The sequence below is a fragment of the Leucopleurus acutus genome, assembly GCF_964270905.1.
Source record: "Leucopleurus acutus genome assembly, chromosome: 19".
Lineage (NCBI taxonomy): Eukaryota > Metazoa > Chordata > Mammalia > Artiodactyla > Delphinidae > Leucopleurus > Leucopleurus acutus.
In genome coordinates, this window is record NC_139161.1 from 14,350,928 (window position 1) to 14,492,331 (window position 141,404).

At 49.0% G+C, this 141,404-nt stretch overlaps 3 protein-coding genes and 1 pseudogene across 7 annotated transcripts; 2 read left to right on the top strand and 2 right to left on the bottom strand.

Moving 5' to 3' along the window:
- The first annotated feature begins 8,806 nt into the window (after nt 1-8,806).
- On the top strand, nt 8,807-91,560 carry ERN1 (endoplasmic reticulum to nucleus signaling 1). Of its 3 annotated transcripts, none has more exons than XM_082860714.1 (22): nt 8,807-8,983; nt 35,212-35,332; nt 54,689-54,722; nt 55,831-55,903; nt 57,199-57,271; nt 59,403-59,525; nt 63,059-63,160; nt 63,958-64,219; nt 65,479-65,557; nt 66,876-67,041; nt 71,096-71,214; nt 73,817-74,008; nt 76,038-76,308; nt 77,049-77,139; nt 77,403-77,592; nt 78,651-78,750; nt 78,983-79,182; nt 82,697-82,844; nt 83,898-84,025; nt 85,635-85,758; nt 86,197-86,264; nt 86,815-91,560. In XM_082860714.1, exons 1-22 carry the CDS (start codon nt 8,930-8,932, stop codon nt 87,022-87,024), a joined length of 2,928 nt encoding a protein of 975 aa, XP_082716840.1. In that variant the 5' UTR covers nt 8,807-8,929; the 3' UTR covers nt 87,025-91,560. The 3 variants fall into 3 exon arrangements, with proteins under 3 accessions (XP_082716840.1, XP_082716841.1, XP_082716842.1); XM_082860715.1 differs by having other exon boundaries at nt 83,901-84,025; XM_082860716.1 differs by lacking the exon at nt 86,815-91,560 and having other exon boundaries at nt 85,635-85,960; nt 86,197-86,250.
- LOC309975531 (large ribosomal subunit protein eL43-like) lies at nt 43,374-44,429 on the bottom strand (annotated as a pseudogene). The gene has a single exon. The product of its transcript is annotated as a large ribosomal subunit protein eL43-like (transcript).
- A 13,765-nt stretch (nt 91,561-105,325) lies between the features above and the next one.
- Nucleotides 105,326-118,774, top strand: ICAM2 (intercellular adhesion molecule 2). 2 transcript variants are annotated; one of them, XM_082859968.1, is made up of 5 exons: nt 105,326-105,409; nt 114,275-114,379; nt 116,110-116,376; nt 117,518-117,838; nt 118,511-118,774. In XM_082859968.1, exons 1-5 carry the CDS (start codon nt 105,403-105,405, stop codon nt 118,687-118,689), a joined length of 879 nt encoding a protein of 292 aa, XP_082716094.1. In that variant the 5' UTR covers nt 105,326-105,402; the 3' UTR covers nt 118,690-118,774. The 2 variants fall into 2 exon arrangements, with proteins under 2 accessions (XP_082716094.1, XP_082716095.1); XM_082859969.1 differs by having other exon boundaries at nt 118,612-118,774.
- Nucleotides 118,775-119,728: 954 nt separating this feature from the next.
- PRR29 (proline rich 29) lies at nt 119,729-122,836 on the bottom strand (the record flags this gene model as incomplete). The annotated part of the gene is made up of 6 exons (XM_082860776.1): nt 119,729-119,757; nt 119,951-120,021; nt 120,183-120,412; nt 122,119-122,225; nt 122,407-122,482; nt 122,777-122,836. 6 exons carry the CDS (start codon nt 122,834-122,836, stop codon nt 119,729-119,731), a joined length of 573 nt encoding a protein of 190 aa, XP_082716902.1.
- Nucleotides 122,837-141,404: the final 18,568 nt, after the last annotated feature.

A 141,404-nucleotide genomic window follows, 5' to 3' on the forward strand; every position in this document is an offset into this window, starting at 1 on the left:
GTGCAAAAGATCCTTTGGGGTACGCACACAAGCACAACTGCTAGGTAAGCACGTTTCCGACTTTCCAGATAATAGCAACTTATTTTCCAAAGTGGAGGCTCTAATCTGCACTACCACATTGGCCTCCACCCTCACCAGCTCTTGATATTGTCACACTTTTTATACGTTTGCCAATATGGTGAGTGTAAAATGATGTCTTTAGTGTAGGTCATGGGCCAGGTGTAGTCATGTATATTGTTGATTTAGTCCTCTTAGAAATGTTGAGCTAGCACTTTAATCAGGGATTATTGGTTGTAAGTGATGGAAACCCAACTCAAACTAGCTGGGATAAATAGGGGAAGGTTTGTTTAAATAGGGGAAGAAGAGCTGTGCAGGCTGATGTCAAGCCAACTAGAATCAGAACTTAAGCTTGTCCAGGGTTCCTTGACTGCATCTGTGCTTCTCTTTACTTGTCAACTTTTTTCTTTTGTGTTGGCTTTCTTTACACGATGGAGGCAGCTCCTGGGCCTCACACCTCCCGGCCTTGCCGGTAAAAAGGAAACGAGTCTCTTTTCTTGCCTCTAGTTGGGGCCAGATTGGATACAAGCCTACCCATGGGTCAAGTAAAGTTGGTCAGACGGGCAGCTGTTTTGGTTAACTACTACTGCACAACAAACCACTACATAACTTAATGGTTTAAAACAACAGCCATTTTATTATCTCTCACAGATCTGTGAGTTAACTAGCCTTGTTCACTGAAAACAGGGTTTGCCTCTTGGTAGCTGTCAAGCCAAAAGACACAACCAAGCCAAAGACTGGGAGAAGGAAGGATTTATTACTTGCAGCAAGTAAGGAGAACGCTGGGGAAATTTCACAAAGCAGTGTCTCCCCAAGCAGCAAAACTGGGGAAATTTTAAGTTAAGGGTATATGCATATTCATGAAGAGGCTGGTGCCGTATATGCATATTCATGAAGAGGCTGGGGCAGTGTGTGCATATTCATGAAGGGCCTTGAGTAGAGGAGAATTCAGCACAGAATTGGGGCAAAGTTTGACAGAGTCCAAGCTTTAGTTGACTGAAGTCACAAAGGTCAGAAAAAGTTAACATCATTCCTTAGGTTCAGACCAGTCTGGGGTCTTAGCCATCCTCCACCTGGGTGGGGGCCTAAATTCCTGTAGAACAACTCAAAAGACCGTACCAGATTGTTGTGTATGTCCATTGAGGAGGAACTAGGACTCTGTTTTATCACTGAACTATTTTTTCTTGACGGTGTTTCCTTTGCTCCTGCATTCCCTCACTTGCCTTAAGATCTTTAATTACTGAGACCTGTTCAAGGGCAAGCATTGTGGCCAGGCTTAGAAGATCACAAAATAGCTTAGGCCAGTAATGGCTTCTCTTATGTCAAGAAAGCCATGCCTGGTTCTCTTTCTCTGGAGACCCCCTCCCCTCTCTGCTTACGGTCTCAGCCGAGAGGGACTTCTGTTCCATGTGGTCACCCTGGGGCCTGATTGGGCTGAAACATCCAAAATGGCTCACCTAGATGGCTGGCAGCTGGGAGCTGTTGATTAAAGCAATTCCATTCTCCTCCGTGTGGCCTGAGTGTGGCTTGGGCGTCTCCCAAGATGGCAGCTAGATTCCAAGAGGAAGGAAATGGAAGTTGCCTTGCCTTTTAAACTTGGGCTGGGAGGTCTCAGAATGTCACTTACGGTCAAAACCAGTCACGGGGACAGTCCAGATTCAAAGGGAAGGGAAATAGCTCTTACTTTTGATGGGAAGAGCAGCATGGCTTATAAGGAGGGAAAGTACTGTTTGGGGCCATCTTTGGAAACTTAGCTACCACAGTAGAGTAGAATGATTGGCCTCACCAGGGTAGGTGCCCACTAGGGCAGAGCCAGTACCACCTAGCATATCTGCCCTTTTTCCAAGGCGGGCCCTAATTCCTGTTCACTTGCTCCCTCCATGGTGAGAACAGCTGAAACTGAGCAGGACCTGGGAATTAGGGAAGTGAAGGAATGCAGAAACAAAGGAAAATCAGTTAAACAGGAAAAGTAATGACAACAGTTCAGCAATAAAACAGAGTCCTAGTTCCTCCTCAGGGGAGGTACGTAATGATCTGACACACATATCTTTGAGTTCTGCAGGAAATTAGACCACCCACCCAAGTGGAGGATGGTGACTATAAGCTGAGCAAAAGCAGGTAGACCCCAAACTGGTTGAAACCAGAAGGTTGATGATTAAGATTCCTGAAACGTCACCCTATTACCTCACCACCAACCAATCAGAAGAAAGTCATGCACCCTGAAGCCCTCACCCCAAGTGTTGCCTTTAAAACCCATCCCTGAAAGCCAATAACAGGGAGTTTTGAGCATGAGCCTCTCCCATACTCCTCGTTTGGCGAGCTGCAAATAAACACTATGCTTTCCTTCATCACAACCTGGTGTCAGTGAATTGGCTTTGCTTTGAGGCAGGCAAGTGGGCCCAAGTTCAGTTCGGTAATACGGTCCCTTGAACATGGTAAACACTTGATAACTGTTGTTGAATTCCTTCTTCTGAATCTTCTTGTTTGTTTAACTGCACCAGTCAAATATTTTCCATCCTGCTTTGGCAAGGTCTCTTGTATCAGCCCTGGTCCCCCCTTCCTTTTCTTGCTCTAGATTAAGGCCCAAATAACCCTTGTTAACCGGCTCCTGATGTCTCTCAAATGCCTGTCTTTTGCCCGAACTCTCCCCCCGAAGCGTACCTTCAGTCCCATCTCACTCTGCTGCTTGCTAAGAAAGCCCAGCCTGACATTAACGCCCCCACCCACCGGCCCATCCTGCCTGCCCTGCCTCATCTCCCGCTGCTCCTCTGGGTAGAAGTCGAGCACGAGCTCACTTGTTTTTAGTGTATGTGCTGTCGAAGCAAGCACACGAGCTCACTAATGAGGCAGCTGGGGCTTCCATGAAGCCACACAGTCCTTTCCCTTCTCCAGGCTTTTGTTCGGGTCCTCCTGTCCCCCTAGACTGTTCCTTTTCCCTATCAAATCTGACAAAAGGCCTAGCCCAGATACCACTTCTTCCATGAAGCCCTCCCTGCTCTGTCCATCCCACCTCCTTCCTTCCACCAGACCCATCTCTCTCTTGAACACCATAGTTCTGTTTCTGAGTTTATTCTCACCTTCTTGCACTTTTCACAGTTGGCCTTGTACGTTGTGCAAGTCCTATCACCTTTACCAACTTGCAAACTGTGATATTCCTTCATGGTACCAATCCTTTGAACTTAGAAGCCCTTGATGGTATTTGTTAAAAGAGTGAATGAATAAATGAATGAATGAGTGGTAACCGTCCGAGGACAAAGATGAGGTCATCTGCAAAATGAAGGTGACAAAATTATAGCTAAAGTTTCTTTCTACTCTAAAATTTGGTTATGGACTTCCCTGGTGGCGCAGTGGTTAAGAATCTGCCTGCCAATGCAGGGGACACGGGTTCGATCCCTGGGAAGATCCCACATGCTGTGGAGCAACTAAGCCCGTGCACTACAACTACTGAGGCTGCAAGCCGCAACTACTGAAGCCCGCACGCCTAGAGCCTGTGCTCCACAACAAGAGAAGCCACCGCAATGAGAAGCCCGCACACCACAACGAAGAGTAGCCCCTGCTCACTGCAACTAGAGAAAGCCGGCGCTCAGCAATGAAGACCCAACACAGCCAAAAAATAAATTAAAAAAAAATTTTTTTAAAGAAAAAATACTCAAAAATATTTTTTAAAAAATTAAAAAAAATAAAATTTGGTTATGTCTGTGAATGAGCTCTTGTAGAAAGGAGAGAGGGAGAACAGGTAAGGTATATATCTTGAACCTTAAGAAACACAGTCTGCAAGGAGGAAAAAGAGCAGAGAGACAGGAGGAAAGCCAGAAAATGGTACCATCCAAGGAGGAAAAGTTCAAGAAAAAAGAACTGTTAACATACCTGAGGGAATTCCCTGGCAGTCCAGTGGTTAGGACTCTGCACTCTCACTGCCGAGGCCTCGGGTTCAATTCCTGGTCCGGAAACTAAGATCCCACAAGTCAGACGGCACGGCCAAAACAACCCAAAAACCAAACAAACAAAAACATACGTGAACTGAAGAGAGGCCCAGGGTAAAAAAGATAAAGCAAGCCCACTGGGATTTTGCAGGAGAAAGAATATGAGCTGCTTGAGAGAAGTTTCCAGAGAGTTCTGTTGAAATAAGCTGGATCCCAGGGGATTAGGAGGGACTGACCAGTGAGGAAGAAGAGGTACTCTGAGAGGATGGCCGTTTCCACGTTGGCACTGAGCTGGCCCTTTGAGAATATTAATATACGATACACTGGTACCACTATGGACACTTCACCATGGTGGCATATAGACTCAGCACAAATGGGTGTAAGCTCAGCTCAGAGGCAAGTGAACAAATAATCAGGATTAGACTGAGCTCCCTCCCAGGGCAGAAACCCCAGGGGAAAGCTCACTCTTCTCTCCCAGGTGGCTGGTCGGTGCCTTTTGTGAGTTGTGCTTTTGCACAATCAACCCCCAGGTGAGATCAGGAGACTTACATGTTATTTGAGGCAATGCCCCTTATCACCAAATATTTGTACAAACTTCTGTTTGTTAATAGTATTCCAGGGACAAGGCAGTCTGGGCTCCTGCCTAACCACATTTACGGGCCACAGAATGGTACCTTGTCACTACACTGGGGGAGGGGCAAGGATAACAACCAGCGATGGTGGAACAGGCTGCAGCATCTGTGGTTGCCTCAGTGAACTCCGAGGTTATGTAGACAGCTGAGTTCTTTTTTTTTTTTGACAGCTGAGTTCTAATCCAGGTTGTGCTGGGAATTCCCTGGTGGTCCAGTGGTTAGGACTCAGCACTTTCACTGCTGTGGACCCAGGTTCAATCCCTGCTCGGGGAACTAAGATCCCATGTGATGTGAGGTACAGCCAAAAAAAAAAAAAAATCCATGTTGTGCTGCTTACTAGCTATGTGTTACCCACCTGGCTGTTAATCTTTTAAGATTCCAATGTATCATCTGTAAAATGGGGCTAAGAACACTACCTCATAGAACTGCTGTGCAGATAGCATGAGCTGGTCCTATAAAACATGTGTTTGCACATTTCCAAACAATAGCCCACAGCCAACCAATTATTAACTGTGATAAGAATCATCTTTGCGGTAGCAAAAAAGTGTACAGTAGATTGGATTCTGTGGTAAAGAGAAGCTCTCCGGAGTGAGTGGCACAATCTCTTCAAATCCAGTCTCCTGGAACAGGAAGAACCAAGGTTCTATTTACCTAAGAACCAAACTGCTCACAGTGACAGTGGCTTTTAAAGAATTTCCCTTAAAAAATTAGGACATGAAGGAGATAGACATTTAGCTTGCTACCAGAAACTCTTGCTTCATCGTTTTATTTATCCCTTAACTACCCCTCAACATGTGCTGTAAGTTCAGGTCTGTTTGGGAGCAGCGGCAGCGCGGAGATCACTCAAAATAGTCAAAGTGGATTTAGCCTGGTAAAGACACTGTTCCTTTGAGATGGTACTGAAGCTTTCAACCATGACCTCCCTTTCTGGTTTTACCAGCTTTTCCTTTCAAGTCTCCTTCAAAGGAAACTACTCTCTCGCTAAATAGCTATCTGCAAACCAACTTCATAATCATTTTTAAGTGAAATTTTGAAGGGTTTTCAAACAGAATTGAGACAGGCACAAACATTTGAAGGCTGGATCATAACTTCCACTAGAGGGCGACATTTGCTAAAATAAAGAAAAGGGATTAATGGCCCCAGGGATTAACACTGGACATGATGAGTGAGCCGGATTCCAGGACCTTGGCTGCCCCTATCACCTGCGGGTACTGGAAAACACACAGTCTCCACCCCCAGGAGATTCAGAATCAGTAGGGGGAAGAGGGCAGAAAAAGGTGTTGGGAGTCTATTTAAAAAAAAAAAACTCTTCAAGTTTGGGAGCCACTGATTCAGAGAGAAGTGAAAATAAGATTTTAGCTCACTTTCCCCCACCACTCCTTCCCCTCCACTGACATAGTCAGGCCGTGCCTGCTCCACTCTTTGCTGAACATATAGTTTAACCTTGGTGGAAAAAGAGGGCTTATCTTTACACTAAAACCATGGCCTTTGCCTTGTTTAGTGGATGTTATTTAAAACAACTTCCAGAAAGGTCATTTTCAGGCCTATTCTATGGGCAGGTCCACTTCAAAGGCACCCGGCAAAAATATTTCCATTTCTGTCTGTATTTATCAGCAATGCCAGCTTTTGCTTTATCAAAAGCAAAAAGCTGTCTAAAACAATACTTGACTATGGAACAAGATTGTGGGCAATGCTGCCGTAAATAAAACCAGAACTTATCAGTGTGAGTTGCCAATCAAATGGAGACAGGCACAAGACATGTGCCTGTCTGATTAAGCATAAGAGTAACCTAACTGGTGCATAAGAAATTCTGAGAACCTATAACAGTGCAGTTATGGCCTGGAGATTTGGTCCAGATGAGTACAAGATAAATATACCTACCTGGTCCAGTCCCCTTGGAACGGATTTGTTTTTCTTTATTGGATCTTTAAAACTGATTTATGAGTCAGATTGAGGTAAGCATTCCCCTTTGTGTTTTATCTGCTGTGCTTACAGGGTCACAGTGACATTTTGAATTGTAAAAGGGCCGCCAGAGTTCCAGCACAGAAAGTTCCCCTCCTAGAGTCACTCTGTCGGAGAAAAAGCACCAGAGAAGGCATGTGAAAGCATTTTCTGATCAGGCTTCTCTTTTAACTCAACCCTGTGGTCTTAAAGATCCTGTTGTCAGCTTGCATGCCGGACAGATAATCATTAAAGAGCTCCTCCCACTTTCTGTGGGCGCCTCCCTGGACACCTGGCCACACTGGTCAGGAGTGATGGAGCTTGTGTTTCTGCACATCCCTCGCCAATCTCAAACCTCTCCGTTTGCATTTATACATGCAGATAACACTTTTCAAAATGTGTCTACTGCTTTCACAGTTGCCAAGATTTGTCCTACTCTTAAACTGGTGTGTTGGATTCTCCAGCAAGGGTTTAGTCCCTTGACTGTGATTCAGGCATATGAAGTTGGGAATGGGGAACTTTGTTGATGGGATTTGGTTTACCATGAGCATTTCTGTCTGCTCTAGTGGGATAGGGTTGACTCGCATGCACCCAGGTCAGACATCTGGTCAGTCCCCCACTACTTTTCTTTTTTATTATATTATTTTTTATTGAAGTATAGTTGATTTTACAATGTTGTGTTAGTTTCAGGTGTACAGAAAATGATTCATATATATATATATATATATTCTTTTTCAGATTCTTTTCCCTTATAGGTGATTACAAGATATTGAATACAGTCCCTACTTCTTTATTTCTCTAGCATTGCTTACTCCTTTCCCCCAAACCCTGAAAAATCTTAGGCTGTCATACGAGCAAGTCAAGAAAAATTAGAGGGCTTCCCTGGTGGTGCAGTGGTTAAGAATCTGCCTGTCAATGCAGGGCACCCGGGTTGGAGCCCTGGGCCAGGAAGATCCTACATGCCGCGGAGCAACTAAGCCCGTGGGCCACAACCACTGAGCCTGTGCTCTAGAGCCTGCGATCCACAACTACTGAAGCCCATGCGCCTAGAGTCTGTGCTCCCGCAGCAAGAGAAGCCACTGCAATGAGAAGCCCGCGCACTGCAACGAAGAGTAGCCCCTGCTCGCCACAACTAGAGGAAACATGCGGGCAGTGACAAAGACCCAAGGCAGCCAAAAATAAAATTAATTAATTTTAAAAAAATTAGAGAAGCTGCCATCCTTTTTTTCCTTTTCTCCTAGAATATGGAAATGTTGTGCTCTGAACCTTAGTTTATTCTGTCTTGTTACAAATGTCCTCTGGAGAGAGGCTTCCATCAAAGTGGAGGGCAGCATGGGACAGTGACCAAACAGCTGCGGGGCTCTTTACATCAGGTTAATAGCCCACAACCTTCAAAAGGACCTTGTATGAGTCCTCAACAAACCCACTCCCTCCAGTGAGTTGGGACACATGTCAAGCTTCACGAGGTCACATCTACAAATGCCACATAAACACACATGACACCAGCAGCTGAAATGGTTTCCTTCTTTGCTTGTAATTTTTGGCGAATGATTTGGCCGTGGTTATTCCAAAGGGAACTGTTGGCTGTGGACATGATTTGAGGGGAATTCCTGAGGACAAAGAAAGGGACGTTTGGACTAACTGAGGCGCAGCTGGAGGACCCCAGGGCTGCGAACTCGGCAATAGCCGCGCGCAGGGCAGAAGCGCCGGGTTGCAGGAATCCCCTGCCAGCTGCCGACCCTCACTCCGGAGGTCGCTGACGATCCCACCACGGCGGGAAGATGGAGCGGGGACTCTGGACACTCGGCACTGGCTGTCTCCTGGCCTTTCCTGATCAAGTCTGACGCAGCGGATCTCTCAGCGGGATCACTGGGACCGCCTGGGGCAGGGAATGCGCCCGTGTGGCGGGGTTGCCGGTCTCCCTTTGCCCTCAGGCAAGCTCTTTGCCTCGATCACTCAGCGTCCCTAGATGCCCGACGCAGAAGCCTGGTGCTCTTCTCCTGCCGCCGCGGCCGGGGCACTCAAGGCCAGCCGGAGGCCCAAGCTGCCTTTGGCACCGCCTATAACCCCGCCCCTCCAGCGACAGCCCCGCCCAGGCCAACCCCAGCCCGCCCCCAAGCCTGGGCCCCGCCCAATCCCAGACCCGCCCCTAGGCCGGCCCCGCCTCCTGCCCCGCCCCGACCGGAAGAAGCGCCGGCGCCCGGCACTTATAGGGCCGGGAATGGGGGTGCCACCACCGCCTAGATAGCTCTGCGTCTGCGGAGTCCCGGCCGCCGCCGCACTGTTGTCGCGGCGCCCACGCCCCGTCCTCTGCACGCCCGCACCGCCCCCCTGGAGCCGGCCGGACCGGTCAGGAGTCAGGGCCGAGTCCTCGCCATGCCTGCCCGACTGCAGCTGCTGCTGCTGGCGTTGCTGCTGGCCAGCCTCCGGGTGAGTGACCGGGAAGGTTGGAGTGGGGAACGGCGCGGGACGGGCCGGGGTCCGAGCCGGGAGCGCGGCGGCGGCGGCCCCAGGCTCCGTGCGCCCGGGCGGAGACGGCGCCTGGCGGGGAGTGGCGGCTTCCTGACCGGCCGGAGTGGCGGCCACGGCCGGCCCCGCCGAGGCGTCCGCCACCCAGGGGCCTCGCGGGCCAGCGCGGCTGTCACGAGCAGCGCCTACCCGGCCGTGTGCTCTCCGGCGCAACTTTGTGTCGTCCTAGCGGCACCTTGGGGTCTCCAGAAGGCCCCGGGCCCTTGGGAGGCCGCCCCACCTGCCGAACCCTTCCCGCCGGTGGGCGCCAACTCGGCCTGGCGGTGGCCGCGGAGGAAGGGCAGAAAGGGCCCTGTAACCAAGGGGAAGGGAATGTCTTGCGTTTGTAATCTTAGCTTGAACTTTTCAAAATGCGAGAACTTTGGGAAACGAATGCCACTGGAAGTGGGTAAGCGTTCTTACCCTAGAGCTTGATTCCGCTTACCTGCCTTGCAGGTTTCTTGGCATTGGAGACAGCGGGCTTCCTTTCGGGCAGCAACACATCGTTAAGCAGGTTAAGCGGTGGGAATGGTACTCTTGTTTTCAAGACCCCATATGGGACAGCAGTGAAGCCACTTCGAAACTTTAAACGAAAGACTGTCTCCTCACGGGAGAGCACCGTGGGGCTGTCCAAAAAGTCTTTTCATCTTTTTCTGGAGAGAAGAGCCTGGTTTACATTTATTTAACTTTCAGGCCTTCACTCAGGCTGTGGATTCGGGCACCGTGGCTGGGAGGACATTTTGTGGACAGACATGGCTTTTTTTCCGCTTCTGGTTGGAAGAACCTAAATTAGTTAGTGTTTTTTTAAAAAAAAAAAAAAAGAAAGAAAGAAAACGTATTGTTCAGGATGTGGGTATGGTGCATTGGAGCAGGTTCTGTTTAATGACCTCCACTGTGTACTTTTTAATATGGTGTATCAGGTACCAGGTGTCCAGGTGGAGAATTGACATGTGTATACCTGAGTGCCACAGCATGAACTCTTTGGAGGTTATGCATTTTAGGTAAATAATAGTCCGTGCTCTTGGGGTAACAAGAATTTGGAAACAGCTGAAGTAATACGAGGCCACCTTTTTCAAATTCAGAGTTATTTATTTAAATTAATTTATTAATTTATTTTTGGCTGCTTTGGGTCTTTGCTCCTGCACCCGGGCTCTCTCTAGTTGCAGCGAGCAGGGGCTACTCCTTGTTGCAGTGCACAGGCTTCTCATTGGGGTGGCTTCTCTTTATTGCAGAGCACGGGCTCTAGGCGCCTGGGCTTCAGTAGTTGTGGCACGTGGGCTCAGTAGTTTTGGCTCGTGGGCTCTAGAGTGCAAGCTCAGTAGTTGTGGCGCATGGGCTTAGTTACTCCGCGGCATGTGGGATTTTCCTGGACCAGGGCTCGAACCCGTGTCCCCTCCATTGGCAGGCGGATTCTTAACCACTGTGCCACCAGGGAAATCCTGGGGTTTTTTTTAAAGGAAAATTTGTACACACTTCACAATAAAACTCATGTCAGTTAAGTTTTCCTTCTGATTGAATTTTTTAAAAATACACTTTCAAAACTGGGGTCAGGTTTTGAACTTGAACATTTCATCTTGGATTGGTTAACTGCTGCCTGGCATCTGTCCACAAATAAGAGTGTAAAGAGAGTGACCAAAATGTATGAAATGGAAATCAGTCATTTCATATCATCAGAGCCTTGTGCATATTGTTTTCTTTGCCACATCTTTTCGTGTGCTATTCTGTCACTGGAGTCTAGTGTTTTAGTTATTGAACAACTTTGGCTAAAGAACCAAAAATAACTATTTAGCCTTAGTTGGGACTATAGTTTCGCTTCATGTAAATATTTCCAAATTGTATTTAGAAATCCAAACTTTTCAGAGTTCATGATAAAAGAGTCCAACCCTTATCAAAAGGTTATGTTTTAGTGTAACTGCTTTTAAGGGCAAAGGTCAGAATTTCATTCCCAGAATTACCTACCAGTAGAAACTTCGATCCCCAAACATAGTGGGAAGTATTATTTTAAAATTCTAAATGAAATGCATTGCCGAGTTTGCAGTTAAACTAGGCAGCAGTGATGTTGTGCAGAATGTACTGGCTGTAAAATCAGACAAACCTGAGTTCTTTCTGGTCCCTTGGTAGCTGTGTCCTCAGAGTCTTAGAGACTCTGTTTCCTGATCTGTGAAATGGGGACAGCTAACACACTAACAGGTGTGAAGGGATCTGGCTCATCATAGGTAATGTAAATTCTCCTTGCCACCCCCCAAAGGTGTTTTTTACTCTAAGTCATCATTTTTCAATGTTATACTATGCCTGAGCAAGGAATATTTTTTGATGCTGTTTCTTTTTGATTGATGAAGTAACTAGTGCAGAGGAGGCAGTATTGTGATTTTCCTTCAGTGTGTGTCTGAGCCAGACATTGACTCACCTGCAAGCTGAGACTCCAGGCTACCGGATCCAAAATGCAGTTATATCGGTGTTACTAAGCACTCAGGGCTGTGTCTTTTTTTAATCCAGAAGGTGCTTATTCAGTCAGTGAGTTTTTCGCCTCCTTCCTGGACCTGGATCTTGTGCCTAATGTTGGTTTGTGTTGCATCATTGCTGCCCTGTGGTCCTCATTGTACAGTGTTTGGGTGTCACTTCTCTCAAGTACCAAAGAGATCTGTGGCACGTGAGGCAGGGTACTTTCTTCAGGGAGAGGATATGCAATTTCTTTTATTCAGCCGATGTTTTGGTTTTAGAGGGGGATAAACAACTTCACGGAGAATTGCAGATCACGTGTGCACAAAAACACACGGAGACATGAGTCTTAACTAGAAATGGCCTTGCTTATCATTTATTCTGATAGTTATCACCTGCATGAATTATCCTCGTAGGAGGCATCGAGTATTAATACTGCTGCCACGAGGAGAGTGAGGAGGGTGTTTCATGAAGCTCATGTTCTCAGGACTGCTGATCCTGAAATTAGACTGTAGTTGTGCACGTGCGTTTGTTTTGTTTCATTAACTTGCCTGCCCAGGAGGCTCTCCGCAGTCATGTGGCTTCTAAGAGCACAAGAGAAAATGTGTATGAGAGTGATTCTTGAGAACATTCGACGGTAGACCATATTCCCGAATATAAAACTAGTGAGCTATGTAAAGGTTTCTTCATGTCTGAGCAGAACAGTGCCATCTGCACGGGCCTGGGGGTTATAGTTATTTGCATGCCTCCGATGGCGTCTCCATTCTTCAGGTTGAAGAATCATTGGATAACTATTTCATTTTCATTGGAAACCTCTTTGGTTTGGGGAATCCACAGTAATCCTTAGGCTTAATATTGTGTATGTTTTATAATGATCAGATGTTCTCCCTAAAGAGATGATATAGGGGAGAAAAGCCTAATGTATCATTTTGATGGATTCTGTTTTTATTATGCACGCATAACTCGGGGCCTGTAACCTAGCAATATGATTAGAGTATGAGGCTGGCTTAAAAAAATAGGGACAGTGAATCATAGTCTGTGAATAATAAACACGCTGGTTGGCTATATTTCCCAGGGGCTGGGGATTTTTTTTTCCCTATCTTTATGTTTACCTATATCCCATGTTTGGTTTCAGACTTTGCTGCCTCAGAGCAACACATGCTCAGAGATATTTAAATGAGTGAGTGCACCAGACCACATACGGACTGGGAAAAGTAGAACTTAAAATGCGCCCCCCCCCCCACTAGATACCATACAAAAACAAACAAAAAATCCCAAGGTCCTTGCTTACATGACTTTTAAAAATTTTAAGTTCCTTTTATACAGTCTCTGCATCACTTCTGATTATCTTATGATCTTCATGTACAAAGACACAGCAAGTCGAACAGTGTAAAAATGTGTTCTGTATATATTTTATTTATTTAATTATTTATTTTAAAAAATTTTTTGTCTGCGTTGGGTCTTCGTTGCTGTGTGCGGGCTTTCTCTAGTTGCGGGGAGCGGGGGCTACTCTTTGTTGCTGCACGCAGGCTTCTCACTGCGGTGGCTTCTCTTGTTGTGGAGCACAGGCTCTAGGCGCAGTGGGCTTCAGTAGTTGTGGCACGCGGGCTTCAGTAGTTGTGGCACGTGGACTCAGTAGCTGTGGCTCGCGGGCTCAGTAGCTGTGGCTCACGGGCTCTAGAGCACAGGCTCAGTAGTTGTGGCGCACGGGGGCTTAGTTGCTGCGCGGCACATGGGATCTTCCCAGACCAGGGCTCGAACCCATGTCCCCTGCATTGGCAGGCGGATTCTTAACCACTGCGCCACTAGGGAAGTCCCTGTGTTCTGTATTTTTGTTCAGTTTTTTTTTTTTCACAGAATGTCTCCTGTGACCTGTTAGGAAATGTTCTGAGTGCACCATTGCATTTGTCACTTTCAGTAGCACCTTAGTAAACCGTCATCCACTCAGAAAGCATTTGAGCCTTCTGTGCCCAGAACCAGGTTAGGGACTGGGGTCCTAGCTGAGCAGGGTTGATGTGGTAATAAGGCATGCTTTGCCTGGTGATCACCCTACTGGGGTCATATGAGTTCTTTCCAATTTTTCCACCATTATAAGAAAGGTGATTTCCTTTTCTTCAAATCTTTTGTGTTTGGTGCTTTCTGTATGATAACATGGGAAGATTTGAAAATAAATCTCTCAGAGTATTATCATATTTGTCGTAATAAAGAAAAAAGAAAGCATAGATAGTCTAAATTTTTTTAAAACGCACAACGTATCTATAATTCTATTACCCAAACATTACCTCTATTAACATTTTAACAGCTTTATTGAGCTATAATTCACATAGCATACAATTCACCCATTTAAAATATACAGTTCAATGACTTTTAGTATATTCACAGAATTGTGCAACCACCACCACTATCAATTTTATGATATTTTCGTCATCCCCAAAAGAAGCTCCATACCCATTAGCTGTCACTCCCCATTTCCCACAAACCTCCCAGCCCCCGGTAACCACTGATCTACATTTGTCTCTGTAGATTTGCCTGTTCTGGACATTACATATAAATGGAATCATGCTACATGTGGTCTTTCGTGTCTGGCTTCTTTCACTTAGTGTAATGTTTTCAAGGTTCATCCATGTTGTAGCACTGTATCAGTGCTTTGTTCCTTTTTATTGATGAATAAATATTCCATCATGTGGATATACCACATTTTGTTCATCCGTTCTTCATTTGATGGACATTAGAGTTTCCCCTTTTTGGCTGTTATGAATAACGCTGCTGTGAACATTTGGGTACAGATTTTTGAATGGCCATGGATTTTCATTTTTCTTGGGTATATACCCAAGAGTGGGATTTCTGGGTCATGCGGTAACCCTCTGTCTAACCTTTTGAGGAACTAGCAAACTGTTTTCCAAAGCAGCTGCACTATTTTACATTCCCACCTGCAGTGTAGGAGGGTTCCAGTTTCTCTACATCCTCCCCAACACTTGATATATATATTTTTAAAGTCAAGTTAGTTTTATTGTCTTGTAACAGTCTAACATATAAATCTTAGCTCTGACATAAAGATGCCCAACACTTGGTATTATTTGTCTTTTTTATTATAGTTATCCTAGTGGTGGTGAAGTTGTAACTCCTTAGTTTTGGTTTGCATTTCTCTGATGACTAGTCTACTCATATCTTTTTTTTTTTTTAATTCTTGGCTGCGTTGGGTCTTCGTTGCTGCGCGCGGGCTTTCTCTAGTTGTGGCGAGGGGGGGGCTACTCTTCATTGCGGTGAGCGGGCTTCTTAGTGCGGTGGCTTCTCTTGTTGCAGAACACGGGCGCTAGAGCACAGGCTCAGTAGTTGTGGCACAAGGGCTTAGTTGCTCCGCGGCATGTGGGATCTTCCCGAACAGGGCTCGAACCCGTGTCCCCTGCATTGGCAGGCGGATTCTTAACCGCTGAGCCACCAGGGAAGCCCTCATATCTTGATATATGTCCTTCTAGACAATTTTTATGTGCACATATTTGCAGAGATAATGTTTTTCTTCCCCAAACTGGAATATAACATGGATCTTTCTGTGTCAGTAAATTTAATTCTACAACATTATTCTCACTGGCTGTGTGATACTTCTGTGAAAGAGTATACTGTAATTTGACCATTCAACCATTTAAATATTGAGGCTGTTTTTAATTTTCATTACTATAAACAATTGTGATAAACCTTACTGCTAAACTCTTGAGCCCTTCTTAACTGCTTAATTATTTCCTTGGGATAAATTCCTAGAACTGGAATTTGCTTGTCATATGTACTCTTTTACAGTCCCCTCCTCCAGCCCCCAAGCAATATTAGATGTTTTAAAAAGCACAGAACTAACCTTAAATTGGTTTCATGATAGCCACTTTAAAGTAAGCTGTTTTCTTTTAGCAGGGTGGATTTTAAGTCTGAAAATGGAATGTTTAGGTTTTATTTTGCTTATATTTTGAAGACCTGAATAACCACAACAGTTTCTTTATGACACCCTATGTACCTAAAAGCTATTGAGAAAATGTTTTATTCTGATTTGTTAATAGCTTGTTTGCATGCAGGGTCCTTTGGTCTGCAGTGGTTTCAGATCAGCTTTCTAGCAGATGTGGCTCCCATGAGCACTCTGAAATACCTTGGGATAATTCTGTGTTTGGTTTTAAGGGTAGCCCACCCCCTGCAGAAAAGATTATTATTATTTTGGCCGTGCCACGCAGGTTGCAGGATCTTAGTTCCCTGACCAGGGGCTGAACCTGGACCACGGCAGTGAAAGCACTGAGTCCTGACCACTGGACTGCCAGGGAATTCCCAAGATTCTTTTGATAGTTGGTTATGAGGCCATTTAAAATTTTGACTCAAGACTGTTCATAAATCAAAAGTTGATGCATTGTTTGTCTCTTTCGGAAGCCATAGCTCTTAAAACATATAGCTTGTCCATACAGCTGATTTTCCTAGCAAAATGAACATACCACTTGACAATAAAGTAAAATATTTGTTGGCGTCTTGTTTTGTTTTTCCCACAAACGTACCTGGACTTACTCTTCCAAAAGAATGTTGTCTCTTTCAAAATAATAACCCCTTCAGGGTCAATGTTCATGTCAAACAAATTAGTCTTTTTTTTTTTAACTTTTTTTTAAACTTCATTTAATAATTCAACTTTAAAATGAATAAAAGAGCCCTAAAAAGGCAAATATTTATTATTAAGCCTGTTATCCTTACACAACTCCTTCTAGTCTCTGCTTGAATATATCTTTGACGTGGTCCACACTGAGGTTTGACCAACACTGTTATTACCCAGCTTGACTGCACAATTTATCGAGGCCACTTGGATTCTTGGTTGTTTCTAAAAACCAGTGAGAGACTTTCTCCCACTTAGCGGATTCAAAAGTATGTTCTTTGAAGGTAATTTCCAAAACATTCCAGATGTATTGTGAGCAGTGGGAACATGTATGGATAAATGTTTAGCTTCCCGTCAGAGTACGTTAGACTCCTAGAAGGGATCTTGCTGGTTTAGACCACTAAGTCTTAATATTTTCCCCACCCCACCCCCACGTAAGGAATGGGATGCATGACCACAGTGCGAGCAGGTTAGAACCTTCAAAGGTGGTATTTTGGGGCACGTACCACCCTCACTCAGGCATCACCCTGCCCTCGCAAGTTGAACAGTCACTGCTCTGCTGTGTTCCCAGAGCGCACAGATGAGGAAGCTGAGGCCAGACAGGGCCGGTGACCTGTCCATGGTCATGCACCAGTGGCAGAACTGAGCCCTGAATCTGATCCTTCCGCTTCCCTTTGAAGAGCAGCCCGTGCAGTGCTTATGTCCTGGTACATCTGTTAGAACAAATAAGTCCAGATACCCCAGTCACACCTGAGGAGGTGGCCAAGCCATGTTACAGGGACAGATGGGATCTAGAGAAGGACCAGAAGAGAAGAAAGTAGGCGTTCCTGTAAGCTTGGGGAAATGCTCAGACGAGCATTGTTCCTTCCAGGAGAGTCGCAGCCTCTTACCCTTTGTTTCAGTCAGAGAAAGATGCAGATTTGGGATGGAAATACTGCTTTACCCTGAGCATCTCCGTCAGGGATATCAACCGAATCTGGCAGTCACGGGGAGAATGCAGGTTAAGAGGCCCTTACACCAAGTTCTCAGTTTAAGCTCTTTTCTTTGCTTGAGGTCTAATAATATCCAAGCAGGTGCATGTTTTTCAGTAAGATCTTGCTCCGAGATGTTTCTGGAATAGTAAAACCGAAAGTTCATGTCTTCGAAGCCTTTAACCAAAGTTTCTTTTCCATACTGCAGTCACAGCCTTCGACAAGGGATCCTGAAAAGGTAGAACTCTTTAATGATCAGGCCGGGTCTGGGGTGTTCGCCTTTGCAGAGGCCCCACCTCCCACCAAGTGCTGGCACCAGGAAGTGGGTATATGATGACAGGAGAGAGAGTAGCCTTGGCCCTTGGGCCACAATAGAGGGACCTCAGTTAGCTCAGGTGGGTCTCAGGAGAGGGTAGTGAGGGAGAGAGAAGGAGGCCAGGAAAGTGCCCTGCATGGGGATGGTGCACTTCTCTTGCTGGTTTGTCCTAGAGGGCAGGGACTGTGTTTTGCTTACCTTTGCATCCTCTCTGGCATTTAGCACGGTGAGTCAGTCGTACCCCCTGTAGTAGGCACTCAGCAAGTATTGATTGAATTTCTCTTTGAGGCTCTTGAAGACCAATAAGACAAGGAGCTCTTTTATCATCAGGCGACGTGGGCTGTGGATTTGCGGGGGGATAAGGAAAATGTTGCTTTAGCTGTAATCTGTATTCTTTAGTGAGATCTTATCAACAGCGTTTCTTTCTACACAATGAGAGGGTTTCCAGGATACTTGCTTGGGTGGACATGACCCCCAGTGTGTGGTGCTCTCTTGATAGGCTCCTCACATCAGTCATGAGATTAATTTTCCCACCGCCAGACCCCAGGAGATAAATGGTCTGTGATTATTCCAAGGCAGCTTCATTTTTTACTCAGCATGATGTTTCACTATTAAAAAATGAACCTTGATCCAGGGTTGTCCTCTTCTGTATTAAACATGATTTCCCTAGTTAGTAGGCTAATTTATAATTATCATTCAAAACCACCCCTTCCCTCAGTGGATTATTTTCCCTGTCTATTTCAGATGAGGGAATCATTGTTTGTCCAGGCTGCGGGAATGTTTGTCATGGAAACCGGATTTTTTTTGTACATTATCTGAACAAATAGTGCCGTCAGATCCCTCGAACCTGACATTGTCATTGATCTCCGGTTGGGTCAGAGGACTTTGTTGACCAAACTAAGTCAGATCTCCTTCCTCTTAAAGCAAATGACCCGTGATTCCTGAGGGGCCTCCAGGAGAGAGAGAAACACCTGTCTGGGAGGCCACAGCTGCAACCGGGAATGTGTTACTTGAGGTGGTGCTTCTCCACCCCGGCTGACTGAGTCACCTGGGGACCTTTTAAAATACCCTATGCCAAGGTCCCACCTCAGCTGAATGAAATCAGAATCTCTAGGAGTGGAGGTCGGCATCCTTTCTTTAAAAAAGAAAAAAAATTTTTTAAACCCCAGATGATTCTAACATGCAGCCAGGTTGAGGCCATCAAGTAAGTCCTATTCCTTTGTCCTGGACACAGCCATTGTGTCCACCTGTGCCCTGTGATGTCACAGAGCCCTGGACGAAACCAGAGCCAGCCTTTGGCTTTTTTTCCGGAGAAGTTAGGACAGATGCATTCTTCTAGTTAGTGGCAGAACTAGAAATAGAGAACCTAGCATTATGTGTCTTCTAGTATACTATGTTGCCCAACTTTTAAAGAACAAGTAATTCCAGACAGATGGATATGTATGTGTTTTTGAGTACTAACTACTGAATTTGCTTTTTTAAAAAATCAGCTTTAACTGATAACTGACCTTAAACTCAAATACGCTTAGTTACTGAATTATAAGATGTTTGGAATTATTTAAAGTTCCACTTACGCTTATTTATTATTTTTGCCTTCTCCATGCATTAGGAGGCCTAAGGAATCCAAACAATACTTTTCCAGGTTCCTTCACATACCCTGGTGGGTCAAATCATCCTTCAAGTTTGAAAAGAGCCTTCTCTAGCCAGAGTGAAGTAGCTAAGGGGAGTGGGTATGGGAGAAATTTGTGGAAGGAGTAAGTTGGACAGTTAAAGTACAAGAACGAAGCATATAAACAAAAAGGGGATTTCTTATCAGGATGAGAATATGTACGTTGGAAGCAGGTCGCCGGAGGGTCCAGCTTGTGATGCTCTCCTTCCCCTTTCTGTGTGAGACCTGGGTATCTGGACGGTCACCGGCCTCGCAGCCTGCAGGGTTTTTACTGCAGGTGCACCGTTGGAAGGCCGCACCGCAGAAGGCCCTGCAGGAGACGGCCGGTCCCCGTTTCAGCCGCTGCACCTTGGTTATGACTCAAAGAATCCTAAGAGCTGGTTTAGAAAAAAGAGGAAACTCACTTCTAAAACTCACGTGGACTGGGCTGGACCAGATCTAAACTCTGCTGGAACCATGTTGACAAAGGTTCGTAGAACTGGAAGGCCACCATTTGAAGTCAGCCTCTTTCCTTGGCCGCCCCACACGGCTTGTGGGATCTTAGTTCCCCGACCAGGGATCAAACCCACATCCCCTGTATTACAAGGCAGATTCTTAACCACTGGACTACCAGGGAAGTACATATATATATATATATATATATATATATATAATTTTTACAAACAAAATTAAATAGTTTTTTTCTATTGTGGAAGTATTTATAAGATCTCCAGATAAATTCAAGTACTACAAGAAAGGCATAAAGCCAGGTTTAGGGCATCTGCCCTCGAAGGCACCGCCTCCCTCTGAACAATCCAGTGACCTCATCCAGTCATTCTGTTAGAGTTCATTTTCCACTTGCTGTGGTCTGGTTTTGCAAAGAAGAAAACGGTTTTCTTTACACAGAGAGATTAAGAACAAGTTTATCTGTAGTTTTGGTACTCGAACAGGAGACTAAACCACAGCTGCTTCTAAAACCAACCCTATGTCATCCTTATCTGATGGTTCAGTATTTGGAAGTCTCTGGGGCTCTTGGTGAGGGGGGCGGGGTGGGGGGAGTTTAATCACTTACCCGATTTGTGGTTTGGAGAAGAACAGAGATCTCCCTTTTGGTTTAGGAGGTGGTTGGCTTTAGAGGCTATGGCAAGTACATGTACTTGAGAGTCACCCACGTCCTCCTGAATAACATTAGTCAATTTCTATGGTGTTTCTTTTCCCCCACCCTGAACCTTAAAGTGAATCAGATTATTACTAATTTCCAGTGTTGCAATAGTTAAAGATGAGTGGGGACACTGGGATGTTGAAAGACCAGGATCGGGCATGACTGTGTTCAAAGGCATCAAGACTTCTAAACTCTCATTCTCATGTGGGTTTTGAGCACGTTTTGATTGGTTGGGGGCCGGAAGAATCTACAGTAAAGCGTGAGGAGAGGTGAAGGCCTGCTAAGCCATGGATCGTCATGCTTCTGAGCTACAGGGCACATCCAACCCAGTCTTCTTTTTTTTTTTTAATAAATTTATTTATTTATTTATTTTTGGCTGCATTGGGTCTTCGTTGCTACGCGCCAGCGTTCTCTAGTTGCAACGAGCATGGGCTACTCTTCGTTGCGGTGTGCAGGCTTCTCATCGCGGTGGCTTCTCTTGTTGTAGAGCACGGGCTTCTAGGCGCACGGGCTTCAGTAGTTGTGGCACGTGGGCTCAGTAGTTGTGGCTCACGGGCTCTAGAGCGCAGGCTCAGTAGTTGTGGCGCACAGGCTTAGTTGCTCTGAGGCATGTGGGATCTTCCCGGACCAGGGCTCAAACCCGTGTCCCCTGCATTGGCAGGCGGATTCTTAACCACTGTGCCACCAGGGAAGTCCCTAACCCAGTCTTCTTACTTTATAGAATCAGAAACTGATGCCCAGAGAAGTTTAATGACTTGCTCAGAGCCCAAACCAGGACACATATTCCTGTGGCCTGTCTCATTGTCTTTCAGCTTCCCTGGTCCAAAAAACATCTGTTGAGCATGTGCCAGGCTCATGGGGATACCTTGGGGTTTTTTTACTTGGAGTTTAAGTTTTTTTGTTTTCGTTTTTTGGCTGTGCCACACAGCATGTGGGATTTTTAGTTCACCAACCAGGGAACAAACCCGCGCCCTCAACAGTGAAAGCGCAGAGTCCTAACCACTGGACCTCCAGAGAATTCCCTTAACTTGGAGTTTAAAGGATGATTAGCAGGTTTTGGGGTTGCATGAACATAGGATAGGCCAAGGAGTGAGCAGAAGGCCTGAGCAGGGAAGTGTGGGCTCAGAATCTTAAGGAACTGCTCTGGGCACGGCCCGGGCTTGCTGCCAGGTCAGCTTCTGGAAGGCAGAGTCATGGAACCTGCCGTCTTTCCCCCGGTATTACACTGTTTCTCTGCTAGATGGTAAACTCCTTGAAGGCAGGAGTCTCATAGGCCTTGAGGCTCCAGCACCTCATGCAAAACAGGACCCTTCTTTCTGTGTATCTGTAGGAGAAAAGAGTCCAGTGTGGGGTGGGGTTGAAATAGGTGAACCAGCAAGTTAGTTGGATGTAGAAGAGTCAGTCAACAGGAAGAAGTGTGAACCAGGGAGTGCCTGGAAGAGACTGATAAATACTGCATGTGCTTGCCAACCTGCCTGAGGAACGTGAGCCTGTGATCTGGGACTAAACGTTGATCCCTGAGGTTAGTGCCCACTGGATTTCTGCCACCTGTAGCAAAACTAGCCCTGGAAGTGACTGCAGGTACTGCAGAGAGGGAGCCCCTCGGAAAGGAAAAAGAGAGGAGGGGGCCTGCTTCACTCCTTCCGAGGGGACTTTGTGATCCCGTGCGTGGTGTCTGGACAGAGAAGTCGCTCAGAGGAGGGGTCTCGAAAGCAAGAGACCTTGCGTTGGAGGTTGTTCTGTAGGCCACATTTCACCACAAAACCAGCATTGTTGGGCCTCCCTGGTGGCACAGTGGTTGAGATGCAGGGGACACGGGTTCGTGCCCCGGTCCGGGAAGATCCCACATGCCGTGGAGCGGTTAGGCCCGTGAGCCATGGCCGCTGAGCCTGCGCGTCCAGAGCCTATGCTCCGCAACGGGACAGACCACAACAGTGAGAGGCCTGCGTATCGCAAAAAAAAAAAAAAAAAAGAAGCCAGCATTGTTAAACTCCCCCACGAAGTTTCAGCGTGTTATGCTCCTGTTCAGCTGTAAACCGGCTAAGCAACACTAGTCTGACGTTAGTATCAATGAAAACACCAGAAAAGACTCACCTGGGGTGTGAACACAGGCTGGTATATCTAACGCTTGGCTTCGAGGAGCGTTTTCCCCTCCGATCTGCTTTTACACCCGTGTGAACAGCGTGCCCTCCTGCTTTCTGTGAGCTGCATAGGAAACAAACAAAACATGGATTGTGTGGCTCACTCCATACAAGTACACACTCGGCCTTCTTTTTTTTTTTGCCACATAGCACGGCTTTCAGTATCTTAGTTCCCTGACCGGGGAGCGAACCTGTGTCCCCTGTAGTGGAAGCGCGAAGTCCTAACCACTGGACCGCCAGGGAACTCCACACACACTCGGCCTTCTGTCTGCTTCCCCAGCCCCTCCTTGTCCCATTCCCCGCTCTGCTTTCTCTCTCCAGCAGCACGGGTCTGATAGGTCCTCGAACACAGCAAATTATTTTCAGTCTCAGGGCTTTCACATAGGCTGTTTCCTCTGCCCAGGAAATTCTTCCCTTCCTTCTCCCGTTCCTGTAGATCTTAACTCAGATGTTACTCCTTCAGAAAAACCATTGACGCTGTGATCCACACCCCCTCACATGAGACCAGATTGGCTTCTCCTTTTATTCTCTTATGGTCTCTTTCATAGCACTTACTGCAATTTGCTATTCTGTTTGTGTGACATTTTTACTGCTGTGATCCCTTATTAGAGTATAAGCTCCATGAGGGCAAGAATCAGATCACTGTTGTGATTAGATCCTAGGGTCTTACACAACTCTTGATTAATCAGCCTCACAAGAACTGACACTTATGTGATGCTCACTGTACACTAAGAGCTTTACATATATTAACTCATTACGCATATTAACTCAACACTCCTTTGAAGTCGGTATTATTGTTGTCCCCCATTTTACAGGTGAGAAAACCAAGGCACAGGGAGGTAAGTGACTGCCCTTCTAGCAGCCACATTATATTGCCCAGGCACTAAAAATGAAACTTAACAAATATATGTTGAATTGTTCAGCATCTTCAGAAAATGAGGGCGACTACGTAAGTGAGTTTCCAGGTAATTCAAATACAGCCCTAGAACTTGTAACGTAGTACCATTTGGTGAAAACCTCTTCAGCAGTTATACTCTTCTTCCTTCTTAAACACCACAAGCCAAACCTATTTTAACCTTGTCTTAATTATTCTAGATTGTCAGCACCAGCTCTTACACTATCGCTGTCTGCCCACCAGAGTAAGAGATGGGGAACAATTGAGGTCTGGGGCAGAGTGGATAATCAGGTTTTGAGTTTTGTTTACTTTCTGATGGTATCTTTGGCCAGCACCAATTTTTTTTAATAAAATGATCTTCCCTAATATTTACATGACTCTTGTCTTTGACATTCTTAATATTTATTTTTCTTTGCAAGCATTCAAAGGGATATTGCTGTTCCTTAGTTTTCAAAAAAAAAAAAAAGATTTGGAAGCTTAGCCACCTTGCCCCACAGTTCAGATACGCACGGAAGCCAGTCTTCTGACCTGGAGAAGTTGGCATTGAGATTGGGTGACCTCCAGATGAGGCAGAAGACTGACAGGGACGGCGACTTTACGAAGAGAGGTCCCTGGGAGAATGGAGCCTGTTGGCGGTAGGGCATGTCCTGTTGAAGCCTGTCCCCTCCCCTCTCCTGGCCCTGGACAGCCGTTTTTCCTTTCTCCAGAGGGAGTTCTGTCCTCCTTGGTGTCTGGAAGGGATTCCTCCTTGAACCCAAAGGCGTGGTATCTCCTTGCTGGTAATTCTTTCCTGCTCCTGTTTCCCTCCTACCCTTGATGAGCTGGAGGAAGCAGCATCCTTCCATCTCAGCCGGTTTCTCAGTCCTCAGTTTTCACACCACAACTCCATAGGTTTGGTTGTGCCAACAGTCTTCCAACCAGTTTCTGACGCTTTCCTGTCTCTGTCCAAGTGTGTGAAAGTTGCATTGAGATGTTTACATTTGCCTCTCAGAGGAGCCTGGAAAATAGAAACCTATGCTGAGGGACTTCCCTGGTGGTGCAGTGGTTAAGAATCCGCCTGCCAATGCAGGGGACACGGGTTCGAGCCCTGGTCCGGGAAGATCCCACATGCCGCAGAGCAACTAAGCACGTGCATCACAACTGCTGAAGCCCGCGTGGCTAGAGCCCGTGCTCTGCAACGAGAGAAGCCACCGCAATGAGAAGACCGCGCACCGCAGCAAAGAGTAGACCCCGCTCGCTGCAACTAGAGAAAGCCTGTGCGCAGCAGTGAAGACCCAATGCAGCCAAAAATAAATAAATTTATTTAAAAAAATAAGGAAACCTATGCTGAGATTATGGAAATCCTGTGGCATGAGATTTTATTTTTTCTTATTTATTTATTCAAAATTTGTTTTATTGAAGTATAGTTGATTTACGATGTTATGTTAGTTTCTACTGTACAGAAGAGTGATTCAGTTATATATATACTTTTTTCATATTCTTTTCCATTATGGTTTATCACAGGATATTGAATATAGTTCCCTGTGCTATACAGTAGGATCTTGTTGTTTATAAGATTTTCTTTCCCATGAAAAAGTCAATATTCAGACCCATATTTCCTTCTTTTTTTTCGAGCATCTTATTCCTGCTAAGTGAAGCAGTCACAGCTCACTGCGTGAGGCTCATTGGTGTATGTATGTCATTAAAATGGTCCTTGCTGTTCAAAGCTAGACCTTGTTGTCCCATTCTAATCAGTAATGTGCGTTTCCTTGGCACTGGCATGAAAAGAATGACTCGCTTCATCAAAGGAATGGGCAGTGGCCACTGTATCATCATCATCATCAAAGAGCACTTTTTTTAAGCCTTTAGAACTGGGCTGGATAAATGTATTGCAGGAATTTTTTTTTATGGTGGCTAAGTCTGTGACCTTTGACTTTCTGTGATGTTATCCCCGCCCACTTAGATCTACAGTGAGATCTCAGGAATATTTATCCAGAGCATTTTTTTAAAGACCCCACCCTGTATAATTCGCAGTGCCTTTTGGCATATTGGGTGTCTATGTAGAATCTACAAATTACCAATTTGGTGTCTCATCCAAAAGATCCTACCCCCATATCAGAGGAGAGTGCAGATCTCCATCTGCCCCAGCAGGACAGCTCAGCAGGGTTGAGCCCCAGGCCTCAAGTAATTGAAGCTTATGTTTCTCAGAGAACCATGATTTAAAGCAGTGAAATTACAGTGTGGTGTAGTGGGCAGAGGTCCAGAAGGGGAAGCAGAGACCGTGGCTCCAGTCCTGTGTCTACAGTTAAGTGTCCGTGGTGCCTTGGGATAGTCGCTTCACCTCTCTGGACCTTGACTTCCTCCTCTGTGAACTGAGAGGTTTGGGTAAGGTGATCTTCAGTTATTTTCATCTCTGAAGTTACGTATCCCAGAAGCTAAACAGCCCTTCCTGTTTGATCTGGGGCAGGTGGCGTGGTGGACTGGGCCAGCAGGGCAGTGGGTAATCTTCAGATGTACTTCAGACAGTGGGGATTCTGGCTAGGGCGAGTCAGTCTGGCCGGGTAGCTCAACTTCAGCCATATTTCATAGTGTTTGACTCCCATTATAAAGCTCGGCAACATCTGGCAAGCACAGGTGGCAATTATGTCACAAATACAGCTGTTTGTAGATAATTTTTATTTAACTAGAGCATTTATCCACTTTCTACTCAACCCCTTCCATTCCCCATCCCCCCCAAAAGAAATCTCTCACCAAGTGTAAAGAGCAAAATTGACAGTTTCAGATTAGTTGCTATTATCAGGACTGAAAAATTTGGTATCTAATTGAGTCTTTTCTTCTTCCCCTTGGGGTTTTTGTATGAAGACTTCCTAATAATAGGTTTAACTGCAGTTGAATAAACATGCTCAAATGGATCAAATCTGGCTTTTTGTAAGGCAGGTAGTCCCTTTATGAATTTACGGTCTAAGTTAGACCTTTATTAGTTTAGTTTGTTTACGATGCTACTCCATTAAGGTAAGTGAGCCTAATAGGTTTCTCAGTTTTTACAAGGCCTGAATTGCTGCTGTTTCCCTGCAGTGAAGACAACAAAATAATAGTGGCAAGAAGTGCATTCTAAATCGCAACCTCAGGGCTTCCCTGGTGGTCCAGTGGTTAAGACTCCATGCCTCCACTGCAGGGGTCACAGGTTCAACCCCTGGTCAGGGAACTAAGATCCCACTTGCTGCATGGTATGGCCAAAAAAAAAAAAAAAAATCTCAACCACTAAATGATGGTGAAACCTTGGGTTTTAGTTTTTTTTAATTATTATTAATTTATTAATTTATTTATTTATTTTATTTTTGGCTGTGTTGGATCTTCATTGCTGCACACAGGCTTTCTCTAGTTGTGGTGAGCAGGGGCTACCCCTCGTTGCTGTGCACGGGCTTCTTATTGTGGTGGCTTCTCTTGTTGTGGAGCACGGGCTCTAGACCCGTGGGCTTCAGTAGTTGTGACACATACAGGCTCAGTAGTTGTGGCTCATGGGTTCTAGAGTGCAGGTTCAGTAGTTGTGACTCACGGGCTTAGCTGCTCCGCAGCATGTGGGATCTTCCCAGACCAGGGCTCGAACCCGTGTCCCATGCACTGGCAGGCGGATTCTTAACCACTGTGCCACCAGGGAAGTCCCTGGGTTTTAGTTTTAATATTATAAAATGCTTGAGGGGGCTTCCCTGGTGGCGCAGTGGTTGAGAGTCTGCCTCCAATGCAGGGGACACGGGTTCGAGCCCTGGTCCGGGAAGATCCCACATGCCACGGAGCAACTAGGACCGTGAGCCACGATTACTGAGCCTGTGCGTCTGGAGCCTGTGCTCCGCGACAAGAGAGGCCGCGATAGTGAGAGGCCTGCGCACCGCAATGAAGAGTGGCCCCCACTTGCCGCAAATGGAGAAAGCCCTCGCGCAGAAACGAAGACCCAACACAGCCATAAATAAATAAATAAATAATTTTAAAAATTAAAAAAATAATAATAAATAAAATGCTTGAGGACCTTAGGGATGTGATGCCACCCTAAGAACGAGGGCTTGGTTCCTTGTGGTGAAAGGTCTCCTGTAGCGCCTTTCATGCCCAAGTGTATTTCCTCCTCCCTTGGTGTCGATATAAGTTGATGGCAGAGAGACCGTGAAGACAAATGGAACTGCCAGGTGCTTGAACTTAGACTCTTAGCCTGGGGCCCCAGAGCCAGTTGGGGAAAGTATCTTCACCTGTTGTGAAATTAGCATACCTTTGCTCTCAGGAATAAAGTGGACTGTTTGAGGAACCTTTTATCAGACCCATTAAAGGAGTAGCCTGAACCACTGAAGAATTGTTAGCTGTCTTGGGTGGTGGTGGATTACACCACATGCAAGAATTGCCACAAATACTAGTTTAACTCTCTCATTTGCTTAGTTTGGAAACCACACAGTGCTGTTCAGTTAGGCCCTGACCTTTACTGCATCCCAACCAGATACCTGACTCCCATCCAAAGCAAATGTCATGGTTACCTTTATTGACCTAGTATCAGGAAACACAGCAGCCGATGGGCTGATTAAAAGGAACTATATGGTTGATAGATTATTGCTGACCTACACACAGGTAAACAAAGTGTAACAGGATTTGGAATGATTTTGTAATAGATTGAAATCGTTAAGACGGAGACACAATTAAGTCTCTTAGTATCACCAGTGTTTTAATTCTGTTCTTAATCTTTAGTCTACTGAATTAGGATAAACCCAGTGAGGTTTCTGTGTCACTCTGTACAGATTACTGTACAGAAGTCTCCACGTTTGGAGCGGAGTGCTTTTCTCTTGGGTCAGGTGTGTAAATGAGACGGGGAGTGGGGAGCAGGGTTTGATTAGAATAAAAATCTTCGTCGTATCTGTCTAATCAGGCCTTTACCTAAGATACCTTCAAAGGAAGGCCTTTGGGAGCTGCTAGTTTAGCCTGCTGTCCTGGTCATTATGAGGCGTACACTCATGCAGGCTGTATTTCTCAACAAGGGACCATTATGTAATGGGTGTGTGCTGGCATTTACTGGGTACGGATTTCAATCTTACGCTGCTTTGGTGAATTCTTGGTAGTTTTTTGGCCATCATTGAGCACAGTCTTCTACCATGTGGCCAGATGGCATTAGAATGCTTGGTAGTTGTGTGATGCAACCAGAATTGCAAATGGCCAGGTTTTGCTGGAGTTTATAGGCTGAAGTAGATGATATGGCTGCAAATAGAATTGTAGATACAGATGTCCTTTTTCTGAATGTCATTTAGTGCCTACCGAGGGACTGTGTTACATAATACTATTTTGAGGAACTTCGTGCTGAATTGCACAGGTTTCCTTTTTTTTATTTTTGGAGAGAAGCCCTTTAGGACTGGCATCCGTTATGGCACGCCAGGAAGTGTCTTACCCATACCTCTCAAAATCAGCTCACCCATCCTGCAGCTTTCAGCTGATTATAGCCAGCAGAAGGATCCAGTCTATTTGCCATTAGCCCTCACCTCTGCTTTCGTATCCATCAGAAACCTCCCTCACCACGTGCACACACGCACACGTGCAGCCTTACTTTCTCTCCCCTTTAAGGTCCTTTGCCATTGGTACGTCCCCCGGCAGAGAATGCCCTTCTCACCTCTGAGCATTATTGCTAAGGTTAATAATTATAAGCTCTGATTCCCTAGCACATTCTAATCCATTTGCAATTTATTACTCTACATTTCATGACATGCAATTTTAATTGTTTTCAAGATTTTGCGTGTCCTAAGTAGCAAAACAAAATAGCTTGGAAATCTTTCTTATGTAATCCTTCCCTCACTTGCATACCTGTTTTAAGTCTTACCTGTGATACCATCATGTGTATTCATCAACCAACCAGAAGTCCCCTTACTTTCGCTTTACCTCTGTAGCCCGCTGTCCAGCGGCTTTGAGCTGTGGCAGGGAGCCCCGCACTGTACAAAGCAGCCTGGTTGTTGGTGGCAGGTTGTCGGTTCCAGGGATTTAGGTGCACACTACGTTGTGTAAGGATATTCTACTGGAAACATGCTAATATCCATGCTAGACTTACACAAGTGTGGTATTTATAGTTTGGAGGAATGGTTTTCTTAACCTTAAGTAAATAAAACTAAAGTGAGGCTTATACAATATAACATTGCATAATCCAATGAACACTGAAGAAAGATTAGTTAAAAAAAATAAAACAAAACACCAACAACCCCCAAAACCCCAGCCTCTCAGCTAATTCTGGAAATCAGTGTGGTACTCCTAAAAGAAAAAATATATATGTCATTTTGTTATTAGCCGGATTATTGTATTCTAATATTATTATAAATGTTTTGGTCTGTTGGAATGGAGGTAAGAAGAGGAGAAGTTTCTCAGGAAAGATTTTTATTCTAATCATTTTTACTGTTTTTACTTCTACTATGCTAATGCTGCCATATAAATTGAGCTTTTGGAGATGGACACTTGGGTGAGACCCGATCAGTTTGCACACCACCTGAGAAGTGCATGGCTCTCTTGTTCACAGTGTGGGTCTTCTCTGTGTGTGCACAACTTTTGTGTGGGGGTAGAACACACTAGTTTGGGAAATAGAAACGATACTGCGGTACTCTTCAAGTGTAGATCACTTTGGAAAGCTGGATATGAGACATGTGTGTGCGTGGCCCACTTTTTCCCCTGACTTTGAGATGAAAGGTCTGTGCAAAGTTTATTAATCTTATTTCTGACCCTTGTTATTAGGTAGTCAGTTAACCTGTGGGCTGGTTCTTGAAATACCTATCTGAAATTTAAGAATTCCAATGTTTCTTTGGAAAATGCAGCCTTTTGGGAAACCTTGATGGGGAGCACAGGGCTGCCCTGTGTTCTGACTCAGAGCAGCATGCAGCCTGCTTCCTGCTGTTCTTCCTCAGGTGCCAGAGAGTGGGTGCAAGGGAGCAGCCACTTCAGTGATAGCCTGGCAGCTGGAACCGAGCCCCGGCCTTGCTGACTCTTCTCCTCCAGCTGCTGGTGGTGAGCCACCTCTGGCCCGACCCACCCCAAGTACTAGTTCAGAAATTGGTGGGTTTGTGTTAGAGGCTTGTTTCATTTGTTTTTGTGCTACCTAAACACATATCTGTCCCTTGTGTCCATAGTGCTCTTTACTGAAGACTTTTTTCTAAACAAAGTTATCTCAGAACTTGTTTTAGAAGACTTTTTTTCTTACCTGAAGTACAAGCAGTTGAGGTCGTTAATGCAGGAGCAACTGACAATTAGCTGAGTTTTGAATATTAGAGAATGAAATCGTCGGCGACTGCTACCTTTTAATCATCTCTGTATGAGCAGTTGGTAGCTGCTTTCATGTCTTTGTGGGAAATGCAAAGCAAGTGGTGCATTTTATGCAGTGGTGTATCTGCTGGACTGTGGGAGATCTTGCTTTATAATCAGAACATTGAACATGAGGATCCAGCCCCGGAATTATGTTTTCACGGGAGGGAGTTCTGGCTGAGCAGGGCGGCAGTGAGGACTGTTTTTACCACGGTATCAACACAAGTGAAATAAGCTGGTTTTACAGACACCCACTTCCCTAGCATCATCTGGTCCGAATTGCCAGGCTCCATGGTCCTCAGACGGGGCATTTCCAGAATTGTTATGTCAGGGTCACCTCGTGTGAGAGGACGTATGTGGCCAGACTTCCATGAGGACCAATTGGCTAATGGATGTCTCGTTTTAGGCTGGACTAGATTCCCTGCCACTTACCTCTACAATGTCACTGCAATTACTTTTTTAGAAGTCACTGCCGAAGCCAGGAGTGTATAACCCACTTGTTTGAAAAATGAGTCAGATTCCAGGTAATCAACTTGAAACAGATCTGCAGGATCAGCCTTTTCTCTCTGCTTTCAGGCTCTCTGGAAACTAGTTTGCATAACTCTAGGGCCTGCTGCTACTTCATCCATTGCAGGGAAAAGGGAGCACCGACAGGGTGAAGGTGATAGGCAAGGTCATTATTGTGAAGCAGTGTTTTTAGATGTTTGGGTACAAATAGTTCTCAGCTGTGCTCCATATCGCACATTGCATCTAGAAGCTTATTGAAGTCACGTGAGTTATAGCAACTATATCTGAAAGCAAACATTTTCATGCTTTAAAAAACGCCGGGGGAAAAAGGCAGAAATCTTGTAATATTAATTTGCCTGATGAGAGAATAACGCTGTTCAGAGTGGCTCGTTCTAATTTGAAAATGTCAAGACCTTCAAAGAAGAGAAAAATCTGTCGGGTTGATAGGGTTTGTGACGTGACTGCGGACATTGTGATTCATTCAGCACTCTCAGTTGCTAAATTCAACTCCTAGCCAAACCTGGTCTTTTTGAGATTTTTTAGAAGACTGTATTAGTTATGTGATTAGTGTTTTATTTCGAGTCACCAACCAACCATAGACAATTGCTCTTCCTGTGGTTTCCAAGGTGCTCAAACAAGGCAGGTGGCTTCTGTTTCCACACTGGTCGTGGAGCAGCGCTGATATGTTTTAGTAACTATTGGCCCCTTTTAATAATATCAGTACTGTGATAAGATGTATTGGAGGCATTTAGTTAATTATAGTTGTACTGTAGGCTTTAATAACAGCAAAACTTTTCTATTCTGGACACACACTCTCTGACTGGGAGACCTCTGTGTTTCTAAACTTTTGTCCCTTGTTTGGTGGATATCAGTGATCAAAGGTGATCAGGTTGCCTAATATCCTGAGGCAGAAAGTGCTTCTGGAACTTAGGGGCTCGCTGAAGCTCCTTTAAATCCCAGCTTGTCTTCCACCTGCTAACTTGTCCATCTCCTTTATATTTTATGAAAACTTCATTGCATATTACGTGATCATATTATAGAAAATTTAGAAAATAGAGGAGAAAAACTATGGCTTTAATTTTACAATATTTTCTTCATCTTTTTTTTTCTATAGATATATTAAAAAATAGCTGTGTGTGTGTGTGGTGGTGGGGGTGGTTAGGACTGTTTCAGTCTCAAGGGACAGAAACCTAGTTCCAGTGAGTTTAAGAGGGGAATTGATTGCAAGGATTAGGTGTCCATGGGCCCAAGGACAGGAGCTTGGCCAGGCCTGAGGAGCAGTGGAGGCCAGGGCCCCTCTCCCAGCCTTTCAGCCATGTTTCTTCTCAGGCCTCTTCCTTCCTTCCTCCCTCCCTCCCTCTCTCTCTCTCTTTCTTTCTTCCTTCCTTCCTTTCTTTCTCTCTCTTTCTTCCCTCCCTCCCCCCCTTTCTTTCTTTCCCTTCCTTCCTCCCTTCCTCCCTCTCATCCAGCTTTTTCCACATGGCGGAAAATGTATCCGCAGAAATCTCCCAAGTTTAATTGCTTAGTACTTCAGCCACCCAGATTGTTCAACCCAATTCTGGTGTGATTCCCAAGACCTTAAAAATGGTTGTTCCTAGGGTAACTATGTGACAGGTGGAGGGGATTTCCACCTGTTGGCACCCAGATATGCATACATCTTCCCTTTTCATTTATTCAGTCTTCCACTGCCCCCACCTGACTTCATGCGGCACCCCACATCAAGCTGCAGACCATTCCCCTTCCTCAGTGAGAGGCAGCCTGCCCACCCCTCCAAGTCCCGTTTGGCTGCAGTCCTCAGTGATCGTCGTAAGGTCACTGTTCTCCAGGCCCGGTGCTCCGGGTGATGTGTGTTCCTCTGGTTCAGGTATGAGCAGGTCCAGATGAGGCTTGTCACCATCAGTACCCTGTGAACTAAAATAATTTTAAAACCCCCGAAATAGTTGGTGTACAAGACCTTTGGATTCTGCCTAGGGCAGATGCTACCCTCGGGGCTTCCGTTTTCCTAGACAGGCTGTACTGAGACTGATTTCCTCGTTGCAAAGGTGGCGTTAAAAGCAGACTCTTCTTCTTCATCCTTAAGGCTTTACATGGAGAGTAGACTCAGCGGGTAGGGGTAAGGCTTGCTGTTGTTTCCCTCATTCCAGGTGAGGAGCCCTGGTCCTGGGCAAAGTGGAGGGCGGAACTTCTTCCCCTCTAGGCCAGACACATGCAAGAGGTGAGAGGAAGTTCTGGCAGCCGCTTCGCCCCCTTGTCAGGGGGTTTCCACCTTGGAAAAGGAATGCAAGGACTGGAGTGTTTGTCCTGCCACCTCAGGCTGCCCTGGAGAGAGCCATTAATTGAACTTTCCCTTTTGAAGGATTAACTAGTGTCATCCTGGCTTTTACCAAGAGTGACCAGGTATTCTGGGATCAGGCTTCCATGCACAAGTAACCCTCCAGTCTCTATGTTCTGTGCTAAAAGCCAGCCATACTCCTATATTTTAAAAATAGCATTTGTACCAAAATTCAAACTGTCGCAGTGTAAGCAAGTTGCATTGACCTATTATTATTATTATTATTATTTTTTGCAGTACGCGGGCCTCTCACTGTTGTGGCCTCTCCCATTGCAGAGCACAGGCTCCGGACGCTCAGGCTCAGCGGCCATGGCTCACGGGCCCAGCCGCTCCGCGGCATGTGGGATCTTCCCGGACCAGGGCACGAACCCGTGTCCCTTGCATGGGCAGGTGGACTCTCAACCACTGCGCCACCAGGGAAGCCCCACCTTGACCTATTTTTAATTCAAGACCTACAGGAACCAGCTGATTGGTGGGACAGTATAGTGACAAAGAAAGAGAAAATCTCGTTACAAGGTGGCATTGCTGAGTAGGCCCAGACCTCAAAAGGGTGTTGTCCTAGGAAACCGTACCAGCTATCACCTGCTCATGTGTGTGTACACGCACACACACACACACACACACACACACACACACACACACACACAGCTGCTCCCATGGAAACCATGTGTGAGTGTACTGTTCCTAGCAAAGCTAGAGGACGGGCAGGCCAAAAAAAAAAAAAGATCTGTCCAGTATAATTATAACCACAGTGCACATTAAATTTTGGATTCTATATTTTTCACATGATAACATATGCAAGCATTTTTCTATATTGTAGATTCTTTCAAGTGCTATTTTAATAATTACATAATATTCCATTGACTTTGTCATAATTTGTTTCAACCATTTAGAAGTTCAGGTCTTAAAAAAAAAATTGAGGTCTTTCCTGTTTTTTGTGTTTGTAAATGGGCTGTAATGAGTAACATTGTGCAAAGAGCTTTTTCCACATCCAGAGTTATTTGTTTAGGATGTAGAAGTGGAACTACAGGATCAGAAATATGAGTACTTTTATGCTTTCCAGAAAGGTTGCGCTAACTTATCATTTTCATTGCCAGTCAACGATGGATGAGAAAGTGAATCTCACTACCTTTGGCTATTTTCTGTAAAATATTTTTTTTGATTCATTAAGCATAAGAAGTACATTTTGATTTAAATTATATTTTGCTTATAAGTAAAGAATCATTTGGCTCATGTTTTTTATACATTTTCTTTTATAACATGTCTCTCTCAAAATCTTGGTGTTTTATTATTATATAAACTCTTTATGAGTTTATGAGAACTGTTTTTCCTATTTTGCTTTAAATATTTCCCCCCAATTCCCTGCCTTTTAAAATTTCGTTAAGTGCGTGTGGGTGTGTGTAGGTGTGCTGGTGTTCTTGCAAGATGGAGTCTTGCAAGATAACCAGATTTTAGAAGGTAAGATATAACCAAGAGAAGGAAGTCAGTTTGAAAGCTGAGCATACTTTCTCTGTTTCAGTGGAGGCTGGCCTTGGATTATTTCAGAATCCCCATCCCTGACGTGTTAGGTCATAAGCCCGTGTGCAGGAAGGATTGCTGCTCAGATAGAATAAGGCAACCTGGTTCTAGTCCTGACCCAGCTGTTGTCCAAGATGTTGTCCGTCTTGTCAGTTCAGCAGCAAACCTTGATGGGAACTTAGGCTCGTCAGCCTTGGTTTCTTCATCTGTAAGGTGGTGGATTTTAGAAGGATAACTCTTGGGGTAAGGGAGGGGCCTGTCTGTGATTGTACATGCCCAAGGTGAGTACTCATATTGACCACGTAGATTCTTCTGCCTCTCATTGCAGATTTTTGGAAGTCCCAGCACTGTGACACTTCCTGAAACCTTGTTGTTTGTATCAACCCTGGACGGAAGTTTGCATGCCGTCAGCAAGAGGACAGGCTCAATCAAATGGACTTTGAAAGAAGGTAATTTAGATTTAGCCCTTGGGTAACATGGACATTTGCTCAGCTGCTTCCAAGGAAACATTCCAGAAAAAGAGAAAAACAGTTATACTTTATTTAATAAAATTAAAAAGGATAATGGAGTCAAGGAGAAGAGAGGGGTTGCACTCAAAGGGTATGTTTACAGCTTGAGTTGTGATTATCCGCTAAGTGTATCAGTTGAGACAAGCTATATCTTTCTTCTTATTATTATTATTTTGCTTCTGTCTGGATTTCATGTCTAAATGGCTCTAGGCTTTTCTGTTACTAGTTCTGGCTGGTTGGTCTTTAGGAAGACATGCTGCTTTAAATTTTTTTTTGAGTTCTAATGATTAGAATCTTGTAATCATAATTACAAGAAGGTATCTTCTCTAACCTCAAATTACTGATTTGTTTTTATAGAGGCTGAAATAACTGAGGGCTGTAAGATTTGACATTCATCCAAGTTAGTCACTTTATTGGCTCTTTACATCAAGGGAAGTAGAGGACTAAGCTTGTCTCTCATTTAATCTACCGTGCTTCCATTTTATGATCTTGTCTTCCTGGTGATGGTTGGCAGCCTGGAGTCCCAACAGCTGGGAAATTGTATTCAATTCCCAAACTACTCTTCCCTGATAAAAGCCAGGCAAATCCCAGGATTGGGGGCTTCAGAGTCATCTCTATTATTCAGTCCTGTCATAATTCTCCTTTGTCCCTAAATTCAGGTCTGACCGGTATGTTCTCTTTCGTCACTAATCTGTGACTCATTATTCTCATGAGCACAACAAGTGTTTTCCCTTCATTAATAAAATGTTCCAAAACAGTATTTTACATGGAAAAATATTGGTGTATATCAGAAGGTCACACATCATCTTGTCAATTCAGCAGCAAACGTTACCATCCATAGATGCTGGCAGCTGGGGTACCACAGACTGCCCTCCCTCACCTGCTGGGCCTGCTTGGATCAGCAAGGACTTTAAGTGACGAAAAGGATCAGGTCTCTCAGAAGTGAGGGGCCACAAGAAGATGGGAGAGCCCAGCTTGGGCAGTGCCTTACAGTCTCCCAGAATATTATCTGTGCTCTTTCTCCTCATGTTTATGCAGAGTTCTTTATATTTCAGAATTTCTGATGTTGTCCAGAGATGAAAATCAACAAGTCACAAAAGGATTGAGATAAACATTTTCACTGTTAAATGGTAGGGCTGTTCCCTCAGTTTCAGTATTCCCAGGCAGGGCATTTTTGCCCCCAAGCCACTTCATTCTTCTGCTTTGCTTTCCCCTACATGTATTGTTTTGAATTGATCTCCAAGTCTTAATTTCTGCAAGTAGCCTCGGCTCTATCCAACAAAACTGTGTCCTGCCTCGTTTGTTACTTAGCCAAACATAAGAATTAATCTGGGGACTTCCCTGGTTGCGCAGTGGTTAAGACTCCTCGCTCCCAATGCAGGGAGCCCGGGTTCGATTCCTGGTCTGGGAACTAGATCCCACATGCATGCTGCAACTAAGAGTTCGCCTGCCACAACTAAGGAGCCCTCCTGCCTCAGCTAAGACCTAATGCAACCAAATAAATTAAAAAAATTGTTTTTAAAAATCAATCTGTTCTGTTCTGTAACTTAGAGCTTAAAGAATTTGCCTCCTTTTAAATTTAACCCATGTTTAGAGAACTTACTCTGTGAAAGATACTGTATGGGGCACAAAAAAGAAAAAGGCAGCCCCTGCCCTCAGGGAGCCCACAGTCAGGAGGAAGAAATGACAAGTACATAGAACTTCAACCGGGAGCAGCCTTGTAACCGCCAAAGAGAGTGCTAGGAACTGCTGTGAGCCCGTGTCCAGCTGCCGGGGCAGGAGAGGCTCCACGCATTGGAGCTGAGCCTTGGTGGGTACACTGACTTTCAGTCGGGAGTGAGGCCTGGCAAGGAGCGAAGGAGGCACCAGGTCTGGGGTGTGGGCACTGGTCCGGTTTGGGAGGAGCTGGGGGATGGAGGTGGAGGGAGGGAGGCAGGGGGGATATTGAGCCCTGTGGTAGCTCTGAGCCATTTGTACTTGAGTGAACAGGAAGTTGGGAGCCATTGACGCGGCTGAGCAGGTGAGTGACTCAGCAGGTGCTCAGCTTCCAGATTAATCCAGCAGCAGTGCATGGGGTGACTAGAGACGTGAGACAGACCTGAGAAAGAGGGGCAGCGGGAAGGGAAGAGGTGGGGAGGATGAGAGGCGTGCCAGCAATAGGATCAGGAGAATCCAGCAACTGGTTAGGTAGGCAGAGCAAGGAGGAGATAAGAGACACTTAAAGGCAGAATTAGAGAAAGCCGATTAAGGCCTAGTAATTTCAAGTAATGAAATTCAATTCAGTGAAATTTCAATATGTTCTAAGTCTCATTGTTTTTCTGAGAATAAATTGGCTTATTTTAGCTAAATTCAGCCCCGGGTAGCCTCTCTGTCTCTATTTCTATACAAAGATTAAAGATGGTAACATATATAGAGACCCTGAGTTTTCAATTTAATTTTAATCTTGCAGTTATCACTGAAATTGGTATTTCTAAACCATTAATACGTAAGTAGATTATAAAGGTATCCAGATACTGTTCTAGACCCTGAGGATACAGCAAAATACTTGCCCTCATAGAGCCTTCATTCTATGGGGCGAACAGATACAGAGATAAAGTACATAGTGGTAACTGACAAAGGATTAATCTCCAAAATATACAAGCAGCTCATGCAGCTCAATATAGAGAAAACAAACGACCCAATCCAAAAATGGGCAGAAGACCTAAACAGACATTTCTCCAAAGAAGATACACACATTGCCAACAAACACATGAAAGGATGCTCAACATCACTAATCATTAGAGAAATGCAAATCAAAACTACAATGAGGTATATCTCCTCACACCAGTCAGAATGGCCACCATCAAAAAATCTACAAACAATAAATGCTGGAGAGGGTGTGGAAAAAAAGGAACCCTCTTGCACTGTTGGTGGGAATGTAAATTGATGCAGCCACTATGGAGAAGAGTATGGAGGTTCCTTACAAAACTAAATATAGAACTACCATACGACCCAGCAATCCCACTACTGGGCATATACCCCGAGAAAATCATAATTCAAAAAGTTATGTACCACAATGTTCATTGCAGCACTATTTACAATAGCCAGGACATGGAAGCAACCTAAGTGTCCATGGACAGATGAATGGATAAAGAAGCTGTGGCCCATATATACAATGGAATATTACTCAGCTGTAAAAAGGAACGAAAGTGAGTTATTTGTAGTGAGGTGGATGGACCTAGAGTCTGTCATACAGAGTGAAGTAAGTCAGAAAGAGAAAAACAAATACTGTACGCTAACACATATATATGGAATCTTAAAAAAAAGGTTCTGAAGAACCTAGGGGCAGGACAGGAATAAAGACGCAGACAGAGAATGGACTTGAGGACAAGGGGAGGGGGAAGGGTAAGCTGGGACGAAGTGAGAGAGTGGCATGGACATCTATACACTACCAAATGTCAGATAGCTAGTGGGAAGCAGCCGCATAGCACAGGGAGATCCGCTTGGTGCTTTGTGACCACCTAGAGGGGTGGGATAGGGAGGGTGGGAGGGAGACAAAGCAAGAGGGAGGGGATATGGGGATATATGTATATGTATAGCTGATTCACTTTGTTATGCAGCAGAAGCCAACACACCATTGTAAAGCAATTATACTCCAATAAAGATGTTTTAAAACAAAAGTACATAGTGGTGATAAGAGCTGTGGAGGAAAGGAAAGCAGGGAAGTGGAACAGGGAGTGCCAGGTAGCTGGGCTGAGGTGAGGTGGGCGGGGATGCAGTTTAAAACTGGGACCCCCACTGAGAAGGTGCCATTGAGCAAGAACCCTAGGGGGCAGGGGAGTCTTTAGGCAGAAGGCATGGGTTTCGGGGGGCAAAGGTGGGTGAGGTTGGCAGGGAGAAGAAGGGCAGAGAAGTAGGAGTGGCTGGAATACAGTGAGGAGAGGAAGGAGAGAAGTAAGAGAGGAACTGGGAGGCCAGTCATGTTAGGGGTGCAGTGCTCCCTTAATGTGTGTGTGTGTGTGTGTGTGTGTGTGTGTGTATGAAGTACAGTTGACTTACAGTGTTGTGTTAGTTTCAGATGTACAACATAGTGATTCAGTTTTTTTTGCAGATTATATTCCACTATAGGTTATTATAAGATACTGGGTATAATTCCCTGTGCTATACAGTATATCCTTGTTGCTTATCTATTTTATGTATAGTAGTTTGTATCTATTAATCCCATACTCCTAATTTGTCCCTCACCCGGCCTACCTGTCCCCTCAGAATATTTATTGTCCCCACCACTGCCTGGAACACAATTTATAGACAATAACCTACATATGCACACAGTTTTAAAAAGAAATATATTACCCAACTGGTAATCTGAAATAATAAGAAAGTAGTTTTTAATTACATGTATGTAATTTAACATGTAAAGGCTCAGACACATACTGATACATACCAACACTCCACCTGTGATTGAATGCTGTGCCTGTTAACACCGACTAAGAAAAATGCAGACTAGGATGGTGGCCGGATTTCCAAGATGGTGAACAATTCTCATAATATTCCAAACAAAAGAAGTACATCCCTACTTAATTTATACAGTAGTCACATTTTGAGAAGATTCATTGTGTAAACTTGTGCAAAAAGTGCTTTTGTGCTCCTATATAAAGCAGTGTAGGTTGTACACCCAGATAATTAAAGGATTTTGGCCCACGTGAGTGTCTGGCAGGACATAAGAACAGCCTGCAGATATGGGGCAGTTTTCAGCTCTGCAGGGCTACCTAGGATTCCTGGTCCCCACCAGGAGGGCCCAGTCTCTGAGACCACCAAGAAATGCCCTCACAGATTTCCTGAGCACTGCCTGTCGCGCAGTGCCCTCCCCAAGGAGACCACAGGTATAGGGCCTGGTAGCTGGTGTTAAGGATGTTGTTTTTTTCAAAGCCATTGGAGGAATCTGAGCAGAAGAGTGGTATACCCTGGTGTTATGGACTGAATGTTTGTGTCCTCCCCACATTCATATGTTGAAGCCTTAACCCCCCTCAATGTGATGGTATTTGGAGGTGGAGCCTTTGGGAGGTGATTGAGTTTAGATGAGGTCATGAGGGTGGTGCCCCCATAATGAGATCAGTGCCCTTATAAGAAGAAGAAAAGACCAGAGCTCACTCTCCCTCCACCACATGAGGACACGGTGAGAAGACAGCTGTCTGCAAGCCAGGAAGAGGGCTCTCACCATAACTCAGCCATGCTGACACCCTGATCTTGGACTTGTAGCCTCCAGAGCTGTGAGAAATAAATGTTGTTGAAGCCACCCAGGCCGTGGTATTTTGTTATGGCAGCCTGGGCTCAGACACCTGGCCTCTACTTTACAGGATCAGCAGGTGCTGTGTTGAGGCTGAACAGACAGGGCAAGGTGGAGGCTACTGCACTGGTCCAGGCAAGGGAGGACGTGGGCTTGGCCCTGAGTGGCAGTGGGGAGTCAAACTCAAATGGAAGAAACTTGCCGATGCTAACAGACCCCTTTAAGTCATCAAACTGGGGTTCTGTAGAATATATACCTGTTATTCCACTTCATGGTTTCCTAACTGTTTACGTTTTTCAGGGGCCAACAGACTGGGAGTGTTTTTTTTTCTTTCTACAGAGTGGTTTTGGCAGGTGCTTTTGTTCCTCAACCAAACATGTGTCGCTGTTCCCAGAAATGGAGATTTCTCACACCACAGCAGCAGACTACACTTAGTACAGAAAACGAGTTTTATTTGTTTTCAGAAACTAATTTGAGCCCTGGCATTTTACCTTCGGTGTGATCTTTCTAAGCTGTGATTCTGTAACTATAGCAGCACCACTGTCTGTCTCTGAACTGTCACCAGTGAACATGGCTGAGTGTGTTTCATTGCTGCACTCCCAGCCCAAATACAAACTGAGAATGTTGCTGTCATGTTTTGTGTTAGATTCATTTTACAAAGCTTGCCTTGGCTTGGTGGAGTTAAAGGACTTTTTTCGGTATTGCCACAGCCGGTTTAGGGCTTCTTACACTCCCCTTGGAATACTAGTTAATGCTAAGTTTGACTCTCAAATCTTCATCAAATTGCGGCTTATTCTGTAGCAACCCCACTCCCATTTCCTTCAGTCTCCTTTCCAGTAATAGTAGGTATGGAGGACTCGGCCTAATTTATTTAGTTAGTTATTTACTTACTTATTTTTTTGGCTGCATCGCGTGGCATGTGGGATCTTAGTTCCCCGACCAGGGATCAAACCCGCGACGCCTGCATTGGAAATGCGGAATCTTAACCACTGGACGGCCAGGGAAGTCCCGGACTGGATCTAATTTAGAACCATTCTTTACTAACTATAAAAATATGCTGCTCTCCCAGCCAGACAGGTCTAGACTCCTGAGATGTCCCCTGAATGGTTAATATTGGAGATTTATTATGAGGGAAGGATTAAAACAAAATTAGTTATTTGAAACTTGAAGAAAATCTTCCCACATGACTTTCTAAAACCATGTGCCTCTTTTCACAATTCCTACTTGTGCTGACAGTCATGGTGCACCCAGGCTAGAAAAGAGTGACGCTCTGCCCCTTGGTCACCACGTCCTGTCCCCTGGACTCATGAAGGGTCTCCCAGATCTGACTACTTCTCCCTGTCCCCCTTGCCAGTGTCTCAGCCCCGCTCTCGACATCCACCTCCTGGATCCACGTAACAGTTTCCTGACCGCCATCCCTGCTGCCTGCCTTATGCTCCCATTCACCCAGCACGCAGCCCTTGGACATGCCCTCTAGAAAGATTACCTGGACCGTGCTGCACCCCCTGCTGAAATGCACTTGGTGTTGTCTGGAGCGGTGCTACTCCGTGTGTGGTCTTCCCACGCCTGTTCCTTGTCCACGAGAAGTACAAAAAGGGAGCGTTAGCCTCATCCATGGTGGGTTGGAATTTTCAACAGCTGGCCCTTCACCACAGTTAGTTTGCGAAGCACTGGACCCCGGGGTGGAGTCTGAGCTCCTCAGCACACGTGCAAGGCCCTTCCCAGTCGGGCTCTCACCCCCCTCTCCAGCCTCAGCTGCTTGTTGCCGCCACGATATCCTCTCCAGGTCTCGGAGACATCGGGCCTTTGCTTATGTCCCTTCCCTGCCAGCAGCCTGCAGTGTTGGGCAGGCCCCTGTTTATCCATTAAGACCCCCTTCACATCTTACCTCCTGGACTCCTGCGGGGTGAGAGCCTCCCTCATCGAGCTCCGGGGGCATTTCATTGAAGCCTCTCTTACGACACTTCCTGTTTGCTGTGAATTTTTTTTACATTTGTCTTCCTACTGGACTTCTAATTCCTTGAGGGTGGGGTCTGTGGACAGCGAGGGATGATCTAGTAAACTTCTGAGACACCCAGCACTGACTCAGGTCCCAGGTAACCTGGAGAAACAGGTGAAGCTGGGCTTTGCCTCCTCAGGATGTACTGTCATGGAAGGTTCCAGTTCCTGATCTTGAGTTGCACATGGCTTGTTGTGACTTTCTGCAGTTGGTTTTCCATCCTGTCCTTCAGGCGGTGCGCACGTTCCCCTGAAGAGTCCAAGATTTGCCCTCAGAGGTGTGAGGGAAGCATGAGAAGGGGAGGTTGTGAAAGGGATGACTTTTCATTAGTAGTTCTGATCTGTTTTCTCTTAAGGAATTTTCTAGGCCTAAGATATGCATCACTACCTTTCTCCCTCATTGCTTAAGCACAAAAAAGGCGTTTATTTGTTCTCCATTGTTTCAGAGGACTGAAAATTAAGTTTTTGAGAGGGGCTGTGAGGGAGGCCTGTTTCTGCGTTTGAGTCTCTTGAAAAAGTATTTTCTCTCTTTCTCTTTTTTGTGTTTCATGTTTTATCACGAACGATTCTAAACATACACAAACATCGAGATAATTATATAATGAAGCCTCTTGTACCCATTACTCAGCTTCAGTAAGCACCAGCTGGTACCCAGTCTCGTTTCTCTGTACCCCCATTCTCGTCCCTCCCACACACCTGGGATTTGCTTCAGAATAATACGTCTCACCGTCCGGAGGGCCTTATGAATAGCAGTCATCACACGCAGTAGCAGAGGTTTCAGCTCCAGCGGGGGTTCTCTGCAGCATTGCTTGCAATGTATCGGAAGACAGTTGTGAATGTTGAAGCACACAGTAAAAGGCCAGTTTGGGCTGTGACTTCGTTACTGTTCTCTTGCTCATCCTCATGGCTCAGTTCATGGCTCAAGAATGAATTCTGTGAAGTCAGTGACATCCTGAGAGGCACTGGGGCCTAGTCCCAAGCATTAAATTGTCTTATCCTCCTTCATGCCTGGTTATAGCTTTAATTCCTTCACAGCTGGTTATAGCATGCCGTGTGCTTTTTTAGGTCTGAGTTACTTCTGCTGAGGGGAGGATGAGTAAGACCATAGCGTTCGACAGCCTTTGGTATGGGTGGTTTTTCAGATGACGTTGGTATTTCTACAGGATCGTCTTTATCACACGTGACATTTGGGGACTTACAGAGATTACCCTGCAAGAAAACTCATAGCATCTTCCCCCAGTTCTGATGAGATTTGGAATTTCACTGTGGATTTTAGGAGCTTCTGATTAGATGTCCATTTTATTTTATTTATTTTTGTTACATAAATTAACCTATGCATCATAGGCTAGCAGCATTTCAAATGGTGGTGCTTCTACTGGTCCTTCAGTTCCTTCGGTCTTCTGATGACAGACCTTACTGTGATGGCAGGTGGTATTGTAGGTCCGGGCACCGCCAGCTACCGTTTTCAGGCAGGAACCACAGTGCCAAATGCCCACAGCTCGTCTCTTCATCTTGGTTTTGCCACGGAAGGAACAAGTGTACTCGGCGTGCTGGCTGATTTCAATTTTCTTCACCGTTTTCCCGGGGGAGGCACCGTAAGGGGTCCCATATTTACCCACAATTCCGACCTTCTTGGTGCATTTAGCCATGTCGCCGTAACCTAGGTCCAAGCCCAGAGAGCTAGATGTCTATTTTAAAATGCTGTCCTCAAGAAAGCTGAACTTCGAGGAACATTTGAGACTTGCCACCTTACAACTTGGACCTAACAACTTTAAGGGGAGTTCAAGGCGCAGGTAACCTAAGTTCCTTCCCTCTGGAGGGAGGAAATGAGGATTCCCTGATTGGTTCACTTGAGTGCATGAACCATATTGGGGAGACTTAAGTTTTGAGTTAAGGGTGTGTGTGTGTGTGTGTGTGTGTGTGAATGGCCTTGTTTCTACCAATAAATTTTATAAGAAAACAGTATTCGACCCTTAAGCATTTTCTTGAGGAAGTGGCAGCTTTTGCCTTCAGACTAACCGATCTAGTTTCACCATCAGCTAGGGTCAAAATCTCCGTGTCCTCTTTAACTCATTCCTTTCCTGCACTTCATTTTTCTGATCAGGACAAAGTCCTGTTGACGTTCTTCTTCCCCTCCTGTTTGGTTCCTGACCACCACCCTCCCTGCCCACCCTCCCCTGCCCCCACTGGCTCAGACCTTCTTACTGGGGTTATGGCATTGCTTTCCTCACTACCCTTTTGATTGCTGCTGCTTCTCTGTCTCATCTACTGTGTCCCCTGGTGCCTGCCTGTCTCACCTTCCTTCTTGTACCACGTTTCTCTTCTTCTCAGAAGCCTCCAGCTGCTCCCTCCTTAGTGCCCACCACACCACCTCCCAAAGTTTCCACCCCTTTCTTCTCCAAGGTCTCACCCCCTACCATGCAACCACCTTTCTTGTTTTGCTCGCAGAAGGAACGAGCCTCTCAGATATTTGGCGTACGAGAATGCTTAAAGGGAGCATAAAAGCAGTTGGGACTTCATTTGTGCTCTTTTGGTCCTTAAATACCTTTCAGGAGGGCCAACCCAAAACATTTCTGGTCGCTGCTGGACGTGCACTTAGAAGGGTCTGGTTTGCAGAGTTTCTAGCTGTGTCACGACATCTTACTCGTACCTGGAGAGGCCTCCCAGTCAGAGAGGGAGCTGGTTTTAAATGCCAGGTGTGTCGGGGCCAGCTGGGCGGTTGTGCTTTAGAAAGAAGAGGTTAGGAGGAGCAGGGCAGTAAAGCCAGTGCCCATCTAGATTCCTCCGGAGAAGCAGTGTGTTCCAGAAATATCGATGCTCATCTAGGGAAGGGAAGAGAATGATCTCGTAGGGCTCCTTGAGCTCCAGTCAGATGGGTAGCCTGTTCTGGCAGCTTCTGTAATCAAAGCGATCTTATCCCTTCCTACGTGAAAGTAAGTCTGCCCAGAGTCTCCTCCAGAGAGGGGCTGTCGGTCCCAAACTGCGCTTTGAGACAATTATTTAAATTGTGGTTGACTTCATCAGAGGCATTTTTCTGTGTTTAGGGAAGACTGAAATAGTGCTGACCGGGTCCATCTTGCTCGTCCCCTGGGTTTCTCTTCTCTCTTCCAGCCCTGTGACATGGTAGGATCAGGCTCTCAAGATTTATACTACAGCTGAGGGTGGGCAGGAAGAACAGGCCTTTCTTTTCAACCCCCTGGAAAGGTATTCCTTAAATAGCTTCTTTTTTTTTTTTAGCTTCTCTTCTTAAAATTTTTTTCATTTTAGAAAAACTTCAACACACACAAAAGTAAAGAGAATAGTAAGAAAGCCGCATGCACCCAGCCACCCAGCTTCAGTGATGGTCCACACATGATGGCCCCCTCCCCCTCCTCCATCATTTTGAAGCAAATGCCGTATCATTTTTTCCCATAAATTTAAGTAATTTTTAAATGTGAGTGAACAAACAGAGCTACACCTGGGCAGTTCTTTTTGGCTTTTATCATGTAGGTTTCTGTGTGGAAAAGTCCTTCTCCTTAGGATAAACTTATCAGAATGATTATATCCCACATGCAGTATTGGATATCTTAAATTATCGACTTCCTTTCATTCTGCAGACAGGCTTACCTGCTAAGTATGAGGGGAGCAAAGACCCGGGCAGCACTTACACAGGAGTTCACGCTCTGATTATTCATTGAACCGTCATAAGCCCCAGGCACTTGCCTGTGTGTATTTCACAAGAAACAAAATAGATAGTCCCTGCCCTACAAAGTGCTTAAAATTCAATCCAGCCCCCAGATTTTTGAGAACCAGAGAGGCCACATGCAATTAAGTGCCTGTCACCTGAGAAATGTGGTAAGTGCATCGTAAGAACTTACCAAGGGAATTAATTCCCTGGCGGTCCAGTAGTTAGGACTCCACACTTCCCCTGCAGGAGGCCCAGGTTTGATCCCTGGTCGGGGAACTGAGATCCCACAAAGCGGCGTGGCAGCCAAAAGAAAAAAAGAACATACCAAGTGCAGTAGGCGTTCAGTTTCTGATTTCCTGGAGAAAGGGGCATTTGAAGGACAAGCAGAGGTGGATGGATGGAGTTGCGGCAGGTCATGGTGAGCACAGAGACTGACATGACAGCATGGGCTGCGTTTGGGGAAGAGATGTGACGAAGAAGAATTGGGCCCAGGTTTTACAGAGCCTTGAATGCCTAAGGCCTGTGGTTCCTTTGTGTGCTGAGGGGCCCTGGGAGCCCCGGCAAGCTCTCGAGGCACTGCAGGTAGTTTTAAACTTTTAAGAGAAATACAGCAGCGCTGCACAGTGTCAAACACCACGCCTGAGGCAGTCAGTACTTTCCAACGTTAGATCGCGCTACTTGCCTTTCAAGGACGTGTCTTTGCACAGCTGAGTTTTGGGCTGTCGCTGTGATACAATTCAAATACCACATGAAAATCAGCATGGCATGGTAATGAGAGTGGCTGTGTCTAACAAGAGTATAAGATATGGAATATGTGCAGCGCCCAACAGGTACACACATCCCACTAGTGAGTAATTATGGTTAAGAATGAAATAAACGTTTCTCTTTCAGTTGACGTGTAGTAGTATTTTTTTCCACGTGGCCTCTAAGTTGCGAGGCCCTAAATACTTAAGTCGTTTGGACCTAACCACTGAATAAATGGAACCATTAGGTATCTCTTTTGGCCTCGGGCCTTGTGAAGAAATTACCAAGACACTAAGGGTGCCGTGAACCCAGAAAGTTTGGGAACCTCTGACCTGAGCCACAGAGATGGAAGGTATTCAGTCGGCAGAGGGGAGCCGTTGTAGGATTTTACGTGGAGGAAAGACAGGAACAGATTTGCCTTTGTCGGCCCTCGGGCGGTGGGTGGAGTGCACGTCTGAAGGGCAGAGATCTGAGACAGGGAGCTTGCCGTAGAGCCAGTGGGAAGTGGTGACTGCCACATTTTGGTGAAGGAGAGGAAAAGGAGGACGTAGATTTTTGAGAAACGTTTAGTAGGTCTAATCTGATAAAACTCAGGATCTAATTGAATGGGAGAGGGTTAGAATTAAGAGAAGGTGGGGGGAGTCAGGAGAACTCTGAGGTTCCAGATTGTGTGACCGGGTGGAAGTGGGGTCAACGAACCGATCTGGGGGATGCAAAAGGAGGAGCAGGTTCAGGATGGATGACGGGTTCTGGGGCTGAGAGACTCCATAAGCAGTTGGAAGTGGGACTGGGTCAGGGGCTCTCCTGGAGAATGTTGCCAGATGTCACGTGGGAGGAGGATTTGTCAGTGTTTATTAGACTCGGCCACTGGAACTTGACACTGGCAGTTTTGACCTTATCCTGAGGGTAGGGGCCAGAGAGCAGTGCCTTGAGAAAGGTATGGAAAGTGAGAGGGTGAAACAGAGGATCCCGAGCGTTGGTTTCCCAGTATGGCTCAGCGTCAGAATTACCTCACATGTGTTAAAAATTCAAATTCCCTGGCTCTTACCTACAGAATCAACTTCCTGGGGGAAAGACCTAGGAATCAACATTTTAAAAACTATAGGCAAAAAAAAAAAGTGCTTTTGAAGAACCTAGGGGCAGGACGGAAATAAAGACACAGATGTAGAGAATGGACTTGAGGACACGGGGACTGGGAAGGGTAAGCTGGGATGGACGAAGAGAGTGTCATGGACATATATACACTACCAAATGTAAAACAGATAGGTAGTGGGAAGCAGCCGCATAGCACAGGGAGATCAGCTCGGTGCTTTGTGACCACCTAGAGGGGTGGGTTAGGGAGGGTAAGAGGGAGGAGATATGGGGATATATGTATATGTATAGCTGATTCACTTTGTTATACAGCAGAAACTAATACACCATTGTAAAGCAATCATACTCCAATAAAGATGTTTAAAAAAAAATCTTTCTGGAATTTTGGTAGGAATTGCATTATACTTGTATATCAGTTTGGGAAGAATTGGTATCTTTTCTATGTTGAATCTTCTGTACTATGAACATGGTATGTCTCTGCATTTTAGATCTTTTATTTCTCTTATCAGCATTTTGAAGTTTTCAACATATAAGTCTTGTCTCTCTTTTGTTTGATTTACATCTAAGTATTTTTTTAAGAACTGTATATGATACTGTGTTTTTAATTTTGATATCAACGTGTTTATCAATTGATTTTTGTGTGTTAAAAAATTTTTTTTAAAAATAAAAAACTCTAGACAACGTACACGTTGCTGGCGGGAAGGCACGGCCCCTTTGGAGGACTGTGGCAGTTTCTTGTCAAGTCAGACGTAAACAGTATGGCTCAGTCATTCTACTCCCAGGTGTTTTCCCAAGAGAGATGAAAATATAGGTCCAAAGACGTGTACGCAAATGTTCCTAGCAGCTTTATTCACGTTTTTCCAGCCCAAAATTGGAAATAACCCAAACATCCATCCACAGATGAACAATTGATGGTATGCCCATACAGTGGAGTACTATTCAGCACCAAAAAAGAACGGATACACTTAACATTATGGGTGAATTTCAGAAACATGATGCAGAGAGAAAGAAGCCAGACAGAAAAGAGAACCTCCTGTATGAATTCCATTTGTGAAATTTTAGAACAAACATAACAGATCTGTCAGTGGTGTCTGGGGTGGGGGTTAGGTTATTGAATCTAAGGGGATATGGGAAGATGTTTCAGGGTGATGGAAATATCCTGTATCTTGATCGTGAGGGTAGCTACGTGGATGTGCATGTTTTTCAAGACTCATCGAGGGAATTCCCTGGTGGTCCAGTAGTTAGGACTCTGTGCCCTCACTGCCGAGAGCCCAGGTTCGATTACTGGTCGGGGAACTAAAATCCCACAAGCCATGCAGCATGACTCATCAAACTGTACACTTAAAGTGGATGCATTTAGGAGAGAACGGGGAGCATGTACAAAGGAGGCAAGGGGACCCCAGAGGTTTGGCGTGTTTATAGGCAGAGGGGAAGGAGTTAGCCAGAAGGATTTGAAGATCCTTGGAGACAGGATACCATCTGGGGGCTTTAGATGTGTGAGTGTGAAATATCTGTGAACATGAAGGTGAAAACGTCCTTTTATAGAGATGTGAAGGGAAGGGTGGGGTTGGGCAAACCTGGAGGGTGAGGGGTAGGAAGTTTCTGAGAACCCGGTCTGCCCCCCTCACTTCCCCTGTGCCACAGAGGGGAGTCATGTGCGGAGAGGAAAGAGCCTTGAGGCAAGGGGTGAAGGTCTGAAACACCAGCTGTGAGGAACGGGGAACAGAGGCCAACCAGTAGGTAGATAAACATATCTCCTATGACATGGGGCCCAGCTGGCCATACATGTATTTTGGTATCACACACGTGATTATAGTGTTTTCTTCGGCAGTGCTCAGAAGCCTGGGCAGAGGAAAGGGGATTGCTAGGTGGATTCTGGGTTGAGGGTTGATAGAGCAGAGCTGCTGGATTGTAGAAGTGATCAGCAATGGATATCCAGGCAGGGCAGGAGTGGAAGTGGGAAGGAAACTAACATTTATCGATTGCCCCATTCAGTAAATATACTGAGCAGCTCCTGTGCGCCAGGCACTGTTTTAGATGTTGGGGGTCTAGCAGGCAGCGAAAGATAAATCCCAGCCCCCTTGGATCTTCCAGTGGCCTGAGTCAGACGTTTAAAAACATAAGCAAAATACACAGTACTTTGGAGGTGGTCAGTGTCATGGAGAAAAATTAAGCAGGGAAGAGGGGTAGGGAATCCTGGGAGGTAGGAGATGGTCATGGAAGACCTCTCTGAGATGGTGACATCTGATCGAAGACCTCGGCACAGGGAACAGTAAATGCAAAGGCCCCGAGGCAGGGGCAGGCTTGGCAGTACTCGAGGAATACCCTGTATTCCAGCATGGCATTCCAGCGTTCCTCCTCACCAGAATAGAGTGAGGAGGAGATAATCGGAGAGCGCCAGGGTGGGTGTGGGAGGGTGGGGTTGTGTGGGATTTGTAGGCCGCTGTGTGAACATCGGCCTCTACTGAGTGAGATGGGACCCATCAGAGGATTGTGAGTGGCAGGGAAGCATAATCTGATTTACGTCTTCAGAAGGATCACTCTTCTCTATCAAGGCACTGACTTACAGTCTTAACACATATTTAACCTTTAATCCACACGGAGGTGCTGCATGAGTTTGGTGTTATTACCTCTATTTCTTTTTTTCTCTTCACTGATGAGGAAGTTGAGGCTCAGAGAGATTTGGCGGAGTAGGATTTAAGCGTAGGTCTTTCTGATCCCAAAGGGCACACAGACTAGGAGAAAAGGGAGCGCTTGAAAGACAAGGGCTTCCAGTGATGTTGAAGGGATGCTGTGAGTAGGAAACAGGATGATGGAATAGACCACGGAGTTTGGCTTCTCATGGCAGGTGCTGGCGGAGAAATGAGCGTCAACAGAATGGTTTGAGGCTTGCCCGCCTTCTAGGAGAATGGCGTTAACAAAATCGGGTAGTCAGACCAGTCTGGAGAGAAAGATGGAGGGTGTGATTTGGACAAGTGGCGGTCAAGGTGCTGGCAGGAGATAGTGGAAATGTCCAGTCAGTCCAGAAAGAAGAGCTCGAGAGATGGGGACCTAGAATTTCCCCACTGTGGTTATGGTTGAAGCTACAGAGGTGGATGTGCTCTTGGAGAGAACTGAGGGGAGAACCTGGAAAAGTTCCTCCCTGTTGGAGTAGGGAGTGGGGAGGAGAGGGGAGAGGAGTGGGTGGGAGAGAGAGAGAGGGAGAGGTGAGTGAAAAATCAGTGCAGTGCAAGGGCCACAGAGGCCGGGAGGTGGAGAGTCTCAAGGAGGGGAGGGATGAAGCCCGTGGGCTGGGGCAGCAGGCACGTGGGATAGCCCGCGGGGTGAAGGGTAGAGCTGTTGTTGCTGATGGACTGAGAGCTCCAGAAGGGAGCAGAGTGAAGAGTGCGGTTGGGGTCCAGCGCAGAGGGAGAAGGTGTGAGGTTTGAGAGAGGATGAGATCGAGGATGAAGGCGAGAAAGGTATTCTTGGAAAGACGAAAACTCACTTCTTTTGTAGGTACAGGAGGTTTACGTTTATTTTAAGTCATTTCTGCCTCAGATTGAAAAGGAGGATTCGATCCGCACAAAACAGGAGCCCTGAGTATCACCTGACCTCACCCAGGTTTCTCCAAGAGTAAAGGTTGTGCCGTTTCAGGTCTGAGCTGGATGGACCCTGGAGGGGAACCGACTACAGTGGCTGCTCCCAGGGGAGCAGTGGGCAGATCTGTTTCTGTCTTAATCTTGGAGACCAAACACTGATTTCAGCTTTATTTTCCTCTTCTGATATCTTTACCTTTACCTTGAATAACACCCATTTTTATACTTGTAAAGTAACCCCCCTTTTTTTTTTTTTCCTTCTGAAAGTAAAGCAGCTTTGTGAGATGGCTTTTATCCTTATCAGTCCCCTATAGGTAGAGAGGCTTATTTTGTACCAGTGTTTGTTTATAGCCTTAGGGTTAGGCCACTGTTCCTTTTCACGTGGGTGATTTTTTTTTTTTTTTAAGAGCAAGAATCTTGCCTGATACCAGTTCTCATTATTAAATCCAAAACAACTCCTTTTTCGTGTTAGGCTTTCAGTGCACGTTTTCAGATGGTGCCTTTTGCTGGCTTTTCAAATATTTTTATCTTTTAACCTTTTCTGTTATGGAAAATTTCAAGCATATGTAGAGAGAAGAGTAAAATGACAGGCCAGTGTTGTCAATTCTATCTTTGAACATTTGTCAACAGGCTGCCGTTCTTTGTCTTAGCTGCCCCCTTCCCATATGATTTTTTTTTTTCCTGTAGTATTTTAAAGCAAAGCTCAGGTTCAGATGATTCTTTAAGGGAAACACATGAGTGGAATAGGTCACGGTTACGCATTTGCTTGCCTGTATCGGAGCTGTGTTAACAGTCATGCTGTGACGTGGCCTGCAGCTCTGCAGATATTTATTCCAGGGGCCCTATATTATGAATGGATGAGAAGGTACCCCTGCTGGAGTTCATGTCCCCTTAAGCCTAGGAGGAAGCATGGCTCTTCAACACCCATGTAGGTGTCTACCCATCCTTCTCTGGCTTCTGCTGGTGGCCTGTGTCTTAACTGGAACCTTTCTGGTGCAGGGCACACTTTGGGACCTGAGGCCTCCGTGTCAGGTGAGCAGTGAATAAGCTCTAGAAAACCAGGAAAGTCTGCGCCAGAGGACGAGACCCTGAGAGTGAGCAAACACTGTCCAGCAAAGATAAGCTCAGGAACAGGAGTCGAGATCCCGTTGGTCTCCACGGCTTGTTTCTGGCGAATGGCTGGCATTCGGTAGTGTCCTCCTCATCTGGGTTGATCTGCAATACCTTTAAGTGGCTGAAGTGAGCAAAACCGACGCCCTCTTGCCTGCTGTGTTTGCTCTGGAACATGCCTTCTTGCTGTCCCTGGCGTGCACGGCTTCTGGGCTGCGCTGGAGGAGCTGGGTTATAATTGCTCCCTGCCTGTTTCAGTAGGGTGAGTGCTGTGTGCCCTCGTTTCCTGTCTCTTGCATCAGTCTGTTTGTGAGAGTATACCGAGAGGTGATTAGTGGGAACAATAAACATGTGCTTTCTGACTGAAAGTTCCTCCTGTTTCCCGAAATGCTTTTGGTTTTAATGAATTGTTTGTTCGCTGCCCACAGACCACACGTGGTGCCTGCGCTTCTGTTGTTGTGAACACCCATGTGCCTTTGTGTCAGAGCCGGGCTCGTAAAGCAAAATCAACAGCTGATAAGGCTTGAAAGAGTTTTCCTTCCTCTGAGAATCCAGGCTGACCCAGGGAATTAGACAGCTGCCTGCCACCATCAGCAGAGCCGGTGTCCAAAATCACATCACAGTATTTGCCGTCCTCGCCCCCAGCTTTGAACGTGTGGGCAGCGTGGCCTGTAGCCGGTGGGGTCTTGATGGCTGGAAATGCCTCATCGCCGTGCGGTCCTGTGCCTGGGGATTTAGCTCTGTTACAGCAGTGTCGGTGGCCTCTCTCTCCCACCTCCGTCCACCCCATGGAATCGGGAGCACCCTCTTGATATGTGCCCAGGAGAAGCTAGGGAGGGAGAAATTCTGCCACTTAGACTGTTGCAAATATTAAAAGTGACTTGGAGAAAAAACTTTTTTTCTGATTTCAAAAGTAATGCCTACTTGAGTAGAAATTTGGGGCAATATAGAAAAGGTGGGGGAGTCATTTCTATTTCCAACAAAGATAACTTACAGTTCCCACTCTTTTTTTTGGCCTTTCCATGTAGTTCTTTTTTTAATGCATATTGAAGGTTTTTCTCCTCAGCTGCATTAATACTCTAGGTACAATGTTATCTTTTCTCCTGAACATAACAGTATAAAGATTTATACAGTTTTTTAAACTTTATAAGCCCTTTCAGAAGCCTTCATTTTCTACCAAGTGGACAGCCCATAATTTAACCATATCACTAAATAGTAGGTCATTTGTGATGCTGCTGTGAGGATCTTTGTACTGAAGGCATTTTCCACATTTTGTGTTGTTTTAAAACTAGATTTTCTAGAAATGGAATTAATGGATCGAAGGGAATCAAGAAGAATGAACACTCAAGGCTCTAAAATTGCCATATTCCTGCCCCAAAGGCGTGTACTTACCATCTACCATCCAGTCAAATTCTCATCAACAGCCACATTGCTTCTTAAGTCACAGTTTTGCTTTTCCCAGTGGGAGTATCTCGCAGCAGGACAGGCATCTCACCAAGGGATGATTTAGGTTTTAGAAGTCCTCGACGTGTCAGGTAGTGACATTGTGACCCACTGTCCACTGCGGGTTGTCACCAGTGTTTCCTTCTATGCCCGTCCCCCAAGTTAGAGGCACGTTTCCTGAGAGCAGTTCCCTTCTGCTCTCAGGCCTCTCTCCAATCTCGGCGACAGCTGTAAGAGCTTACATTTGTGTTTCTGTGTGTGAGTTTTCTAAAGTGCCTTCACATACGTTATGTAGATAAATTTATCGGTCCATCTTGTGAGCTAGTCCTGGGAACTCTAGGAATCTAGATATTTTAGAGTCTGTCTGACGATGCCTTTGTTGTTGTTCTTTTGCACAGATCCAGTCCTGCAGGTTCCAACACACGTGGAAGAGTAAGTTTTCTGATTTGCTGCAGCACTTCCCTTTAATTCATTTTCTATTTTATTCAATTAGTGTTTACGAAGCTAGTTGCTGGGAGTACACGTATGCATAAATTTAAGGTAGAATGAGAGTGACTGAGACATAGGAAGTCTTACAGGTGCTTTGAAAGAAAGAAGCCTGTGTTGGGGAGAGGATGGTCAGTTCCCTGGGAGGCGGGGTGGGAAGGCAATGGTATTAAAAAGGCTTATTTGAGATGTAACTTAAGTCGAGTTTTGCTCTTAAGCTTCCCAAGTCCTCAGGAGGGCCCAGGGGTCTTTAGATCTCTCCCTCTTCACTGTGCTTGACCGTGGAGAGGAGACAGGAACGTGACCTGCTACTAGAGTGTGTGTTTTGGAGTAAAAGTTGGATAGCACCTCCAAGAGCCTCAAATGATGCTATGAACACATTAGAGGAAAGACTCAGCAAGGGGTTTCTGAGTGACTGCGTCGTAGTTCAGTCGTTAGCAGGTTAACTTTACAAAAGAGCACCTTGAACCTGCTTCCTGGGAAGCTACTGATGAGACCTTGACCCATCCCCTTGGCAGGTTCTTTCTCATGTCAAGCTTTCAGAGTCTGCTTTTACTGCCTCCTAAAAATGAATGTTTGTGGAACACCAAAGGCAGATTTGTTCTCCCTGTTTACGTACCTTGCCATGCTATTAAATATTAATTGTTGAAGTTCTATATGCAGCTGACTGGGAAACTGAAAAGCAGACTTGCTGGGTCCTTTTCACTTATTTTACCTTCATCCAGGACGCTTTGACGGAATGATGATTTAGTCTTCTGTGGTTTTGTACTGGTTTTCCTTTGTAGGTTGCTTTTTTTTCACTCTAGTATATAGTATAGAGCACCAGAAGGATATTTTATTATCTGCGGGTAAAATGAAAGAGCAGTGGAATTGTTTTACACACACACACACACACACACACACACACACACACACACACACACACACACACACACACACACACACACACACACCACTCCCCCCACCTCACCAATCATGGCTTTGCATGGCTTTGGTATTTTACTCTGTGCCCTGAGCTATAATCTTTCACTGATACTTATTGCTTAACTTCTAGGCCTGCATTCCTCCCAGATCCCAACGATGGCAGCCTGTATACGCTTGGGGGCAAGAATAATGAAGGCCTGACAGTGAGTATATTTAGCTGCTTTCTACTCCGGAGGCTCTAGACCACTGACCTTCAATTTAGCTGTGCGTTGAGATCACCTGAGAGCTTAAAAAAAAAATTTCTGGGAATTCTGAATCAGGTGGTCTGGATTGGGGCCTGGGCATCAGTATCTTTTCACAGCTTCCTCAGTGAGCTTTTAAATGTACAGCTCAGGTTCAGAAACGTTGATCTGGACCAGCAGGTTCTCATGGCTCAGCCAGCACTCAGGAGGCGCTCAGCAGACACCGCCAGGCTCCAGACTGGAAACCTTGCAACGACTTTCTGATCCTCAGAAACATCTGGGGGAAACCCAGTCGTTACTGCCTCTCCGTGGCAGTTTTCCTTTGCTAAGGCTTAGTTTAAACACCGGGATGATGGGGAAATCCACATTGTTGGTTATTTAAAGTTCTGTTTACTGAAGCTCAAGAGAAATCTTTGCTTTCTTGGAGAGAAAGGTGACAGCATCGTAGAAGCAGGTATCTGTGGAACGGTTTCAAGAACACAGAATGTTCCAAAAATAAAGTATTCTGAAACAAACGTTAACCAAAAGAACTTGTCAGATGTCAGCTGTAGACTCAGAAGAATCGGTTTTATGATGAAATGCAGTTGAAACATGTGGATTGCTCTGAGTTTCTTTTCCTGGCACCTACCATAACTTCCTTTTAATACCAAAAGACCCAATTCTCTTCTGTTTTTCAGTAGAGAATTATTTGCTAGAGAAAACACCAAAACTTCTTTTCCTGCCTCAAACTCCTGTGTTGCCCATGAGTGATGACTTCTCCTTTCCCTCGAGGCTTCAGCTGGGCACCGAGGCTGCTTCTCTTCAGAATAGTCTCATGGCTCACTCCCTCTCTGAGGAGCATTTTCTATTCAGTCAAGCTGGCTCTGGGACAATTTTCCAAGACAGGACAATTCTTCCTGCCCGCCCCCCTTAGAATTTCAAAGATTGTATAACCCTTCATATTTGTATGTCTTTTCGGAGAAGGTTTGTGTCATCCCCAGGAGCGCTCTGGACAAGAGACTTTGAGGGGCTTGTCAAGTAAAAGAATTCTTGTTTCTAATGCCCAGAACCTGGGAGCTGAGGGCTTGTCCAAAGTGGATAGGGGAGCCTGGGGTGCCCCTTCTCCCTGGTTTCCAGTTAGGAAAACTCCCATCTACCATCGACAGTGCTCCTCCCTTTTAGCAGAATTGGGTAACAGAAACTGTGCAGTGAAATTGTAATAATTGCACAAGACTTGGTTAACTTTTTTTTTCTCTTTTCCTTTTTTTTTTTTAAAGAAACTTCCCTTTACGATCCCAGAGTTGGTGCAGGCATCCCCGTGCCGAAGTTCGGATGGAATTCTCTACATGGGTAAGGGTTCCTGAAACTTTGATCCCTTTTGGAAATGAACCCCAGAATCTGGGAAAGTGGTGTGTCTGAGAGAGAGGTGTAGAGTCACTCCCCCACTGGCCCTTCTGGGAAAGGTCTTTCTTGCCTCGGTTGTGCTGGTTCACGCCAGGATCAGCTGACCTATTAAGAAAGGGTTCCCCCCACTTGGGAGCAGACTTGACACCATTAGGTTACTCATTTAACAAGCTTTTAGCTGCTGTGTTGACCTACCCTTGCGATTTACAGATTGCAACTTGCAACGTACTCAGAAGCAACTGGATGAAATTTAAAGTGAATACTATCGTCTGAGCCAAGAAAGGGAAGCCAGGCTCTGCCTATTAATTATAAGGCTTTCTTAGTATTTTCTGCTATCAGAATATTGGATTAAAAACAGCACATAACAGCTTGCGTAGATAAGCTGCCTTCATACCTACAGGGGTCACATCTTCAAAGCATCAGATCAGCTGCTTTCCTTTTACCATGTTGCTGCCAAAATGTCAATAAAAATGCATTTGTAACCCAAATGAGAGCTGTGTTTGTCTTGAAAGCGTAGTAGTAATAATATCCTGTATTTATAAAGCAGCTTTCTTTCTGAGGAACTTAAAGTGCTTATTGCCTATTCATGCCTCGGGAGCTTTCTGTGTGTTTGTGGGCCTCGAGCGCAGGCCCAAGCTGGATTTTAAGTTTTTGTCTAGGGAGACCGGGGCTCTTGCTTCCTTGCACACCTTCAGAATGAGGAAGCCCCCAGCCTGGGGATGCAGAGGAAGTGATCGGCACAGGCTTCCTCTGTCTTCTGGGCCATGCCCCGGGCCCCTCTGAACATCTCCTCACCCTCCGTGTCACTGTTTTCTGCCTGGTCTTCCAGCTCTGTCCAGCAGTTCATCACTTAGGGTGCATTTAGAGTTGTGGCCGTTGGCCGATCCATCCATTAAAGGGGTAGCTGAGTTATGCAGGCTGTGATGGTCCTGGAAGTAACCCGAAGGGTGCCAAGCCAGATGGAAAGGGGTCCTGGTCACAGCTGTTTGGTGATGTTTTCTCTCTGTCTTCAGATCTTTTTCATATTAAGATTTGTCTTTGAGAACGGGAAGTTGCGATCCACAGACGAGTTTCAGACATGTGCTACCTCTGTTAGAACTAAGCGTAGCTTTAGCAAATTCTGATGCCCTGTGATCTTCCTGGCATCTTCGTACTGTGCTTCCAAGAGTCCCTTGAAATAGGAAACTTGGCTAATAAGGTAGGAAGACACAAGAGACAAGGCTTGTCTCACAAAGCAAGCCTTACGAAACAGAGACGTGCGCATCACAGTGAAGGCATTGACCTTCAGGTGGGAGCTGTATTTATCTTGAAATCGCAGTGGTAATAATATCCTGTGTTAATAAAGCAGCTTTCTCAGGAACTTACTAGGATGGTCTGGTGTATATAACCATAGGTATTGATACATACGCTTTGAGCTTTCCTCATCGTGTTGTTTGGCTATGCTGTCCACCTGTTTATAACTTTTAATCAGCTGAATGAGGGGAGGAGTATAGCGTGTGGCTGGGGAGTCACTTACTGGCTGGGGTCACGGTCGAGATAACTTTGGCCTCATTAGCACCAGGTTGCCACCAACTCTACTGCCCAGTCACAGGTACCAGCTAATTAGAGTTAGAAACAGTAACCGTAGATCCTCTCGACACGAGGGCTCATTAGTAGGGAGGTTGAGATATATGAATGATGGTTACCAGGGAGACAAACCCCTGGGTACATTTCTGGATTTATATAGATCCTAGTTATGGGAAAAGGATTGCCTTTACAGGCCAGATTTTTCATATTTAAAGCCATTCATCAGAGCAATAAAATCTGTGAGTTATTACATTATTAGGCTTGGAGAAATTTTTATACCATGACTAGGTTATTAAGTTGTTATAAGACCCAGTGGTCCAAGAAGTTTTATTATCTCCACATTACCATTAACCTTGTCACCCTTGGAGCCACAGAGAAATGTGTTTGACATCGTAAGAATTTCAGGCCTGTCTGTCAGTGCAGAGAACATCTTGGGCTGCTAGTTTGGCAGGGATGTTTTTTTTCCATATTGGGCAAGTGTAAACCACAGCGTGTCCTTGTGACCTTGCAGGTAAAAAGCAGGACATCTGGTACGTCATTGACCTCCTGACCGGGGAGAAACAGCAGACTTTGTCATCGGCCTTTGCGGATAGTCTCTGCCCATCAACCTCTCTTCTGTATCTTGGGCGAACAGGTAAGAAGGAACCTTTTATCATGTACAGCCTGCCTGTATGCAAAAAAGGACCTGAAGTAGCCTCCCCGTGGGTCTCTGCCTCCGGGCTTCATTCTCTAGAAGCTGGCCAGAGCTGTCTAGTCCGCACACAGATTTACCATGTCATTCCCCTTTATGAGAGCCGCCCCCCAGCCCGGTGGCTCCCCAGTGCCTGAGGGTTCCAGTCTAAACCGCACCGTAGCCCGCAAAGCCCCCTTGATGCCTCCGCTACCTCTTTTGCCTCTCCCCCCGCTGCATTTCCCTCACTTAAACATTTCCAGTCAGGTCCCAGAATAAGCAGTGCTACTTTTTAAACTTGGAGTAGTGGGGTCCGTCTCTACCAGGTACACACGTTCTTGCCTGTGTGGCCAGCGTGCATTCCTCCTTCCCAGCGCTGCTCAGAAGCCTCCCTCTCCGGGAAGCCTTTCCCCGCCTCGCAGCTCCCCCACTGCCCGGGGACCACAGCTCTCCGTGCTCGGCACGCACAGCCGTTCACACCGCCCATCGGCGGCCCTCCCCAGGCATCGGCAGCGCCCTCCTCCTCGGCACCATTTCCCACCTCCTCCCTCCAGAGCCCCTTCCTCCTCAACACTCATCACTACATGTTTCTAAATCATATGTGCGTGTTTTCTGCCTCCCCTGCTAGACTGTCGGCTTCCTGAGGGCAGGACTTGGTTTTGTTCGCCTGCCGGGTCTCCACACCTGGCGTGTTGCTGGCACGTAGCAGGTGTTCAGAGGCTGCAGCGAGTGAATGGGTGGGGGCCTTTTCCTCCAGGGATCTGCCTCACTCATTTCGCGTGTGCAGCCCCTGACCTATACCACTACTCCATAAAAACTGTGGCATGGACGGCTAAAATAGAGCTAAAAGGGGAAGCGAGCAAGAAAACATTTAGAATGGAAAGCTTATACCCCAGACCTAAGATGCCGTCATTACAGCTGAGCACCAAACTTAGGTCCATGCACCCAGGTGGCCAAGGCCTTAAAAGAGAGACAGAGCCTCCCTGCAGGCGCTGTGGAGAACAGTGCTTTTCTCAAACTGAGTGGGGCCAATAATCTCGGGCCCTGGAGGCTGGCTGAGCTCTCCTGTAATCACAGGGGAGGGTCTCTGTGAAACTGCAGGACTCTCCACCCACCCCCAACCCCCATAAATATCAAGTATTCCAACTGTAGTGACCACTTAGGGTTGGTTTGTTGGCTTACTGTGTCCATCAAGTAAAGCCTTACAGTGGTTCCATCTCCACCCAGGAACAAACACTGCTTGGTTATCAGGTAGAATTGCGGTGTCTGAGGGAATCGGGCTATGCTCTGGCGTCCGGTGGCGTGTGTGTGTGTGTGGGGGGGGGGGGCGTGTAATGCTATCTGTTGTTTCCATTATCTGTCTCTGCATCACAGACCACCCTAACTTAGCGGCTTCCAACACCAACATTTTACTGCTCACGAGTCCATGGGCTCAGCAGGGATGGATGGCCTCCACTCCACAGGCTATTGGCTGGGCTCACTCAGATGTCTGGGACCTTGGTTCAGCTCCATGCAGATAGCCTGGACTTCTTTACATGGCAGCTGGGTTCTCCTCTTGAGTAAAAGTGGACGTTGCGGGAATTCCCTGGCGGTCCAGTGGTTAGGACTCTGCGCTTTCACTACTGAGGGCCTGGGTTCAATCCCTGGTCTGGGAACTAAGATCCCATAAGCGGTGAGGCACGGCCAAACAAAAAAAAAAAAAGAAAAGTGGACATTACAATGCCTCTAAGGTCTGGGCTCAGAAGTCCTGGAATTTCACTTCCACTGCAGCCTGTTGGTCAAAGCAAGTCACGGGGCCAGCCCGGAACCAAGGGGTAGGGAAATAGACTCAGCCTCATAGTGGGAAGACTGTCACGTAAGGTACAGGGATGGGGGAGCATTGATGGTGGTGATCTTTTCAGACCTTCCACCACAGGCTTCCCTCTGGTTGCAATAATTCACAGCCCTCCTACATGCAGAATATACTCACCCCTTCCCAAGACTCCCCAAGTCCAGCCACAGCATGGGGCTCAAAATCCAGCAGCTTTTGATCTGTATCTGGTTTGGAAGTGGGCAAGGCTTCTGATCTGGAGACCTGTGAATCAAAGGAGACACATTATCTCCCCTCCAGCATAGACACAGATAGGAGAGTTGCACTGGACACTCCATTCAGAAAGGGAGGGAAGGATAGACACACAGCAGTCACTGGTGCCTAGTGATTCTGGAATCCAGCCAGGCACATGTCTTCAGGTTCCCCTACTCTGAAGGCAGGGAAGATTCCTTGATTAGGGCCCAGTCTTGCCCTCTGGAATTGGTTCCCCAATATATTGTTCTCAGCAGCCTGGTCCTTCCCTCTGAGAAGTCCTTTCTTTTCCTTAAGAAACAGTGAGGGTTTTGTAGCTTTCTCAATCTGTTCCTTGTCCATTGAAAGTTGGGGATAAAGAGGACTTTTTTTTTCCCCCATTTTTGACTGCCTCTGTTTTTTTTGGTCCATGCTGGTATCACTCCCTTAAAAATCTTCGTGGGCTTCCCATATGTCAAATTATAGTCTACTCCATTAGATATAAAGCCATACCCACAAATCTCTCTACTTTGAGGTATGGGACAGCACTCTTACGGTTCTTAGAACCCTCTTACCTAGCAGAGGGTCTATGTAGGACCACCTTAAATCTTTCTGAGGCCTCAAAGGAGGGCCTTACAGCCTCATCTTTGATTTGATCTTGACCCCAGAGCCATTTTTTACTGGCAGCACCTGAACCTGATCTTTGCCCTAAGGCCATTTTTCACATGGAGGATCTTTTCCAGCTGGGGCATCCCTCCTGGACCCTCTATAGTTCCTCTAGATTCAGCTTGAAAACTGAATGGTTTCTTCTTTAGCTTATCTGCCTTGCGTCGTACCATACGCAGTTAAGAGAAACCACTTGGCGTGTTCTGCATTCCGCCTGGAAATCTCCTTAGACAGATCCACAAGTTTATTAGGTACTTTCTTTCTGTTTTCCAAGTTACTGCAAGAAGTAGTTCTACTAATTGTGTCGCCACTACCTAACTGGGGTCATCGTTTTCAGCTCCCAGCAGCAGTTTCCTTACTACTCTTCTAGCCTCCATCTGCCACCCGCTCCCAAGGTCAACGCCACACGTTACAGGTTTTTGTTACGGCACCATCCCACATCTGGGTAACGGTTTCTCATCTCAGCTGTCTATTGCTATACTGTATAATAAGCCACCCGAAAACTTAAGTGGCTTAAAACAACAGCAAGACATCGCTCATGATCCCGTGAGTCTCGAGTTCAAGGGCACAGTGTGGGCGGCCTGTCTGTGCTCCACCTGCTGTCGGCCGGGTTCGCTCCTGCGTCTGGGACTCCAGTCTTCCTCCACGTGGCCCGTCTCTCTCCACATGGATGGCCTGGGTTTTCTTACACACCATTTAGGGAGGATTCGTCTGTTATAATTTAGATGAGGTCAGCACCTCCGCAGGTGCCGTGGCCCCTCCAGGTAACAGGCTGGTGTGTGTTCCCCAGAGTACACCATCACCATGTACGACACCAAAACCCGCGAGCTCCGGTGGAACGCCACCTACTTCGACTACGCAGCTGCGCTGCCCGAGGACGACGTGGAGTATAGTAAGTTCCCCCAGCACCTCGGTGGCTTGGTGAGGTCGGGCAGGTATTTGTGACCTGTGGGGAAACGAGGGCTCCAGAAAGCTGCATTTCCTTTTTAGACACTCTTGGTCACCAGGTCCTGGACTTCCGTGGACTCGTAGTAAATACTTCAGTAGTCAGTGTTGAAGGCAGGGGCCTGGGCGAGAAGTGTGGAGGGAACCCAGGTAAAATGGTGGCGAGTTTAGCCCGAGAGGAGGGAGGGCACACTTTGTTGAGTCCCTCCGTGTCCCAGAAGGAAGTAACTACGAGCCCATGGGAAGCAGAAGCAGAATTAAACATCAGCCTGTGACATAAAAGCCAGTTTTCCCATCTTAACACTGGTACCCGAAAGTCTGACAGACCTCCTCTGCGGTCACACGTGGGCAGTGGCCGTGGGCAGCCCGGACTCTCAGCTTGCTCAGTAGTTTGAAATGATTGCTGTCAAATGGCCACATTCATAGGCCCTCCATTGCTTCCTTTCTTCTCAGCAGTTGAATCCCACTAATTGAATCGAATGCTATTACCAAGTGAAGAAGGAACATTACCACGTGAGAGAGTGACCCTGTCTTATATTTATAAACCCGGCAGCTCTCAGTGTCTTGCTATCGTAGGGCCTGAGAGAGTTCGCTGGAAGCCAGCGGAGTTGTCTGGAGGCGATCTGAGAACACTCCAGAAGGCTTGTTTCCTCTAGCTGAGTGGCTGCAGCTTGCCAGGGGAGTAGAGGATGTGGTCGCAAGCTGGGTGAGACTCGACACGCTATGTTTATCTGATCTGTACAGAAATGTCCCACTTTGTGTCCAATGGCGATGGGCTGGTGGTGACCGTGGACAGTGAATCTGGGGACGTCCTGTGGATCCAAAACTATGCTTCCCCCGTGGTGGCTTTTTACATCTGGCAGCGGGAGGGTCTGCGGAAGGTGATGCACATCAACGTCGCTGTGGAGACCCTGCGCTACCTGACCTTCATGTCGGGGGAGGTGGGGCGCATCACCAAGTGGAAGTACCCGTTCCCCAAGGAGACGGAGGCCAAGAGCAAGCTGATGTGAGTCGGGGACTCAGGGCAGAAGGGGGCGGCTGTGGCCCTGGTGTTCTGGTGCTGTAGCAGCAGTGAGCCGTACCATGACCTGAGGACCAGGGCTCGGGGCCGGCGTCCCTGAAGCCATGAGGAACATAAAGAGGCAAGAACGGCTTGTTCTGAAACCTCAGAATCTAAGAACTGGACACCCCTGGACGCTTCAGATTCTCCAATAGTAAATAAATTAAAATTTGGGTGGGCATAGGAGAGAGACTGCCTTGTCTAACTGTAGTACGATCTGGATCTATCTCAGGTGGTGGGAATATGAGAGACGTATTTATTTTTTTAACTTTCTGTTATTTTCTGGAATTTTACTGTAAGTCGTATTTGCTTTAAAAATCAAGACCAAAGTGTTAGGGGGTGTCTAAGACTCCGCAGGCTCGTGTTCTCATCCCCACCTGTGAATAGCCTGTAACTCGGTCACTCAGCCTTGCTGGGCCTCAGCTGCCCATTTTGCCGAGCCGTGGAGGAGATCGGGTGAGTGTGAAATGTTCTCTGAATTTACAGCACCATTCAAATGTCAGGTGGTTTGCAGAGAGAGGTTTAGAGAATTCAGCAGGTGACCCAGCCCAGGCTGGCTACTGATAGTAACCAGCAGGGTCTGGACATGCAGCCTCGCGTTGTCACGCTGATGACAGCCACGGACAAAGCCAGATCCCATCCCCTCCTCGATGCCCCTAACAGGGACCCGCTGGAAGTCTCGCCGGGTTTGGGATTTCCCGTGCATCCCCTGGATAAGAGCAGTTGACTCTCTCAGGGCTTCTGTAAAACCTCTAGAATCTTTAGGACCCACAAGACACTGCAGTGGGGATTCTGGTGGCAGCTCAGTTGTCAGAGCACCCTGGTCGGGCCGTCTTGGAGGCTGTGCCATGGTTACAAGCCTCCAGTCTCTCCCGGGTGATCGTCGCTCGTGGTCCTTTCCTCAGGCTGTCGCAGGGGTGAGCTAGCGCAGCCCCGCCATTTGCAGATGAGGAAACCCCGGCTGGCAGGCAGGTGGCCTGTGCACGCTTCGAAGGCATCAGTGACCGCGGGCCCCGCAGTCCCACTCCTGGTTCCCAGGGCAGTACCCTGTCTTTACACCCCCATGGCCCAGAGAGCCTCGGGGGTTAATGTGCTTCCTCCTAGGAGTGGGATTCAGGGCTGTGATTCTTCTCTCCAAAGAGCCCCCTTTTGTGGGGTCCAGAAATTAAATGACAGTGGAATGCATGTATCTGTTTGTCTCCTAGGCCCACCCTGTATGTGGGGAAATACTCTACCAGCCTCTACGCTTCCCCCTCAATGGTACACGAGGGGGTCGCCGTTGTGGTGAGTCCACTGTGCGGGGCGGGGGGGCTCATAAATGCAGCCTCCGAAACACTCCTGTGCCATTTTAGCAACGAACGAATGAATTATATATGAACATCCTGTTAGTTGAGGATGCAGGACACAGATCTTAACATCCTCAGAAACAGTTCCTACGTGTACCATGTCTGTCAGTACCTCGTGAGAAGAGATGCACGTGACTAAAGCAGCCTCCTAAGCCTAGGAGGCCCCGGTTACTCCCCTTGGCTTTCAGGTTCAAGTCTAGACTCCCCAGCTGGGGTTCACGCTCCCCTCAGGCCAGCCCCGCGACACCCGTCCACGGCCACACGGCTAGTGTCTGTGTGGGGCTGCACTGTCCATCCTCTCCCTGAGTTCCAAGAGTTCCCTTGTTCAGGCTGCGCCTCACACCTCAGATGCTCTCCCGTGTTCCTTTTTTCCTCTTCAAATCCTGTCCATCCTTTCGTGACCGGTCCAGCCTCCTGGGACCTCACCAGTTTGCCTCAGGCGCTCAGTCTCTGAGTGTCTGAGGCATCACAGTCCCAGCCGCCGTTTTGGTCCTTATGACGTTTGAACTGTTTGGTTGGCATCTCCTGTCTTCACAGTGAGCCAGTCCTCTGCTCCCGTGTCAGGGCAGCGCCTGCCTGGGTCCAGCGGTGCCCGAGGCAGCACCGGGCTCGTGGCTAGAGGTTTCCCACCCTGGTCACTTGTATCATGTGTAACTCCTTCCCTTATATCTGCTTCTCACAGTAGCCTCTTGGAATTCCACACACACCCTTCCTGTTTCCCAGTTCCCACATTTAAAGAGATGTCCACGTTTAAAAAGACGTCCGAGGGACTTCCCTGGCGGTCCAGTGGTTAGGACTCCGCACTTCCACTGCAAGGGGCACAAGTTCAATCCCTGGTCGGGAAACTAAGATCCTGCGTGCTGCGCGGTGTGGCCAAAATAAATACATAAATAAAAGACATCGGAATTTTATTTTATTTATGTATTTATTTTTTAAAATATTTATTTATTTATTTGGCTGTGCCAGGTCTTAGTTGCAGCATGCGAGATCTAGTTCCCTGACCAGGGATCGAACCTAAGCCCCCTGCATTGGGAGCTCGGAGTCTTAACCACTGGACCACCAGGGAAGTACCCCGAATTTTCAGTTCAGCGTTGTCACGTCCTGAGGGAGGGGCTGCTCCTGCCCAGTCTTGGGGCCTTGGAGTCCTGCTCTGCCTTCCTGACCAGCTCCACAATAGGACCGCGTGCTTAGGACAGTTGCAGGCACACTGCTGTCCACATGGGCACCCCCAGCCTCACTCCAGTCTGTCTTCCCAGCCCCGAGGCAGCACCCTTCCTTTGCTGGAAGGACCCCAGACCGACGGTGTCACCATCGGGGACAAAGGGGAGTGTGTGATCACACCCAGCACGGACCTGAAATTCGACCCTGGGCTCAAAGGCAAGAGCAAGCTCAACTACCTGCACAACTACTGGCTGCTCATCGGTAAGAGCTGGCTCCTCGTGGCCGTGGTGACGCCGTGCTGCCTCCTGGTGGCCAAGAGCCAACATTGCTAGTTAACAGTCCTCAGCTCTGTGCTCAGTTCATGTCCAAGTTGGTCTTTCAGACCTTGGAATATTTCACCCCCAAGGAAAATAAACAGGCTAGCTGTGTTACCAAGTCAGTTCTCAAAAATCATTTGTCTAATGTTCCAAAACTCCAGTACTAAATAGTGTAAACTTTGTGCAGTGACCTGACACATGTTGGATGTCTGGGGCGTGCCGGGCACTGGCAGTCAGCATTCTAGGATATTTCCTTATTTCTCACAGTGACCCTGTGCAAGGTCAGCACCCTTGGTATATCCACGTAGAGTTAAGAAAACAGGCAGTTTCTGTGGAAGGAGTCACTTGGGAGTTGGTGTGGGCGTGGGCAGGAGGAGCTGGGGAAGGAAAGGGTGGAAGACCCAGGAGGGATTGAGGGTGGTGAAGGGTCGGAGGCTGGACTTGGGTGCAGAAGTCCCGGGTGTGTGGGGTGGTCCCTTTTTTTTTTTTAATATTTATTTATTTATTTGGCTGTGCTGGGTCTTAGTTTCGGCACGTGGGATCTTAGTTGTGGCATGTGAACTCTTAGTTGCGGCATGCATGTGGGATCTGGTTCCCTGACCAGGGATTGAACCTGTGCCCCCTGCGTTGGGTGTGTGGAGTCTTATCCACTGGACCAGCAGGGAAGTCCCCTGGGGTGGTCCCTTTTTCCTTCTCTTCCGTTTCTGCCACCATCAGTGATAAGAAGTTGAGATGACACCGGAAGGCAGCGAGTGTGACCGATGCAGGCAGAGGTGACAGGAGCTATGTGTCTGTCCCAAGTAATGTCCAAGTAATTAGAGCAGGACGGAGTTTCCTTGACCGGACTTGCCTTTGCAGCGCGGCAGCCCCCTCCCCAATTCTGCCGTGTCCCAGCGCCAGAGGTGGGGAGAGGTGGGGATGCAGCCCCGAGGAGGCGCTGCAGCGCGCAGGCGCTCATGAGCTTTGTCCTCCCCATTCTCTCCCGGTGCGGTGGTGCTCCGTGGTGCTTGGTGGCTGCTCAGTGCTCGTGTCGACCGGGACCAGGGCAGAGAGAGGTCAGGCCTGGGGGCGCCGGAAAAGGGCTGTGGAGCCGCCTGGGGCACCGCAGGGCTAGGAGGTAGCCAGCCGGTGGCATCTGGATGGGGGGGTGTAACTGGGCATCACAGGGAGGAAGGAAACTGGATGTCCTGGAGCCCCGATCGGTTGCTTTGTAGTCATCCAGGCCTTGTTGTCCTTTGTTCATCCTGACTCCTTACAGCTGTTTTTCTTCTGGTTATCATTTTTACCAAATAATGGGCAGAGGAGGTAACAAAATACTTCTACCCTTTTTTGAACAGAATTAGTTCGGAAAGTGTGGGTGAATGGGCCCAAAGGGGAGGGAAAAAAGCACTGATGGGCAGAGGCCATTGAAATCACAGGGCCACTTAGTTTTATGAAGCAGTTAAGGGATACATTGTCTACCAGTGGTTAAGAAGTGAAAAAATTTTGGAAACTAAGGAAATGTGTGAGACCAAAAAAATCCAGAAAAAGTCTTCATGGCTCAGTTGCAAAATGATATCCTTTTATTTTATTTATTTATTTTGGCTGCACCTTGCGGCATGCAGGATCTTTCGTTCCCCAACCAGGAACTGAACCTGTGCCCCCTGCAGTGGAAGCGCAGAGTCTTAACCGCTGGTTCGCCAGGGAAGTCCCGAAATGATATACTTTTAAAATGGAAAGGTTTTCCAAGTAAGAAAACTGAGAAACCCAACAAGGTATAAAGAAGTAATTAGGGATGTGCCCCACAGTTCGGAAAGCCCTTTTGAGAAACTTCAAAGCTGGTCTTTTCTAAATAAGGTAGTGGGACTGAGTGATAATTTTGTGTAGACTGAGGGCCACGGGTAAAAGGATATGCTCGTTTATGTCCAAATATGTCCTCTGATTTGGTGATTGTGGACGACATTAAGGATATCCTCACATTCACCTTAATCTTGAAAATAAGACAAGTTCTCCAGGCTTGAGTGGTGTGGTCTCTGGGTTACCCCAGAGCAGTGGCCCTAACCTGGGGTGCTCTCGGCTTCACCTGGGACCTACGTCAGATAGACACGCATGACCCCTGGAGCTCCTGATCCAGGAGGTTCAGGGCAGGGCCTGTGCTTTCAGCTCTGGAGCCTGGACATTATTGGATGGTGATAGATACATCACTAAGACCAGGTTCTGTTTGTACAGAAGTGTTTCAGGAGCTCATGATTACGTTTATAGCACAGCCGGTTCAGGGTACGCTCCAAGGTATTGCTAAAGGCCCCACTACAGGGGAGGCCTGCTTACAAAGACTACTGGACGAAGAGGGGATTCGGGCTAACCCCTTCTGGCGCAGTGTGTTGGGAGGTGCCCTGCCGAGGGGTGGGACTTGGAGCTCTTAGAGCAGCGGGCGCTGCAGTGCAAGGTGGTGTGTGGAGGGGACCCCTCATTGCTCTTAGCGAGACGGTCTCCTGTTAGTGAGCCTCAGAGGTACCTGGAGAGACTCCTGGTCAGATCCCTGGGCCCCACCAGCAAGTGCGAATCAGAGGTCTGAAGCGGGCAAGCAGTTCAGGATATCCCGCCGTCTCAGCATTCCTTGGAAGACAAGGGGAACTTGGTGGTGGCTCAAAACAAGTTTAGGCTTCCGTTAGCGAACAGTGTTATGGTACAGATAGAGAACTGACCCAAAGAGAGAGAGCTCAAGGGGCTTTCTCCAGATGAGAAATGTATGTAGCTCGGGCTAGTTCTTGTTTGTTTTTGTCTTGGAAATACATACCATACAATCTTTGATAGGTTTGGGAGAACAGAGGACAGAATATAGGGTGAGACTGGAATTAAGGTGAGATCTGATTGCTGTGAGAGAACAGAGAAGAAAGCAGTCAGGATGCTGAGAGCCCAGCTTGAGAGAGTGACTGGCTCTTCTGCGGTGTGTGGAGTCGTTTAACTTAAGAACTAAAGAGATCGTCCAGCCATATCAAATATTGTTGCTTTTATTTTATTTAGCTCTGTCCCTCGCACACAGTAGATGCTCAATAAACGTGTAATGAATGACTGCTAGGCAGCCTTGAAATAGTTGTGTGGGGAACAGTGAAGGAACAAACAGGGACCCGGGATCCCCAATCCATCCAGCAAACGTGCTGTCTTCTGAATAATTCACCACTTCCCAGGAGGGAAGCTCGTGTTTAGGTAGTGGGGATAGAACTCCACCTGTGCGATTTAAACACCAAGATGGGGACTTGGTACCCTTAGTGGAGTGATGTGACAGGGGTCAGCGTTGAAGGGAGAACTCCTTGAGCTTTTCTCTTTTTTTTGGACAATATCTTTTTTGATAAATTTATTTCATTTATTTATTTATTTTTGGCTGCATTGGGTCTTTGTTGCTGCATGCAGGCTTTCTCTAGTTGCAGCGAGTGCGGGCTACTCTTTGTTGTGGTGCACGGGTTTCTCACTGCAGTGGCTTCTCTTGTGGAGCACGGGCTCTAGGCACATGGACTTCAGTAGTTGTGGCATGTGGACTCAGTAGTTGTGGCACACAGGCTTAGTTTCCCCGCGGCATGTGGGATCTTCCCGGACCAGGGCTTGAACCCGTGTCCCCTGCATTGGCAGGCGGATTCTTAACCACTGCGCCACCAGGGAAGCCCCTCCCTGAGCTTTTGATGAAGCTTCATAGTGCCTCACAGTGTACGGCCTTGATTAGGGATTATCCACACGAGCCTTGCTCTGAACGTGTCCTGGACATCCCGATCCCTCTCGTGACAAGGACACTTCTTTGCTCCTTGTGAGATTCAGAATACTGCACTAATGCCATTGAGGAATAAATGTTCTGTCTTGATGGAATTTCTCTTGTCACTGCCTCCCGCTTTCTCTCACTTTACAAATGTGAGCGTCTGCATCGTGGGCCCCTCACTGGGGAGTGACGGTTGCTTAAGCTTAGTGGGTCAAGCGCAACCACTGTCTGGAGAAACTGTTCTCATGAGAGGTTGTGCTTCCTCTCACAGGACACCACGAGACCCCACTGTCTGCATCTACCAAGATGCTGGAGCGATTCCCCAACAATCTGCCCAAACACCGGGAAAATGTGATTCCTGCTGACTCAGAGAAAAAGAGCTTTGAGGAGGTGAGTGGGGAAGTGGACAGTCAATTGGTGGCCCCTCGTGTCAGGTGCTGGCGGATAAGGCATTTGTCCTGCCTTTATAAATTTATTTATTTATTTATTTTTGGCTGCATTGGGTCTTTGTTGCTGCGCGCGGGCTTTCTCTAGTTGCGGCAAGTAGGGGCTACTCTTCGTTGCGGTGTGCGGGCTTCTCATTGTGGTGGCTTCTCTTGTTGTGGAGCACAGGCTCTAGGCACGCAGGCTTCAGTAGTTGTGGCTCGCGGGCTCTAGAGCGCAGGCTCAGTAGTTGTGGCGCACGGGCTTTGTTGCTCTGTGGCATGTGGGATCTTCCCGGACCAGGGCTCGAACCTGTGTCCCCTGCATTGGCAAGCGGATTCTTAACCACTGACCACCAGGGAAGCCCTGTCCTGCCTTTAGAGCCTGCAGTCCACTCAGGAGGGGAGAGTGGTACACGGGAATCCACAGCAAACAAAGTGCTGAGGACTGACAGGGAGGAAGGGGGCTTCCAGGAGGCTGTGGGAGAGGCAGGGGGCGCTGGAGGGGAGCATGCAGAGGTAAAGGCCTGGAGGGGGGCTAACCCTGCATGTCCAGCTCTGGGGCAGAGGAGACAGCCTGACTGCATCCAAGGATGTCCAGTGGGGAACGGGGGGCAGGGGATGGGATCACACGGCTGCAGAGGAACCGTATTCCAAGCCGAGCAGCAAGTGAAGAGCCGACAAAGAGAGCAGGTGGGGAGACTGAGGTTTCCTGAAGCCAGGCATGGCCTGTTGAAAGTGGCCTGCTTGGCAGGGACCCAGGGCACCCACAGAATGGGTGTGGAGTAGCGGGGAGGCCCTGGCCCAGGCCGCCCTCCTGAGCCCTGGGAGACAGCCTGCTGTCAGGGTCTCAGCTGGAGGCAGACGGCCAGCCAGGCTAGCATGATTCGAGGGGAGTTTTCGTTCACACTGTGGGCAGTTCTGGGGTTCTCTGAGCGTACTTGGCCTGAAGCATGTGGGGAGGGAGTGGATCGGGCCCCAGACCAGGAGCCTGGAGCTTCAGATGAGACGCTTGGCAGCCCCACAGAACTCCAGCTCTGTCTCATCTGCTGGTGTCCTTGCCGGAAACTGGGGGCAGGGAGCCCATCGCTTTGCCCAGGTGGGCAGCCTTCTGGGGCGTGGAGCAGTGGGGAGGCTGGAGGGTGGCTGTGGGAGCCGGGCTGGGGGTCCGACCATTCAGGCTTGGCGGCTCCTGCAGCCCTGCTGTGCGGTCCCGGCCGGAGAAGGGGCCGTGGGCAGGGTCAGAGGAGCAGGGGAGCGGCTGGCTGATGTGAGGGCTGTGATGGCGTCAGATTCGCATTAGAGATTTAGATTTTATCCAGAGAGAAAGGAGAAGAAAATCACATGGATGTTTACGATCCCAGGGTGCGCTGAGTTGTCCCTCATCTCCGGAGGGAGCCAGGTTGGAGACAGCACTGGTGCCCTGAAATCTTGCTCTGATTTTGATCTGATTAAAGCCAAGCGTATTTGTTATTGAACACTTAGAAAATAATAAAAGTTTAAAGAAGAAAATTAAACAATACCCGTAACCGAACACCCAGAGATGGCTGTAGTTGAGATTTTCCTGTTTCATCGTTTAATTTTGAACAGAGTCCTTTAAAAGTCCATGAAAGTACTCTGAGGTGCATTTATCTGGTAATAAGACTGACTTTTTAAAACAAACACACGTGAGCAAATATAACGAAATGAGTGTTGTCTCTGGTCACGTGTTCAGCAAACATTCCTCGGCTGCCACCAGCCACAGGCCCCTGCGCCCTGTGGGAGGGGCTGCAGGAAGGGGAGGCAGGGCACTGCGTTAGTCTGGGCGGTGAAAATCGTGAACGTGTGGGATGCCAAGGAGGCTGTGTGTGCATTTCACCAGCAAGTGATAATGGCACACCTGGAACAGCAGATGTTTGAGAACAAATCAGTGCATTTTTCTTGAAGTCCTAGAGATTCTGAGGTGCTTCGGCAGAAGCTCCGCTTTATCTGAGTTAATTCGGGGCTCTAACAGAGGGTTCTGATGCTTTTTAAAAACTTTGAAAAATAGTGGACTGTTTGAATACGTGATTTTGTGTTTGGAGTTGCACTGAAAGTTTACAAGCAACATAAGAAAGCTGCTTTATTACTTTATAGCTGTGTGTGCGCGCATGTGCGTGTGTGTGGGGGGGGCGGTTTTCCTTTTTAATGTGAAATGCTGTTACCAAATTGACTACCAACCTTCCGCCAGACTTGTTACCTATGATTTCAGAGTTCCCCCAAACATCAGATCTACCATGAAAGGATGTTTTTGCCTTTAATAAGGATTTTCAAAAGAATATAGTATCTGAAGGCACTTTCAAAAGTGTTTCTCTAAAAACCGTTTTTGAGTAATGATGCTATCACTGCAAGAGGGCATAGCCTCCCAAGGCAGTTGCTTTGAAAAAGGCAGCAATTATCTGGTTTGTGGTCTTGGGGTGGGCTTTAAACAATCCAACATGTTTCACAGCATAGTCGTTCCTTGTAAATAGTCATTGCCTCTCTTTGTTCTTTGGCTTATTTATATCTGACTAGAAATTTTGCAGTGATGTCGCCACTCTCTCCCATGCAAGGTTATCGACCTGGTTGACCAGACTTCAGAAAACGCACCTACCACAGTTTCTCCAGATGTGGAAGAGAAGTTCGCTCATGCCCCGCCCAGGCCCGAGGCCCCCGTGGACTCCATGCTCAAGGACATGGCCACCATCATCCTGAGCACCTTCCTGCTCATTGGCTGGGTGGCCTTCATCATCACCTACCCCCTGGTAAAGCTCCACGCCTTCCCTTTCCCCTCCCACGTGTTTCTGAACCTTTGCCCATCACCCGATGTTAGTGAGGTCCAGACAAAGGTGGCAAAGAAGCAAATACATTTCTTTTCCCACTTAAAAGTCAATATTGGCTTATCTTCAAACACATTGTCATTAAAGAGACACTCACTTCTCAGGAAAGGACAATTTTGTACCTACATCTTATAGTTTGACTGTAAAAACTGATTTGGAAACCTTGCTTGCAAATCATTTTAAAAACTGTATTTTCTTTTTTTAAGACTACACATAATACATGAAAATCTGTTATTAAACTTTCCTCCCTTAAAAACTGTCTGTTTAGGGACTTCCCTGGCGGTCCAGTGGTTAAGACTTCGCCTTCCAGTGCAGGGGGTGAGGGTTTGATCCATGGTCAGGGAACTAAGATCCCACGTGCCTCACAGCCAAAAAACCGAAACATAAAACAAAAGCAATAAAGTAACAAATTCAATAAAGACTTTAAAAATGGTCCACATTAAAAATTTTTTAAATCTTAAAAAAAAAAAGAAACCTGCCTGTTAGAGATATCAGATAGAGTGAGAAAGGCGGCACGGTTATTCCTTCGACTTTCTAGTTGGAAATAAGTGGCTAAAATTACATAGTTGAGTAGGTTGTGGGTTGGATAAAATATTCTGGAGGAATATTCTTTCTTTCTTTTTTTTTTTGCCTCACCACACAGCTAAAGCTAACAGTATCTTAGTTCCCCGACCAGGGATTGAACCTGGGTCCTCGGCAGTGAGAGCACAGAGTCCTAGCCACCGCACCGCCAGGGAATTCCCTGGAGAAATATTCTTTCATCAAGATGCTTGGAGCATTGAAACCTTACCACCTCAGCACACAAGTGCTCCAAAAGCTCACATCCCCGTGGAGGAATGAGGATGACAGGCCCTTCGTGGTACTCAAAATGTGTCCACCTGCATTGTTTTTTTTTTTTAGCCTCACCCAGTTCTTATTCTTATCTATCCCCTACCCACAAATAAAGAAACTTGACTCTGGGAAGTTAAATAACTTTCCCAAGGTAACTCAGCTAGTAGATGGAATTTCCAGGATTACAACCCAAGTTGAAAAAAAGAGAGCGAGATCTCTAGAAAACTCCCAGGCGGGTGTTGGCTACACACCCATCCCTGCAGCCACCTTCCCACGCATGGGGTAGTAATTAATAATCACAGGTCGCTGCTACTTCAAAGTATGATGGAATGAATTGTACAGACTAAATGAGAAGAGTGTGGGGTGTGGGGAAGGCAGCATGATGAAATGGGAGTGGGACCTCGGCCAGGCTCCCTGAGTTTCAGCCCCGCTCTGCCACATCCTGGCTGTGCAGCTGTGGGCAGATGGCCAGGTGGCCCCGAGCCCCAGTGGCGTCCCCGCCTCTGCACTGCTGGTGATCTGTGCACCAACCTGTGTCATGTGCACGGCCATGGTAGACAGCAAGCCTGGGTCTTCCCTGTGTCCACCACACTCTCAGCCACCTGGTACCCATTCTTCCTGTTTGGTTTCACTCTTGCAACAATTCCCAGACTTTTGTGGAATTTTTTTTTTTTTTTTTTTTTGGCCGCACCGTGGGGCATGCAGGGTCTTAGCTCCCCGACCAGGGGTTGAACCCGCACCCTCGGCAGTGAAAGTGTGGAGTCCTAACCACTTGACCGCCAGGGAAGTCCCCCAGACTTTCATAAAAGTCCCAGAATTGTAGAGTTGACTGGAACCCCCTCCATCTGGCCCAGCCCTCCACCTCCAGTGGAATCCCTCCTCTGCTGCCCCTGAAGGGCCCCTCCAGTTGGGGGATGGGCTGTACTGGGAAGTCTAACTGGCAGGAAGAGCTCCGATCGCTGACCACGTTCTGCCCCCCACGGCCTTCTCACTGGTCTCGTCCTGCCCCGTGGGGTCACCTCAAGCGTCCCCTCTTCCTCCGCCGCAGAAGCCTGCCCCGTCCCGCCCGCTTGCGCGCTGGGCGCCGGGCTGCACTGGCCGGCTTGTGGGTTTCTCTTTCCAGAGCCGACGTCAGCAGCGGCAGCTCCAGCACCAGCAGTTTCAGAAGGAACTGGAGAAGATCCAGCTCCTGCAACAGCAGCAACTGCCCTTCCACCCACCTGGAGATGTCGCAGCTCAGGACACTGACCTCCTGGACTCGTGCGGACAGTACTCGGAGAGCTCGGCCACCAGCAGCCCCAGCACGTCCCCCAGAGCCTCCAACCACTCGCTCCACTCCAGCGGCTCCACCTCCAGGGCTGCCACCAGCCCCTTCCCGGAGCAGGATGACGAGGGTAAAGCGAGTTGCCATTTTGGTGCCGCCTTCTCTTTCGCTGGAGCACGACCTGAGGACCGTAAAGCCCCATGCCCTTCCTGGGGGTCTCCACGGGATTATGAAGTGCTGTTCCCAAGGGTTCACCGAGGTCTCCCCCCCTCCCCCCCCACTCCGGGGGCGGGGCTTCTGCCCCATCCCGAGGCCTCTGCCCCGCAGAGGGAGCCACCGTGGCCCTCCCTCCATCTTGCTGCACAGAGGGCTGAGAGTCGCTGCTGACCAGAGGTGCACTGGCCCTGTGGTCCAAGAGCACCCCTGAGGCCGGCCGGTGGCCATGTGCAAAGGTGCAGCTGTTGGTCTGCTTTCGTGCGGGAGGGGGGCTCAGGCCGGCGGTCAGGGCCAATCATCTGAGGGGATTGGTGTGGAACCAGAGACCTCAGAGTCCTGAGTCTCAGGCTGGACACTCTGCTACTGGTCTCTCCATCTCACACGTCCCCCGGCACTACCTGCATGTTTCCGGTGCAGACCTTTGGGTGGATCTGTAGAGAAGCCCTGTCTGCAGGCTTCTGTCCTCACAGTAGTGAAAGTAAAAGCTGGAACAGAGGGCAGGGGCAGGCGAGGAGGTGGCCCTGGGCGTGACTGGGGAGGGGGCCCAGCAGCTCCTGCTCTCCAGGGCCCCTCAGTCTGAGCTCAGGAAGCTTGTAGCCACTCTAGCCTCAAGGTTGTTAGGTTATGTTTGTCCTTTTTTCTGTTCTGTCCCAGATGAGGAAACCAGCATGGTGATAGTTGGGAAAATCTCGTTCTGTCCGAAGGACGTCCTGGGCCACGGAGCCGAGGGCACAATTGTGTACCGGTGAGTGGCCTGGAGAGCCCTGAGCCTTCACCACCTCACGTGCAAGCTCCCATCGGCTCCAGGGGCGCAGTGGGGTTATCGCAGTGACCAGATGGAAGAGTTCCCCACAGGGGGAAGTGATGGCCGCGGGGCCGCTGGGCGGTTGGTCAGGGCCCCCCAGGCTGTGAGGCCTTCGAGGCAGACGCTGCATCAGGTGGAAGGAGTCCCGCAGGCCCAGGGTTCTCCTGGCGTTTCCACAGCCAACCCCGCTCCTCGTCCTGCAGTGGCATGTTTGACAACCGCGACGTGGCCGTCAAGAGGATCCTCCCCGAGTGTTTTAGTTTCGCAGACCGTGAGGTCCAGCTGCTGCGAGAGTCGGACGAGCACCCAAACGTGATCCGTTACTTCTGCACCGAGAGGGACCGGCAGTTCCAGTACATCGCCATCGAGCTGTGTGCGGCCACCCTGCAGGAGGTGGGTGGCCCCAGGTCACCGACGGCTCTGCCAGCGCCACCGTCGGCTCCCTTCTCCCGGCAGCTCGGGTGCAGTTTTAGGGACTGCCAGTTTCCTTATTTTTTAAATTTCTTTTTAGTAACTTTATTGAGGTTACAATACAACGTATTCGTTTTCAGTGTACGGTTTGATGCATGCTGACAAGGGTATGTACCCATTTTAACCACCAACAGTGGAAATGTAGAGCACTTCCCTCTCCCCAGATTTAGTTGTGTGGTCCCCTCGGCTGCCCGGGGCAGTCTGTGGTTGCAGTTGGTACCTCTCTCCCTCTTGGCCTCCAGGAAACCTGGTCGATCCTTCCTCCCATCGCCGGTCAGGGCTGGTGTGGGCTAGGGGGATGCTAGTTGATGACTTGAGTCATTAAGATAATCCATTGAACCCCTTTTGCGCAGTTTCCAGGCTGTGCAACTGTGATATTTCAGTATCATTTGGCTTCATTGCAGGCTTACCTGTAGGAGGCAGTGAACTTGGGTTCCTTCCCCTCTCGTCACCTCATTATAAACTAGTAAGCTGGAGCTTTGTTTGTTTGCTTGTTTAAGTCAGTCTTTCAGGGGAAAAGAAAGTCTGCTGGAAAGTACGGATTTGAACGGAGAATATTGTCAGTAAAACTTCCCATTTGTTTGTTAAAATATGATCAAAGAAAACGAGCTGACCCGATACCAAATGTTTATTAAAACAAAAACCTTCAGGCCGAATTTTTCTAAATAAAATTGAATCACTTAAAAAAAGAGAGAGAGGGCTTCCCTGCTGGTGCAGTGGTTGAGAGTCCGCCTGCCGATGCAGGGGACACGGGTTCGTGCCCCGGTCCGGGAGGATCCCACATGCCGCGCAGCGGCTGGGCCCGTGGGCCTTCGCCGCTGGGCCTGCGCGTCCGGAGCCTGTGCTCCGCAACGGGAGAGGCCACAACAGTGAGAGGCCCGCGTACCGCAAAAAAAAAAAAAAGAGAGAAAGAGAAGGTATGCTGAGGAGCGAAGTCCTGAGGGCCCTGTGCCGTGACCCAGCCTTCGTGTCTCTTGCAGTACGTGGAGCAGAAAGACTTTGCCCACCTCGGCCTGGAGCCCATCACCTTGCTGCAGCAGACCACCTCGGGCCTGGCCCACCTGCACTCCCTCAACATCGGTGAGAAGCCTCCCCTTATCAGGCGGGGGGACAACTTGCTCAGGTGGGCCTTGCCTCTGTCGAAGCTCTTTGCTGCCTCACGGGGTCCCTGTTGTTGAAGAAAGAGAGGACTTAACACATTTGAGAGCCAGAACCTTTACAGGCAGCAGCGGGTCTGTTGAGAATCTGAGGAGGGCCCATCCCCATCGCAGAAGGAGTCCAAGCACGGGACTAACCTGGAGTTTTGTGTTAGTTCACAGAGACCTGAAGCCACACAACATCCTCCTCTCCATGCCCAGCGCACACGGCAGGATCAAGGCCATGATCTCCGACTTCGGCCTCTGTAAGAAGCTGGCAGTGGGCAGACACAGCTTCAGCCGTCGCTCAGGGGTACCCGGCACAGAAGGCTGGATCGCCCCGGAGATGCTGAGCGAAGACTGCAAGGAGAACCCCGTGAGTGTAGGCGTGGCTCTGTGAAAACCGCGGCAGCAGCCTCTTGTTCCCGGGGGATTCAGAGCCTCCAGGCCCAGGGGGGCGGGCTGGAGCGCTCACTGCCAGAGAGGGACGTTTCTGTAGCGGAGAGCTTCTCCCCCAGCAGCACTCTGCCGGCACTCTAACACTGTCTCCTGTCCAGAGGAATGAACGGGGTGAATGTAGGCAGTTGTCTGTTTTTTTCCCCCGTACTCTTCCAATCCTTCCCCCCCTATTTTGGGCAACTGGAAAATCAGGACTTGCGTAAGGTGAGCAGGCTTCCAGTTTTCATTCTGGTTTTGATTTGTTTTTGTTTTTCCAGCTTTCTATTTTGAGAATTTTTAGACATACAGAAAATTGAGAGCAGTGAATACCTCTGTACCTCTACCTAGATTCAACATTCGTCCGTATTTTTCACTCTCTGTCTGTTCCTGCAACCATTCGAATATGAGTGGCAGGACTCCCAGCCCTTTACCTTAAACACCTCAGCACACGCCTCCCAAGGACAGGTACCTTCTACCTCCTGACCACCTACCCATGCTCGCACCTCAGCCATTAATACTGTTTCCATTGATACCTAGTGTTCAATGCATATTCAAGTTTCCCCAGTTGTTCACCAAATGTCTCTTGTAAAGCTGGTTTCTGTAAAGCAGGACCCAATTAGGTGTGTTTGTTACATGGCGCTTGATTCGGTCTCCTTTCATCAACACAGTTCTCCCAGCTTTCTTGTCCCACGACGGTGGCTCTTTGCAGAGTCGGGGCACTTCTCTATAGAATGCCTCACTCGGGATTCGCTCACTCATTTCCTCTTGGTGGTATTTAACTTGCCTGTTCCTTGTATTCCTGTGAACTAGACATAGGTCTAAGGGCTTGACTAGATTCAAGTTAAGTGTTTTTGGTAAGAACAGTCCGAGGCGGGTTGTACCATTACTGCATCCCTAATGGTGATGCCGAGTTGAAGCCGCTGGTGCAGGCGGTGACACTGGCGTCTCCCCTTTGTTAGGACTGTGTGGGGCGATGCTCTGGCAGAGTGTGAATATCCCATTACCAGCAGTCACCCACCTGATGGTTCAGCATCCATTGGCAATCCTTGCCTGAATCACTGCATTCAGTAGAAAGTCTACATTTATTAGCTGACATTTTTCTGTAAAGAAGAACTTTATTTATATTCCTTTTCTCTCTCTCTCTCTCTCTCTGTGGACTCATGGATTTAAAAAAAATAGCAGTATAATCCATTGTAGTCCTTACTCATTTTTGTTTGTTTTTGGTTTTGTTCCTATTCCTTTTGGTACTCAGATTGTTCCAGTTTGGCCAACAGGAGCCCCTTCACGCTGGCTTCTGCATCCTTTTGCTGAGAGCCCAGTCGTGTTTGAGCACCTTGCTTTCTAGCCCAGTAAGACATTGGAGGATTATGTGGCGTTCCCCGATCAGACCTGGATGGGATCAGCCATCCTAAAATAGATTAGATTCAGTGGAGCCTCTTATCCTACTCACTGGGGACCGCAGCTGGTCAGTTAATCAAAAAGGTCAGTTACGATGAAAAATCATAAGGAAATACATACACACCTTAAACATTTTATTTTGACTTAAAGTAAGTAATGTGACTCTTTAAGGAAGTCTTTGATGTAAGACAAGATCTTTTTTTTGACTTGGGTCCAACTGAATGGAGTTGTTCGTTTCCTCTCTTGCATGCAGCCCACTCACATGCCTTCTGTGACTTCTAGATCGAGACTCAGACATTTCAGACACCTCCTAAGCGATTTGAAAGCAGAATCCTAGCTTTCAGCTATTTATGTCCTGTCGCTTACAGTTGAGTCTCCCACATCTAATTCCACAGCAGTTTTTGTAGCAACTCCCTCACATTGAGTCTTTCCAAAGATTCAGCTTACCTCAGACTTGGCGGCCCGTGTATTCTATCAGCTTATGGAGTATTTAAACTACAAGGACAAGTGGCAGAAATGAGTTTGGGAAAGAACATAACTGAGCCTAGAGATGAGCCCATAGAGTTGGGGGCAGAGGGGCCCAGCATGTGGGACGCAAGCCCCCAGGGGGCAGCATGAGTGGTAAGGATGCTGGGGAGTCAGGCAGCCTGGGCTGCAGAAAACGGAAAACGGGGAGCATTAACGACACAGTCAGTAGGTGAGAAGTGGCCACCAGGTGAGCGCTTCAGTGGTGGTGGACTTGTTCCTCCTGTCCTGAATCTGTCACCCACCTAAGGAACATTCTGATGAAGTAGAACAAAGATGACTGGGCTCGGGAATGAGACCTGCATCTTGTCCTGGTTTGTCGCTATCCAGCAGTGACCCTGGGCTTGTCATTGAGCCTTTCTGTCCGTGTCTTCATCTGAGGATGGTGACATTTGCTCTGCTCACCTCACAGGGCTCTTGTGAAGGGTGTGTTTTCTCCAGTGAGGAAGGCGACGAGCTCCTGGCTTTCTCTCGCTAGAGCCTCACGTTGTCTGGTGGGGCCTGACGTGAGGGACCCACGCCGTGCTCGGGAGCCATCCCAGTGTAACACCCCATGTAGACATGCTAGGCGTCATACACACACATTTCATCTGTAGGCATGGAATGGTTTCACGGGATAAGTGAGACGTGGTATTAGATAACATCAAAGTGAGCTCACTGGAAATTTGTTAACTAATCTTTTTCTGGGACTGTTTTTGGGTTTTTTTGGTCTATTTTATTTATTTATTTTTTTAACATCTTTATTGGGGTATAATTGCTTTACAATGGTGTGTTAGTTTCTGCTTTATAACAAAGTGAATCAGTTATACATATACATATGTTCTCTGGGACTGTTTTTGAACCAAAAACTCTTTTTTTTTTTTTTTGGCCACGCCACGTGGCTTGCGGGATCTTAGTTCCCTGACCAGGGGTCAAACCCGCGCCCTCGGCAGTGAAAGTGCAAAGTCCTAACCACTGGACCACCAAGGTATTCCCACCAAAAACTGGTTTTATTTCGTTTATTAACCCAGTGTTAAGACCTGTCATATGTGGGCACCTTGGAAGTCCCTGGGGGGACAACAGGGAAGCAAACGCACAGAAATTCCTGCCCACGAGGAGCTGCATGCTGGTTGGGTGAAGAGTAACTAGCAGCAAGGAGAGAGCGTCCTGTGGGCCGAGCACTGGTTTGAGCCACCGTTTTCACAGTTAACGTGTGCGTCTAATCTTCACAACAGCCCCATGGGGTCATCCTCGTTTCATGGTCATGGACGCTGAGGCGCAGAGTGACCAGGGGGCTTCCGAGGGCCAGTGGCAGAGCCAGCAGGCATCGCAGGCATTGAGTCCAGAGCCCAGTTCTCCACTGGGACCTCCAGCACTCGTGTGGGACCTGCAGGGCACCCAGCACTGCTCTGAGGCCCTCAGAACTTTCAGCCGGCTCTCCTAAGCACCTTCTAGGTGGAAGAATCAGCAGCAACAGCCCCCTCCTCTGCTGCTGAGTTAGAATGAGAATTCTCCCCTGAAGCCCTCTGATGCCCCGAGTTTCTTTTCAGACCTACACGGTGGACATCTTCTCTGCGGGCTGCGTCTTTTACTATGTGATATCTGAGGGCAGCCACCCTTTTGGCAAGTCCCTGCAGCGGCAGGCCAACATCCTCCTGGGTGCCTGCAGCCTGGACTGCCTGCACCCTGAGAAGCATGGTGAGCGGGCAGCAGGGCTGGGGGGCCTCGGGAGCGGCCCCTGTGGGCGGGGGTGGGGCCGGCTCTGACTCCCCAGAGGCCCTTCTTTCCAGCTGCTCGCCCTGTGGGCCTCAGTGAACTGACGACTGGGTCCAGAGCTGGTGGAGGGCTGGGTAGGGTGTCCTCGAAGCGCCGCCTTCTAAAGCCAAGCAGTTCCCGGGTTCCTTCAGGTCACACGATGACCTGTGTGACCTGGGTAAGGCCCCCTTGGGGGACCTCTGTTTTCCAGCTTGTGACTCGTGAGGGTTAAATAATCTGAGGTCCCTTCCTGCCCTGACGTTTGGGGAGATGGAAAGGCCATGCCGCATACACTGGGCTCTCATGTGTGGGCCAGTGGTCAGAGCGTGCGGCCTGGGCTGAGGACAGACAGGCTGGGTCCTCGCTCTCCAGGCACGCAGGTGACAAGTCTTTCTGCCTGACTTCAGGGTTTCCCGCATTATAATTGGCCCGTGACACCCCACTGTTGCCTTTTGAAAAAATTTAAACCATCTTACTGTTTTGCCCATGGATTAATTTTCCTTATTCCCTGGAGACAAAACAGATTAGCATAAAGGCTAGAATCCCATTATACAGTGATGAATGACTGCTACTAATACCTTTGTATCTATTATTCTGATCATCTGTCTAGACATGTATGCATATTTTTATAAAAATGGGGTTAAATAGTGCATAGTATTTTGCAGCACGCCCGTTTTTAAACTTCATCTTGACTCTCTCTGCGTCTGTCCGCATTCAGCCAGCACGTCATCCTGGTGGCCCACAGTCCAGCGCGTGGAGGCGCAATGGTGTCACCCGAGCCTCTGATATCGAGTATTTCCAATCACTCTTTTTCACTAACCGTGCAATGAGGACTCTCCTTAGCTGAAGTCTTGTGCAAGCTCTTATGTTATTGGATTGAGTTCCTGTCCGTAGAACCTTGAGTCACAGGGCATGCAGACTGTCAGGGTTTTGGGTATTTGCTTGTGGCTTTAGGCTGGTAATAACAAGTCGCATGTTTATTTTCCTCCTTTGTAGAAGACGTTATTGCCCGGGAGTTAATAGAGAAGATGATTGCAATGGATCCTCAGAAGCGCCCGTCAGCGAAGCATGTGCTGAAACACCCGTTCTTCTGGAGCCTAGAAAAGCAGCTCCAGTTCTTCCAGGTGGAGACATTTGTTTTCTTTATCAAAAATTTTCATGTAACCTTTCCAGTTTTTTTTCCAGAAACTACAGCAAAGGACAAAGAATAAAACAAATGACCCCGTAATTCCATAACCGAGAGACAACCACAGTTGACATTTTAATTTATTTTCTCCATACGGGCAGACCGGGTTTGGCTCCAGACCACCCTGATAAAGCAGATGTCGCAATAACGGGAGCCACATGAACGTTTCGGTTTCCCGGTGCATATAAGAGTCCATGTTTACACTCTACTGTACTTTAAGTGTGCGATAACATTACGTCTGAGGGCAGGTGTCTTCCAGGGACCCTCACACTAGCCAGGTCACTTTGTTGTGTGTGTGTGTTTTTTTTAATATTATTAACATTTTTTGATTAATGTCCTTCTTTTTATTTATTTATTTATTTGGTTGCACCAGGTCTTAGTTTGGCACGCGGGTTCCCTAGTCTTAGCATGTGGGTTCTTTAGTTGCGGCATGTGAACTCTTAGTTCCGGCATGCATGTGGGATCTAGTTCCCCGACCAGGGATCGAACCCGGGCCTCCTGCATTGGGAGCACAGAGTCTTAGCCACTGGACCACCAGGGAAGTCCCTATCCAGGTCACTTTGATGATCACAAGATATAGAGCAGGAATGAAGCTCACACAAAGGGACCTTCACCCCACCAGGGTTAGGATGTAAACTCTCAGTATCTCCAAGTCACGTGTCTTGCGAACACCCCCAGCTTCCGTCCGCGTCACTAGCTGTACTGACGTTGCGGCTCAGCACCATGTGCCCCCCGTGTACCCGAGCTGACCATCAATCCCCCCCCACCAAGGCTTTCTTCCCGCAACTGCAAGTTAGACGGCCAGCCAGTCTGACTTCATCTTCATCAAAGAAAGAAAAGCCAGGGCTTCCCCGGTGGCGCAGTGGTTGAGAGTCCGCCTGCCGATGCGGGGGATGCGGGTTCGTGCCCTGGTCCGGGAAGATCCCACGTGCTGCAGAGTGGCTGGGCCCATGAGCCCCATGAGGCTGCTTGGTGGACCTGTCTCACTGGCCGGGGCTCAGAGAGGCCCGTGCTCAGGTGCATACCTCGGACCCCGAGCAGGATTTAGATCCAGGGCCGGGGCCTCCAGAGCCCACACTCTTGTCACCAGCTTTTCTCCTCTGAAAGAAGTCTTGGCTTCATCTGTCTTTCCTAATTGTTTGAATGAGGAGTGACAACCCTGCATCAGTCATGGCTCTGAGCATGTCCTGTTCCAGTGGGTACACAAAAGTCACAGGATGCGAATCAGAATGGACCATTTTTTTTTTTTTGGTTCATTGATGAATACGGTTTGCACACGTGGCCCTGTGTGGCATGTATGTGTGAAACACGGGCGAGGCACTGCAGGTCTGAGGTGGAGATGGTCCGTGTGGGCCTCTCCTCAGCGAGTGGCAGACGGGGCTGCTCCCGGGGAAGAGGTGATGGACGGGAGAAGGCAGAACGCTTGCTGCCCGGCTCTGGGCTGAGGCTCAGGCAGGGGTGGCCGTCCCGGCACTCAGAGTGTCCGTCCTCTGGCTCTCAGAGCCTCTGCACACTGACTGTTACCTGTTGCCCTGTCTCCCTCCCAGGACGTGAGTGACCGGATAGAGAAGGAGTCCCTAGACGGCCCGATAGTGAAGCAGCTGGAGCGCGGCGGGCGGGCTGTGGTGAAGATGGACTGGAGGGAGAACATCACTGTCCCCCTCCAGACAGGTGACCTCGCGGTGCCCCTGGGGTCAGTGTTGGTGGAAGTGGTGCAAAAGCAGCAGCTGTTTCTGAGAAGCAGACGTGGAAACGGCAACTCCAGGCCGTTTGGGGCTCCAAATACCGCTTCTGGGATTGAGGCTTCCTGTGGTTTGGATACAGGTCACACCATTGCTCTGACGTGTGTCCCAGTTGTCTCTCAGAGTGACAGGTCAGTGACAGGTGTCTTGCCCTCGGCGGTCATTTCTGATCGCAGGTGAGAAAGGGAGGTGGAATTCAGACTAACACTGCCGCCCTGGGGTTCAGTCTGGGGAAGTGCGCCTGTCAGTGACAAGAGTGGAGTTAGGTCATGATTTGGTCTGATTGCTTGATCCCCAGGAGCCCCAGGAATTGTTTTCTTTCGAAATCTGTTTGTCTGTTACATTGCCTTCCTTGTTTTTTTCCTAGATCTGCGTAAATTCAGAACCTATAAAGGCGGCTCTGTCCGAGATCTCCTCCGGGCCATGAGAAATAAGGTGAGGGCTATGAGCACACGGCGGTCCGGGCGAGGCCGCAGCGCAGCCCCCCCTGCTCATATCCCTTCTCTGGGGGTCCTCCAGCCCCTCTGGATGAGGACCTCACAGAGGCTGGGAAGCCTCGGCTGCACAGGAAACACTAGAGGCTGCTTCTTCCCCTGAATGAACTTTCCCTCCAGGGATGTTGAGGCGGGGATACAGGTCACAGTGCAGCCTCTGCTAGAAGCGGGCTCCCGGGTGCTACATCCTTTGCTGACTTGTTCGGTGCCTGGATGTGCACAGATAAACTCCTTCTGACGGGGTGGGGGTAGGGGGGCCTTCCCGCCCGGGACTGGCCCCGCCCTCCCCGCGCAGGCCTCGCCCCGCCCTCCCGCGCAGGCCTCGCTCGGCTCCGAGGCCTCCCCGGAAGGAGGGGAAGCGGCGCCAGGAGCTGGTGGGAGGTTCCTTTACGCGGCCTAACGGTCGGTGTTTCTTGAGCGAGGGTCTTGCCGGGTCCCGCGGGCTCCTCTCTGCTGACCGTGGGTCTGTGTCGCCCCCCTCCCGTCTGCAGAAGCACCACTACCGGGAGCTGCCCGAGGAGGTGCGGGAGACGCTAGGCCCCCTTCCCGACGGCTTCGTGCGCTACTTCACGTCGCGCTTCCCCCACCTCCTCTCCCACACCTACCGTGCCATGGAGCTGTGCCGCCGCGAGAGGCCCTTCCAGCCCTACTACCACGAGCCCCTCGAGCCCCGGCCCCCAGTGACTCCAGACGCCCTCTGAGCCCGGCGGCCTCCGTGCCGGCGGCCCCGCTGGGACCAAGGGCCTGGTCTCTACAAGCCACAGCCTGGCGTCTCCTGCCGAGCAGGGAGACCAGGCTGCAAAGCCAAGTGCCTCGAGCTGCCTGCTCTGCAGCCAGCAGGGGAGGATGCTGACCCCGGGAAGTGGGAGGCGTGACCGCGCCCCTCCTCCCGACCCACGAGGGAGCTGGGAAGACATTGGCCGTGAACGCTTGACCATCGGGGGACGGCTGCGAAGGAGGGCCATTCCCAGAGGCAGAGGGGAGCACCCTCTGCCTTCTCCTGGATAAACGCGCTTCAGACTTCCGTTTCTTTTAAAACTTCCTGTGAGATGCCACTGTGTGGGCCCTTAAGGAAGAGAGCTGAGGGCACCCTCAGTGGTGCCTACGTGCTGGGACCGGGAGCGTCTCTCTCTTGGACCAGCCGGGCCGAGGTGCACTAAGTGCAGCCTCCGCTAGAAGCAGGGCTCCGGAGGAGAGGGTGCCCAGGAGGAGGAGGACCTTCAGAGGGCGTCGTCCCCAGGGATCGGAGATGCCTCACTGATCACAGACGCGCCCACAGGTTCCCAGGTCACTGTAACCAGTGTTTCCTCGGGGGTGGCGAGAGCCTTGAGGGTGGGGACGCGGTGTGGGGAGAGGCCAGCCTGGAACTCTGGAAGGAAGGTGAGTCTGTGTCTGCGGGTCTCTCAGAAACAAAGAGGATGCTGCGTTCTGAGACAGCTGTGGCCCAGGGCACCGGTGGCCTGAATGGTGGCCTTTGGTGGAGTCGTGCCCTGGGATGCTTGGGGATGTTGAGGAGCATTTGGGGGCAGGAGGTGATAAGTCCCCTGGCTATGAAGGAAAGCAGCTCCGACCCCGGCAGGGACAGGCCTTTGGGACCAGAGGGCAGCAGGCCAAACGGGACACTCGTGGCCACCCGGGGAGAGCCCTGGCCAGCAGGTGGGCGATGAGGCTGCTCTGTCCCTGGGGCTGGCAGGACGGGCCAGGGGTTAGAGGGCCAAGGCCAGGGTCACCACACACTTTTGGGCAGGCTTTTATGTTTCTCTTGACAGATTTTAATAACTTTATATTTTGATCATACTGTAGAATGCTACATTAGCGTGAGCTGAACTTAACTTGAAGCTTGTGAGGAAGTAATGCAAGATATAGAATACATCTTCTATTTTGTAAGGTACCCAAAGTCCCATCCCCTCCAGAAAGAGTGTTCGTATGTTGAACATTCTCTAATGCTGAAGAGTAAAACGTTATAGCAACACTATATACATGTATGAAAGTAATATTCTCTAAATTATGTGAATACCATGGGGTTTTTACCCCCTAAAATTAATATAATTTTTAACTTTAGTTTTAGTCAAAAACTCCTCTGTCTTTTCTCTACCGAGAGCCTTAGAGGTTAAATGCAGTCAGGGTACCACGTAAGGAAGCGTTTTGCGTGTGCTTTCTCCAGCCAGGGGAATGGATCATTGCAGTTCGGTCCTAGTGAACCCAGAGACTCCTCTCAGGAGGAAGAATGTTACTGTCTAGTTTTACTAACTAACAGAGAAATCGCTGTTTCTTCTCCTTGTAAGACGTTTTCTGGTGGTGGATTTGAATGAGGGCCACTCATCAAAAGCGCTCATTCTGCCTTCAGAGAATTCAGTTCCCTTCCTTTCCTAATGCCTAATGTCACTTTTTTTCTTTTCTCCTTTTAATATTATCCTACATCTTTAAACCTCATCAGTTACCTCATTTAGACCTGGGAACCCCGGCATCCTTGGTCAGCATCGTGGTGTCTTGTACCACGCTGTCCGTTTTTCAGGAACACAGCCGGACGGTTTTCTTCTCCCCGCTCTGATGCTCCTGAGCCAGCGCCCTCCCGCGCTGTTCTGTGGCGGCTCTGCAGGTCGCTTTGCCGCCGGGCCTGCCGGTGAGACAGTACGAAGTGGAGAAGGTGCCGTGAGCGATTTAAAGGACCGTCAGCTTCCTGTGCTGGGGGCAGTGGGGCGGGGCTGTTGGCGAGGCAGCTGCCTTGCCTCGTGGTCGCTGCTGAATGTTCTCTCTGGGGAGTAGCCAGGTCATTCTCTGCAGCCCAGGGTTTATGTCATCTCTCTGTTTTGGCCCAGCTTGCCTCCAGGACAGCTTTTTTCAAAATTCCTTTTCTGCTTGCAATACTAGTTTTTAACCACCCAACTTTCTCAAACTCATTTATTCAATGTATTTTATTTGAGCACTTACTGTATGAGCTGGGCAGGATATCGCATGCTATGGACACAGGTGAACAAAATAGGCAAAACCTTGGCTTTCATGTGAGCCAGTGATAGACGGCAGTGAGTAAACATCAGTGCTGCAAAGAAGATGCGGGCGTGGGGAAGGGCGTGCGTTTGGGGTTTTCACCCATCAGATCCGGGGTCAGATTGCCTTCTGTCCATCTTCTCTCCATCACCTTTGGGAACCCAGTCACCCGTCAGTCCTCCAGGCCGCTTGAAAAGGTCTCTTGTGGGCACCATCTGGTTTATCCCATCCTGGTCTCTAGAATTCTGGTTTCCTGTTGTGCTCGGCGCAGCGGGAAGGTGTCTTCCTTTCTCGAAAAGAGGGTTCTGCACCTGCCGCGTGTCCTGTCACTGCTGAGCTGTTTGATCTTTAGTACGATTCTTTGAAGGCTGTTTGACTTTTTACAAGTACACCATCTTCATCTTTAAGACAGAATTTATTCGCATCTGTTAGGGATCCCAAGGACACCATAATCTATTTAAATCTTGTGTTGACCCTTGTATCGAATCTGTCTTTGGCACACCTGCCAGAATTCTCATGTTGCTTATTGAGTCCTTTTAACTTCAATTTTTAGAGAGCTCCACCTGTCACTGGGCACCAGAGTGTCTGCACTCTTGGGAATCATTGGTGTTACATGATAAGTCACTAAACCACCTGGTGGCTGATGTATAAAATCCCAGATGCAAAGGTCCCCTCCCATCTCCCCCTCACTCAGTGCAAGAGTCATCATAGGCTCTTCCCAGGGAGACGTTATTCCGACCCATTACATGTATTTCAGTGTAAGAGCCACAGGTTAGTGGGTCCAGCAAAGTGCTTCCTTTCCACCAACTGGAGAAGAAGGGTCCTTATCAGAGCTCGCCCTGATGCTTTGGGGGAGGTTTTGTGTGAACGCGATTCATTTATCACCGCAGTGAAAGAGATGAACTGGTGGTTGATCTGACCTCGAAGGTGTGGGGGGCCTTTGGGTTGCAGGGCTTTGTCCTCTTGGCCACTTTCTTCTCTCTGAAGTTAGACTGTGGCCAGGCTTGGATTTCCCGGGACTGTTCTCATTGTGCATCTCTGTTCATCGGATCCTCAGCCTTGAAGTCCTCCAGGAAGGTGGGCTGGTTCTGTTTTCACAGCCTTCTGTGCTGGAAGACAGAGCACAGCACACCTGTAAGGAGCCTCTTTAAATTCTCTTTAGCTTTCTCTCTGCTCATTTAGCTTCTGAAATCCCTCTTCCTCGTATTTTCCAGTGTTTCTTTTCCTTGGCCACCCTTCACCATCCCGGAGTAGTTGTTTCAGTTAACTGTGCTCTGGCGCATTGACCTTGCCTGGAAGAAAGTTGCCAGGTGTCCTGTACAGGTGAGCCAGAATTCCGCCTTCCAGTGTTGGACCCGTTATCCTTTAAACCAAAGTGTCTACTCTTCCTTGTACTTGGTTTTCTTTATGAAACAGTGATTTCCACGAGTAACAGGTCCTGATTTTTTTATCGGCACTTAAATCCTCTCTGTATTCATTGGAAAACCACAAAGACAGCATCTGCGATGAGCCTCCCCCCAGAGCAGCCTTAACCAACACTTCCAGCCAAAGTCCCCACCCCACCCGCCTCACCCCGTGCTCTTGAGTGTCTGGCGGGTACAGTATTCCTTTTCAGTGTCCCAGAAGTTGTGACGGGGGAGTCCCCGCTTACCTAGAAAGCATTACCGGTCAACTCTGCAGCATTCTCAGATGCAAACCTTAGGTAGTGTTCTTTTTGCAGTGACCTATTTATTTAACCTATTTATATTTATTTAATTTTTACTCTGAAGTGTATCCAGTGACAATTGCACTTGCTTAAAGCACATCAGATTTGCTTTGGACAACACCCCTGACCATTTTAAAACTGGAAACGGAAAAGTTATACTGTATCCTTCCATAGGATGGACGCCTTATAGTAGTTTTGTCATTAAAGGATAAATAATTTGGTTGGGGTAAAAATGTTAATTTTTAAGTGATTTTTTTTTTTTAAATTCTGTGCCATTGTGTCTTCTCTGTGGACAGTTAATTGTTGGATGGGTCTGTGTTAATTGTGTGATACAATCCTCTGTGGAACCTGAAATCCTCTTTTTATCTTTGTATTTTATAAACTGCCAGGTTGTACAGTTTTTATGTGTATTTTTAAAGCTTGATGGCGTGAGGGTATCTAAGTTAAACGGCCTATTTTTGTACCTCCTGTACAGTTTTATAATTCTGCTGATTGATAATGGCACCTTATGCTGAACCGACCACAAATAAAAGTAGTTTTAGATTCGGAAGCCAGCTCCATCTTCTCAGAGGCTTGACCACCACTGTCAGACCAGGGTCGTTCTTGGCTGTCTTCCTGGGTGGGAGTCTGGCTGGTGGAGCCGGAGCAGTGGGCTTAGCGGGTGGGAGGATGGACGGGAGAGGTGTGTGTGTTTACTTGCTGGTGTTCATGGCAGGGTCCGGGGGCTGGAGAGTCCTCCTTAGTTTCTGTGGGCAAAGCTTCCTTGAAACACTGCAGGAAGTCCCCCAAAGTATTGATTTGGGCTGAATTCCAGGAAGGTGGCCGTGTTGGGACAGACATGCCTCCTGATGAGGCAGGGTTTGGGGCAGGTGTAAATAGGTTATAGGACCAGGAAATCCACAAGGGGAAAAACACCAGGGAGGTAACTCAGCCAGCACAGCTACGGGAAAGCCACGACCTGTGCGTGTCAGAAGCACATAAGACACCTGCCCAGACGCCAAGGAATGAGTTCAGCAGCCGGCCTGTTGGATTTTAGGATCCTGGCAACATGCTCTCACCTTCTCTTACCCCATCCGCTCTGGTGAAATCAGAGGAGGCTCTGCTTTCTCTTGCACCACCAGGAGGGAGCTGCTCACAGGAGGACCCCGAGGGCCCACCGGCCCCAGGACAGCGTAGCAGAGGCTCTGCGTGGAGGCTGGCTCCCTCTGGCCTGCCAACCAGCTTCCCATCCCCCCATTCCCCACCCCCACCCAGTGGGCACCGGGAGTGCACCTGAGAGCCATGGACACACCCTCTGTCCGAAGCATGGTCCTTGGATGCACGCGGGGCTTCAAGACCCTGTTGGCACCTGCTGGCTGCTTCCTGTTGCTTGGGTTCCCCGCAGAGCTGTTAAGCCAGGGTTGGGATGGTGTCCTGGACTGGCTGGTAGCACCCTCAGCTGCTGCTGAGAACAGGGAGAGGTGCGGGCCCTCGGGAGGGAAGCCAGCAGGTGGTCAGGCCAGGGCCACAGTCTCAGGGCAGAGGTAGGGTGTGTCGCTTTCATGCTGAGTCAGGGTAGGGCTGGGAAGAGGATTTTTTTTCTGAGTGTTTTGGTTATTAAATATATGTGCAGATGTACCCAACTGTATTCCATCAGTGAATGCACCTATCTGACTGTCTTTCTATGTTTGTCCCATCTCTCTCGTGTGTGCTAGACCCATGCCTTAGCTTCACGAGACCATAACCGCCAACGCCACAGCCCAGCCTGCTTGCCCTTCCCGCAGGGCTGGGCACTGCACTGGGGCGTCTGTGCCCCAGTGGCTGGTGGGCCTCATTCCGTTGTCCCTGCAGACCAGTATTTCCCCAAGATCAAGAACATTTAAATGAAATTAGAGCATTCTTTAACACCATACACAAAAAACAAGCTCAAAATGGATTGAAGACCTAAATGTAAGGCCAGATACTGTAAAACTCACAGAGGAAAACATGGGCAGAACACTCCCTGACATAAATCACAGCAAGATCTTTTTCAGTCCATTACTCTGGGAGATACTAGATAAAAACAAAAATAAACAGATGGGACCTAATGAAACTGAAAAGCTTTTGCACAGCAAAGGAAACCATAAACAAAACGAAAAGACAACCCACAGATTGGGAGAAAATACTTGCAAATGATGCGACCGACAAGGGGTTAGTCTCCAAAATTTACAAACAGCTCATGCGGCTTAATATCATCAAAACAAAGAACATTTAACATCCTTCACTTTGGTGAGAGGCTGCCTAGACCCTTCGCCAAGACCATAAATCAGGTCATGAACCCGTGTCTGGGCCAATGAACTGTGGGCAGAGGAGCAGGGCTGGTGAGACCATGGCAGCCCCTGGGAAACCATGTTGGAAGACAGCAGGGGTTCCCGGGGGAAGTTTCCTGAAACAGGAGGGGCAGGGTGGGCAAGAGAGCAACTGTGTAAATAAACTTGGCCTCTGAGAGGGCTGGCAGGTGAGCCCAATAAGTACTCTTCCCTGTCCCCTCCTCCCTGAGCCTCTCCAAATCCACCTTCCCCTGCCCAGCCCGCCTCAGAGCCACAGAAGTACGCTCAGCAAGTTTGCTAGCAGGCAACGCAAAGCTAGAAAGAGTAACTAATCACCAAGACGATACATGACCCAATTAGGAGTCCAGAAGATATTGGGAAACCGGAATGCTGAGCCCAAAGAAAGGTGATGGGAAATGCGTCAGACCTTGCCATTGACGATGGGGCTGGGGGTGGAGGGCAGGCGGTGAGGGGCCTGGAAACTGTTGCAGACTTTTTAAAGATTTTTTTTGACGTGGACCATTTTTCGAGTCTTTATTGAATTTGTTAAGAGTATTGCTTCTGGGTTTTGTTTTGTTTTGTTTTGTTTTTTTAATGTTTTCGCTTTTTGGCCCCGAGGCATGTGGGATCTTAGTTCCCCTACCAGGAATTGAACCCGCACCCCCTGCATTGGAAGGCAAAGTCTTAACCTCTGGACCGAGAGGGAAGTCCCTGTCACAGACATTTGAAGACACAGGAGTTTGGCCGAGAGAGACATGCGGGCAGCTGGTGGGCGCTCGGATGTCTGTCGTGCGATGAGCAGGCTTTGCTGTCTTGCTCCAGGGAGTCTGAGCTGGAAGAGGGGGAGCAGGGTCCCCAACAACAGATCCCGGCTCCCGGAGAGAGGGCTGCCTAACAGCTTGAGCCGCCCAGCAGGGCCAAAGGAGGATTGCAAGTGAGCGAGTGGAGGAATCCAACAGAGGGGAAGGGCCTCACCCTGAACAGACGAGGGGAATTCTTCTTTGGGTCAGAGGTTGAACTCGGGTCCCTTCCAAATAAGCATCTGTGCCTGAGGCCCACCCCTCCCTCTTATGAGTTCCTGGAAAAGGGCTGCACAGTGGATGTGAATCACAGGAAGTGGGGAGGGGAGGCGCCCAGAAAGAACTGTTCACGATGGGGTGGGGTGGGGTAGCCATGCTCCAGGATTCTCCAGGGGCGTCCCCTGCTCCAGACGAGGTGCACTGAGAGGTGGCTGGTACCAGGTGAGAGAACCAAGGGCCACAGCTGACGCATCGAGGACAATTTCCCAAAGTTTGTAGCTTAGAATACTGGTTCCAACGGAGATTAAACTTAGAAAAAAAGGGCTCAATGACCAAATAAGTTCAGGAAATGCTGAATTAAATAGATTCCCTCTTCACTGTAATACCATTCAGAGGCCTTTTACATGCTAACGGGATATTCTCCTAGAGGGGATATACCCTTATCTCCAATTTTTGCCTTTAATTAAAAAAAAAAAAAAGAAAAGAAGGAGGGGTGTTCGGAGTGACAGAAATAATGCTATATTTTCATCAGATCTTATTTTCCTCTTTCCGGATACCCAGGAAGACAGCAGTCCCAGACTCCCTTGAAGTTAGCTTAGGACATGTGACTAATTCCGGCCACTGGTCCATTTAAGAGCCAGCACGACACTCCAGTGCTCCCCGTTCGACTCAGTGATGGGCCATCGTGGAGGCACAAAACGGAAGCCACGTGAGTCAGAGTCACCTGACTCAGAACAGACTTCTCATCAGCGAAACAAGAAACCCTTGCACTCGGCCACAGAAATGTCTGGGTTCATCACCGCGGCTGAGCTGAGCCCTCCTGACTCAGACAGTAGGTACAGGTCCAGGGAAAAGGCCACTACATATGCCCAGGAAATGTGAGGCCGATGCTGGACTGTCTGCCTGTAGCAGGATCGAAAGCTGGTGCTCTCAGATGACGCAAGGGCGCGGAGAAGAGGGATTCTCTACCTGCTGCTCTGACTTTCCCCACCAACAAATAACATGTTTGGCCCTGATGGTTACCTGGACTGGCTTACCTGGATGGTTACCGTGCTGGGGCAACACCTGATGCGATGTAGGCTGAATGCAACTAGGGGAGGTGGGTGGGGCAGGGAATAGCGCATCCGCCACTGCCCTTCCTTGGCACAAGGCTGCAGGGTTTGTTGTGGTCTTTTCCCAGGGACTGGGATGGCCAGGTTGGAAGGGAGGGGGTGGAGGGTGAAGATGGAGAGGAGATGCCTTCTCCTCAGCACCCAGAACAATTTTAGGGGGAGCGAAGGGGGGACAAAGGGTCAGAAGGTGGATAACTTACCCTCGGCCCCGTGAAGTGTGGAGGTTGAGGTCTGACTTCCGTTCTGGGAGGCTCAGAAGCCCACCTTCTTTCTCTCGTGCTGCAGAAGGAAGAAACAGGAAAAGCACAATAAAACCGCAATGCTGAAAAACACAATAAAACCACAGCTGTTGCTTAGCAAAGCTGCTCTTCCCCTTGCAGCCTGTGAGCCGTGGTGTGTCACTCCAGGTGGCTGGTGGCTGTCACAGGGGCTGGGAGGGCAGGCAGAGAGTGGAGGAAGTGTTGGCTGAAAAGGAAGCCCTCTTATGTCGGATTTGCTGTAACCAGATCTTGACAAAGCCCAGTGCCGTTTTTCAATTGTTCAAACGTTTTTAGCTAAGCCAGTGGTTTTCAAACTTTGACGGTATCAGAGCCATGGTCTGAGGAACTTGGTAAACATACACATGCCCAGGCCCTATCCTGCTTCAGCAAGCCAGGGCCTCTGCATTCCTTAACCTCCCGGTGATGCTTATTATAGAAAGAAGTTTCACAAGATGATCATCGTTAATGCTGTGGTGTGACTTTCACCTGTTAAAAATGAATATCAGTTTTAAAATTCCAATTTGAATGATATTGGATATACTTTTTTAAAAAATCCTGGTTTCCACAAGCCAGTGCCGGGGACTGAGAGGTAGCTGGTCATCCAGTTCCACGGCGGGGTGAGTTGTCTTACTGCAGCAGGGGCGGAGTGCCAGCTCATCTGGTTTGAAAGAATGAGGCCGAGGCCTCAGTCAGGGACCCCCCAGGACCCACCCCCCAGCCCCCTGCCGTGTCAGCAGAGTGTGATCCATGGAAACCTTTGCGATGGTCTCCTGACGCTTGTTTGCACTGAAGTCTGGGTGTGGGGCACGGGGGGAGCCCTTTTAACCTAAAGGCTTGCGTGCTTCCCCTAAGAAAAATGTGCTTCTGTATTTTTTAAACAGTCGTCTCCCCTCCGTTTTCTCTTTTTATTTTCTGGAACTTTTAACAGTAGAATGTTGGGACTCTGGGTTTAACCCTCCATGTCACTTATCTTTTATTTCTTATATTCCATTTGTTGTTTTTTGTGCCTCTTGGAAATTTTCCAAGTTTTCTGTGATGCTTTTGTTAGTTTCAACAATCCTTTTTTTTTTTTTTTTAACGACCCCCCCCCCCAGATTGCGGGATCTTCGTTCCCTGACCAGGGATTGAACCCAGGGCCACGGCAGTGACAGCACCAAGTCCTAACCACTGGACCACCAGGGAAATCCCTCAGCCATCTTTTTTTTTTTTAATAAGAGTTTTAATCTATTTATTTATTTTTGGCTGCGTTGGGTCTTTGTTGCTGTGTGCGGGCTTTCTCTAGTTGCGGCAAGCGGGGGCTACTCTGTTGCAGTGCAAGGGCTTCTCATTGCGGTGGCTTCTCGTTACAGAGCACGGGATCTAGGCACACGGGCTTCAGTAGTTGTGGCACGCAGGCTCAGTAGTTGTGGCTTGTGGGCTCTAGAGCACGGGCTCAGTAGTCGTGGCATGCAGGCTCAGTAGTCGTGGCGTGCGGGCTTAGGTGCTCTGCGGCATGTGGGATCTTCCCCGACCAGGGCTCGAACCCGTGTCCCCTGCATTGGCAGGTGGATTCTTAACCACCGGGGAAGTCCGTCAGCAATCATTTTTAATCTCCAAGCGTTCTTGATCCCTGTCCCTTTCTTACGGGGAAATTAGTATTTGAGTAAAACAAATAGACTTTTTTTGTGTGTTTTTCAGTTCCCTGTATTATCTCTGTATCCTCTGAGATCATTTTTGTTTATCTTGATCTTTCCCAAGTTGCAGATTTTCTTAAATGTCTGGTGATCCTTGATAGGTTACACACACTTAAAAATGAGGCCATGAAAAAGTGGTTGAGGCCCCATGTTGGTGGGTAGACCTTGTCAACTGATGAGCTCTGTTTTTAGGTAACCATATGGGAACCCTTAAATGCCAGCTTGCAGAGGTCTTTCCTCTGGGGTTCTTAAGTGTCTTTGGAGAAGAATCTTCTGATCGTTGGCCTCGGGATTGGCTACTGCTGTCTGCCCCTCTACATCAGGGGTAGGGAGGAAGGGTCAAATGTTCTATGAACCAACTTCTAGTTAAATCCAGTTCCCACATGTCACTCCCAACCTCCACCCTCCTTCCCTGAGTCTCCAGGTTGAAGCCTCTCTCTGGTTCCATTGGGTAAATCTGCCCTCCTTAGCTACATCTCACTCATGCATAACTGTAGGTGGAGGCAACCTTGGCTAGAGCTGCAGCCTGCGGAGGAAACCTTGTCTGTTTGGGGATGGGGGATACCATATGGGCACAGCAGGAGCAAAGAGGGGACACTGGGGGCGTGGATGGGAGAGTGGTTGGCCTTGGGGTCCAGATTGATGGAGGAAGACAGGGATGCGGTCGGAGAAGATTCTGGAGATGAAGAATATGGAGGGAAGCAGTATTGCATGGTGACAAAGTAAGATGTGACTGAAGGGGTGGGTGGTAGGATGGAGGTAACGACTTGTAGTTGAGGAATGGAGCAGATGTTGGCGCTCAGGTGGGCCTTCTGGTAGACACAGTGGTTGCCCAGGGTGACAGCAGGAGTCAGGGGTGGGGGAGGTAGGGGGAAACAGGAAGAGCCAACATCCTCCATGAACCCCAGGTAGGAGGAACGGCTATGAACTCCAGGTAGGGGAAATGGCCTTGAGATGCAGAACTGGCACATGAGGGAGGGCTTGCTTCCAGAACGCTGAAGCCATGTGGGGCCAGCCAGTACCCAATGCCCGCCCAGCCCCGAGATACGAGGAATGGGGGAAGAGGCATCCTCACAGGGGGCCGGCTCCAGTCAGGGCAAGAAAACAAAGGGAGGGTCTGTGCAGGGGTGAGGGATGTGGGCAAATTTCTCTCCAGTAAAACACGTTTCAGGGGGCAAACGGGGAGACTTTGAGGGAAGGGGAGCACTGATCTGGAAATGGGTGAAAGTTCAGGAGCTGGTGGGAACCCAGCAGCTTATACCTGAGGAGGCCCAGGACTCTGCACGTGGGTGGATTAACTCACCCTCCGGTTCTGATTGGATCATTATGGGAAATGGCTCAGAAGCCCCAGGAGGTTGCTGGGCCCTTGACCTCACCAATGCCTGAAGCCCTTTTATTTACAAGAGGAACTGAGGTGGTTCTCTGTTGTTGTGACAGCACCTGACTGTGGCTGGGTGGCCTCATTACAGCTGCAGAGCTTACCCAGAGCTGGGGGAAAGGGAGGCCAGGTTCAAGCCCCTGAACTAGCCCAACAAGGTCCCATTGCTGCCACTGGGCCCAGACCCCATGGCTGTCACCCCTGACCCTGGACACATACTCTAATGGTTAAAAACCATAAACACCTGGTAATATCTAATTGATTTTTTTAACTAAAAATTTTTTAATTGAAGTATAGTTGAATTACAATATCTTTTTTGTTTCAGGTGTACATCACAGTGATTCAGTTTTATATATATATGTATATATTTGTATATATACATATTTATGTATATATACACATATATATATTCTTTATCAGATTCTTTTCCCTAATAGGTTATTACAAAATATTGAATATAGTTCCCTGTGCTCTAATTAATTTTTCTTTCTTTTTTTTTTTTTTTTTTTTTTTTGCCGGTACGCGGGCCTCTCACTGCCGTGGCCTCTCCCGTTGCGGAGCACAGGCTCCGGACGCGCAGGCTCAGCGGCCATGGCTCACGGGCCCAGCCGCTCCGCGGCATGTGGGATCCTCCCGGACCGGGGCACGAACCCGTGTCCCCTGCATCGGCAGGCGGACTCTCAACCACTGCACCACCAGGGACGCCCGAGGGCCTCTTTCTTTTTTTGTTGGTTTTGTTTTGTTTTTGCGGTACGTGGGCCTCTCCCTGTTGTGGCCTCTCCCGTTGCGGAGCACAGGCTCCGGACGCGCAGGCTCAGCAGCCATGGCTCACGGGCCTAGCCGCTCCGCGGCATGCGGGATCCTCCCGGACCGGGGCACGAACCCGTGTCCCCTGCATGGGCAGGCGGACTCCCAACCACTGCGCCACCAGGGAAGCCCTCTAATTGATTTTTTAAAAGTGATCTTTGACTATACTCAAATATTTCTTAAGCTAATACTCAGTCCCCAAAAGAAAACAGCCTCACAGTAAAAACACAAGAGTATGTCTCTTGGATTTTTGCCTTTGCTCTCTCTAACAAGCCAAGGAGCTGTCTTTGGCATATTTCCTAAGGAAAGCGTCCAGTTTCCCATCTGAGTTCCTAGTAAAGCATCTCAGTTGATTCTCCCCCTTGTAGTTACGGTTAAAGGAAGAAAAGGGCAGCTGGCTACCCTGACATCCATGCTTTCCAGAGGGAAGGTTCTCTCCCTTCTATGAGAGACCCTCTCAGGCTTGCCCTCCCTCAGCTCTTTGGCTGTTTGATGTTTATGGGTAAACTTGCTGCATCTACATAGATCACCCCCTTTAAGAATATTCTCTCAGGACCCCAGCTCATTTCAGGCCTCCCTGTGATTGTAGAGGAGCATCACCTGCAGCTGACCTCATGGTCAGACGTTTTAGACCGAGTGGCAGGACACTTGCTCACTGTGGGCACTAGATGGCAGCACGTGCAGTCGCTGCTCCTCCTGGCACCCCAGCACCTTGGTTCAGCAGGTCACCTGCCATGGCTACTGGCTCCTCCTTCCCCCTCTGCAGGGTGGCTCCCCATGAGAGGGGGCTGGGCTCCAAAAAGAAGACCAGAGGGCCTGGCTTTATAAACAACTCAAGTCCTTCATGAGCCAGTAGGTTTCTAAGTAATACATATTCACAAACTTTTCTCACTCAAGGACTAAACGTAACCTGTATAACATAACATCATATGTCGGGCCCCTCCCTGTGTGGGGGTGATCTTGGGATCTGACACTCTGTAGACCCATGCAGTAGTCAAGCCACGTACTAGGCTGTCCTTGAGCATAGCCTATAAGGACAGAGAAAAGTACGTGTCCAGGCACCAGCTGTAACAACCACCACAATCTTGGTTGAGAGCTCACTGTGCCAGGCTCTGACCCAATGTTTTGTGAATCATTATAAAAGCCTTTGAAGGGGGCTGTGAGGTGGGCGAGAGGGCCTTAGAGCTTGGTTGTGAGATCCCAATGGCCTGGACTTGAATCTCTTGCTGCTGAATGCCTACTCAATTACCATGCGTAGTATGCATACATAAGAAGCACGACCCCATTTTACAGGTGAGCAAACTGAAGCTCAGAGAAGTTAAGCAACTTGCCCAAGGTCACACAGCCAGCATGGGCTGAGCAGAGATTCATGCACGGTTCCTTGTAACTCCAGTCTGCTAGACTGACCCCGCAATCTCCGTCATTCAGTCTACAGGCCAGTGAGCCTACTGCCTGCTCTAGGAAGCACTGGCCTTCCATGGCCCTGGCCAGCATTTCTCCTCCAAATCTCTAGTATTTACTTGTAGTTGTGATTACCTTGACTTTATTTAAATTGAGAACACCTTTTCATTCTTACAAAAACAGTGTGGTCCCAGGACCAGAACCAGCAGCATCACCTGGGAACTTGTCAGGAATGCAAATTCTCAAGCCTCACCCCGAAGAAAAGCTCTGGGGCTGGGGCCCTCCAGTGATGCTGATATAAGCTAAAGTTTGAGAACATTTGCTGTGAAACATGTCTCTCATAAAACCAAGCCACTAGCTTAAGTCTAATTAACATTTATTGTACCTGTTCTTGGTGGTTCAAAGGGGAAGGCACCAGAAACTTAGCAGAGAAGGGAAGGATATAAACAGACGTGAAAAGTGATTTGCTCAGAAGCCACAAAATGGGTAGAGGAGGAGAGGGGAGTTGAAGAGGGGGTACTGGCCCAAATGATGCAACAGAACTGTCTGTAGCCTTTTTTTTTTTTTTCTTTTGCTATACCACACAGCATGTGGGATCTCAGTTTCCCGACCAGGCGTCGAACCCACACCCCCTGCATTGGAAGCGCCGCGTCTTAACCACTGGACCACCAGGGAAGTCCCTGTATAGCTTTTTTTTTCCCCCTCTTATTTATTTATTTATTTATTTATTTATTTTAATATCTTTATTGTAGTATAATTGCTTTACAATGGTGTGTTAGTTTCTGCTTTATAACAAAGTGAATCAGTTATACATATACATATGTTCCCATATCTCTTCCCTCTTGCGTCTCCCTCCCTCCTGTATAGCTTTTAAAGCGGGCACACGGGGTTACAGTTGGACGGTTCTGGGGTGGACCCAGAAGCTGCACTGCGAAAAGCTGCATAGGTGGTTCTGTTCTGCTGTCCAGAATGGGAACCCTGCCCTAGTGGAAAGAGCTTCAGGGGCTTCACAGCCCGGCTTCAATCAGGCTTCGGCGTCCAGGGGGAGTATAACACTGTTTGTAACATTAAAGACAACACCCTCCCTTCTGAAGATGGACCCCCCCCCCCGAAGTGTTTCCCTCCCGCACACTGAGTGTCGGGGGTTTGCAGGTGTCTACTGCCCCTCGTGTGCCCTCTGTGCCCTCTGACCTCTAACCCCTATCATCCCCAACACCAAAGCGGTCCACACCTCCGTGCCGGCCCCCAGGTTCCTGTGAGTTCTCACCCAGCTGTCTGCTCTTCCACCCTAACTGCTGGTTCTCAGCACTGTGCACATTGGAATCACCCGGAGAGCTTAAGCAAGCAACATATACACATACATACGTATACATGTGTACGTCTGTACACACACAGTATGTAACCCTTGCAATGCACAATATTTGAGACATACTAAAAATTACTTATCTGACATTTTTTATTTAACTGGGTTCCCTGTATTTTAGGAGAGTCAGAAATAGTGATGGTGACTACTGGGTCTAGAGCCCTTGGACAGGGGACTGGTCAGTGAGATCCACAGGGAGTCCAGGCTCAAGCCCACTTCCTGGGCTCTTTCGCTCTTTGTGCCCCCATCTCCAAAGGCAGGATGTGCTTAGCCAGCAGGGAGGTCTCACGGGCCTCCCCCCAACCCCCCGCTCCAGGTTATTACAGACCCAGCTCTGATTAGTGGTTATGGGACCTGATGCCAAGTGAGCTGCTGGGGGGCTCTGTCGGGGCTCCTGCCACGTGGCCTCAAGCACCCACAATCTCTTTCCGGGCGGTTCTCTCTTTACTCCCCTGGACCGAGGAGTGCCCAAGTGCAGCGAGATGCTATCTCTGACAAAACAAAGTCTGAGATTGGGATTGACATATATATATACACTAATATGTATAGAATAGATAACTAATTAAAAAATGGAGATAAAATTTAAATGATGGCTTAGCATTTCAGCTCTGAGAATAAAAAATATTTATAACAAGTTCTAATAAAATGTATTCATTTCTTTATTAAAAAAAACCAAAGTCTGAATTGTGAAGGAGCCGTGCGTCAGGCACGGCAATCTGCGGTGAACTACGTACACATTTGTATTCATATTTTCCTCATTGCTCTGCAGTTTGGCTTTCAACAACTAAGAATTAAAATGCTGTTGTCGGGGCTTCCCTGGTGGCGCAGTGGTTGAGAGTCCGCCTGCCGATGCAGGGGATGCGGGTTCATGCCCCAGTCCGGGAAGATCCCACATGCCGCGGAGAGGCTGGGCCCGTGAGCCATGGCCGCTGAGCCTGCGCGTCCGGAGCCTGTGCTCCGCAACGGGAGAGGCCACAGCAGTGAGAGGCCCACGTACCGCAAAAAAACAAAACAAAATCAAGGGAAGACCTGAAGGTTGGGTACCATTATGCCAACCTTGGAAATCATTTGACCAGGAAGGTGGGATGAAGTAGGAAGACAGAAGTGCCCCAGAAAACCTGTCAAAAATAGAGAAAGGAGGGCTTCCCCTTAAAAAAAGATAAGTCCAGACATAACTCCTGGGGAAAAGATGAATGAGACACGCACCCTAATTTGTGTCTACGACAGATGCTATCCAAACCGTAAAGTCACAAGGGCCCCTCAAAGCCTTGCCGTGACGTCCCCACCCAGCGTTCTACGTTGGCTTTGTTTGACCAGCAGTATGACAGGAATATTTCAAAAGAACTTCTATGAAGAAATCAAGGCACAAACGTACCAAGAGGGGTCGCTTCAAAGCCAGCAGACCTTCAGCTTTCGTGGCCTTGACTGTCCTGTTGGTCCCTGACGTGATCTAATTTGTGTTTTTGCTGAGCCGGGAGTTTCAGTGGTAGTTATGAGGGGTGGAGCTGTGGGAGCAAAACCTCTGCTTGTGGGTGAGCCCAGCACCCACCTCTGCTCCCAGCTTTGATACTTTTTGCCTATTGGTACAAAGCTACTCTGCCAGGGTAGGTTTTTTAAATTGCTAGGCGAGGTGGCCGATGTGAAAAGATCTGAGAACACGATAGTTCTTAGTTGTTAAGAAGATGTTTTTGGTGGCAGGGCACGTCAAATACAAGGAAGACCCAGCTCTGTGATGTTGACAAGCTTCCTGCAGAGGTTCAGAGGGCAACTCATCCTGGAACTGTCTCATTCATCAAAGGCTCCCAGGAGTGCAGAAACCACACATCAGAAGAGAGACTGGAGAGGGACTTCCCTGGTGGTCCAGTGGTTAGGACTTGGCACTTTCACTGCCGTGGCCCAGGTTCAATCCCTGGTCGGGGAACTAAGATCCTGCAAGCCAAAAGAAAAAAAAAAAAAAAATTCAACGTAGAACTACCATGTGATCCAGCAATTCCAATTCTGGATATTTGCCTCAGAGAGTTTGAGTTGCCTCAAAGCAGGGACTCAAAGGCATGTTTGTACACCCATGAGCACAGCAGAATTATTCACAAGAGCCAAAAGGAGGAAGCATCCCACGTGTCTGTTGACTGATAAATGGATAAACAAAATGGAGTGTATTCGTACAAGGTGGTGTTATTCAGCCTTAAAAAGGAAGGAAATTTTTTTTTTCATAAATGTATTTATTTTTGGCTGCGTTGGGTCTTCGTTGCTGCACGCGGGCTTTCTCTAGTTGCGATGAGCGGGGGCTACTGTTCGTTGTGGTGTGCGGGCTTCTCACTGCAGTGGCTTCTCTTGTTGCGGAGCACAGGCTCTAGGCACACAGGCGTCAGTAGTCGTGGCTCGCGGGCTCTAGAGCGCAAGCTCAGTAGTTGTGGCGCACGGGCTTAGCTGCTCCGCGGCATGTGGGATCTTCCCGGACCAGGGCTCGAACCCGTGTCCCCTGCACTGGCAGGCAGATTCTTAACCACTGCGCCACCAGGGAAGCCCCCAGGAAGAAAATTCTAACACATGCTATGACATGGATGAGCCTTGAGGACATCATGCCCAGTGAAATAAGCCAGTCACAAAAAGACAAATACCGTGTGATTCCACTCGTGTGAGGTCCCTAGAGCAGTCCAGCTGAGAAACAGAAAGTAGAACAGTGGCTGCCAGGGGCTGGAGGGAGGGGGAGTCAGTGCTGAAAAGAGAGGGGTTTCAGTTCGGGATGAAGGTGAGGGACGGCGGTTCTGGAGAGGGGTGGTGGTGGTGATAGCTGCACAGCAGTGTGGTTGGACTTAATGCCACAGAGCTGGACACTAAAGATGGTTAAAATGGTCAATTTTACAGGGTGTATATTTTAACAGAGTTTAAAACAAGAGGTAACGGACTGAAAGTGAGGTTAGTCTGGAGTCACAGCTGGGACAGGAAGCACGTGACTCCTGAGAGGGGAGTTTGGGCCAAAGCCTCATTATACTTGCTGAACGGGTGGCAGCCCTGCCACAAGCGGCATCTGGAAGCTGGACCCCTGGCCACCCCTCTTCCCCATCGCAGCCACGCCCTTTAGCAGATGACAGGTAAGTTCACATTCCTTGCTCCTCCTCGTTTCCCTCGTGGCAGAGTGGAAAGAGCTTGGGATGGACTGTCAATCAAGACTTGAGTTCTTGTCCTTTCCCCTCCCTGGGCCTCCCCACCCCTCCCCGGCCTCCCTCAAGCCCAGGGGCTGGAGACGCACAGAGCTCCCTGCGGCCAGACGGTCCCTGCTGGAGCTCACGTCTGCGTCTCTCTCAGTCCATTGTCGGCCTATGGTTTTCACGGTTGTTTCCTGTTTTTGTCCTTTCTCTTCCCTCCCCTGCTCTGTCAACCACACAACCAACTTAGAGGCATGGGGCTGCCTCCCTGCCATGGGCCACGTGGGCCCAGGCCATCCAGGAAGCTTCCTTCTAGTTTGCTAAGAGCTTTTATCATGAAAGATGTTGAATATCATCATTTTTTTTTCTAGATCTACTAAGATGATCATAGTTTTTTTTCTTCTTAAATCTATTAATGTAAGTTTTTAGTTTGGGCTCCTTCAAAAATAGAGCCTGGAACAAGGACTTCAGTTCGGGTAGGTTATTTGAGAGGTGATGCCAGGAAGCAGGGAGCGAAGGAGAAAAAGCCAATTAACGATGCATAATTGCTGTTGCAGCTGTAGGCAAAGGAAGTTCAAATCTGTGGGGACCTCTGATAAGTCTACAGGATGCTTCCCAGAATTGCCTTCCCCAAAAGAAGGAGACTGGAGCCTGTATCCACCAGCTCCTGTTTCATCTTAGGGATGAAAGGGTTTCATCTTAGAGAACTTAACTCTTCCTATGCTTCAGGGAAACACTAGCAAGCAGATAAGCGACTCCTAAAGCCCTTGAAGAAGACCCTGAGGCAAAACGCAAAAAGCAACATGATATAAGCTTGAGGTGAGACACTGGAGCATAAGGTGAGTCTAAGCTTGCAGGAAATTATGTGCTGTAAATACAGTGGATGTCAGAGGAGGGCAGAAGTAATGTGACATAGAGCACCGAAGTTTACTATTACCAACAATAATAAATGACATATGTAGATTTCTCTTCTGTTGTTAGACTACCTTTGCATAGCTGAGATAAGCCCAACTTGGACATGATGTCTAGTATTTTTAATATACTGCTAGATTTGGTTTGTTTGTATTTTTCTTACTGTTGCATTTATATTCATGAGTGAGACTGGCTTCTAATTTTCCTTTTTCATCCTATTCTTGTCTCATTTTGGTATTAAGGTTACACTGGCCTCATAGAAAGAGTTAAGAGTGTGTTCCTGCGATTTGCATTCTCAGAAAGAGTTTTTATAAAATTAGAATTATCTCTACTTAAACTTCTGGAACACTATCTAGACTTGGTATTTCCTTTGTGGGAAGATTTCAAATTATGGATTTAATTTTGTTTTTAGTTTGTTTTTAATATTCTACATATGAATTAAATCATATGGTATTTGTCTTTTTCCATCTGACTTATTTCACTTAGCGTAATGCCCCCAAGGTCCATCCGTGTTGTCACAAATGGCAAGATTTCATCTTTTTTTAAAAGAATATTTATTTATTTACTTATTTATTTGGCTGCATCGGGGCTTAGTTGCGGCATGCGTTGCGGCACGTGGGATCTTTCGTTGTGGCTCGCGGGCTCTACTTTGTGGTGTGCGGGCTTCCTCTAGCTGTGGCATGGATTTAATTTCTTTAATAGCTGTAGAACCATTCAGGCTTCTTATTTCTTCTTAAATCAAGTTAGGTAAGTTCTGTTTTTTCTAAGATTTGGTCTACTTTGTTTCATATTTCTGGACATAAATGATTTATAGTCTTTTTAATTTTAACTTTATTGAAGTATAGTTGATTTATAATGTTGTATTAATAAAATTTTCAATTATGGTAAAATACACATAACATAAAATTCACCATTTAACTGGTTTTAAATGTACTGTTTTAAAGATGGTTGTGTTACATTTACACTGTTTTGCAACAAATCTCGAAAACTTTTTATCTTGCAAAACTGAAACTCTATACCCATTAAACAAACAACTCACCATTTCCCCCTGCCCCCAGGCCCTGGCAACCACAGTTCTACTTTGTTTCTATGAATTTTTTTTTTTTTTTTTTTTTTTTTTTTTTTTTGTGGTACGGTGGGGCCTCTTCCGTTGCGGAGCACAGGCTCCGGACGTGCAGGCTCAACGGCCATGGCTCACGGGCCCAGCCGCTCCACGGCATGTGGCATCTTCCTGGACCAGGGCACGAACCCGTGTCCCCTGCATCGGCAGGCGGACTCTCAACCACTGCGCCACCAGGGAAGCCCTGTTTCTATGAATTTGTATAGGCTTCTTCTTTTTTGAATTATAACATTATTTTAATTTTTTAAATTGAAGTATAATGTACAATATTATGTAAGCTTCAGGTGTTCTACGTAGTGGTTTGGCATTTGCATACATTATGAAATAATCACGATAAGTCTGTTAATCATCTGTCCCCATATGGAGTTATTACAATATTATTGGCCATATTCCTTATAGTGTGTGTTACATCCCTGTGGCTCATTTTGTAACTGGAGTTTTGTACCTCTTAATCCCATTCGCCTATTTTGTACCCCTCTCCACCCCTTTCTCTCTGGTAACCACCCATTTGTTCTCTGTATCTATGAGCCTGTTTTTTGTTTGGTTTTATTTGTTTTGTTTTTTATTTTATTTTTTAATTTTTTAATAGACCTTTATTGGAGTATAATTGCTTCACAATACCGTGTTAGTTTCTGTTGCACAATGAAGTGAATCAGCCATATGCATACACATGTCCCCATATCCCCTCCCTCTTGAGCCTCCCTCCCATCCTCCCTATCCCACCCCTCCAGATGGTCGCAGAGCACCAAGCTGATCTCCTTGTGCTATGCTGCTGCTTCCCACCAGCCAACTATTTTATATTCAGTAGCGTATATATGTCGATGCTACTCTCACTTCACCCCAGCTTCGCCCTCCCACCCCATGTCATCAAGTCCATTCTCTATGTCTACCTCTTTATTCCTGCCCTGCAACTAGGTTCATCAGTACCATTTTTTTAGATTCCATATATATGCACTACCATACGGTATTTGTTTTTCTCCTTCTGACTTACTTCACTCTGTATGACAGACTCTAGGTCCATCCACCTCACTACCAATAACTCAATTTCGTTTCTTTGTATGGCTGAGTAATATTCCATTGTATATATGTGCCACGTCTTCTTCATCCATTCATCTGTTGATGGACATCTAGGTTGGTTCCATGTTCTGGCTATTGTAAATAATGCTGCAATGAACACTGTGGTGCATGTCTCTTTCTGAATTATGGTTTTCTCAGGTTATATACCCAGCAGTGGGATTGCTGGGTCATATGATAGTTCTATTTTAAGTTTTTTAAGGAACCTCCATACTGTTTTGCATAGTGGTTGTATCAATTTACATTCCCACCAACAGTGTAGGAGGGTTCCCTTTTCACCCCACCCTTTCCAGTATTTATTGTTTCTAGCTTTTTTGATAATGGCCATTCTGACCGGCGTGAGGTGATACCTCATTGTAGTTTTGATTTGCATTGCTCTAATAATTAGTGATGTAGAGCATCTTTTCCTGTGCCTCTTGGCCATCTGAATGTCTTCCTTAGTGAAATGTCTATTTAGGTCTTCTGCCCATTTTTTTTTTTTTTTTTTTTTTTTTGCGGTACGCAGGCTTCTCACTGCTGTGGCCTCTCCTGTTGCGGAGCACAGGCTCCAGACGTTCAGGCTCAGCGGCCATGGCTCATGGGCCCAGCCACTCCGCGGCACGTGGGATCTTCCCAGACCGGGGCACGAACCCGCGTTCCCTGCATCGGCACGCGGACCCTCAACCACTGCGCCACCAGGGAAGCCCTTCTGCCCATTTTTTAACTGGATTGTTTGTGCTTTTTATATTGAGCTCTATGAGCTGTTTGTATATTTTGGAGATGAATCCTTTGTCTGTTGTTTCATTTGCAAATATTTTCTCCTATTCTGAGGGTTGTCTTTTTGTCTTGTTTATGGTTTCCTTTGCTTTTTGCTTAAAAGCAAAACTTTTTAAGTTTAATTAAGTCCCATTTGTTTATTTTTGTTTTGATTTCTGTTCCTCTAGAAGGTGGGTCAAAAAAGATCTTGTGGTTTATGTCAAAGAGTGTCTTTCCTATGTTTTCCTTTAAAAGTTTTACAGTGTCTGGTCTTACATTTAAGTCTTTAATCCATTTGGAGTTTATTTTTGTGTAGAGTGTTAAGTAGTGTTCTAATTTCATTCTTTTACATGTAGCTGTGCAGTTTTCCCAGCACCACTTATTGAAGAGGCTGTCTTTTCTCCATTGTATGTTTTTGCCTCCTTTGTCGTAAATTAGGTGCCCATAGGTGTGTGGGTTTATCTCTGGGCATTCTATCCTGTACCACTGATCTATATTTCTGTTTTTGTGCCAGTACCATGCTGTCTTGATTACTGTAGCTTTGTGGTATAGTTTGGAGCCAGGGAGTCCGATTCCTCCAACTCCGTTTTTCTTTCTCAAGATTGTTTTTGCTATTCAGGGTCTTTTGTGTTGCCATACAAATTTTAAGATTTTTTGTTCTAATTCTGTGAAGAATGCCATTGGTAGTTTGAAAGGGATTGCATTGAATCTGTAGATTGCTTTGTGTAGTATAGTCATTTTCACAATATTGATTCTTCCAATCCAAGAACATGGTATATTTCTTCATCTGTTTATGTCATCTTTGATTTCTTTCATCAGTGTTTTATAGTTTTCTGAGTATAAGTGTTTCGCCTCCTTAGGCAAGTTTATTCCTAGGTATTTTATTCTTTTTGTTGCAATGGTAAATGGGAGTGTTTCCTTAATTTCTCTTTCTGATATTTCGTTGTTGGTGTATAGGAATGCCAGAGATTTCTGTTCATTAATTTTGTATCCTGCAACCTTACCAAACTCATTGATTAGTTCTAGTAGTTTTCTGGTGGCATCTTTAGGATTTTCTATGTATAGTATCATGTCATCAGCAAAGAGTGACAGTTTTACTTCTTCTTTTCCAATTTGTATTCCTTTTATTTCTTTTCTTCTCTGATTGCTGTGGCTAGGACTTCCAAAACTATGTTGAATAAGAGTTGCAAGAGTGGACGTCCTTGTCTTGTTCCTGATCCTAGTGGAAATGCTTTCAGTTTTTCACCATTGAGTATGATGCTTGCTGTGGGTTTGTCATATATGGCCTTTATTATGTTGATGTAATTTTTGTTTTTTATTTGCCATGCCACGCAGCTTGCAGGGTCTTAGTTTCCCGACCAGGGACTGAACCCACACCCTCGGCAGTGAAAGCTCAGAACCCTAACCACTGGACTGCCAGGGAATTCCCATTTGGTTTTTTTTCAGATTCCACATATAAGTGAGATCATACAGTATTTGTCTTTCTCTGTCTGACTCACTTCATTTAGCATAATACCCTCTAGATCCATCTATGTTGTCACTAATGGCAAGATTTCATTTTTTATGGCTGAATAATACTCCATTGTATAGATATACCAACCACATCTTTATCCATGCATCTATCAGTGAACACCACCAACAGTACACAAGAGTTCCCTTTTCTCCACATCCTTGCCAACGCTTTTTATTTGTTTTCTTTTTGATGACAGCCATTCTGACAGGTGTGAGGTGATATCTCATTGTGTTTTTGATTTGCATTTCCCTGATGATTAGTGATGTTGGGCATCTTTTCATGTCTGTTGGCCATCTGTATATCTTCTTTGGAAAAATGTCTCTTCAGGTTCTCTGCCCGTTTTTTTTTTAAATTAATTAATTAATTTGGTTGCGCCAGGTCATAGTTGCGGTATGCAGGATCTTTAGTTGTGGCATGTGGGATCTAGTTCCCTGATCAGGGATTGAACCTGGGCCCCCTGCATTGGGAGTGTGGAGTCTCAACAACTGGACCACCAGGAAAGTCCCCTCTGCCCATTTTTTAATAGGGGTTTTTTTTTTTTATGTTGAGTTGTATGATTCTTTGTATATTTTGTCTATTAACCCCTAATTGGATATAACATCTGCAAATATCTTCTCCCATTTAGCAGGCTGCCTTTTTGTTTTGTTGATAGTTTCCTTCATTGTGCAAAAGCTTTTTAATTTGACGTATTTGTTTATTTTTGCTTCCCTTGCCTGAGGAGACATATCCAAAAATTATTGCTAAGACCAATGCCAAAGAGCATGCCGCCTATGTTTTCTTCTAGGAATTTTATGGTTTTGTTTATTGGGATTTTAAAAATTATTATTACTGGTTCAGTTACATTACTGGTAATAAGTCTGTTCATATTTTCTATTTCTTCCTGATTCAGTCTTGGGAGATTGAACGTTTCTAGGAATTTATCCATTTCTTCTAGGTTGTCCATTGTATTGGTTTATAATTGTTCACAGTAATCTTTTATGACCCTTTTTATGTCTGAGGTGTTTTTGTAACTTCTCTTTTGGTTCTGATGAGTTTGGCTAAAGGTTTATCAATTTTGTTTATCTTTTTGAAGAACCAGCTCTTAGTTTCACTGATCTTTCCTATTGTTTTTTGTTTGTTTGCTTTTAGTCTCTATTTCATTTATTTCTACTCTGATCTTTATTATTTCTTACCTTCTACTAACTTTGGGTTTTGTTCTTCTTTTTCTAGTTCCTTTAGGTGTAAGGTTAGATTGTTCATTTGTATAGTCTTCTTTTTAATCTTGTAGTTATGTAGTTATTTTTATTCCTAATAATGTTTATTTGTGCTTTCCTTTGTTTATAAGTAAATTCCAGCAGAGATTTGCCTGTTCTACTGGTTTTTTCAAGGCACTAACTTTTGGTTTTATTGATCCTGTCTACCATATCTTTGTTTTCTATTTTATTGATTTCTGTTCTTTATTATTCTCTTCTGAGTTTACTTTTGGGTTTACTTTGTTGTTCTTTTTATAACTTCTTGACTTCTTACTTAAATTGGATACTTATTTCATACACTTTTCTAACACAAGCATTCAAGATTATAAATTTCCCTTTAAGTACCACTTTTGATGCATCCAACTAATTATAATCTATGATATTTTCATTATCACTCAAATCTAAGAATTTTAAAATGTGTCATTTATGATTTTTTCTTTGACCCATGGATGAGTATGTTTTTAAATTACCAAATATATAAGGGTCTTAAAACTTGTCTTTTTGATGAATTTGTATTCTCTATAGGTGCAGATCAAGCTTTTACACTGTATGTTTCAGCTCTTCCATTCATTTACTGATTTTTTTGTCCGCTTCATTATTCATAATTGAGAGACATTGTATTAAAATTTCTTGCTGTGATGATGGTTTTATCTCTTTGTAGTTCCTTCAAACTAAGTGCTTACAAGTTTAGAACTATTATAATTTCCTGATGAATTGACCCTTTAATCTAGGTACTCACTCTATCCCTAATAAATATCAATATTTTTGTCTTAAAAGTCCTCTTTGTCTGATACGAATAGACCTTTTCTGGCTTTCTTTTGGTTAGCTTTTGCCTGGTATATCTTTTTCCATTCTTTGACTTTCAACCATTCCATACTCTTAATCATTACATGTGTCTTGTAAACAATGTGGAACTGGGTTTTCTGTTTAAATATTTTAAAAATCGAATCTGAGATGAGAATTTAGGCATGACTGAGTACATGACTTCCACTAAACCCTGCTAAGAACTGAGTTTAAGAGCCTGCATTTTCAACAGCAATCCATAGTCAGTAAGAACTCTAACCCAGAAGGTTGCCTTCAAGGTAGTGTGTTTGAGCTGCTTTTTTTTTTTTTTTTTTTTTTTGGAGACTTTTTTTTTCCTAAGAGCAGTTTTAGGTTCACAGCAAAACTTAGGGGAAGGTAGAGATTTCCCACAAACCTCCTGTCCCCACGCACGCACAGCCTCCCCCATTACCAACACCCCCCCACCCCCCCACCAGAGTGGGACATTTGTTATGACTGATGAACCTGCATGGACACATCATTATCGCCCACAGTCCATAGTTTACATTAGGGTTCACTCTTGGTGTTGTACATTCTATGGGTTTGGACAAATGTATAATGACACACATGCACCACTGTAGTATCATACAGAGTAGTTTCCCTGTCCTAAAAATCCTCTGTGCTCTGCCTGTTCATCCCTCCCTCCCTTTAATCCCTGACAACCACTGATCATCCAACCAACTACTCATCATTCCTAAATTCTCACCTCAGTTCTGTCACCTAATTCACCTGAGCCCCAAGTTCCTCAGATGCACAATCAAAATGTGTAGACTTGGTGTGATAATTAAATGAGATAATGTATTAAAACCTTAACTTAGTCCCTAGAAAAGAATAGGTGTCAATTAAATGCTAGTTTCCTTTTCCTTCCTCCTTCTCTTAGTAATCTGAAATCACGTTTAGCTGAGAAAAAAAAGAGAAGAAAGTGCCCAGGGACAGTGTGTATCACCAGAAATCTAAGAGCAGGGGAGGGTAGGGGGCAGAGGAAGGAGGTAAACATCCAGCTATTGCCTCCTAAACCCTATTTCCAACTTGGAAAATCCCTACGCAGAGGGGACTCCCACAGTGTGTCCTGTGGGATTTGGGGCTCCCCAGATCTGAGGCTTGTAGGCAGCGCTGTCCTGTGTGTACACACAGCGCACGGGAATCCCGTGTGCACACACATCACTCACACACACGTGTGCCCCCGGCGCTCCCCCCATCTGCCTGGCTTATCAGCTGCTTCCCAGCTTCCTCTGCTTGGCTTCTTAGAGACCTGGGACCCTGGGAGCCAGCCTTCCACGTGGCCTCCCCAAGACCACTCAGATAACGAGAGGAAATGTGGTCATCAGCTCACAGAAGGCTGGGGGTTCCGGCTGCGGCTCCAGGCCACCACTCCCTGACCTGCGCCCTCCATCTCTCTCCAGGCGGTTCTCGGCTGTTCCCTGGGAGCCCGTGGACGCCACTCGAGATGTCCCCTTTTGGTGGCTGGGGACTGCTCTCGGCCTTCCTCGCCCTGCTCTGCTGCACAGGTGAGCCTGGGGTTCCTGACGGGGCGCGTGCCAGCCAGGACCCCCTCCCCTTCAGGCAGGGAAGGGGGTCCCGGTCCTGAAGTCGCTGAGGCTTTGAACACAGAGGCTGTCCGCCATGGGTACAGGATGCTGTGCCAGCCTGGCTTCCCCATGACCCTGGGCAGCGGGTAGGGGTCCTGGCCTTTTGGGAACCAGACCCCATAACTTCATGGTGTGTGGATGTGGCAGGCTGTGGAGACTAAATGGAGAGGTGAAGGGAGGCTGGGGTTCAAGGGCAGGTGAGGGCACGCCCCAGCTAGTCTTCAGTGGTGGCCCAGGGGTCAGCAGAGGGCAGCAGAGGGCATCACCTTGTGGCGACCATGAAAGCGAAAACGAAGCCCCTTCCAGGAGGTCCAGGGGACCGTGAAGGAAAATGCCTCCGTGGGCTGAGCACTCTGTTTTGGACAACCTGCCAGGTGCTTTCACGACCACCCTGCAGGAAAGGGATTACTAGCCCATTTGACAGATGGAGAAACTGGGGCTCAGAGAGAGAAAGCACTTTGCCCAAGGCCACACAGCTGGTACCTGGCAAACTCAGGTTTCAAATCCAGCTCTCTCTCCCTGCAAAGCCCCTCTTTTGCCCCTTCATTATATGCCACTAGCTGAGGGCTAAGTGGGGGGTCTACGGGTGTGGCAGGAGCACAGGACACAGGACGGGCCCAGCTGGCTGGGATCAAGGACCTTCTGGTCTTCACCGAGTGGGAGGCGAGCGCCGAAGGCCTGAAATGCTTCGTGCCTGAAACATTTCTTGGCTCTGTGCCACACACAGGGTATTGTGCTGAGCACAAAGGGAAATATGCGAAATCTGGGCCTTGCCTTCTAGAAGCTCCAGAATGTCCAAGGGAGAGCCAGCATGAATATGAGTCATTTGCAAGGTGGTCCCATTACCTTCCTGACCTCGCCTCCCCCTCCTTCCTCCTCGCTGAGCTCCAGCCATCTGGTCTCCTCCCCACCCAGGGTCTCTGCGCTGGCGGTTCCCTCCCCCCACAGATACCTGCCTGCTGGGCTCCCCACCACCACCACCCCGACCTCCTTCATTCTTTGCTCAAATGTCGGTGTTTCCGTGAGGCCTGTGCTGACTACACTATTTAACACGGCAACCCCACCCCACTCCCTATTTCCTTTCCTAGGCATTTACCACCAACTGACAAGCTGGCTAGTTCACTTGTCTATTATTGTCTGTCTCCTTCGCTGCAATGTGACCGCCGCAAGGGCAGGGTTTGGTCTGCTTTGGTCCCTGCTGGATCCCCAGAGCCTAGAACAGTGCCTGGCACACAGCCGGTGTTCAAAAAGGATTGCAAAGAAGAGAGGAAAGGAGGGAGGGAAGAGTCGAACCCATGGCCATGGGGGCTCAGAGGACACAGTCCACCTCCATTTCAGAGAGGCCTTCGTGAAGGAGGGGACATTTGGGCTGGGCCTCGTAGGTCGAATAAGATCCCTCTCCATGGAGATAGAAGATGTGCATGAGAAAGACTAATCTGGAGGCGACGAGCTGGAGGAACAGCAACCAGAGGCAGGGAGACAGCTGCAGGGGGGTCACAGTCTCTGTGGTCTAGACCCAAGGCGATAAGGTCTGAACAAGGGGAGAGGAGCAGAGGGGACCTCTACCCCTTATCAGACTGCCCGCTGCGGGCAGCTCCACTGGGCAGGGCAGCAGGGACTTCTCCTGCCTAGTGTTTCTGGTCTTCCAGGGTCTGGCGAGGAGGCGTTCGAGGTACGCATGTGGCCAGAGCAGCTGATGGTGGAGTCCGGGGAGTCTCAGGTGATTAACTGTAGTACCACCTGTACCCAGCCCAACACCGGTGGTCTGGAGACCACCCTACACAAGACTCTCCTGGCGGAACAGGATCAGTGGAAGCTGTATGAGGTCTTCAACATCTCCCAGGACACAGATGTCATTTGCCATTTCACTTGCTCCGGGAAGCAGGAGTCCAAGAGCCTGAACATCAGTGTGTTCCGTGAGTGTGGCACCGCGGGGCCCTGCTCCCCTAGGCCAGAGCCTGTGTCTACCGAACACATGCAGAGCTGCTCTGTTACTGCTGCTGGGTGCTCTCGTTATGGCCCCCACTTCCCTGGGCTCCTGGACCCAGTCCATGGGCTCAGAATCTTCTCACACCCTCCCCTGGTCTCCTTGAGCCTGTTGGCAACCCTGGTTTTGAGGTTTGCTCAGAGGAGGACAATTCAAGCAAGGTTTAGACAAATCTAAAAGCTGTTTCCCATGCCGTGCTACAGTCTCCTCCTAGCTTGGTAGCACCCCATCACCAGGACACCCTGCGCCCCATGACAAGCAGTGGGGGCCCCATCAGGAGGGCTGGTACACTCTGCAGTAGCCCACTGGCCTCCCGGAGAGAAGGCTGAGGCGTGGTTTTATCTCCCCCTGAGGGCCCTTGGCAAATGTGTGACCATCACACACACACCTGCCCAGAGGCCATGGAGACCCTGGAGAGACTGGGATTCTCTCAACAGCTTGGCACCAAGGGTATCGCTCGAAACTGTCATCAGTGGATCAGATGAATAGAAAGATGTCCTATACCTAACATATTATCCTGGGGTAATGGGGGCAAGGCATTCTAGTTCAAAAAGGAACCCAGGGTACCACCGAGTTTAATAGCTAAGGGCTAGAGGTAGCTCAGAGCCCGATCCTAAGAACCAAGGCAGGTCTGACTCCGGCCTCCACCTCTGAAGTGAAGAATCTCACAGCTCATGATCCAGTTCCAATGAGTACTCCCTTCTAAGTCTCTCTCAGCATAATTGTCCAACCATTTAATTTTTGAAATTTGTATTTAATTTTTGGAGAGGATGGAGACAGGTCCAAAACTTTTATATCTTTCTAGTTGACTGTACAGATTCTGGACCTTTTCTTTGTAGACACCAGGCTACCTCCATTCTTGTCCATTCCAGAATTCATGTCCATAAAACAACCACCCAGTACACCTTCACCCTGAACTGCTTTCTCCTTCCTCTTTTTACACTTTAGAGCAGCCAGGCCCCAGCCCACTTCCTGAGAACACTGTGGTGACGGGGATGGTCCTGGCTGGGTGGAGCCTGCTGGAACTGCACCCCCATCCTGACCAGACCTTGCTTCCTTCTTTCCTTCAGACCCTCCAAAGCAAGTGCTGCTGAAGTTATGGCCCACTTTAGTGGCTGTAGGGAGATCGTTCACCATCCAGTGCAGGGTGCCCTCTGTGGCACCCCTCGAAGGTCTCACTGTCACCCTGCTCCATGGCAGTGAGATCGTATACAGCCAGACCTTTGTGGGGACAACACTTTCCCCCCAAGAGGCCATGGTCACCCACAACACCATGGCTCACCGGGAAGACGACCGCCACAACTTCTCCTGCCGGGCCGAGATGGACCTGCGCTCTCGCGGCGGGGACCTCATTCACAGCGTCTCAGATCCCCAGGCGCTCGACGTCTATGGTGAGGGGGAGCCCCCGGAGGAGGAGGGAAGGAGAGGGCGTTCACTTTCAGCCCCTCGTGGGAGGAAAACACCTCTGCCCCACTCTCTGCCAGCTCAGGGGGAGGCACCCAGGAACTTGATCCCAGGAGTTCCCTGGAGCTCTCTCCAAGTTGCCAGCTTGGACCCCAGCTAGCTGCTTGGCCATTAACAAGCTGGGTGACCTTAACCAAGTCAAGCTCCTCTCTCTGGCCTTGGCCCCTCTCTGCAATGACAAGTGTAGCCTGACTGACCCTTAAGATCCCCTGGAGCCCTGCTGTTCTGTGACTCTAGATGACCTAGATGTTCTCTGTCTTCTGAGAGTTTGGTAGAAGCTCCCTCAGCTCTGCCCAAGGAGGGGCTCGGCCTGGACCACGCCACTGTCCAGGCGGTGGTGTCCAGCAACCACGTGCTGGTGCCAGGAGCTGGCGGCAGGGGGACATCCGCCCTCACGGTCTCACAGAGGCCCAGCTGGTGGCCTGGACCCCGGCCCCCCTTTCCTCTAGTTGACATACCAGTTGCCACTCACCTCTGCAACACAGGGTGACTGCAGAAGGACGAGGGGTGGGGGGGTGATGGATGGACCTCTGCTCCCCCTCTGGCCCTGGTACCTGGGGCCAGAGGACTTCTAAGACCACTGCCCTCTCCCTCCCCAGAGCCCGCACAAGACAACCAGGTGGTGGCCATCATCACGGTCGTGTCAGTGCTGCTCTTCTTGTTTGTGACATCTGTCCTGCTGTGCTTTGTCTTTGGGCAGCAGTGGCACCAGAGGCGGACAGGTACCTACAGGGTGCAAGCCGCTTGGAGGAGGCTGAGGTGGGCCTACCGGGCATAGCCTACGTGAGCGGCATGGCCACCAGCACGGCGGCCACTGGGACTCAGCATGGCTCCTTAGGGCTGTGGTTCAGCCCTGGCTGAAGGACCACAACAAGCAGCAGAGGACGTCAGGGACCCTCCCTTTCCTAGTCTGAATACAAACACCTGGACTTAACCCTGTGCCTCAGTGTCTCCTCCTGGGAGTGGTCAGGAAGGGAGCCACCAGGCCCAGCCGGACTTCGGTCTCCAAATGTCCCCTCAGCCTCCCTCCACCCTCTCCTTCACGGGGGACTTCCAGAGCCCCGGGGAGTCCAGGCCCTGGGGCACCCCCATGCTGACCAGCCCAGGCACCAGACGCCCACCCTCATCGGACACTGAGCGACTCATTCCTACTGAGGGTGGGTGGGGAGATGCACCATGGCCTAGAGGGGCAGAGAGACACTCTGTTCCCACGTGGCCCTCTGGGACCGCAGGCCCTCTGTGTCGGAGCAGGGCATGGCTCTGACCTTTCCTTTCTGTCAACAGAGCCAGCTTCCAGGGGTAAGCGTGGGGGCCCCAAGGGCTCCGCTTCAGGATCTCCTCAGCCAGGCCTCCCCCATCACTCTGGGCCTGCAGAGAGCCACAGACAACAAAAGCTGTCCTCGCCTCTTACCTCCTGCTCGGTTATTGGGCCAACCCGAGACGCCGCAGTGCTGGCCATCCCCGGGGTGGGGGGTGAGGGAGTGGAGGTCGAGGGAGGGCTCTGGTTCCCAGGCCTCTGCCAGCCCAGGCAGCAATCATTGGGACAGGGTTGGGCTGTTATGTGACCGCCAGGGCCTGGACACTGCTCTAAGGGGCTCTCACCCTGAAGCAGAGATCAGGCTGGTTCAAGGTCTCCGTGGGGTAGAGAGGGGACTGACTGACCTCGGGGAGAGGGCCTAGTTGGGGCTGAGGGGGTAAGAAGGGCTGCCAGGCGTAGGTTCAGGGTTAGAAAAGCACTAGCGGGGCACACAGGGGCTCCAGGGCTATTTCCAGCCCTGCGATGAAGCTGGCATGGGTCCTGGGGCTGACGTCTGTCCTCACGGTAGGCTCTCGGCATCATAGTAGTCTGGGGGGAGACAGCACCCTCATCGTGACTCCCTCCTGCCTCAGTGGAGCCCAAGGAGGAAACTGGAACGGGATAGGCCGGTTGTCTGCGGCCATGACAGTAGGGGCCCTCAGCCCCACAGGGCGCATGGCCTTCCTGGCCTTTTGATCCACCGCCAGGCCTGGGCCCCACTGCCCACCCACCTGGTCCCTACCTGAAGCTGGGGGTACATCCACACCCACAGTCCCTGTGGCGCTGGGGGGTGGAGGTGGGGGCACGGCTCTCCTGGGACGGGGAGAGAAAAGAAAGAGCCCCATCAGAGGCCCCAGGCTAGCCTCTGGAATTTCACCCACAAGTTTCCCCACTCCAGCCTGACCCCTGGCCAGCTCTTCCAGCCCAGCCCCAGAGCAGGGCCCGGGCAGCACCCAGACCCTGGCCTCACTTACGTCCGCCTTTTCCCAGAGGTAGAAGGGTAGTGCTGAACCCTGGCCAAGTGCTGCAAGCAGGGCTGATGTAGGGGAGGGGAAAGGAGAGGGGCCGGCCAGGAGAGCAGGGGGCCCAGAGCAGGCATCAGGCAGGGCAGGTAGTGGTGGTGGAACACCAAAGGCCCCTCCTCCTGGGCTTCGGTCTCCTCCTCCTCTTCATACGCCGCCTCCTGTTGACCCTCCAGGTAGACCTGGGGATTGTACAAAGGGGAGGGGAGATGATACAGGATCACGCTCTCCCAGCCGCCACTCCTCCATTCCTCTAAATTATTTCTCCAGATACCCAGCACAAAATAGCTACTGTTTATTGGGCATTTACTACACACAAGCAAGGCTCTTTGGAGACATTTATTCCTTATTTTGCGGATGGGAAAAACTGAGGCTTGGAGGTTAAGTAACTTTTCTAAGGTCACCCAGCTAACAAGGCCAAGCAGGGACTGGAGGAATCCAGGTATGACTCCAGAGCTGGGGCCAGGAGTCCAGCAAGCTGCCCCTGGCCTCAGGATACGGGGTTACGGACAGGGTTCTTGGACTCTTTAATCAATAGAAATTGATAAGAAGCCAGCCAAGGAATTCAGGCTGGGAATTCACTGGGACTCACGCTGCACGAGGGAGTGAGAACAAGAGAGAGGTGCCCCCGGTCGCTCCCCCAGGAGAGTGGGCTGGTTCCTTAAATGGGGAGAGGGGAGGGACTGATTGGCGGGTTGGGCTGGAGGGGAGGCTTAGGTGGTCCGCCGACCCTCTTGGTGGCGCTGTGTGCAGGAATCATGCTCAGTACCCTACTTTTGCACCTCAGAAATGGCAACTGATTGGTGACCTTTTTGTATCTTATTGTTCATAATTGCCCCACCTGCGCATGCGTGCCATTATTTTTAGTCTCATTTCCTTTGTACTCTGCGGCTCGAAGAGACGTTTGTCCAGGTGCAAGCACTGCAGCACTGCAGCAAAGGGTCCCAGGTGCCAGCCTGTCTCAAGCCCCAGTCCCTGGACCCAATTGTGCCCCACTTGTTAAGGTAGGGCGCTCCTCCCAAGGGCCCCCTGACGGCCTGGGGGTGAAGGGGTGGCAGCAGCTCCTCAGGGTCTCCCTCTGCCTCGACTCCTCTGACCGGCCCCTCCATGAATCTCTGTCCGCTCCCTCCAAGCTGACAGGCATCCTCTCACCACCCGGCTGTCACCCCTCCAGACCTCTCAGGCTGCCCACTGCTGGCTGAATAAGGCTCAGCCTTAGAGCTCCTCCCCTCCCATGCACCCATCCCCTCCCCCTCCACCCCCCCCCGCCCCCCGCCACATATACACAGGGTTTCCTCCATTCTGTCTCCTGATTCTGCCCCTGCCCACCTCGATGGTGGACACACTCCTCACCTCCTCCAAACATCAGAATCCTGCCTGGCTTTCAAGGGCTGGTTCTAAGGCCACTTGCTCCTCCAAGGAGAAGCTCCTCATGCCCCAACCAGGTGGCCCTCACACTTTGTGGCCGTCACAGCCAAAGCTGCCTTGTATTCATAGTCATTCATTTATTCATTCACTTGTTCAACAAACAGCAATTGAACCCCTAATAAGTATCAGGCACGCTGCAGGCCCAGGGTACGATGGTGCCTGCCCTCCTGGGTCCGCAGTCCAATGGGGGATTCACTGCAGGGAAACCTTGAAAACAAGACCTGAGTGGTCTGGATTTGGGGACCCGCTACCTCCACTCCATGGAGGCTGACACGGGGGCCTGGCACATAACAGATGCCGAACAGACCTAGCCAGGTAGATGAGGGCTGGCTCCTGGCTCCCCTGCTGCCTGCTCCTTTTTCTCAGGGTGGGGGGAACCCTAAATGGATGCCCACCTCTGGCCCTGCAGGTGGGCAGCCCTGGTAGCCCACCCCCACTCCCCCACCTCCCGCCCACGCACCTGCGGGCCGGACCAGGCAAGCCCCGGGTTGAGCACCGCTGCCACCTGGCCACTCAGAAGCAGCTGGTGCATCTGCGCGTTCTGCAGCATCATCAGTTCCAGCAGGTCTAGGGGACGGGAGTTCAGCAGGCCCGCGCCAGAACCCCCCCTGCTCTTGCCCCGACCCCAGGGCCTTTTCCCCAACTCCAGCTTCGGGGGGAGGGCGGGGGAAGGAGGGGTGCAGCAAGGACGCCCAGAGAATGTGCCGGGCAGAGTGGGGTAAAAAGTGGGGAGATCCCGGAGTCTCACCTTCCTTCACGCGGCCCGGCCGTCGGGACGGAGGTGGGATGGCCCACAGGAGGGGCTGCGGAATGGTCACCCAGGGCTGGGGGGAGGGGGAGACTCAGTCAGACTAGGTGGGGAAGGGATGGGGACCCCCTCCTCGCTCCCCACGCCTTTGAGTCGCTTCCCTAACCTCGCAGGAGCTTCTCCCCTCCGCGTCCCCATGGCCTCCCTGTCAAGTCTCTTCCTCTCTGGCTGGGGTCGCTCTCCTCACCCACCCCCACTCCTCCAGGGTTCGGACCCTCCAGGGACAGCTCCCCAAGTCAGCCCACCCCTCCACCCCGCCCCCAAGGCCTTCCAGGTAAAGGCAGGCTCTGGTCCCCGACTCAGCCTTCACCGTCGGGGCTGCAGTCTGTGCTGGGGGATGACCCCAGCTCCCTCCAGTCCCCGAGGCCATGGCCAGCTGCTGCGGATCAGGGTTACCTTGACGACACTGGGCGACGCCAAAGTCTCCTCCTACGCATGCGCAGGTCCCGCCAGCGTTCCGGTGCCTGGGGCGTTCGCCCTTTGTCGCCGCCTCCTGCTCTTCTCTCTCCACCTCTAGGGACGACGGGTCCCGAGGACCCTCACCCCCACCCCCGGAGGCCCAACTCTCTCCCAGGTGTCCACATTCCAAACCCCCGCGCCGTGGCTGCCTGGGCATCGCGGCTCATCCCTCGCTGTACCTCGCACCCTTGGGCATCCCCGGCACGGAGCCTGGGGGGCCGAGTTTGTTGAGTGAATGCGTGAGTGGCTGGGGAGGCCCGCCCCAACTCGGACACTTGGTTTTTGGGGCCCAGTGCCCAACTGACTAGGGTGATGAGTTAGGAGTAGAGAATTCTGTTGGAGCAGGCTTGGGGGCAAGGGGCAGGTGAGTGAGGAGGGCAAAGGATTTGCTCCCTGTCGCTCTGAATCAGAGGGCTGTCCTGCGGGCCAAGAGTGGTTTCTGGAGGCCACCAAGGAAGGAAACACCAACCAGGTTCACGGAAAAGGCTGGCCCCTGTTCGCTCCCCGGTTCCTGGCCAAGGGGAGCCACGGCTCCAAAGAGGTGGCAAAGCCTGGGGAGTTTAACATCAGTGCCCTTCGTCCCGGAAAAATTACCAGCGCTTGCGCTCTTTCAACAGGAAGTTATCGAGGTCTTCTTTGCTTAAGAACAGGTGAAGGGAGAGATCTATTTCGGCAGCTGTGACCATCCTAAGATAGGCCCTGAGCAGCCGTCGACGAAAATCCAGACAGGAAGCTGGGATTAGCACCCCAGAGTTGCCTTCCCCCACCCTCCACTCCTGTTCAGCTCCCCTTCCCAGAAGTCCTGGTGTCTAGAGCCAGAAAGACCATTCCCACCTCCTCCTTTGTACCTTCACCCCTGTCTCCAGGAGATGGGGACTGTGGGCATTAGCTGTCCCCGTGGGTCTTATGGCCTTGACAGCCATCATCAAGCTGAGATCGGGCACTGTGGTCACAGGCCCTCAGCGAGTGTGAAGGACACAGAGGCACGTCTTTCCATCTCCACCCTCATTCCAGGGAGAAAGATGAAACCAGCCCTTATGCTCACCATCAGCAGACTTTGACCCAGGAGGTGCCTGTGTGTGTGAGGTGCCCTTCTGAGCACTGTAGACACAATAGTGTATCCTCGCTGGTTCCAGCGTTGTTGGGAAGTGAAATACTCCCCTGAAAGGAGAGCAAAGATACAAGACTGTGCAAAGTGCCCTCTGAGTAAACCATACAAGAAGGGATCATGAAAAAGAGAAAACCCGGTCACTGAAGGGTGGAGTTCTGAAGGAGGTAGAGATCCTTGGGATGGGGCCAAGCAGTGTGAGAGGGAGAGGGCAGCCCAGGCTGGGAACACAGCCAGAGCAAAGGTGCAGATGTGGGAATGGACAGGACCTGTAGAGATCCAGTGGCTCAAACTGCCTGGCTAGGGTAGGGGATCTGGGCAGAGGGAAGTTCCAGACAGACACAGGACAGACTCAAAGGCCAAGTTATAGAAGTGAGGCTTTGCCACGTGGGTAATGGGAAGCTCTTGGTGGGTTTTGAGCAGGAGAGAAATAAGGGGGCGATGTGTGCACAGCCACATTTTAGAAAGATTTATCTTGCTTGTCATATCTTTGTTTATGTCAACCAGAATTAGAAAGAACAAATGTCTGATGGGATGTGTCCTCCCAATGGAATACTATTCCGCCATTGACGATTTTGGTATAGAACAGATCTACTGATGTGGAATGATGTCCAAGAGAGTCAAGCAAAACAATCAGAAAGCATAGTAAGATCTTATTTTTGTTTTAAAAATTATATGTATTTATGTGCATCTGTGGGGGGTGGGGGAGAAAGAGAGGGAAGGAGGGAGGGAGGGAGGGAGAGAGAGGGGCAATTATAGAGAAGCTGTCAGGGCTGCCCATACCCGCCAGCCTCCCCACTTCTCCACACCTTCACAGTGCTTCCTGGGATCTCCTGCCGAATAAACTTCTTGCTGCCAAATCCTTGTCTCAGGCTCTACTTTTAGGGGAATCCAAACTTAAGATACCAGTCTCCCACTTTCACCGTTTCTGCTGCCCAGGCTGCTGCTAACTCCTGGGAAAAGCTATTCTAGCAGCTCTCTGATAAATTTGTGTTCAATGACGTGAAATACTGAAGTCAACATTGAAGTACATTCGCCTGGGAGTATAATGGTCCATGGATTAAACTGAGGCAAAGCTGGAGGAAGGGAGGCCAGCAAAGAGGCCACCTTCCTTCCCTGTAAAGGAAGCTCAGAGCAGGCTGGAGGTGGCTGTAGGAAAGAGGCAGGAAGAGGTGATCATTTCAATACCTCAGATATAAGATTGCATGTTAACCTTACATGAGACTGACTTGTATTTTGGAAGACAGGGTTGAGATAAAAACTACCTGGCTTCTGGTACCCAATTAGAGGTGTCAAAGGAAATTGAAACACTTGTCCTTTGAATAATGGGAAAACCACACACTTATCTGGCAGCGCTATTTTGCTTACAGATCTAACTTCAGTCCAACAGTGGAGGAGGTGCCTTTCTGGCTACTTGTCCTGCCTACTATTGTTTTCTTTGGGGTGTTGAACACTCCACCTAATCTCTTTCCATTCTTCTCAGTGGGGACTCATTTGCATCTTCAGTTTTTTGTTTTGGGTTTTTTGTTTGTTTGTTTTAGTGTCCCAAAACAATATGTACCGAAAATCCTCCCTGTTGCCTTGGTAAATCTATTCCTGGAAATAAACTACACATGGGAAAAGAAAGCCCTCTACTCGTATGTGTTCGTTGCAGTGTTACTTTTAAGAGTTGAAAGCTGAACGTTACCCAATGTCCCATAATAGGGAAATGGTTATGTAAATGAAAGTAATTCACTCCAAGGAAGAGTTTGCAGGCATTAAAAACCAAGGAAGGGGAAAAAGGGCTCCCTCCTCTCCTCCTTAGATGGAAATGCAGAGAAAAGGGTCCTTCTAAGAATTCAAGGGGAGGGACTTCCCTGGTGGTCCAGCGGTTAAGACTCCACACTCCCAGTGCAGGGAGCCTGGGTTCGATCCCTGGTCAGGGAACTAGAGCCCGCATGCCACAACTAAGAGCCTGCATGCCATAACTAAAGATTCAACTAAAAGATCCCATATGCCACAACGAAGATCCTGCTTGCTGCAACTAAGAGCCAGCACAGCCAAATAAATAAGTAGTAAAAAAAAAAAAAAAAAAGAATTCATGGGGAAATGTCTGTGTGGTACAGATGAGGAAGTGCTGAGCAGAGAGAGACCGACCCAGTAGCAGTCTCTTTTTTTTTTGACCCATTTCCTAAAAAGGCACAAATTGGAAGGAGTTAGAATATGAGGGTTGAAAGAGAGGTGCTAAATACTGCTTTGCAGCATGTCATGACTAACTGGGTTTGTGGGGAGAATCCTTGAAATTATAACAATAAAGAAATCCCATTTTTCTGCTTGGAGGCTCTGACTATACTATTTCTACAAATCATGGTTATCCTTGTGAGATGTGTGTGTGGGGTTTTATCCAAAAGGCCCCTGGTGATACTTTGGGGACTTATAAACACATAGATCACACCAATGGGATGCCATGTGGTGGGGACCCAGTTTCAAGGTCCCACCCCATCAGAATGGAGCTATGGGATGGAGTCCAGAACCCTCCCCTCCTTGCTGAAGCTCCCAGAAAGTCACCCTGGACTGAATGACTCAGGGAAGAAACTGACTGCTCAGGCCAGCGGGTGGGGCTGGGACAGGGTGTGACGAAGCCAATTCCTGTGGGTCAGGATGAGATTTTCTGAAATGTGATTTTATGTTGCAGGATTCTTTGGCTTGTGGATGACCAAAATTCAACCTAAACCAGCTTAAAGAAAAGGGACTTTTGGGGGAAGGGAGGACAGTGATGGAGTTCATTTATAGTTTAACTGACTCAGGTGTCTTCAGGTCTTTCTCCATCCTTCTCTCCCTCTCCTTCATCTCCCCCTCTCTGCATGGTGTTCCCTCTTCCTACAGACAGACTTTTCCACTCATGAGAGACACACCGCAGGCACCTTCAGATGTACTTCAGTTACTCTAGACAAACTTAGAGAATCCCACAGAGAGAGAGAGAGATGATCTTTCTTTTGAATCAATACATAGAAATCCCCAGGAAGGACTATGATTGGCCCCACTTGAGTCACATATCCAGCTTTTGGACCAACCACTGTGGCCAAGAGGATTGGCCAGACCTAGGTGACAATGTCCATCTCTGTGGCTGGGGCAAGGTGGCTGTCCTGTAATCAGGAGCCCCACCAGAATCACATATTTGGAGTAGGGAAGCAGTTCCCCAAAGCAAGGAGGAATATTGTTATCAAGAGAGAGATAGTCATTCAACTTGGGTTGTGGTTAAAAGTCGTATTTAACACACAGCTTTTGTTTTCCCATCATTCCCATCCTTAATCCAAATGGCACCTTGTGCAAATTAGAAAAATTAGCCCCTTCCGCTAGATAATTTGCTACCACCTGCTAGAAAATTATCATCTTAAATATACTAATCTACAATGACTGCAAAAGGGATTGGTGCCCAGAATTGTGCAGTGCACAACTCATACAACCAAATGCAGCAGCCCTGCCCCCTCATATACTGTACTTCCCTTCAATAACTTCAGTTCCTCATTAAAGAAAGTCTTATTCCATAGAGCTTTGGGCAGGGGCAAGGCAGTGACTGAAAGGGCAGAGCCATAATTGGGAATGACAGCTGCATCCCACCGTCTCCCCTCCAGTGCCCACAGACAGGGAGCCGTGTGCTATCCAGGGAACACTGACTAGGAATTCCAGACAGTGGCCAGCAGCAAAGCAAACTGGAGCTGCAGCAGGGCTGGGAGTGATGAGGGGGACCCTGGGGAACAGCTTTAGGGAGACAACTTGGGAAGGACATGAGATAAAAGGTTTGCTTTTCTCTGAATGCCAGAAGAAGCAAAGAAGAGACAGGGGCCAGCAGACACTGGATTACATTAGCAATACAACTACGTGGAAAATGTCTGTCAGGTCAGTGAGCAAAGCAGGATAAAGAACCTTGCAGAGAAAACACCAAGGCTCCCGCTTTGGTCTAGAAGACATGCCTCCGAGGGTGTGAGTGATTCACTGGGTGGAGATGGGCGAAGTCCGGGCACAGCAGGAACTTCTCAGACCACAGCCAGGCCTGGCCCACAAGGAAGGGCTCGACAATGCTGAGGCTGAATCCACAGAGAGCTACTGGGAGGAGAGGCGCCATCGGGCCCACTCCCAGGATGGAGGGTGACCACTCCCCGGGGCTCGGCTCAGACAGAGCTCTGGCTGCCGGAAAAGATGGTGGCAGAGATGGGTATGGGAGACTGGGGGAATCTTTGCGGGACAGTTACTCTGGATTCACCCAGGGGGTCTCTCGTCTGCCGGGGCAGGCGCTGGTGAGCGAGCAGAGACGGGTCATTTCTCAAGACCTCCACTAGGGGTCACCCCAGTCCCAGAGTGGAAGGTGGGGGAGGGGGGCTAAATAACCTCTTCCCTCCCCCTACCACACCCCCTTCCCGTGCCTCTGAGGGACAGATGTCTAGCCAGAGGGGTGGGGGAGTGGTGGTGGAGAAATGACCCTCAAGACTGCTGTGTGGTACAGCTGAACAGCTGTGTGTGGGGGGGATGGGCGTGTGTGTGTGAGATGTGGGTGTGGGTATATAGGTAGGCATCTACTTGATAAAAATCTAGTGACCATAGGTACATATAGGTGGCCCTGTGTGCATGTGAATGGGAGCATGTTACATGGGCACAGACAACCGCATGGATGCAAGTAACATGCATGAAATGCAAGAATGCATGGGCGTGACTGTGGTGTGTGTACACACTTGATACAAGTATAATGTCTGTGATACGTGGCATCTGTGCTCATCTGGGCAGGAGAGCGCGTATGGCTATATGCGTGTAATAATACACATATGTGCACGAGCCTGACGTGAGCGTGGGAGCGAGTCTGTACGTGTGAGCCGCAGGCCTGTGTGTGAATGGGTGTGACACGCAGTGGAAGCGTTTGTGTGACTGTATGAAGGGTGGTGGTTTACGTGTATGGCTGAGCGTGTGTGAGTGTGATGGGGGAGCGCAGCCATGAGTGTGCACAGAGTGTGTGAGCGTGCTAGCCAGCCTGTCCCCGGGAGTGCTTCTGGGAACAAGCGTGAAAGGAGATTCACGTGTGAGAATGAGCCTGCGTTAGTACGTCAAGGGAGGGAGAGAACCGCGTGTGCGGGCTCAGACGCGTGCCCCAGGGAGCGTGCGCGTGCGTGTGCGTGTGGGTGGGCGAGCGTGCCGCGTGCGTCCCACTCCGGGTCAGCGGGGCCCCCGGCCCAGGCGGCCCCGGCCGGGCCCAGCACACCCCCGTGAGGGAAGCGCGGCCCAGGCTCCCACCTGAAGATTGGCCCAGTCCTCAGGTTTCACTCATGACCCTGTGACATCAGCGGCAGCAGCTGTCCCCGCCGGCCCGGCCCCCCGGCCAAGTCCCCCAGAGTCCCAGCCCCAGCCCGAGGTGGGCACGCCGCTCCGCGCTCGGCAGCGAGCACTCCGCTCCCGTCCAACAGTGAGTACTGCGCCCCTCCACGCCCCGCCCGGGGCGGGCGCCCCGAGGGCAGGCCACCCAGAGGGGCCGGGCACCCTGGCCCCCAGCCCGGCCTGGCTCCGAGGAAGTCACCACTTTGCTCCGGGCACCGCTGTCCTCCTGCCCACACCGGGCCCTGCTCCGAGGCTGTCCCTGCCCAAGCTCCTCGGGCCGTGACCCTCAGTCCCCACGCTTGCCTCTCGCTGCCCCGTCACCTGCTCCCTGTGCCCCTGCCCGGCTGCCGTCCCTGCCCTCAGCAGGGGTCCTCACCCTGGTCACCAGTGGCCCAGGGGTTAAGGCTCGACTCCTTGGAGTGACCCGAGGGACAGAGACTGGACTGGTGTCTTCAGGAGAGGAGGGTGAAAGAGCCAGAACAGGACTCGCTGGGCCCGGGTGCGGTGGCCTAGAAGGCAGGGGTGCGGGGGGAGGGGAGCAGGAGGCCGGGGCGGGGGGGGGGGGGGGGTGGGGGGGCGGGGTGGTGGCGGGCGGCTCCTTTGCTCTGCTGAGACAGGAATTTGCGAGATGCCAGCAGAGGACACATCTCAGGCTGCGAGGCCAGCCGGGCTCTGCCCTCCGCCCCGGCCTCTCCCCGCCCGGGGCGCCCTCGGGCTCGTTTCCTGGAGAAGCCCCTCGTGGTGGAGGGGGTGTGGGAACAGGGAGCCAGACAGTCTGGTGTGAGGGGGGCCACCGCGCCGAGGGGGCTCTGGGGGACTCAGAAGGAGCCTCAGGGCCGGGGTGAGGGGGGCAGGGGTGCGGTGCCAGGGCAGAGTGCAGCCCCCTGCCCGCTCCCTGCTGGCAGAGCAGGGTGCCCAGGACACTGGGAGGGAGGGCGGGCAGTGGCTAGCGGAGAAGCCCGAACAGGCCGAGCAGAGACAGAGAAGGTATTTTGGAGGTGTGTGGGGCTGGAGGGAGGTGTGCTTTCAGGGCTGCTGTGTGTGTGTGTGTGTGTGTGTGTGTGTGTGTGTGTGTGTGTGTCAGGGGAATTTGTTCAAAAGATTTGGGATGCCCCATCTAGAAGGCTCCGACGGGGGCCGGGGGGCTGCTCGAGGCTTTCCAAGAATGCACTGCTGGGGGAGGGAGGGCCTGAGCCCCTTCCCACTCCACCCAGTTAAGTACTGTGTCCTGCTGCCCCTCACCCTGCTCAGTGCACGGGGTCAGGTCATGATGAGAGCTCGTGGCACTCCACTGTGGGGAGGCAGCCCTCCAGGTAGAGACTAGACAGGTCCCCCTCCCATCCACACCGCCTGCTGCGGGGGCCTGCCCAGAAATCAGTCACCCCAGAGCCCCGAAGGTTAGAGCCCAAGGGATCCTTGAAGGCCATTTAGTTCAGCCCCTAAGCATGAGTCAGCTGGGGGAGAGTAGCTAGAGACAAGTTCTGGGTGTCTGGCTAGTCTGGAGAGGGGAGGGGGCTGACAGAGAGGTGGGGCGGAGCCACGGGTGAGCACTGTTGTCACTCATCTGTGACCCCACGGGTGGCATTGACTGAACCCAGGTGTGCAGGGCTGGGGTTGGGGGCACAGAGGGCTGGTTTTCTCAGGACCCTCCAGATTCTCCCGTGGTCATCCCCAGTGCCCTGCCCATGGCCAGCGGTGTGGACAGCTGTGGCCATTGCACTAGTCACCTGTGCAGGACGACGCAGGGGCCCAGACATAACCCAAGGGTCCACCCGCATCTCCATCCCAGGCATCTCTCAAGGGATTGGCTGGGATTTTCGCAGGGTTTGGGAAAGGTACTTAGGGGTCCTTCCTAGGTGGTCCCATCCCAGCCTGGCCTTCCTTGACATTTCTGGTTGGGCACCTGCACAGGGTGGGAGCTCAGGTCTCAAGGTCACCTCTAGCTCTAAGCTGGCCTGAGTGTCAAGGTCTGCCCAGCCGGCTTCCCTGCCCCGACCCCAGACCCAGACCAAGGGAAAGCCCTGAGGTTGAAGCCAAAGGCATTGAACTCCTGGCCAGATGTTGGGGGTAGTCCTGACAAAGTCCCTGCCTTTGGGGGCAACTCTGGCCACCAGAACAGAGAAAAGTGTAATGGCAGGGACGGGTGGGGTTTAGAGAAGGCTCCTGGGAGAGGCAGAGCCAGAGAGGAGAGAAGGGATTGGACCTTACAGAGAGGAGTGGGAAGGCTCTCTCTCTCCAGGTGACAGGAGAGAGATGCATGGAAGAGAAATAAAATATCTGAGCCCAGGGGCCTCAGAAAGCAGGGAAGGGGAAGGACGTCAACAACCCCAGTCCAGGTTACACAAACCTTCTGTCCCTTGACTCCTTTTACAGGGAAGGCTCAGGCTCAGCGGGTCCTGTCACCCAGGTCACACGGCTGATGAGGGGCCAGGGCTCTGCCCACAGCGGCCAAGGCCCCCGCTCGCTGGGAAGGAACTCACGCTGGTGCAGGGCTGGGTCATGGGGCAGAGTTCGCTCCTGGGACACAGGGAGCAGTGGGTTCCCGCGGGCAGCCCTAGGGGTCTCCAGCTCTGCAGTGGCAGGAACAGGCCTGGGCTCCCCAAGGCTCCATCAGAAGGTGCTCATGGGGCTGGGGAATCGCAGGGTCCCTCCACCTCCACTGCCCCTACCCGGGCCTTCCATGTGCTCTGGCCCCCGTTCTGCCTCATCAGCAACGGCTATTTTTATTCCCTGCAGTTTTCAGTCAACAGCCCTTGTGGGGGGGGGGGATGGGGCAGCAGGAGGAATGGGAGGGGCTCGAGGAGCCCACAGGAAGCGGGGGTGGCAGGGGAGCCGCTGTGCCCCTCAAAGGATGGGCTGCCCCCCACCAAGGCCTCCCTGTCCTCTGCCAGGAGCCCTAGCATAAACGGACAGTGCAAAACCACAAGAGTTACCAGACCCCACTGCTTCTGAACTGGTTTGTGAAACCAGGTGCCTGTCTACCCCTCCCCTGCCCCACAGGCGCTACAAGGTCACCGTCCAGTTTAGACTGGGGTGATGATACCTTAGTGGTTAAGAGCCAAGGTCTCTTTCGAGAGCAGGGCTTCCAGCCTCAGTTTACTACATAAATAACACTTGGCAACTTCCTTACCTTCTCTGTGCCTCCGTTTCCTCATCTGTCAAATGGAGTGATAACAATAGGATCACGGTAAGGATTACATGAGCTCTTGACACGTGAGGTGCCCAGGACAGTGCTTGGCAAGTACTGAAGTGTTAACTAGTAATTCATTTTTATGCTTGTTAGCAGGCTGTGACTCTGAAATAAATGTCTCCTGTGGGGGGGGAGGCGGTGACAGAAGGGGAGAAGGAGCTATAAGGTGGGGAAGCAGGACAGAAGGTAGGACAACCCTATCCAGCTCTGGGTACCCTGCATAGCTGGGAGGGGGTGGGTTTTTTCCTATCGGGAGATCCTTTTATCATATGGACAGCAGAGCCCATTTTATGAGGGTCTGTGGTTTGCAAATGTTGCCTTAAGGGCTGTGAAAGCGCCAAGCAGAGCCCCCCACCCCGGGCTCACATTTTAGTAAGAGCTGCAGGTGACTCGTCTTTTTTGAGGCTTTTTAAGTTCTTGATTGGCCTAATTTTGGAGAAGGATCTTCCACCAGGGTAGTTGGTGAGAAAACATCCCTGGAGCAGTTTCTGGGGTTGAACAAAGTTCTCGGAGCGAGTGGCAAAGCCAAGCTGGCTGCGGGACGGGAGGGTCCATCAGCCTTTCATCAACCCCCTTTGGGGGTTTCAGGTTATAAGCTTGGGTCCTGCCGCCCGCTCATCCTACTGCCTTGTGCAACTCCCAGGGCCCGGCAGGGGCCTGAGGCCCGAGTGGGAAGGGCTCAAAACTCACCCTACCCAAATGGTTAGGGATCGATGGAGGGAATGGGGAGCGAGGTCGGCCCTGGAATTCTCCAGGCTCAGGATCAGTTTTGAACAGTCCTCTTCTTGCCCTCTGGGTGGACCTCAGGCAGGAAAAAGGCCTGTCAGCCATGGTCTGGGAGTGGGGAGGGTGCGTGGCAGAGAGAAGCCAACAGAGGCGGCGGCTCCAGGGGGAGATCGTATGTAGAAGCAGGCAGGGTGAGGGGAAGCAGCCCTGCGGGCAGGGGGTGGGTCTGCCTGAGGGTGGGTGAAGTGGGCCTAGAAATGTGTGTATACGAGGGGGTGTGTATACGAGGGGGTGTGTACACAGGTTGGAGGGGGGCATCCACGGAGCCCTGGTCACCATGTTTGAGGTACCTTCGAAAGAGCCCAGCCAGCGGAGGGCAGGAAGCCCCAGGCCTGGGTGGAACTAATCAGCCTCCCCACCCCTTGGAGCAGCTGGGAAATGACTCATAGAAGCAAGAGTGAGGGTGTGTGTGTGTGTGTGTGTGTGTGTGTGTGTGTGTGTGTGCACGCGCGCGCGCGCGTGTGTGTGTGTGCGTGTGTGTGTGTGCGTGTGTGTGTGTGTGTGTGTAGGAGTGAGCTGCAGAGGGGTTGGGGGGTATATGAGGGTCGATCGGTGCAAGTGAAAAACCAAACCTCAGCAAAGGCTCTTTACCAAACTGCAGGTGGGGACCTCTAGTCCCCACCACTCCCAACTCCCAACACGAGGCCCCAGGAAGCCTGAGCCCTGGGCCTGCCAAGGCCCGCCAGACGCCCACCACAGCCCATGCCTTTCAGGTACTTGGCCCAAGGACTCTGGTCTGTCCTTTGAAGAGGACAGACAGGTGAGGATCAGGCCAGCCCAGGGGGCAACTGGATGGGACCTCAACCTGGGCGTGCCCCGTGCTGGGGGAGGGCAGCCATGCCCAGCCCTGTTCCCCACTGGGCGGGCGAGAGGGAGGCCGTAGTGAGAGGCATGTGGATTTGGCATCAGAGAGCTGCATTCGAATCCTGGCTCTGCCACTTGTGAGCTGGGATGATGAATGCGAAGCGCTTGGAAGGGTGCCTGGCACGCGGTAAACACCCAACGAACGTACAGACGACTGCTCGGCAGCAAGAAATGATTCTTACGCCTCCACCTCTTGGGCCCACACACATCGGGATGACAGGCGGATGCACTGAGGTTTGGGGAGCAGAGGAACCAACACCCCCGCCCCCCCACCCGCTCCAAATAGACTTTCCTGAGCTGACGCTGACCGAGGCCTGGAATTCTACATCTTGAGAGAAACTCCTTTGATTTAAGGCTCAGTCTTGGGAGGGGAAACCCACTCTCTGGCCTTTGCTTCTGGGGAGAAAAGGCTTCCAGGGCCGACTGATGAGCTGGGAGGGTTTAGCGGGAAGGGGCACGGTTCACAAAACCCAACACAGCCCATTTGTGGGTTTTTATTTCATTAGACCCCTAGCTGACCAGAAGCACTCTGGGTGGAGGAAAAGAGTCAGCTTCGGGAGGAGGAGGCAGGCTGGGGAGAAACTAGAGAATGTTCTTAGAGAGCCTTTGGGGATTGGCAGAGCCAGAGATGATTGAGGGGAGAGGGGCGGACAAAATACCCTGAACAGGAAGCCAACCTTGCCATACAGTAAGGGCAAAATAAATGTGGCCTCTATGACCACGCATTCTTTCCCCATAGCGGGGACAGATCATCAGGCTGGTTGAATCAGGTGCCTGAAAAGGGGAGGCTTGTTTTGACCCAGTGAACCCCACCTGGAAAATGCAGTCAGCACCAGCCCAGCCCTTGCCCAGGGTACCCCACCCCCAACCCCGCCGTGTGACCCTGATGGTCTCCGGAACTCTCAGAGTTCCTGAGTGTCCGGAGGTTTCTGCACTGGGCTCCAGGCTGCCCTCCAAGACCTCTTGGAGCACATTTCCTCTGCAGAGAGTGTTAGACCAGGAGGGGAGGGCCACCTGGGGTGACCTCCTCCAGGCCCCTGGCCTGCCAAGGCCGGGGTCCTAAGTGCTGGCAGAGAAACAACACAGCTACCCCCTTCCCATGCCTACCCTTCAGCCTGCCCCAGCTTAGAAAAAGCTGTGACTTGAGATTTACAACTAGGGAGACATAGGGCTCCATTCTGCATTCTTGGAGCTGGGCCACAGTGGAAATGCAGGAAGTTGGGAAGTAGGCCACCAGGATGTACGGTGCTGTCCTTGGCCAGGACAGAAAAAGTTTGATCTGTTTCGGTCTCTCAGAAAGTTCTGAGTCTGAGCCCTCACTGCAGGTGAAGCTTGAGGAGGGGCCGCCACTGGCTGACTGCAGCTCTGGGTAATTTTGCTCCTAATCCACAGAGAAACAAAACAGCCTGAGCCTGGACTGCAGCTTTACCGGAGAGGAAGGGTATGCTTGGTTGGCAAGAGGGATGGTGACTGGAGCCTGAGCAAGGCCAGCAAGCTATCCACCATCTCTGCATCCTGGGGGATGTGCCCTAGAGTGAACGGGAAGGCTGTGAGGGGGAAGGTCACCTCCATTCTCAATCTTCTGGGAGTTTCTCACAGCAGCTTTTATATCTCAGGCTGGCGGGGCATGGCTGAGGCTCCTGGGGGTGGGGGGTAGTGGGAGGGGAAGGCAGGGGAGGGTTTCAAGCCAATGAAGTGCAGCTAGGTGGGTTGAAGGACCTTCCCTGAAAGCTTGGTGTCCCAGGAAGAGAAGGTTCTAGAAGCATATAGTGGCAAGAGGTGGTGGTGGTGGGGTGTCTGTCCTGAGCCTTGTTTGGCCAATAATTTGGGACAATCTGGATCACAGACACTCAGCTGTGAGGGACTGGCCTTGAACGGAGAGGCAGAATCAAGATTCAACAAACCTTCACAAAAGACTGCAGGTGAAGAGGTGCAATGAATGAGGGGAATTTAAGTAGAAGTAGATGGGAAATCCTACACCTGGATTTATAGTAACCTTGCATCCTAGCTATGATCATTATTAGTTCCAGGAGGCGGTTTTTTGGTTGACTCTTTTGGACTTTGTACAAAGACAATCATGTCATCTGTGAACGAAGACAATTTTGTTTTTTCCTTCCCAATCTGTATACGTTTGCTTTTCTTTTCTTGTCTTATTGCATTAGCTAGGACTTCCAGTATGATATTGAAAAGGAGTGGAGAGAGGCAACATCCTTGCCTTTTTTCTGAACTTAGTGGGAAAACGTCTAGTTTCTCACCATCAAGTGCTATGTTAGCTATAGGATCTTTTTAAACGTTCTCTATCAGGTTGAGGAAGTTCCCCTCTATTCCTAGTTTGCTGAGAGTTTTTATCATGAATGGGTTGGATTTTGTCAAATCCTTTTTCTGCATTCATTGATATGATCAGATGATTTTTCTTCAGCCTGTTGATGTGACAGATTAACATTAAGTGATTTCTAATATTGAACCTGCCTTGCATACCTGGGATAAATCCCATTTGGTTGTATAGTTCTTTTCATATACTGTTGGGTTTGATTTGCTAATATTTTGTTGAGGTCCACCTGCATTTAAAAGAGAAAAATCAATTGCACAATTATAGGACAGGGAAGATCTAACATGGCCATAGCTCATGACGAAAAGCTCCAGGGATGACTGTAAAGTCACCTTGTAAGTGGGCTGCTGAAAAAGTAAATGCCGTCTTGGGATCAATGAATTCAATGGGCGTCTAGGCCAAGGAAAAAAGGCCTCTCTCTGTGGTCAGACTATATCTGGAATTGGGTGTTCCGATCTGGCAGTCTCACAGAGGGAGACAATGCAGGGCTGGACCTGCTCCAGAGAAGAGCCGCCTCACCCTCCAGTGTCCTCCCCCTCGGCTCCCTGCCTGTGGACAGCTGGCCCCAGCCTGGCTCCCTGACTCCTGACGCTTCCTTTCCCACCCCTTGCCTCTAGGCCCCCAAGACTTTACCCACCACTTCTGCCCAAACTTCCGTTTTGACGCAGTTTCCGATGGAGCTTCTCACTTACTAAATGGGCCCTGGCGCCCAGGGAGCAGTGTTTTAGTCCTGGCTCAACTTTTCATTTATCATTCTCTAAAATTATCTTACTTGCTTCCCTATTTATTATCTGCCTCCTCTCTCTGGAATGCAAGCTCAGTGAGGACAGGGACTTTGCCACTCCTGTATCCCTGGCTCCCAAAACAGAGCCCGGCATAGAACAGATGCTCAGGAGATGTTTGTTGAATGAATAAATGTGTGATCTGGGGGAGTCACTACTCTTCTCTGGGCCTTAGTTTCCTCATCTATAAAATGAGGGAGTTGGACTCGATCTCTTGGGTCCTTGCAACGCTAACATTCTTTTATTCTCTGTTTTTTTTTTTTTTTGCTGTACGCGGGCCTCTCACTGTTGTGGCCTCTCCCGTTGCGGAGCACAGGCTCCGGACGCGCAGGCTCAGCGGCCACGGCTCACAAGCCCAGCCGCTCCGCGGCATGTGGGATCCTCCCGGACCGGGACACGAACCCGTATCCCCTGCATCGGCAGGCGGACTCTCAACCACCGCGCCACCAGGGAAGCCCTATTCTCTGTTTTTTTATTGAAGTGTAGTTGATTTACAATGTTGTGGCAATCTCTGCTGTACAGCAAAGTGACTCAGTTATACACATATAGACATTCTTTTTTTATGTTCTTTTCCGGTTTATCCCAGGAGACTGGACATAGTTCCCTGTGCTATACAGTAGGACCTTGTTGTTTATCCATCCTAAATGTAATAGTTTGGGGACTTCCCTGGTGGTCCAGTGGGTAAGACTCCACGCTCCCAATGCAGGAGGCCCAGGTTCGATCCCTGGTCGGGGAACTAGATCCCGCAAACGTGCTGCAACTAAGAAGCCCACATGCCACAACTAAGAAGACCGCATGCCACAACTAAAGATCGCGCATGCGGCAACAAAGACCCAGTGCAGCCTAAATAAATAAAATAAAATAAAATAAAAATAAATGTAATAGTTTGCGTCTACTAACCCCAGACTCCCAGTCCATCCCTCTCCCTCCTCCCCTCCCTCTTGGCAACCACAAGTCTGTTCTCTATGACTGTGAGTCTTTTTTTATTTTGTAGATAGGTTCATTTGTGCCATATTTTAGAGTCCATATATAAGTGATATCATATCATATTTGTCTTTCTCTTTCTGACTTACTTCAATTAGTGTGATAATCTCTAGTTGCATCCATGTTGCTGCAAATGACATCATTTCATTCTTTTTTATAGCTGAATAGTATTCCATTATATATATATACCACGTCTTCTTTATCCATTCATCTGTCGATGGACATTTAAGTTGTTTCCATGTCTTGGCTATTGTGAATAGTGCTGCAATGAACGTAAGGGTGCATGTATCAATATCTTTTTGAATTATAGTTTTGTCTGGGTATATGCCCAGGAGTGGGATTGCTGGATCATATGGTAGTTCTATTTTTAGTTTTCTGAGGAACCTCCATACTGTTTTCCATAGTGACTACACCAACTTACATTCCCACCAACAGTGTAGGAGGGTTCCCTTTTCTCCACACCCTCTCCAGCATTTGTTATTTGTATCTAACATTCTTAAATTCAGTGGGAAGAGGTGCCCTCAGGCCCTCAGCCACCACATCTCAGGAACAGGCTGGGGTGGAGGCCAGAGACTGATCTGTGGCTGGTGGAAGGAGGGGTCAAGCTGTCATGTGGCTCTCTTTACTCTGGGTTGTAACTGGAGGGGCCACGTGGAGATCTGCCAGCAAGTCGCCCAGCCAGTTACGTGGGGCATTATCAGTGCTTGTCTCTGCCAGAAAGTCACCACGCATACACCCCAGATGTCCTTTCATTTTCCGCTGGTGCCACTGCAAACAACACAGTTTGTCCCTCTGTTCTAGACACATTGTAAGGGTGAGCAGGAAGCATATACATGCTGGCCAATGTGGCCCCACCCAGGCCCACCACCCCTGGGAGGGGCTCTCCAAAGCTGCAGGATGAAATCCAGACCCCCAGACATGGTCTTAAAGGCTCTGGCCTAGCTGCCCAACCCACCTCCCCCAAAACCCTAAACAGATCCCATGCCCCCCAAAGACTGACACGGTGTAGTTCCCTGTGTCCTGAATCTGCCTTTGTTCTGTCTGTTCCCTTTCCCTGGAGTGTCCTTCCTCTCCATTTCCCTGTGCTCACAACTTACTCATCCTTTGAGACCCAACTGAAAAGACACATCTTTCCTGCCCCCAGCCTGGAAGTCACCACTCATCCACCTGAACTCCCATAGCACAATCAACTCCCTTCTTTAGGGAGGGCAATTCTTTTTCCTTGTACCATAGCTTCGTGTGCCCATGTCCACCTTCTCCCCAGCTATCAGCTCTTGGAAGGCAGGATGCCCAGCAGATGCACCTTTGTTACCTACTCAGGGCTAGCTCAGGTTCTGACTTATGAACAGAATGAATGGATGGGTGGATGGATGGATGAATGAATGAATGAATGAATGGGTGAAATGTATCAGAATCCATTCTATTCCCAGAAAGATCTGTATCCAAGGCCTCATCCACTCACTGAGTGTTTGCTGTGTGCTCAGCACTGGGATTGGCCATGGTGACCTAGACAAGACATGGTTCCTGCTCTCTTGGCATTTCCGTCTGGTGGAGGAGACAGAAGAATGAATTAGACCGATGGACAAGTGATTACAAACTATGATAAATGATGTCAAGGAAAATACAAGGGACTGTGATAGAGAGTTGAGGAGGAGAAATCCTCTTGGAGAAGGGACATTAGAGCCTAGACCAGGGAGTAATGTCTAGGACATTAGAGCCTAGACCATGTGAAGAGCGGGGAGACAAGAGCTCCAGGGAGAGCAAAGGCCCAAAGGCAGGCATGAGTCTGGTGGTCAAGGAGCTGGAAGGAGGCCAGGAGGACAGATCAGCAGACAAAGGCGAAGAGGCAGATCGGGGCTGGATCACCAGGGCCTTAGCTTTTATTCTAAGCGCAACAGGATGTGACTAGAGAAATTCAAGCAGGAGAAACAACATGATTAGTTTCTTGTTTTTATTTTTATTTTATTTATTTATTTATGGCTGCATTGGGTCTTCGTTGCTGCGCGTGGGTTTTCTCTAGTTATGTCGAACGGGGGCTTTTCTTGCTGCGGAGCACGGGCTCTAAGCGCACAGGCTTCAGTAGTTGTGGCACACGGGCTTAGTTGCTCCACAGCATGTGGGATCTTCCCTGATCAGGGCTGGAACCCATGTCTCCTGCATTGGCAGGTGGATTCTTAACCAGTGTGCCACCAGGGAAGTCCCTAGTTTCTTGTTTTTCAAACAGCACCTGCTGCTTCCTTGGACTGGTTTGGAGAGGCCAGGGGCACAAGCAGGTAGCTATTGTAAGAAATTGTTGTGAAATGGACCAGGGGAAGAAGGAGAGGTTAGGTATGTTTTGGAGATGGTATTAACAGAACTTTGGACAGGCTGAATGTAGAGGTGAGGGAAAAGGAGAATTCACAAAGACACCTGCTTTTTTAAAATAAATGTATTTAATTTTTCACTGCGTTGGGTCTTCGTTGCTGCGAGCTGGCTTTCTCTAGTTGTGGCGAGCAGGGGCTACTCTTCATTGCGGTGCACAGGCTTCTCATTATGGTGGCTTCTCTTGTTGCAGAGCACGGGCTCTAGGCATGCGGGCTTCAGTAGTTGTGGCACGTGGGCTCAGTAGTTGTGGCTCGCGGCCTCTAGAGTGCAGACTCAGTAGTTGTGGCGCACTAGCGTAGTTGCTCCGTGGCCTGTGGGATCTTCCTGGATCAGGGCTCGAACCCGTGTCCCCTGCACGGGCAGGCGGATTCTTAACCACTGGGCCACCAGGGAAGCCCGACACCTCCGTTTTTGACTTGAGCAAATTTGGACTTGGCTGGATGGTGGTACCATTTCCTGGATTGAGGAAGACGGTGGGTAAGACAGTGGTATTGAGGACCCCTGACGTTGCAACTGATATCAGAAATGAGAGTGGTCTTGGGTGGACTGTGTCCTCAAGCTTCATAGTTGGCTGTAACCCTTTATGGGAGCAGAGCCTGTTCTCCATAATAGTTGTACCAATTTACATTCCCACCAACAGTGTACGAGGGTTTCTTTTTCTTCACACTCTCTCCAGCATTTATTATCTGTAGACTTTTTGATGATGGCCGTTCTGACCAGAGTGAGGTG

Excerpts from the sequence above, each read along its gene's own strand:
- ERN1 (XM_082860714.1), top strand. The coding sequence starts at position 8,930 with ATGCCTGCCCGACTGCAGCTGCTGCTGCTGGCGTTGCTGCTGGCCAGC. Across the intron at positions 54,723-55,830 it reads GTTCCAACACACGTGGAAGA|GCCTGCATTCCTCCCAGATC; the intron begins GTAAGTTTTCTG and ends CTTAACTTCTAG. Across the intron at positions 77,593-78,650 it reads GTGCGGCCACCCTGCAGGAG|TACGTGGAGCAGAAAGACTT; the intron begins GTGGGTGGCCCC and ends TGTCTCTTGCAG.
- ICAM2 (XM_082859968.1), top strand. Across the intron at positions 114,380-116,109 it reads CGCCCTGCTCTGCTGCACAG|GGTCTGGCGAGGAGGCGTTC; the intron begins GTGAGCCTGGGG and ends CTGGTCTTCCAG. Across the intron at positions 117,839-118,510 it reads CCAGGCGCTCGACGTCTATG|AGCCCGCACAAGACAACCAG; the intron begins GTGAGGGGGAGC and ends CTCCCTCCCCAG.